Source organism: Dendropsophus ebraccatus, chromosome 9 (genome assembly GCF_027789765.1).
Source record: "Dendropsophus ebraccatus isolate aDenEbr1 chromosome 9, aDenEbr1.pat, whole genome shotgun sequence".
NCBI lineage: Eukaryota > Metazoa > Chordata > Amphibia > Anura > Hylidae > Dendropsophus > Dendropsophus ebraccatus.
In genome coordinates, this window is record NC_091462.1 from 12,853,679 (window position 1) to 12,981,642 (window position 127,964).

Genomic DNA, 127,964 nt, shown 5'->3' on the forward strand with positions numbered 1-127,964 from the left:
AATTCTATAAAACTAACTAAAAGATATACTGTATTCTTTGCCCATTTTCTAAAATATGTAAAATCCCAAAAACTATTAGAATTAACGACTTTAAAATTAATTTTAATAAAAATGTTTGCGTTTTCATGACCAATCATTAGAGTTCAGCTGATCTAAAAACACATTAGCTGACTCTGGGGCCCCTTTCCAAATAATGAACAGATCATCAATATAGTGTTTATAGTACTCAATGTTGTCTAATGTCCATGGGGACTGTTGTATAAAAAAGGACTCAAACCGCCCCATGGCTGTCTCCCTGTCTATTTGGGGTGCTTGCTTTGAGAATAAGTAAATTTTACTTTATACTGATAATAAAGGTGTTTTTGTATGCTATAAACTGCCTGTCATCCAGTTCTGAACCAGTTATTAGACTCTTGCACCCCCTAGTGTTACTGATTTTCACTTTTATGTATGGTTAAAGGCTAGATATGTTCCAGGTGCATATAATTCCATTTTAGATTCTCTTTTCCGTCTATAACTCATATTTTTCCAGCTGGTACCAAGCGCAGACAAAGAAGGTCATGTTTGTCCACAGGAGTTACGGAAATTAGTGCGGCGTTAATTGGAAAATACTTTAATTCTATTTCAAGAATGACTTGGTCTTCTTATACTGCAGCGTGGAGTAAGTGGTGTGAATTTTGTTTTAGTTTTGTTTTTTTCCTGTTGTTAATCTTAGATGTTGTTCACTCCTTGTACTTCACAATGAAAAACCTTGTATCACTGCTGCCATTGAGTTGCTGAGCTGGATCAGTACCATCTGCAAGATGCTTATCTCAATTGTCATGACCAGAAGATTGCTCTTGAGATGGATTGCCACCACCAAGGATCTACCCAGTCATTACCATCAGCAACATTACCTGCCAGCTGCTGACTGGCATCCCCATTGATACCAGAAAGTTGCTGTGATTTATCGCACCATTGAGCAGCTGTTTGGCATCCCTGTCAACACCAGAAAGTTGTTGTCATTAATCACACCAGTGAGCCAGCTGGGTGGCATCCCCATCGACACCAGAAAGTTGTTGTCATTAATCGCACCAATGAGCAGCTGGGTGGCATCCCCATCGACACCAGAAAGTTGTTGTCATTAATCGCACCAGTGAGCAGCTGGGTGGCATCCCCATCAACACCAGAAAGTTGCTGTCATTCATCACACCAGTGAGCAGTTGGGTGGCATCCTAAACAACACCAGAAAGTTGCTGTAATTCATTGCGCCAGTGAGCTACTGGGCCGCAATACAAAATTACAATACAATCTGAAAATTTTAAGACCTGCCAAATTTAAATGCATGTATTTTTAATGTTCGGAATGTTGCACTTTGTCGGGATGCAGGAAAGTGTCCTGACCATTAAAATGCACTTCTTGGGCTTCATGGAAAACACAACTGGTGCCAACACAACAAATAAGCTTATTCAACATCTTGACAAACTGGTAATCGATTTTAAAGACATTCGTGGTCAAAGCTATGACAAAGGCTCAAACGTGAAAGCCAAAATTGGTGGTGTCCAACCTTGTGTGTGGGAACTAAATCTTTGCGTTTTCTTTTGTAACTTGCAGCCCCCATCGATTATGTGTAGTCGCTGCAACGTTGGAACATTCTAACGCAAAATCTGGCCGCCTCACAGCAACATTTAACCCTAAAAACCTTTTACTACTACATGTTGGGAAAACCACATAGAGGCCAAACAGATGATGCCCTGACAGCAGTCACGAAGAATCAAACATTGACAACTCATTCAAAGACTATCGCTGAAGCTAAACATATCCATAAAGATTAGAGATGAGCGAACCGGGTTCAGGTTCGAGTCCATCCGAACCCGAACGATCGGCATTTGATAAGCGGTGGCTGCTGAACTTGGATAAAGCTCTAAGGTTGTCTGGAAAACATGGATACAACCAATGACTATATACATGTTTTCCCGATAGCCTTAGGGATTTATCCAACTTCAGCAGCCACCGCTAATCAAATGCCCAAAGTTCGGGTTCGGATGGACTCGAGCATGCTCGAGGTTCGCTCATCTCTAATAAAGATATAACTTTAAACTTTTTCTGTGGCCTGGCCTTATGGATTGAAATTTTCTTTTTCCTTTTTTTGTGCACTGAACCTGGAAGCACTGCAACAATATCTGTAGAATACAGAGCAAGCTCCCCTTCCATCTCCCTGCTCCAAAAATTCATCCAATACATGGTCCCCAAGCAGATATCAAACCGATAAGAACAGATACTCTATTTGATCTATGCCAAACGGCCAAGAAGGGATGGTTTGACATTTTATTTGAAATAAATCATACAAGTGACTGTAAGGCATAAAAATTTGCATCTCTGGGGATAAAAAAAACCAGCGGACAAGAAAACTTGCATTCCCCAAAAATATCATTCAGATACAGAATTTAAGAAAGTTCTGAAGGTCATAAAGAGCTTGAAGAACTGACTGAGATTATCCAGCTGTCCAACAAGGAAACTCAGCAGAAAACTATTATTAGGTTCTCAAACAGGCGATTGAAAATACAGTTTGAAAATGCAGCTCTTTTATAGAGTATTAAGATATGGGTTTTTTTTTTAGCGTTTTAAACAAAGTATTAGGCTTTTGCCATTGCCGCTGGAAGATTTTGGATTCAGGAGACTTACCTGAATGAAGTCTTCTTGGTAAGTCTACTCATTAAAAAAAAAGCGTACATACACTACTCTACTTGTTATTATGCAATGAAATTTTACATACTTTTTTGTCAAATGAAAAGATTTTGCTCAGATACTGGGGGACATTTACTTTGGCTGCAGCACTGAGAAATCTGGCTCCACTATCCATTACACTTGAAAAAATCCTCACTCCCCTGGTCAAGAGAACATGCTCATTCTTATTAGACACCTCCCAATTTCTGGCCAACATCAAACGCATCTTACCCATTCCAGCGGATAGTCTTTTGGTTACATTGGAAGTCACCAGCCTCTATACCTCGATCCAACATGGGAAAGGCATGCTAGCAAAAAAACGATGCTTATAGGAGAATGATTTCTCCCATGATGAATAAGTCTTTTGTCTCAAACTACTACACATCGTCCTCCACCACAATCTTTTTATGTTTGGGGATCAGATGTACCTACAAACACAAGGGATCGCAATGAGGTCCAACGTAGACCCCATATGCTAACATTTTTATGGATCAATTCAAGAACAACCATATCTATAGCCATCACCTGTTTTTGAAAGACACCTACACTTGGTATCGTTATATCAATGACATATTCTGCATATGGAATGGTGACACAGATTCACTGCTTCAACTCCATACTCACATTAACTACATCTATCCGGAACTACAATTCACCCTACACCATGACCCCTGCTCCATACATTTTCTGGACACCACAAGTCTTAAAGACACCTCTGGTGCACCTAGCATACACCTCTATCGCAAACCCACCAATAGAAACAGCCTACTGCACTTCTCCAGGAACCCTCTCAACGTCAAGAGGTCCCTTCCCATCTCCCAGTACAACCCCATGAACTGCATTGTCAGTGATCCCACCACACGCAACACCCGCTTAAAAGAGATGTCTCAAAAGTTCTCTGAGCGGGGCTACCCCAGGAGATTACTCACACCGCAACTCCCCCCTTTAATGGGACAGCCCTCTACACCACTCCTACCTTTCGTACATAAGTACCAACCTAGCAGCCCCAAAATCGTCAATGTTATCCGGAAACACAGGCCCTACCTCAAAGGAGCCTTTTCTGACGTAGGAGTTTCAATCTCCCCCACTCACTTGTCACAAAAGAGAGAGAAACCTGAGACACCACCTCATACACGCAGCCTGTCCGGTTCCAGACAGCGCTTCCTCAGCACCCCCCAAAAATGCACATACTCTTGCCTCAATTGCAGGCAATGTTCCTCTGTCACCCGTGGTGAATATTTCACCCATCCACTCACAGGTAGACTTTACCCGATTAGGGACTACCACCCATGCAATTCCAGTTTCATGGTTTATCTCATCAAGTGCCCATGCGGCCTCAGATATGAAGGCGAGACCACGCAGCGAATCCGGGATAGCATATCTAAACACAAGTCTACCATCCGATGTAAGAACTTGTTGCTGCCCATTCCGGCCCACTTTCATGACAAGGGGCACAATATGTCACAACTCTGCTTCCAGGTGTTGGAACAGGTCAGACAGCCAAGAAAAGGGGGCAATAGGGTGGAATTACTGAAACGTAGGGAAGTGTACTGGATTTATAAACTACAAACCATAGAACCACACTGAACTGAACAGGGCTTATGACAGAATATACAGCTTTTTAATAATAATTAATATTGGCACCCGCCAAGGTTGTCCACTATCCCCGCTTCTATATATTTTATGTATGGAACATCTTCTAATTGCTATCAGGAAAAAGGCATCCAAATAGGCTATCACACACATCTTTGTTCAGCTTTTGCGGATGACTTTCTACTCTTCCTCACATCCCCCCATACATCATTACCCTCCTTACTTGCCTCTATACGGGAATTTTCCTACTTTAGCAAATTACAAATTGAATATGTCCAAATGTGAAGCGATGGGGATTTCATTTAGTGATAACCTACGCTCTAATTTGAAATAACATTTTCCCAAGTCTCTCAAATATCTGGGTACAAATATTGCTCTCACACAGAAAAAAACTCATCTCAGAAAACTATACTCTTCTGATACAAAACATAAAAAAAGACCTTTCTAGGTGGGATAAAAAAGACTTATCCTGGATAGGGAGAGAGAATATAATCAAAATGAATATTCTTTAAACGGTTCCCGCAGTGCTTTCGCACACACACTTATGAAAGCTAAGTTCTATTTTATCCCACTTTGTCTGGTCCTACAAACACCTAAGAATACAGTTCAGAACTTTATCCAGATCTAAAATTAAAGGTGGTCTTGCTCTACCTAACTGCAAGCTATATTACAAAGCCTCAATTCTGAGTAGGGTTCTGGAAAGCTTTCACTTCCGAACAACTAAGACTTGGATTGCCACTGAAGCCGAGATCACCAAATTTGACCCCTCTGCCATCTTATGGACTTCAAAACATATGCTTAAAATATTAAATCAGTATTCTCCTGCCCTATCAGTGCTTCCATAGTTTCTCTTATCCCAACTTCAAAGCAAAGAGCTCCTCATATCTTTTCTCCAGGACCACTTATGTAGTAACCCCAGATTTGTTCCTGCAATACACCTTTATTCTTAGGAATCCCAGCTAGACAATGGTTTACTTTTTATTCTATTCTAGACAAATAAGGGTTCAAATCATTAGATGACCTCCCCTTCAGGGGGAACCGCTTGTCACCTCCTTTTGACACAGAGGTTATCAGAGGTCACCCATACGCGCAACTACTCACGTTTTATAACAGACAGAAGTGTATACTCAAACTTGATAGGGACCCCTTATCATTCGAGGCATTGTGTGCTCTCCCATCTCTCACACAAAAAAACATTTCCTCTCTCTCTATAGTATACTGTCAATGGAAGGTAATGAGCTTCCACCTGATTTTATCTAAAAGTGGGGGTCTGAGCTCAAGACTAAATTTACTGTTGATGAAATAAGCAAAGCCTTCTACCTCTCGCACAAAACTTTAATTTCTTGTAAGATACAAGAAACAAACTACAAAATTCTTTCAAGGTGGTACAGGGTCCCTACTAATTTGGCCTTGATGTACCCCAATTAATCTGAGAGATGTTAGAGATGTGAGAGAGACAGAGGCACTATGAATCATATATGGTGGAGCTGCCCAATCATACAACCATTTTGGACAGAAATAACTAATGCTGTGTTTACGCGGAATGATTATCGTTGGAATTTTCACAATAATGGTTGCATTTGAGCGATAATCGTTCTGTGTAAACACGGCAAACGATCAAGCGAGAAATTGTTCGCTTTGATCTTTCAACATGTTCTCAAATCGGCGTTCGCTAAAAATTCGCAGGTCGCTTTGTGAAAAACAGTCTTTCAAAGATTTACCCTATGTGAAAGATGGGCTTAAGCGATATTAAAAGCGATCACAATAACGATTTTTCTTACAAATTTTCTAACAATTTATTCGTCTTAACGCTGATCGTTATAAAAACCAAATCGTTGCTTCAAAATCGTTAAACGATCGATTGGGCAAATTATCACTTCATGTAAACGCAGCATAGTTCAATCAATCACATTACCAATTTAAAAATTCTCAACTCTCCAAAGCATGTATTGCTCTCCATGCTTCCAGGTCCCAATCATATGCACAAAAAATTCTTACTGGGCTTCCAATTGGCGGCAGCACAAGCAGTAATACCAAGGAAATGGAAATCAACTTCTCCACCCACTCCTGAGGAATGGATAAAAGAAGTACAGCATTACTACCGAATGGAAGAACTTCTCTCAGAGAGTAACAACTGTGGAAAAACTTTTTCCAAGTGCTGGTTGCCATGGGTTTCTTATAGGGAATCAACTCCATATCATAATCTTTCAGGAGTTCCATCCACACACCCTCCCTCCACATCCACAAACTCTGGTCCCATAATACCACTACCAGGTATACCTATATAACATTCATTTGCAGATCATTTTACCCCACCAGTATAACTCATTCTGAAGGATGTGACTCACAAATAAGGTTTGTGAACTACGTCATGTTAGGGTACAAACACACACAGCAGATACGCAGCAAATACGCAGATCTGCAGCAGATTTGATGTGTTGTTATTTAGATCTAATCTGCTGCGTATTTGTTGCGTATTTTCTGCGTATCGCAGCAGTAAATACGCTGCGTATATGGTGTGTGTGTGTGTGTTTATACCCTTAAGAACAAATTCTTCTTTAATGTTACAACAGATCACTAGATGTGACTTGCTTGTATTCCTTTCCTGTTTTGGACGCCACGGCAATTTGGCACCCGACTTTTTTCTCTCTCACCTGACTCTTACCTACTACCCTCCTCAATACCCTGGCTTTCTCTCATTGGTTTCTCCCCCTCCCCCACCCAATCCCCTCCCCCTTTCATCCCTACTCATTCCCTATTGGTTTCACAAAGAAATAGACGCTATAACATTGGTCGCGATATCTTGCATATGCGCACAGGTTTATAATAAAAAATTTCTGATTGATGTGTATATTAGCAAACACTACATGTTGAGATACAAGCCTGTAAAAACATCCTCCACATCCAAATATGCTCAATTGGTTCTGCCTTTTCCCCTTTTCTATACTTTGTTTAAAAATTTTCTAAATAAAATTTTAATTTGAGAGAGTATACAGCTTTTAATTGTCTTACATCGAATTTTGTACGTGTCATATGTTACTTCTCACTCATGTAGCTGCTGTCATTGCCTCTTATATATTTTATGACTGCTTTTCACCATCCGTGTATTTACCCCGTTTCCATCTTCCTTACTAGGGTTAACACATGGATTCCTCTATGGTAACTATCTCAGTGTACCTTCTCCTTCCCTCCATTCCCCATATATCTTCTTACTATTCCTTTCCTATTACATTCCTTCCCCTTCTCATTGACACTACTACAGATCTCTCACCCCAGCTAATTCCTAGCGCTAGCTAGGGTGAGAAATCCCCCAGTGTTGCAGCCTGGGTTTTGGAGGGACAGGATGTGACTGAAATTGAAAATGTTCGCACAATCCACATACAAAAGTAAAATATTTTAGTATTTCAGTTAAGAATGCGTTAACACCCCACATGAAACATTTGTGTAGTGTCCCAGAGCGGGTGTGCCACTACTGAGTTAGCACACCTGTAGTAAGGTACTGAGCATTTCTATGCTCTAGGCTGAAGGTATGCACTGAAGGTCTGTCCTCACCACTTGGTGTCTATTTCTATGCACCTAGCACAGCTGAAACTACCATGCAACACTGCTTCTATTAGGTACAAAGGTTTAATTGCTTCCAGAAAGTTCCCCACCAAGCTCCCTGATAATTTTGTGGTGTGTTGTCTGTTCTAATCAGTATTCCTGCATGGAGAGTGTGTCAAGAGCCTGTTCCTCCTGAGTGTTTACTTCAGGATTTTCTTTTAGGGTATAAACCCACACACCGTATAAGCAGCGTATTTACTGCTGCGATACGCAGCAAATACGCAGCAAACACGCAGCAAATACGCAGCAAAAACGCAGCAGATTATATCTAAATAACTGAACACAGCATCAAATCTGTACCAACAAATCTGCTGCGTATTTGTTGCGTTTCTGCTGTGTATACGGTGTGTGGGTTTGTACCCTTAGGCCCCGTTCCCACTGAGCAAAGCTAGCGGAATTCCGCGACGGAATTGTCCGCCGCGGAATGCCGTTAGCCTCCCGCTCATAATGGGACTCTATGGGAGGCGCGCGCTGCTGCTCTATACGCGCTGAAGAATGAACATGTTCATTCTTCAGCGCGGACAGGGCAGGAGCGCGCGCCTCCCATAGAGTCCCATTATGAGCGGGAGGCTAACGGCATTCCGCGGCGGACAATTCCGTCGCGGAATTCCGCTAGCTTTGCTCAGTGGGAACGGGGCCTTAAGGTGTCCCAGTCACAGTATGCCTTGTTAAAAACCTAAGGTGAGGTAATTACTACAAAGGGATAACCCTCGCCTACGTCTGGGGTGACTATTCTTCTTCTAGGTCAGGACATCAAACAGCTTACTGGATCTATTACCGATAGAACACATCATGGCGCAAAAAAATGACCTCACACAGCCCCATAGACCAAAGGATAAAAGCGCTATAAGCCTGGGAATAGAGCGATTTTAAGGAACATATATTTGATAACAATGGTTTGAATTTTTTAAAAGCCATCACATAATATAAAAGTTATACGTGTTTGTATATCTTTGTAATCATAACGACTTGAGGAACATGCACAACAAGTCAGTTTAACCATAGGGCGAACGGCGTAGATGCAAAACTCCCCGAAATCAAAACAAATTCCTTTTTTTTTATCAATTTGAAAGCGCAAATGATTTTTTTCCGGTTTCGCAGCATATTTTATGGAAAAATAATGCCTGTCACTGCAAAGTACAATTGGTTTCGCAAAAAAATAAGCGCTCATTTAAGTCTCTAGGTGAAAAAATGCAAGCGCTATGACCTTAAGGGGTTAAAAAACAAAAAATCTTTTCAGAAAGCAAAATTTTAAAAAATTTACTAAGAACTAAATCTAATGTTGCATTTACACTGAACGATTATCGTTTTAATTTTCGCAATAACGATCGCATTTGAGCTAAAATCGGCTCGTGTAAACACAGGGAACGATCACCCGACGAGCGAGAAATTGTTCATTTTGGTCTTTCAGCATGTTCTCAAATCATTGTTGGTCTTCCGCTAAAAATTCGCACATTGCTACGTGTAAACAGTCTTTCAAAGATTCACCCTATGTGAAAGGTGGGCTTAAGCGATCTTAAAAACAATCGCAATAATGATTTTTTTCCGTCTTAACGCTAATCGTTATAAAAACCAAATCGTTGCTGCAAAATCGTTAAACGATCGATTGGGTGAATTATCACTGTGTGCAAACGCAGCATTTCCCTCCCCAATAACTAGTCAGCAGGCGGAAGCCATTATTCAGGGAAGGCTCGCCTGTTCCATTATATGTTATACAGCCTGTAGCTGAAGGCCAGAGCTCCACATTTCAGCTGTCCCTGCCTCCTCCATTACTAGTCAGCAGGCTCCCCTCAGGTTTAATACAGGACTCACTTGCTGCAATTGCCAACTAGTACTTATTCTGTGTTTTCCCCTTCAAGTTGTAATATTTCTGCCTTCCCTCTGCACCTTCACCCTTTTCCAATCTAAGCTGCAAAATGGCTTCTGGCCTCGTCTGGCTGATGCCCCCACCCTGCCTGAATTACACGAGATGCTGGAGAAGGTAACCGGACTGCACGGGTTACTGAGAGAACAACAGCGGCGGCCAGCTGAGGAGCCACACAATCACCCTGCTCCCTTCTCCTCCACACACTGAGCCGTGAGGAGATCTGAACGGCGGGAACAACTTCAGGCCACACCCCCTCTAACAAGGCGGGCAGTGATTGGGCAGCCAAATGTAACTAACCAATCACAGCGAGCGCGAAACAGAGACCGCGCCGATTGGTTCACAGTGATTGGCTGTGAGGAGAAACTGTCCAGTTTTTTGACGGAGCTCGCACACTGCCACTTTACTGCCTTCATAGCGTCTCCCCCGCATGTCATTTCTGCATAACCTGTGCTTCTAAAAGGCGAACAGGCCCACCAGCCAATCACTGGGCAGTATTAGGGATGTGGGCGTTCTATCAAACAATCACGGAGCTCACTAACCAATCGCTGTACAGGTGGGCGTGTCTAAACGGCGGGCAGCACGAGTACGAGTTGCGGGTTGCTATGGAGATGGACGGAAGTGACATGAGGTGAAAACAAGCCATGACAGCATGGTCACGTGTGAGCAGCATGGAGGGCTCTGTCTTGTAGGAGTTTATCAGTCCTATGTTGAGGTAGAAGCAGCTGCAGTCTGTGTGCTGGGAGGAAGGGGGAGCGAGGCTGCAGGGTGACACTGGGGGGAGGAGGATTATTTATTTATTTATTTATTTATTTGAGGGTAAATGGTGTTGGTGAGTTTAGGTGAATGTAACATTGTATGTTGGAGGCAGCTGAAGTGAGAGGAAGTGTTTATATGAGGGGGTGGGGAGTGATATGTTTACATGGGACTGTACATAGGAGGAGGCTGAAGAGAGTGGAGTGATATGTTTACATGGGACTGTATGTTGTATGAAGCAGAAGGATGAGTGTGATATCTTTACATAGGATTAAACTTACCAGCTGGAGGTGTATACCTCATCAGATGTGTTTCCACCACTGCCCCCATAAACTCTTCTGTGTCTCACTTTGCTTAGGGTATGTTCACACTACGGAATCAGCACAGAATTCCAAGCAGAGTTCACACCGCAGACTCCACTTGAAGTTCAACCTGTCCCATTTATTTAATAGGATGTCTTATGCACATTCTGCCATCTGTGCCTAACGAGTTGACATGTCAATTCTTTGGGTGGATGGCGGAGTGCGTGTGAGACATCCTGTTGAATCAATAAGACTGGTTGAATTTCAAGCGGAGTCTGTGGCATGAACTCAGCTTGAAATTCTGTGTTGATTCCGTAGTGCGAACTCATTAGAGAGGGCACACTGAACAAACAACCCTAGGGTACATAGTAGGTCCACAGGGCATTTCCCCGAGTCTCTTGAAAACCTGGTGACATTCAGAGTACAAACCTCTTGCTTAAGACTACACACATCCCCCCACCCCTCTACTGCAGAAACATGAAAAGACATGCACTATCTGCAGTCAAAAAACTGTGAGTGGTCATCAAAGGGTTAAAATCCCATTGTGGTAACTATGACTAGTTTGGTGTGCTGCTTGAATCTTTATTCCTCCTATATCTATGTAGTGCCTATGCTGATGTATCTATAGCGTTCCTCTTTTTTTTTTTTTTTTTTTTTTTTTTCATCCTCTCTATAACTCTTTCCTCTTTATGAGTGTCTGTATCTCTTAACAGTCTCTCTCAATGTGGTTCCATGGTGTAATCGGCAGCTCTCTGGGCTCAGATTCCAGCAGTCCAAGTCTCGGTGGAACCAACTATATTATTTTTTAGTGATCCTTCATTCAGTGTCTTTCTGTCTGGCAATGGATTTGTATCCCCCTTCTTCCTTCTCACTTTCTCTCACAATTTCCTACTCTCTATTTGACCATGTTTATATGAGGGGGTGCAGAGTTTTTACAGTTATTTAAAGCGACACTGTACCCACAATCTGACCCCCCCAAACCACTTGTACCTTCGGATAGCTGCTTTTAATCTAAGATCTGTCCTGGGGTCGGTTTGACAGGTGATGCAGTTATTGTCCTAAAAAATACTTTTAGGGTACAAATACACACAGCAGATACGCAGCAGATTTGATACTGCGTTCAGTTATTTAGATCTAATCTGCTGCGTATCGCAGCAGTAAATACGCAGCGTATAAGCCATGTGTGTTTGTACCCTTAAACTTGAAGCCCCTGCCAAACGGGAGTATCTGTGCCCTAACTTTGCACAACCTTTCTGTCCCTCCTCCCCACCCTCTTCATCATTAGGAATGCTCCAGGCAGATTGCCTCATATTCCCCACCTGTGTCAGCCCGGCACATGGGCTGGATCGTTAAGGACCCGTATAATGTTCAGCATGGAGAAAATTTTCCAGTGGCATTCCTAATGATGAAAAGAGTATCGAGGAGGGACGGAGGGGTGGTGCAAAGTTAGGGCACAGATACTCCCGTTTAGCACGGGCTTCAAGTTTAAAAGTATTTTTTTTAGGACAATAACTGCATCACCTGCCGAACGGACCACAGGATAGATCTTGGATTAAAAGCAGCTATCCGAAGGTACAAGTGGTTTGGGTGGGTCAGATTGTGGGTACAGAGTCGCTTTAACATATCCCCCCCTCAGGCTTATGCACTTCCTACATCATTGTTGCAGCTTTTCTAGTCCATTCAAAAATAAATAATATGATACGTGGACAAACCAGCTCTCAGCAGCATGTTTGACATCAGCAAATGTCATCAAAATGACAACCATTGGGGTGTTTCTTGAGGTTAGGAAATTATAGTTAGAAGGGACCAGGTTAGGTGAATAGGGGGGATGGTGGACCAATTGGAAACCCAGGGTTTCCAGGATCCCTTCAGTCAACTTTCCTGACCATTTCCTCTTAATTGCCTCCTTTAGGTGGCTGGCATAATGCTGCGTTTACACGAAACGATAATTGGCCTGATCGTACGATTAACGATGTCGGAGTAACGTTTTTTTTTTTTTTTTTTCATAACGATCAGCGTTTAGACGGTACGATATATTGAACGGAAATTCGTTTTGCGATTGCTTAAGCCTATCTCACACATTGGTTAAATCGGCGAACGACTGTTTACATGGAACGATCAGCGAATTTTTTGCGAACGACAATTTTAGAACACGTTGTAAGATCAAAATGAACAATTTCTTGTTCGTCGTTTGATCGTTCGCAGCGTTTACACGTACGATTATCGTTCAAATTCGATCGTTATCGTGCAAATTTGCACGATAATCGTTCCGTGTAAACGCAGCATAATACTCTTCAATTATACTGTAGCCCTGAGGTAGGTAGTCCACCAACAGAATACCATCATTGTCCCAGGAAATGGACGCCATGACTTTTTTGGCCTATTTCTGGATGCAGAACCTCTTCAGTGGCGGGGACCCACTGTGGTGCTATTCCTTTGACTGTCCTTTGGTTTAGGGATAATAAATGTGGGGCCAGGTTTCATCGTCAGTCACTAACCTATCCAAAAAGTCCTTTGAGGTATCATATTGGGCCAAAACAGCTTTGGATGCCTGAATTCTTCCCTTCTTCTGTTCACTGTTAAAAAATTTCGGCATCCACTTTAAAGAAAGCTTGGGCATCTCAAGGATTTTGGTAGTAATGAAAACAGCTTATAGACAACATAGCTTGGTTGGTCTGTTGAGGTTGTGGGGTGCCCACTGAGGGGGGGGGGGGTCATGTTTAATGTTGAAATGCCTAGTCTTAAAACAAGAAACCAAGGTTTTGACACTGCTGTAGGAAGGACGCTTCTCCTCTAGTGTCTGTGACATCTCAGTGTGACTGCCCTTTGCAGACTTTCCCTGGAGAAACAAAAACTTCATGACGACCCGAAACTCCACAGATGTGAAAATTGCTTGTGCCTCTGCCGCCTCAAGTTGTACCCAAAATTAAAAATAGTTGTGAGAATTGTAAACATCTCATATTTGCCCAGTTATGTAACAGGATATCAAGCTTTCATATGGTACCAAATTCATTTTTTAATTTAAACTAGAAGGGGGCAAAGTCAGGAACTTCTCAACCCCCCGTGTATTTACTTACTTTTTTTCCTTTGTTTTGTGATATTATGTAGATCATAATGTATAGTGTAATGTATCTCTTTTGGTTTTGTTTTTTTCCTAGCAATAGTATAATTTTTATTTTCAGGTCATAATGATAAATACATTTTTTGACAGAGGAATGGGGGATAGAAATGACAGATAAAGAATTCCCCACCACCTTCATTATTCCCAGATGAACAAAATTGAAAAGAAAGTCAGCAATTTTCCATAAAATAGAGCAATGTTTTGGCCACAACAGCACTTCATCAAGCTAGTTTTGTTAATGGAGATTGAATACAAAATATGGTTTTATTGGGTCCTTGGGTTATCTGTAAGGTCCCCTTTACACATCAGGAAAAATTTCTCTAGATTTCCTGACTTATAGGGTTCCATGGGATTTTCTAAATTTTTCCTGAATGGTGTCCGTGCCAGAAAATAGGCCCGGAAGTTATAGGGCATGTCCTATAATTGTCCAAAATTCCAGCATGGATGCCCCATAGAACCCTATTCAAGTTCACACAGCAGCCCAAGTGGTGCAAGAGGATTACTCTTGGTTATAGTTACTTATGGAAAGACACCGATATAATAATGCATAAGCTCGTGAATAATGGGGACAATTTGGAGGTGGTTACAGCCAGTTCCAAGGATTATCATGGACATCGATTCGTGCACTTCACCACACAGACTTATTTTTATAGAGAGGGAGATTGCCTACAACCAAATGCATCACCAACAATTTTCAGCATTTTTGAGGAAGATTTTTCATCCTCAAAAAAGTCCATTCTGCATGTTAAAACCGAGTTTTGGAGAGTGGCACAAGCGCTTCGTATACATTCAGGAAATGCACAGAGCGTATTCAAGTCTGTGGATATGGCGCTGAAATTCGGTGTGCCTTTTCGACAAGCTGCTAATGCATAGCATCTGAACACAGCCTTACTAGTCGTTTATTGGTGAGAAACCGTTCTCATCCTCATGTACATGCTACCAGTATCTGCGCTCTGCTACTAGAGTCTGCCTCAGGCGGGCAGGTAAGTATTATACCTCTGCAAGTCCAATGGGGCTACCGGTTTGTCAGTGACAGGAAATTCTCCTGTCACTGATACTCAAACATCACATTTAAGGAGTTAATGGCAGACTGCAAGGCATTCACAGCTGTCCGTCATTGACTGTGAGGACCCAACAGCTGACATACTGCTATATCATATGTTGGGAATGGTTTAAAGGCAACCTGTCATGACTTTCAAGCTCTTGAACCATGAGACGTGGGTACAGTCTCCTATGACCGCTCCCTTCCTCTTCAGCTTTTGATACAGTAGATCTCTCATCTCTTTACCCAGAAATGGAGAGATCTATAAGTTAAAGCCAGAGGAATGGGGAGAAGCCACCATAGACTGCCCCTATGATTTCAGCAGTGTGAATGTGATGGTAGGTTTTCTTTTAATCATCACAAGAAAATTCTTCATTTGTTATTGGATTTTTCTTGACCGCTTGATCCAACTTAAAAAGAGATGTCACCACAGTTTCTGCCAGGAGAGCACCACCAGCGCCTTAGGCGGTGTTCCCACAGTGTATTTTGAGCCTCAAAAATGATACTTGTTATACAGGTCTCTTAAGGATCATGTATTTCCCAGGCTGCAGATCAGTCAGGTTATGGCTATCCCAGAAGGGATTGTTCAGGTGTGAAGGTGGCAGCTGTGAAGTCTGTCACTGCGGCCTAAAAGCTAAAGTCTTCACAACATCAGACAATAGAGAGGAATATAGCACTGACGCATTCATCATATGTGATTGACATCATTTACGTTATTAGGCGCTCACAATGCATTGTGATATATGTGGGCTGCACAGTGAGAAAACTAAAGATTATAATTGCTGAACGTATCAATGCTGTAACAAAGGGGCAGACTTCAGCTTCAGGGACTCTGAAATGGGTATTCCGGGATCCAGAATAGTGAGTGCAGCTCTGAGGTATAATACAGGATATAACTCAGGATTAGTACAGGATAAGTAATGTAATGTATGTACACAGTGACCTCACCAGCAGAATAGTGAGTGCAGCTCTGGAGTATAATACAGGATGTAACTCAGGATTAAATAAATGAGGTCCTGACATAACTGCTCATGTAGTTACATTTTATATAAAACTAGATTATATATAAAGGTGAATGGTCCCTTTAACATATTGTTATTAACCTGGTATAATAGTAGAGGACATGGTTTCATGTTCCTGTTCTCGTGAAGTCATGCCCAGTGTGTTAGAAATGTGTGAATGGAAAGTGAAAGCTCAGTGTATAAAAGGCGATAACTCAAGCAGTGACTGACATCGGTCTCTCTGACTTGGAGACATGAGTGACGGCTTTGAGCTGGGACCTATGACTGAGGATGAGGACAGGATGGCGGTGGAGGCTCAAATCAGAACCTTATGTATTCTGCATGATGCACTGATCAAGAAGAGATGGCTTCTGGCAGAGCCGGGCAGAGACTATGGGACACAGGCAGAGAAGGTTCCTCTGATTCCCCCTCAGCTGGTAGAAGATCTTATACAGATTCTGCAGCAGGTCCAGCTCCTGAAATATAACAGAACCCAGAATGAAGCTGGCGTCGACACCATGTACCCAGTGTCGAGTTCTGTCATTGGCTTATGCTTGGAATTTTGGCAAAAACACGAGAACCTGAGCTCTAACTCCCGCCCGGGGGCATTAATCATGGCAGCTGCCTGTCTTCTGGGGTACCATGACTATGACAAGATCTGGATGGAAGAAAGCCAGGGGAGATCTGTCCCGAGGGCCACTCGTATCTCCGAGGCATTTGAAGTCTGGATGAGACACAAAGGAGACTATATCGATGGTTCTTATACCTGTTGCGGTGAGGCATTGGTGCACTCTGTCTGTGAGGACTCGTATATGAGGTAAATCGGGGTGTAGAGGTAGCAGGTGTACTTGGTGCCTGAAGGGTGCTACCATAGATCCCTCTGTACAGAAAAAACACCAGTATTATAAATGGCAATGGGAGGTGGGGGCCCAGTCTTAGAGTTTGTAATAAAAAGCTTCTGTAGTAAATGTTTTACCATAAGTGTGCGTTTACACAGAAAGATTTATCTGACAGATTTTGGAAGCTAAAGCCAGGAATGGATTTGAAAAGAGGATAGATCCCAGCCTGTCCTTTATGACCTGATCCCTGTTATAAGTCTGTTCCTGGTTTTGGCTTCAAAGATCTGTCAGATAAATCTGCCTGTGTAAACGCACCATAAGTGTCAAACTCGCAGCCCTCCAGAATTCCCACCATGCCCGGACAGCCAAAGCTTTAGCTTTATATCATCAGATTTACACACAGCTCAAAATGCGTGGGTTTCAACCTTATCGTTGATGTTCGAGGAGTTTTATAATTTATTTTTTTCCGCTTCCTTGTTTCTTCGGCCTTGGCATTATACCTTAGCAGCCAAGTGGAAATAAGGCTTTAACCCCTTAAAGACAGCCAATTTCGATTTTTGCGTTTTTGTTTTTTTCCTCCTTGTGCTTAAAAGGCCATAGCACTTACATTTTTCCACCTAGAGACCCACATGAGCCCTTATTTTTTGCGCCACTAATTATACTTTGCAATGACAGGCTGAATTTTTTCATAAAGTACACTGCAAAACCAGAAAAAAATTCAAAGTGTGGTGAAATTGAAAAAAAAAACACATTTTGTTTATTTGGGGGGTATTTGTTTTTACGCCATTCGCCCTGGGGTAAAACTAACTTGTTATGCATGTTCCTCAAGTTGTTACGATTACAACGATATATAGCATGTATAACTTTTATATTATCTGATGGCCTGTAAAAAATTCAAACCATTGTTAACAAATATACGTTCCTTAAAATCGCTCCATTCCCAGGGTTATAGCGCTTTTATCCTTTGGTCTATGGGGCTGTGTGAGGTGTCAATTTTTGCGCCATGTTGTTTACTTTCTATCGGTACCTTGATTGCGCATATACGTCTTTTTGATCGCTTTTTATTACAATTTTTCTGGATTTGATGTGACCAAAAATGCGCAATTTTGCACTTTGGGATTTTTTGGCGCTTACGCCTTTTACCGTGCGAGATCAGGAATGTGATTAATAGTTCGGGCGATTACGCACGCGGCGATAGCAAACATGTTTATTTGTTTATTTTTTTTTATAGCCTGGGAAAAGGGGGGTGATTCAGACTTTTATTAGGGGAGGGGGCTTTTTACTAATAACAAAACTTTTTTTTTTTCTTTTTTTTTTTTACATATATACTAGAAGCCCCCTAGGGGGACTTCTAGTATATACACTTTGATCTCTCATTGAGATCTTTGCTGTATTGTTCAAATAATATTTTTATGGTAAACATATTTTTGAAGAATTTTTGGTGACTTTTTTAAATTTTCCATTTTCTATCTATATTATAAAATAATTCTGAGATCTTGTAGTTTTCATTCGCACCACTGAGGCTAAAACTAAGCTGAGACTTCCTGTTTTGTCTGATAAGAGGAGGCTGCTGTAAAGTGATCTGTACAGCATTGCAGCGTCATGTGACACCAGTAGCTAGAGGAGACAATAGCAGCTTTTTGTGAGCACACTCAGCAATGCTTCACATTCATCACAAGGGGGCCGACTCTGTCTATTGTCATCTATGTCCATGAGGGTTGCTGTAAAGCATGTCGCTAAATACTTTTTAAAACAACAAAATTATGATTGTCACTAGAGATGTGGGAAATTACAGTAAATTCATCCGAAGCCAAACCTTTGGGAGTTGATTGCTTTAGTGTACAGACTGGAAAAGTCCAGGATGACAGCACTAGATTTCCTAGGGCTGTATCCATCTTTTCCAGGCAGCGTTAACGGCCGAAGGTTTGGGCTAACCCCAACTTACTGTAAGTTTGCTCATCACCTATAGAAGCTGTATACAGTTCCTTCATAATATGGGGTGTGTGGCCTTTACAAACTGAAAATATCTACACTAGGAAAAAGGTCAAGTTACTGCAAAACCTCTTTGAAAAGATCACCCAAAATTGTAATGGTGATCTTACCAAAGAAAGTGGCCACTATGCGAAATGTAAAGTAACCAACTTTATTTCCTGTTTAGGTTTTCTCTACATTCTACATTAACCGAAGAGCAGAAGGAACTTGCCGAAGCTTCTATAAGGGCCACTCTGAGGATCCTGAATGATGCCTGGGACAAAGAGCTCTTTATAGATTATAAACGATCAATACATCTGCGCAGAGTGAATCTAATATGCCCCCAGATCACTGATACCCTTTTGGCGGACCTAAGAAAGACACTGCAAAATGTGACATTTAAATGTGACAGTAAACCAAGAAATGAAGCGCTCTTCGCCTACCCCGCAGCCCAGAACCTCATATATCTCTGCCCTTTTTTCTGGATGCAGAACAACCGGCTGGGCCATGGGTCTCGAATCGGCACATTGATTCTCTGTGCATCACAAATGTTGGGTTACAGACATGTCCTTTATTGTACAAGTAACTCTGAAGAACCCACGGCGTATCAGGAACAGGGTTTACTGACAGCCGATGACATCTGTGCTGCATTCGAGAGTTGGATGAACCATCGGGAACCTTACAGAGAAGGTTCCTACAGCTGCTGCGGGGAAAACAGTGAGATCTCTGTGTGTCGGGAGTCCATCATGGCATTAGAATTAAGACAATACTTGGAGATCCCAGAATAATAGATAGGGAGGGCAGTCTTCATTACAGTGACGTAGACCCCATGGGCATCTACTAGGTACAATAATAAACTACAATGAAGGGGACAGTTTTGCTACTGCAAGTGTGCCAAAAATACCTGACTTGCACCACACTTATTACTCTTACTATGAAAGTGGAAGGAAAGGGGATCAACATGCAAGCAGCTTTGTGTTCTAATATGTAAACCATCTAATAGGTAGTGTATATTAGACTAGACCTGCTGAAGCAAAACTACAATTACCATCATGATCAGACAGCCACAACAGGCTGAGGGCACCTGTGGACTAGACAGTTTAAAGATGCTCCCCCGCTTGCGTGTAATAGCACAGACTGAGCAGGGAATGCTGAACTGACAGGTTGGGGCTAGCTTCCCCCTTGTATCGTGGCGTGTTATACAGCATTTAGATTGTGTAGTTATTACAGTCCATGTCCACAATCAGAAAGATTGGTGCTTGATTACAGAGCCCAATCAATTGTGTGGCCTAGGGGAATGAACAGTCTCGTTCCACCTAATAACTTCATGATAGTCGCCCTCACATTCACATTTACATGAGAAGATATATGGTCGATGACCGAGGATTTTAATGCCCAAACATAAGATGAGATCAGCTGACGAACGAGAGATTTCTTGTTTGTCGCCTGACCGCTGATCCCTTTACAAGGTGAGGGTTCCTGCCTGCTTATAATCAACCCATGTTTAAAGACATCAAAAGTTTACACTGTTTTAGTAAATTTGCCCTGGTGTGTTAGTTTTGCCCTTTGTTTTTCTGTAAAGGGGTTGTCCAGGATTGTTACATTTTAAAAACAGTGCCACACCTGTCCACAGGTTGTACATGGTATTGCAGTCTCATTCACTTTAGTAGAGCTTGGTTGTTTACCAGACGCAGCCATACACAGGTTTGGAGCTGATTTAGGAAAAATCCTGCCATGTTTTTCTAATCCTGGTTATCCCCGTTAAGTTTTATTACGATCTGAATCTTCCCATTGCAAAAATGTAAAGACTACAGGAAATACTGTCTCAGAACAGTCTGCACAGAACTTTCCTTGGAAGGGTGACAGCTCTTCCTCCAGAAAGTCTATTTGTATACTGTATTTCTTTTCCATATACCACTGCCTTATATTTCCATTCCTTCAGTTTTTTCCCCCATAAGAGATCAGTCTGCAACCTGCGGCCCTCCAGACTCCCATTACGGCCCAATAGTCTTTTACTGATGTGCGTTTGAATTCGCAGAGCACTTTCATAGGAGAAATAGTATTACCCAGAATTCTTTGCTAATGAAGTCCAACAGACCTGTCCACAGATCCCTACAGCAAATACTTGACATATGATGTTATTGTGGGTTCTACTTTCTGGTTTAAAGCTGTTTGCACAGTCCGTGTATATTAGGAGCTTGAGCACAAAGCTTTTGTTTGTGGGAACCTTAGCTGCAATCCTGTCTCCATTCAGAATACATGAACACTGAGCCAGTCAGAGCATGCATGTGGATAAAGAGATGGTTGTAGGCAGAACAAAAATGTATGTGTAATGTTACTTTTCTTTATTTTCTCCAGCAATACGATACAGCTATCACCCTATAATGGAAATGATATTACCCTGTTCATTCTATCCCAGTCAGTACAGTAAAGCTGTATATTGTGTACGTTGATTGCTACTGCAATATCTCAGTATATGAATGGTTAAATAATAAAAAAAAATTAAAAAATAAAAGCCTGATTTAAATATAGCACACTATTGTTATGGTACATTTCAATTCGGAAGGGGAGGGTGCAGATTGAGCTTGAGAAATTCAATCGGAGTCCGCCGAGTGGCCTTCACTTGAAATTTCTGCGCATATTCCGTAGTGTGAACATAACCTAAAGAGAAACTGTCAGGTCCCAGGTGACCCACACTGGATCTGACGTGTTTTATGCCCCTTGTGGTGCCACAAAGACTAAAAGACAACTCTAAATGGCGCTCGTGCCGTATGCAAATGGCTGTTACCCAGTCAGAAGGGAGTAGATGTGGCAGCTCCGCACTGTCCTACCAACCCTATAAGGTTTGATCGAGTGCAGGAAAGACAGACAACATAGTGGAGTAGGTTCCTGCTTTAGCAAGCTGCTTCCCAGACAGCCAGGGATTGCTTCTTAAAGGGATAATCCAGGAAGAAAGCAGACATGTTTTTCTAATTCTATATAAACCCCTTAATAGAGGGGCATCTATTCAGTCACCCTGCCCCCAGATATTTTTTGGGCTGCTGTAGTTTCCACCTATGCTTTGGTCTTGTGGGAGTAACATTTACTATGCTTTTGTATGGCAAATATCATAGCTGACTTTGTAACTATTGAAACATTCCCCACTATAAGGCCGTCTGTAACCTTGTATCACATTAGATAAATCAACTTTCCAGCTCATACACGACCCAATGTCATGCTATGCAGTCCCAATTTTAAAGGGGTTTTCCGAGTTAAATTAATTTATCCCCTATTTACAGGACTAAGCATACAGTAAGTAGCAGATAATGGGGATATGACCATTGGGAGCCCTGTGAACGGAGCAGAAACACGAGCATGTATGCAGCTGCTGCCTCCTTCATTGTCTGTGACAGGGATGGGAAATCAGCCATCCAGCTGTTGCAAAACTACATTTCACATCAAAGCTTTGGCTGTCCAGGCATGATGGGATTAGTAGTTTTGCAACAGCTGGAGGGCCGCAGGCTCCCCATCTCTGGTCTACCGAGCTGCCAAAGAGCTGAGCATGTAGAAGTTTTACAACAGGAGAAGAGGCAGCACAGGATTTATTCCATGTCTGTGTAGCAATGCAAACATTTCCCCGTACAGCCTCTACCTGTGACCCCATCTACAACATCACTCACTCAACCAGCCGAGCAGGAACTAAGTAAAATATTTCCATACATGAATATTACCACCTTTTCTTGGAAACCACCAGCAGAGGAAATATCATCTTGTAAAAGGTTGGATCACCACTGTAATACTGCTCCTATATACAAGAATATAACTACTATAATACTGCTCCTATATACAAGAATATAACTACTATAATACTGCTCCTATATACAGGAATATAACTACTATAATACTGCCCCTATATACAGGAATATAACTACTATAATACTGCTCCTATATACAAGAATATAACTACTATAATACTGCTCCTATATACAAGAATATAACTACTATAATACTGTTCCTATATACAGGAATATAACTACTATAATACTGCCCCTATATACAAGAATATAACTACTATAATACTGCTCCTATATATAAGAATATAACTACTATAATACACGAACTGGAGAGAATGGAACCGCTGCACATCCCATCTATGGCTGATACTAATGCCGCTAGGCCTATATTAAAAATCAACACCAGAGTGTCTGTATATGAATTGATCAAGCCATATTGCCCCGTGTACCACCGCGCAGGTCCTCTGGTCCACACGGGTCCCTACGCTAACTCCACACCGTGTCGGTCAGCGACCGCCAACCCTTCAAAGCGTGCACATGCAGGGAAGGGAGGCCATGGAACGGCCCTGCAACCCCAATGTCACAGGACCAGACCCAAAAAGCCCCACCAAAACCCAGCCAGCACCACCGGCGGGGAAGGCTGCCCCCAAACGACACTAGTATGGATATGGATATGGTTCTCTCTTTTCTCCGTGTTTTGCACTCCTCCTGGTGAGACCCACATGACCGCAATTAGCAGGAGACACCTGAGTGCACATGGTTTTAATCCCTCCTGTTTTTTTCCCATTCTGTTTGCTGCAGCTATGGTGAGTGTAATGCCTTATCCAGACTTGTGCTGCTTGGGGGCGACCTTCTCCGCCGGCGGTGCTGGCCGGGTTCTGGTGTGGTGTTTTTGGGTCTGGTCCTGTGGCATGGGGGTCGCAGGGCCGTCCCATGGCCCCCGTTCCCTGGCTGTGCACGCCTGCGGGGTTGGTGGCCACTGACTGGCACGGTGTAGACTTAGTGTAGGGACCCATGTGTATCAGATACCGGCACAAGGTACATGGGGCAGTATGGCTTGATCAGTTCATACACAAAATTCTGATGTGTTTTTTATTTAGCCTAGGGGCACTAGTATCAGCCATAGGTGTGAGGTGCAGCACTCTGTTTCTTCCCTGAACCGCATAACTACTATAATACTGCTCCTATATACAAGAATATAACTACTATAATACTGCTCCCTATATACAGGAATATAACTACTATAATACTGCTTCTATATACAGGAATATAACTACTATAATACTGCTTCTATATACAAGAATATAACTACTATAATACTGCTCCCTATATACAAGAATATAACTACTATAATACTGCTCCTATATAGAGAAATATAACTACTATAATACTGCTCCTATATACAAGAATATAACTACTATAATACTGCTCCTATATACAAGAATATAACTACTATAATACTGCTCCTATATACAGGGATATAACTACTATAATACTGCTCCCTTTTGAAAGTTATAACAACAGTGACACTTTAAGGGTTGTCATTTGGTTGTGATGGAAACATTATGAAGGCCTCTGTGGCTGCCATGTTAGATCCACTATTACAGCATGCCACAGGCAGTAGTACTAGATGGTCGTGGTATACATGAAAGAGAGAGTCCTGGTACAAGTCGCCAAAGGGAAACCCTCCTGTTGAGCTGTTGAACAGGCAGTGCTGCAGTGTAAAGCATGGGGGAATGATAAAGCAGATGAGGCATGAGGTGGGTTTCAGGCCACCTGAGCCTCCATTAGACAATGCAGCTACACTATAGTCAGTGATCATAGCTGTGCTGTAATGGAGCAGAGCTGAAAAGCAGGTTTAGCATTAAGCTGATGCTATTGACCTGAAATGATAAATCTGCCTCGAATCCAGTCTCACAGGTTGTGCCATAGCCGAGTGCTAATAGGCATCAGATACAGATAATCCGGGGGATTGGGCTAAATCAGTTCATTTACAGATGGGAAGATTTAGAGGAATGTCCTTGTCTGAAAAGGAACAAGCAGATGCCTGATAATCAGCGGCAGAGAAGAGGACGAGAGAAGACCGCCACATCATGTCACTGGCGATTTGAAACACTTTAGTTAAAGGGGGGAGGGGGGAAAAACTGGTGATTTTACCCTTTCCTAAAATAGTTTTGTTTTTGTTTTTTTTGTGGGAGGGTTATAGGGTTATGATGAACAAATGCTGCAGGAAGTGAATAGGGAACTAGCTGAATCAGGCCGATTATATCGCTTTGTGTAATATAAAGAGAACAATCAGTCCATTAAATGATCATCAGCTGATCGTCTCTTTAGGTCCAGACTTAAAACCATCGGGTGGGCTGATGATTGTAGTATAAAATAATAAAGTATTTACTTACCTTACTACTTTTCCCAGGTCTCTACCTTCTGTTCCGCTCTGGTCCCGTCTCCGGAACAGAAGATAGAGCTGTCGAGACCAGGGAAGGCCCGAGGTGGTAAGGTAAGTAAGTACTAAGGCAAGGACTGCACAGACATCGCTAACAATGTCTGTGCAGCCTATACTGCATGATAGTTGACCTGTGTAATTCCTTAGTAAACTAGTGCCGATCCATCACGCCAGTTGTCATGAAAGGACTCCTGCCAACATAAGATCAGGTGACTATGGATACACCACGCCAGGCATGTTCCATACAGGAGCCCTTTTCTGATTCTATAATGGTCAAGCACAGAGCTCTCCCGGAATGGTTGTATCCACAATGCCCCAAACTGCCGGCGGCAGGAGCAGCTGCATGTCGGTTGGGAGAAGGTTGCTAATGACAGGTACGCTTTAAAGCGAATGTACCACTTCCCGCACTAAATAAACATTTTTATATGAGCTGGTTGGCGCCGGCATGTAGATCCCGGTGACACTGTAGTCAATTTTTCAAACCACTGCCCGATTCCCCCCTCAGAGTCCTCTATTATTTGTTGCTATGAATTTGTTGCCCATAGCAACCAATCACTCAGAAGCCTTTTGCCATAGCAACCACTCAGGAGCTTTTTTCCATAGCAGCCAATCACTCAGGAGCTTTGCCTTTATAGTCTTGTCTGGTTGTAAACAGGAAGCCATCTTGGTAGCCCACGGCAACAATCTCAGCACAGCTTTCATTATTCAAGAGTCGACAACAAAATGAAAGCTCCTCTGTGACTGGTTGCTATAGGCCACAAAGCCTTTCATCATCTCCCTCAATGTTCTTTATAAAAACACCCCCTGGTGTCCAAATCTTGGAAATGAAAAAAAAAAAAAAAAAAGACAAAAAAGGTATTTGTTGCATTTTTATTAAACTCGTATATTTAAATCAATGACAAAAAAACCCCAAATATTAAATAGATTTATCATATAAAAATGATTGTTTTCAAGGAGGAGTCATCTTCGGCGTCTTTAAAAGAAAAAAAAAGTCTTTAGTCTTTATAAAGAAATCCTTCTGCCTCGGCGCCTCTTCCGTCCCCAGTGTGAATCAATACAGTCTGAGGTTAACCCCTTCACCACAGCGTGGGGGGGAAATCACTGCGGCAGATGAGGAGGAGCAATAGAGAATAGAAAAACACCACAAAAACATTCAAGCTGAAAGACAAAATACAAACACAGAAGGATAGTCAGCCGTGCTCTGGTTTGGAGTGAGATGGATTCAGACAGCAGGGCGAGACCAGAACAGCATATCATGGGGGTGACTTAATACAGCAACGTGTGAACACAGCCGTCCTGTTACAGCACAACCAGCATCACTGGACTTTATAAGATTTTCAGTGTCAATGAAACTTAAATGTTGTATCATGTAAAGATCTCTAACTTTCTAAGATACTTTGTGCTTTCATTTCTGTGATTTCAAGATCACTGCATGCTGTCAGTGAATATTCAGGTGTTATAGCTTCAGGTAATAAAGGGTATTAGGTGCAGTTCAGTTCCTCACTTGCCTAAAGGGGGTTGTCTAGCAAAAAAAAAAAAAAAAATTAAATTAACAGGTGTCAGTAACTTATATAGATCTGTAATTTACTTCTATTATAAAAATCTCAAGGTCTCCCCATACTTATTAGCTGCTGTATGTCCTGCAGGAAATGTTTTATTTTCAGTCAGACACAGTGCTCTCTGGTGACATCTCTGGCCGAGACAGGAACTGTCCAGAGCAGGAAAGGTTTTCTATGGGGATTCATAGAAAAATGAGACAGACTTCCTGTCTCAGCCAGAGATGTCACCAGAGAGCACTGTGTCAGACTAAAAATAAAACACCTTCTGCAAGACATACAGCAGCTAGTAATTATTGGAAGACTGGAGATTTTTTTAATTGAAGTAAATAACAAATCTATGTAACTTTCTGACACCAGTTGATTTAAAAGAAAAAGATTTTCGCTGGACAACCCCTTTAATCTCCACTTACGGTCACTCAGTATGAACCCTTAGGCCTTATTCCCACATTCACGCTGTCAGTTTATATGGACGGCGTGTAACGTGACTGAATATTGCAAATCTCAGCATCAAGTATCATTAAATCTTTGCAGTATTGTACAGACACAGCTGCGCAGTACTGTGCAGCGGAGTTCGGATAATTTGTCCTGTTGCACACCATCCATATATAAGGACTGTGCACAGAATGTGGGAATAAGGCCTTAGGGTATGCGCACACTATAAAATCCCGTGATAACACCAATCGCGGATTTTGCGGCCGCGCACATTTCTGTTGCTCCCATAGGCTTCATTCTGTGGTTTGCAAGATTCCGCTGTCTGCCCAGAGTGAGCGGGTTCATTATTTGGGCGGACGGCGGAATCTGGCAAACCATAGAATGTAGTCTATGGGAGCAGCAAAGATGCGCGTGGCCGCCAGGGTCCACGACTGGGTGCAAGCTGCAGAATCCGCATTGGCTGTTCCATCGGGATTCCGTAGTGTGTACATTCCCTGATGGTTCACTTCCAGGGCATACAGATTTCTGTAGTTTTGTCATGGACCTCCCATTGATTTAAATAGGAGCATCAAGGCAGAGCTACATAGAAAACTGTATAATGCCTTTTAAGCTTCATTTACTTCAATGGAACAGAGTTCCAAACCCCACCCAATCTGGAGACAAGAGAGGGGGGAAAAGTGTATGTATGTGTAGCGTCAGGGAACCCCTTTAAGCGATATTGTTACCCTTCCCCCCCTTACTCTATGTGCTGTTCTCCGCACCAGCTACAAGGTTAGATGCTGCACATTTGCTATATACCTGGAAGAAACTTGTCCGTCTTCTTTCGGCTCTAACATCACTTTATTTTGTCAGTGGACAGTGTCAAGAAGGCGGGGAGAGAGAGCCCACCTGCCATGAAGCCCCACCTAGGTGACACAGCTCACCACACAGAACTGTGCATAGGCATAAGAGGGATGACAATATCCCCTTAATAACTAGATACCATTTTTTGAATTGGCCAAACCTTCCTTTGGTGCATTTCGCCCCCTGACACATATACAGGGCAGATTTCTACTATGTATTCAATGTTATTTTTTAATCTTATTTCATGGGGGCCAATTCAAATCCTAAAATCCCAACACATTTCATCCTATAAGCCAAAGTGCATATTCCCATTGAAAATAGGATAGGATGTATATTCCGCAGGTTCTTCCTCACATTTTGGTGTATAATGTGCACCCACCAAAAAGGGTGAGTTCACATGGGTCAGATTTACTGTGGGAAGTTTCTGAAGACAATCTGTATCATTCATTAAATGGAACTTTTAAATCACTGCCTGGACCATGGGATATCAGGGTGGTCCTGGGCGGCTTTTGCCCACCTCATCAAATTTCATTGAAACCCGTTTTAGTATAGAGAGATCTATTGTAGAGATGGAAGCATGCTTGAGTCCGCTCACTCAGCATTTGAATACCGGTGGCTGAAGAAGTTGGATGCAGCCCTAGGGTGTCCAGGAAAACAAGGATTAAGCTTATATAGTCTATAGCAGGGATGGGGAACCCGTTGACCCTCCAGCTGTTGCAGAACTACAATTCCCATCATGCCTGGACAGCCGAAGGTTCCCTATGCCTGGTCTATAGCTTAATCCAAGTTTTTCCAGGACTCCCTAGGGTTGCATCAAACTTTGTCTGCCATCAGTAAATTGGTCAGACAAATACAAGGCACTGGAAACCACCCAGATTACTCATGGTAGAAGGTAAGCGATGACAGATATAGGGAACCTGCAGCCCTTCAGCTGATGCAAAACTACAATTCCCATCATGCCTTGTTCAGGCTACATGAGCGGGGACCCTGTATCATTGTACAAAAAAAGGACAGGATTTTAGTATGTTGTTCACCGACAGCAAGCAGAGATGTTGAGAATATTAATGGACACACAAAGTATTTGGGGGAATTCACAACGTTGAAGCTTTATTTATACAAAAATACAAAATCCCTTTAAGGAGACAATTTGGCCCTGTAAGGGGGGAAGTGGGGGGGGGGGCACAGTGCCATTTGCCAGTCCCTCCTGCAGATGTATACGCTTTTCTGGCCGACTGAACAGAATTATGAGGAGGAGGACTAGAAATCTGAGCACATAGTGCAGTGTGAATCCTGTGCGGGGGAGGAGGAGCATGCAGAGCACAAGGATGACCAGAGACAACAAACCACATAGAAACAGGGCAACAACAAAAACCCAAATTAAATAAAAAAATACAATATAAAGTGATTGCTTCAAGGAGGAGGTGCTTAGAAAAGAAATAAAAATATAAAAAGGATGTAGGACATGTCTTGTAAAGCCGCTGCGAAATGTGTGACCTTTTCTTCTTTTTCACATATGATGGACGTGGATCACATGGCGTCAACCTCATAAGCAGATTGGTCACAGCCAACGGAGTGGATTACGAGGTCCAAAAAACGCCAAGTCTATTAGGGGCTACTTGGTATACAACACTGGGACAGGACAACGTGAAAACCTTCTAATTCTTAAACAGTCCACAGAGTAAAAATCTTACAAAACCAAAAAAGGACCACAGAGATAAATTAAAAGGGTTCACGAAGTAGTGACAATTTTTTGGAAGTTTTTCTTATTCAAGTGTTTTTATGGGCGCTTATAAAAAAAACTAAACCAAAAGAAAAAGAAAAACATGAGCGCACGTGGCCTCCTGTGGGCACATGTAAGGCGTCCTTCAGTTTCTGAGCAGGTAGTAGAAGCAGCAATGATGGCGAAATGGGTGCAGAAAGCACAAAACTACAGGCTGCTGGAGGTCCATTATTGAAGGGGAGGCCCCTCGCGTCCAACCACACGGCAGTTTGTATGTCAGTTTGTTCGGCAAGGCCACAGACCTTGTTGTGTACCAGGCGGAGTTATAGGAGATGCCACTAAGGCTTTGTTCCTGGCACCTTCATCAGTGTCCTGGTAAGGTTTAAGCAGTCTGAGGGTCTTTAAGGCCCCATGACCACACTTGGTCTGAGGCGTGGCCTTAAGATTAAGGTCAGGTGCTATTTCCCTGTTCCTGCTCAAACAGCAGCATGGCCAGCTGGGACCGAGATCCCAGTCCTTCCAGATTGCTTTGGACGCACCGGTGATAGATTTCCTCGCTGAGACGTGGGTTACAAGCCCGAGGGCGGTACAGCTGGAGTAGTGCTGGCTCCACAGCCCTGAAGACATGGAGCCCAGAGTACCGAATAAACATCTCATAGATATCTAGCATCTCCAAGATTTCCTCATTCTCTTGGGCATCGGCTGCCATCTTTGTCCTGGCGGCCATGTAGTCAGCATTGTAGAAGCAAGCTTCATCAAAAACATCCCTGTCAAAGCGACCGGCATCCCGTACCAGCTCCAGAGTCCCTGAGGGAGACTGTTGGCCGTGCTCAGACACCTCAGGGTTGTAACCTTGGAAGTGAATGGGGAAAAAGACTTGCCAGTTGTTAATGGTGTTCATTCGGCAACGGTTGAGGAACTCTACGCTGACATGGCTGCCAACACCTGCGAGGAAGAACAGAGTATCCACCGGGTGCTTCTTGGAGATGATGTCCATGAGCCGGATCTGAGAAGGAGCGTCGGTCTTCACACTAATCCAGGGGATCTTGATGTCACGGTACTTGCGTTCATACTCTGCGATTTGGCTCTTGACTTGGCCAAAGATGTCGTTTTGGCTAACCTGCTGAGCTTGGAAGGGGTCATAGATGAAGAGAAGGGTGAGAAGAGAGTTCTCATTGCCTTGGATGTCTGCAAAGGCCTGAAGGAAGCGGCCAGCGTGCTCCCTGTCCTGCGCAGTCAGAGGCAGGATGATGTTGATGCGGCTGGCTTCGGTCACATATGGCATCGGGATGATCTCTACCTCGCTAAGTGGACGGACCAAATGGACCCGCTTGGTTATGGAGCGGCTGTGGCCTTTCTGAGTCACCAGCTCCAGCTGCAGATCCAACGTGTATTCCATGCCTCGGGTTGGGTCGAAGCGTCGATAGCCATTTAGAAGCTGCTGTTTGCGCACATGGAGCACGGGCTGGTACTTCCGGTTTAACTCATCGACAGCTGTGCTGATCACATCGGTCACATCTGCAAGGTCAGCCCCGATGAGCTCACATTTTGGAGAGTCGTCGACACAGGAGAAGGTTTGGTCCTCAGTGAAGTAATCCCACTTCAGGACTTCAAAGCGTGTCCGTGGCTGGAAAGGACGGTTGATCCCGAGAGGCCAGGTAGCGGACTGCTCCCCCTCTACAGTCAGGCTGCTGGTATTCCGGATTTCCCGCTGCAACCAGAACAAGAGAGAGACGTGAGGCTCTGAGATACTACAGTCATCTTCAATAAGGTGCATATACACCTTACCTAAAAACATAAACTATGTAGAGCTCAGCTAAGCCATAGTCAATCGGCAACTCAACAATCACAGCTAATAACATAGTACCCACAATCTAACACCAGGGGGCCCTATTGGGCCTATAACAAGCCTGGAATTTTTCAATCTATAAATATGAAGGTCGACAAGCTGAGGATGAGAGATTACAATAGTCAGTCGTGATTTCAGCAACGAGTTATATAATGAAGGCCGAAATGCTAGCAATATGAAGACTATTGTGTTGCAGGTGGATGTCAGGAGGCCGTAGGCGTCAGTCATGGACAGAAGTTTTACACGGTGTCTAATAGCTAAATTGACCCTTAACGACACAAGTCATTTTAAAAATAATTTATTCTAAAATATTTCCTCCAGATAGAGTCATTGTACAAGGCTGGGTTCACACTGTTTTTGCTGTCTGGGGGGGAGGGGGGGGGGGCAGGCGCTGGACAATGCATTTGTGTGCATCCGTTTTTCCATTATAATAAATAAATAGTTAACACGCATCTGTTTTTTAGCGCATACAAAAATGTGGCTGATCACGTTTTGGTGTATGCTATAAAAAAAAAAAAAAGAAAAAGAAAAGAAAAAAAAAAAATGTTTTGAGACGCTTTTACTTAGGAAGTCAAGCAAAACCGGATCCTCTGAACGGAGAGCAAAAATGTGGCGTGAACCCAGTTTGCCAGGGGAGATGAATGTAGAGCTGGACAGATTTAGAGGCCTGTATTGAGACAGAGTTGTGGTGCCTATACAGATATCATGAACCTGTTCACATTAGTATGTCGGGTTTACTGGCATGCTGCAGAAGTTTGGTTTTAGAACGGTCGTTCACACCACGGTTCGGCCTCTGTAGGCATATATGGCAGAAACCTGTCACAAATTGGCTGCTGACATATATATATACAAGTAGAAACAGGGGCCCAATTGACTTCAATGGTCCGTACGTAGTCAGCTACAGCCAAACTTAGGAGCACATGGCATCAGGAACCCTTGTGCAGGTAACTTTAATCACCTGGTGAAGGTCACAATCTACTTAACAGAAAAGAACAATTTCTAAAGAAGCTGGGAGACATGGGAGGTCCCCGACCTTATGAAACAAACGTAAAATGTAAGCAGCGCAGTTATAGGAAAAAGGAGAAGAATCTGAACCAGTCATCTCCGCTGCATTCCTTGCTCGGTGGCAGCTGCAAAAACTAGTCGTACAGGTTGTTCGTGAACTGGTAAGAAGGCAACGTGTAGCCCTTGAGTAAGAGGGTCAGAGTGTTCACAGGAGGCCTCAGCCCCTTGTATGGCGGCACAATCTAGTGCACTGGGGAGGAGATCCTATAGTAGAGAGTACCAAAACACCCTGACCTCCCCCCCAATTTACCGCACTCATCCAGACACTCACCTGGAGCTGCTCAATTTCTTGGTATGTCTTCTCTAGTTCCAGCTGAGCAAAATGCTTATGCAGGCGATACATCTGCACCGGGTCCAGGACTGGGTGGGCCGTAAAGGCAATCTTAAAGTGGGGGTCACTCTCTCTTTCAGGGTCAACATTTTTCCCCAGCTCAAAGTAACGATAGCGGATTCCCTGCAGACAAAGCAACGCGGGTCACTCAGGGCACATGCATAGATATCATTACACAAGATTCAGTTTACACGGGACTGCAGATAATCCTGCCGATCCAAACATAGTTATAGTAGTTATATTCCTGTATATTGGGAGCACTATTATAGTAGTTATATCCCTGTATATAGGGGGCAGTATTATAGTAGTTATATTCCTGTATATAGGAGCAGTATTATAGTAGTTATATTCCTGTATATAGGGGCAGTATTATAGTAGTTATGGTTCAGGGAAGAAAAAGAGTGCTGCACCTCACACCTATGGCTGATACTAGTGCCTCTCGGCTGCATAAAAAAAATCAGAATTCTGTATGTGAATTGATCAAGCCACACTGCCCCATGTACCGCGTGCAGGTATCTGATACACATGGGTCCCTACACTAAGTCCACACTGTGCCAGTCAGCGACCCCAAACAGCACAAGTCTGGATAAGGTATTGCACTCACCTTAGCTATCAAAGACAGAATGGGACAGACAGGAGGGATTAAAACCATGTGCACTCAGGTGTCTCCTGCTATTTGCGTTCATGTGGGTCTCACCAGGAGGAGTGCAAAACACGGAGAGAAAAAAAAAAGAGAGAAACAAAATTTGTCCCATTCTATCTGCAGTAGCTATGGTGATCGCAATACCTTATCCAGACTCGTGCTGTTTGGGGGCGACCTTCTCCGCCGGCGGTGCTGGCCGGGTTCTGGTGTGGCATTTTTGGGTCTGGTCCTGTGGCATGGGGGTTGCAGGGCCGTTCCATGGCCTCCCTTCCCTCACTGTGCACGCCTGCGGGGGTGGTGGTCACTGACTGGCACAGTGTGGACTTAGTGTAGGGACCCATGTGTATCAGATACCGGCACGCGGTACATGGGGCAGTGTGGCTTGATCAATTCATACACAAAATTCTGATGTTTTTTATGCAGCCGAGAGGCACTAGTGTCAGCCATAGGTGTGAGGTGCAGCACTCTTTTCTCTCTTGTATTGCATTATAGTAGTTATATTCCTGTATATATGAGCAGTATTATAGTAGTTATATTCTTGTATATAGGAGCGGTATTATAGTAGTTATATTCCTGTATATAGGAGCAGTATTATAGTAGTTATATTCCTGTATATAGGAGCAGTATTATAGTAGTTATATTCCTGTATATAGGAGCAGTATTATAGTAGTTATATTATTGTATATAGGAACAGTATTATAGTAGTTATATTGTATATTGGAGGATTATTATAGTAGGAATATTCCTGTATATTGGAGCAGTATTATAGTAGTTATATTCTTGTATATAGGAGGCAGTATTATAGTAGTTATATTCCTGTATATAAAAGCAGTATTATAGTAGTTATATTCTTGTATATAGGAGCAGTATTATAGTAGTTATATCCCTGTATATAGAAGCAGTATTATAGTAGTTATATTCCTGTATATAAAAGCAGTATTATAGTAGTTATATTCTTGTATATAGGAGCAGTATTATAGTAGTTATATCCCTGTATATAGGAGCAGTATTATAGTAGTTATATTCCTGTATATAAAAGCAGTATTATAGTAGTTATATTCTTGTATATAGGAGCAGTATTATAGTAGTTATATCCCTGTATATAGAAGCAGTATTATAGTAGTTATATTCCTGTGTATAGGGGCAGTATTATAGTAGTTATATTCCTGTATATAAAAGCAGTATTATAGTAGTTATATTCTTGTATATAGGAGCAGTATTATAGTAGTTATATCCCTGTATATAGAAGCAGTATTATAGTAGTTATATTCCTGTGTATAGGGGCAGTATTATAGTAGTTATATTCCTGTATATAAAAGCAGTATTATCATAGCTATTTTAGCCGATGCGGTGAACACATTCCACTTCTCTCTGCCGTACACTTTGCTATACAGCTCTGCAATGTGTACTGTAGACGTCCTGGCTAGAATTTCACGTCACTGCATAGAATTAACTTAATCCATGCAAGAAGTTGGAATATTTATCTCCAAAGTTTTTTTTTTTTTGTTGTTTTTTTTTTTTTATAATTTCAAGGTTTCACAGCCCGTTCCCTAAAACTCCAGAGCGGTGGGTACTCCGTGCTCTGTTCCTTCTTGTACAGCGGCCCCAATGTATGTGCTGCCGGCTGTCAGTGTGTTATACAAAGCCGCCTTATAAGCCCTCATATGGTTCAGACTCCAAGCTTAGAAAACAGCAGCTTTCTTCTTCTACATACACACGGAGGTGCACGTACCTATAGCTCACTTACACATGCAGCGGAGCACAGACACTTATTCTACCGTGACTATAATTTCACAGAATGTTAAATATTTAACCGTGTGAATACCTGACGTCAGGATGAAATGATTTAGTTTTTAGCTGTCATTAGTTTTAATTTACATGGCTGCTTCCTTTCAAATACAGCGCCACCCCTGTCCTCAGGTTGTGTGTGATATTACAACTCTGCTCTATTCACTTCACTGGACCTGAGCTGCAATACCACACTTAAAACTAAGAGGGGCACTGTCCACTCATTTCTTTTTACCCGTATTAAAGTAGTCCTAATAGTTTCCCTACTGAACATTAAAAACATGGGGAAAAAAATTGATATCTTATTTCTATACAGAGGCCCAAGGCCTGAGACTGCACTACTGAGACATTCTGATACCAACATCTCCTCTGCCATAGTCAGTCAGGTTAACACTTTATGTGGATTGAGATCTAAAGGAGGCCACATCCCCTCTACAATGTAAGCAGAATGTAGATATACTTAGGGTCTCCATGACCACAATGCTGTTCTCAGTAGTGCAGCCTCAGGCTTTGGGCCTGTGTTTTCAGATCTCAAAAAAACGTTTAATGTAAACTACTGCCTTTCCCTAATTCATAGTAGTTGTCCCATGGACATTCACAGATAAGAGATCTTACCTCATGCTCCTCTACGCAGTTGACATGGGTGTAGTCTATGATGCATCTTCCCAGCCACTCGTCAGGTCTGGCACTAAGGATATCATTGCGGCAGTTTTCCAAGTGTGGCTGCAGCCTTTTCAGAAGGCTTCGGGAGAGGAGGTATCCAAATCCACCATAGCAGTACCGTCCTGTGGTGTCGCCACCGATAAACTCTTCTGGCCGGCCCAGGTATAAGTCAGCATCGATGCTTAGATGAGAAGCAAGCTTGGTGATCCGGTGCGCCTCGGTGTAAGTGTCATCCTGGACTAGATAGAACCAGTCATAGTCCTGGACATAGTGATCTAGCAAATGCTTCACCGTCTGGTACATGTTCCAGATGGGCCGGTCATCTCCATGGGTCACCACAGTCATGCCATGAGGGAGCTTTCGACCACGCATGCCTGTGAAGTAGACAAGCTTCTCCAGCCGGTGTCCCAGGGTTCGGTTAACTGCTACCGCTAAGGTGTTCAGGGTAGTCTTGGAAGTCAGGACGCCAACAAAGAGCCGCTCTCTGATGCCAAGTTCCGTGCTGATGTAGCGAGATCTAAAACCGTGGAAAAGAAAACAAGTAGTTAAGGTGACCGCCATAAATTTTTTGGGAGGTAAAAAAAAAAAAAGTTATGCACTTCTATTCAACCAATAGGTGACGACGGTTTGGCATTTGAAAACTGGTGGCTGAAGAACTTGGATGCAGCACTAGGGAGTCTGGGAAACATGGATACAGTCTATAATTTATGGCATAGAACACCACTTGTACAGTTCAGGATAAGAAATATTTTTTTAGGGGATCGAGTAGACTTTGCTGAGATCACGCAACCACTGCCCTATTACAGCCGATCACCGTGATCACCTCTGATCGATAATGAGTGAACAACACTTTCAGACAGGATTGTGTTCACACCATGATGACCGCCATCAGCTCCGAAGATGGATTCCAATCCAATTCCTAAATGATTGACAAGTGCGGACTGAGGAAGCCGCTTACTCCAAGTGATCCTGCACGTAGAGCAGAGTGGATTACAGACTTCTTCATCCACCCTGTCAATCACACAGCCCAATTACTTTAAGTGCTCAATTTTTCATCAAACACCCCCGATACCCTTTGTAGAGCGAGATGACCTTGTTCTGTAAGATCTTTAATTCTGCTACCTCTGGATGAGCCATGCTTCCTGTAAGTCCTGTTGACAGACGCTTCGGCCATGTTACCCCTCTGTAGTGATTGGCTCACCCTCTAATCTCGGCTCAATAATAACTACGGGTGGCTTTAAGTAAAAGCAATATAGTAATCTCTGTCTGAAGTAAAGTAACTAAATGTAATCTATAGGGTAGAACACGTGAAGTTATTGTGGCTCGGCTTTATTTACTGGCAAAACAATCCCTTTAAGGGCCCCTTTGTAATAAGACATATGCTACCAAAAGGTTCCACAATTACACCCAGGATTGAAAGGAGCAAACAGGTCCGTCCTAAGACTGCTTAAGTTCCTAGAAAGTCAGATTAAGAGGCAGCCATCTTGGTAATGCGATTGCACCCTGGCGTAGGCCTGCACATAACCCTGTACCGTTCCTATACAGCCCGGTGCACGTTCCGCTCTCACGTCAGCCTTCTGTCCATCTTGTTGTACTTGTGCATATAAAGTCTTTTTGTTCCAGCCTCTGCCAAGGCCGCTGCACGTACCCCAGAGAGGGAGGAGGAGACAGGATTAGACCGCGCAGAGACAGAAGCCGAAGTGTAAGATACAGAGAACCTATCCCTGCTCCCCCACCCCAGCAGAACAATCACCGGTCTGTAATGGAGACCGGCACCTTGAGTACACTTTAACCCCACAGTTATATATAGACACTGCGCGCACCAGGAAAATCTATAGAAAGATGGCCTATACTGCGGCATACAATTACATCCCGCAAATATGGCATTAAGGAATTGCCCTGTAAACACCAATGGTAAATGGGCGTCAGTAAGTCACCCCCTTCCAGCAGGTTATATCTATTCAGCCCTCAGCCTCCAGGAAAGCTGGGTGATGACAGATATTGCTTCTGTGGGTTTGTCACCTACCTTCTCCAGACTATAAAGGACATGGCTGCCCACGGCATAAAGAGGTGATGTCTCACTGTTACCTGAAAATTTCCTACTGGCTTAGTCATAAAGAGAGGGGTTTGACATTCTGGACCCTCACCTATCGCTCCCATGGAGGACCCAGCATCTTTGTGCATTACTAACACAGCTTACCAATTTCAGTGGCTTAGGCGTAATGCTTCATTTCTCCTGTGGGGGAGCTGTGGGCAAACAGAACAGGCAGCACCACCTATGATACATTGACTGTTTCTGCGAGGAGATGGTTCAATAGCCTGGATATAAATTTTTTTTTACAGAAAAAAAAAAAAAAACCACACAGGATGGCCAATGGCAGCATGATTTTTCCAGTAAAACTGACATACCACCAGCAAACTGCAGCGTCTGCACTGCTGGACCATACCCTTTGGAGGTTTCCCTAACAGATTGTTCACAGACAATTTTCAATTTTGGCCATTAGGAGTCTCGATTCTCTTCAGTCTACTGTCCACTGCCTGCTGTTAGGGAAAATCTGTCTCTAGTAACAGAAAACACAAGACAGAACACAAGAAAAGGAGGTGGGACATGTCATGTTTAGGAGAGGAGCCAAAGAGGGGAAGCCTAAGCTGTGTACCTGACAGCCATGAGCTTCCAGACCATATGCACTGTTCATCTGAAGGGGTAATATGATAAAACCAAACCAAAGGGGTTTTCAACATTTTTAGAAGGTACACTTTAACAACACTTGGCTCTTTACAATGGGACTAAAGGTCAGAATGTTAACCGGTAGTTCTTGAAGTACTGCGGGGTGTGCTGGGAGTTGTAGTTGTACAACAGCAGTAAAGCAACAGGTTGTAGATGACTGGTCAGAACCATCCACAATTACAGTGTTAAATAAGGGTCTTGGTGCGGCTGATGTGGCGGTGTAAGCGGCACCCACTACGTGGCACAGCTGCACACATGGTTATTTTTAGACAAAAACAGCTTAAGGCGACTTATAAGAAGGTCAAATATGACAAAAACTATCTTGGGCGATTCTATGATTGGCGCTGCTACACGACAATACAGTGGTGCGGATTGTGGCGAGGTTACTGTACAGCCACATCTGGATCTGAGCAGAAAGGGAAATTAAAGGGACACACGAGGTGCGTTATAAGAACTAATGCAGATTTTTTGGATTTTTATAAGGGGGTTATTGAAAAATCCAGCAGTCCGCTATATCCCTGCCTGAATGGCCGATAACTGGGATTGTACAGGATTAGAAAAAACGTGGCAGCTTCCTTCCTAAAAGGCAGGGATGGGGAACCTTTGGCCCTCCAGCGGTTGCAAAACTACAATTCCCATCATGCCTGGACAGCCAAAGCTTCGCTTTGGATGTCCAGGCATGATGGGAATTGTAGTTTTGCAACCGCTGGAGGGCCAAAGGTTCCCCATCCCTGTTATAAAGGAGATCCACACGGTCCGCAGACCACGTCTCTAAATAGGGAACTTAGGGAGTCATTATACCCCGACCTGTAGGCCTCCAGCTGTTCCAAAACTACAACTCCCAGCATGCCCCTAGAGCCGGCAGCAGTCTGAGCATATTGTAGTTTTGCAACAGCTGTAAAGCCACAACCTCAGACTCCTCCTGCCCTATTAATCAGAATTTTGTTAATAAATTAGGTTTAAGCATCACCTCATCATGTCCATTAAATTAAGTTGTGTCTCCTGATTTTCCTCCGTGAAGAAGAGAATTCCTTTCATAAATCCCGGCAAGAAGTGAAGCCCGGGGGCTCTAGAGGAAAATCTCTGCCTTTGATCTTCAGGTTAATAGCTGATTGTTCCAATTACCTGCAGGCTATATAGGAAGCAGCTGCTGGAAAAGCAGAATACGTGCAGACTGAGCGAGCGCCAGGACCGCTGCTCCGGAGCACTGTCCTGTAACAGTGAGGGACGTACAGGGCGCAGAGAGAAATTACCAGCATGACACCTGCAGTGAGTGTCCTCCATTATAACACCTCCCCAGGCCACTCACAGAAAATAGAGAGCTGCTATGGAGGCACTGAGGCTTAAAGGGCATCTCTACTTATATACAGCATTGTACAGTTTCCATGCAGAATTAATGCACATAAACAGTCACTATTACTGATCCCGAGTTACATCCTGTATTATACTCCAGAGCTGCACTCACTATTCTGCTGGTGGGGTCACTGTGTACATACATTATATTACTTATCCTGTACTGATCCCGAGTTACATCCTGTATTATACTGCAGAGCTGCACTCACTATTCTGCTGGTGGGGTCACTGTGTACATACTGTACATTACTGATCCCGAGTTACATCCTATATTATACCCAAGAGCTGCACTCTCTATTCTGCTGGTGGGGTCACTGATTGGTCCCAGGTCCCCTATCCTAGCCTATGCACAATGGGCATACCCCTGTAAGTCTATCAGTCTTGTTGAGCACTGGCAGCTCTTCTGGACCTGTACACACTGCAGTCGCTCGGATTCTCTATGGATTGAGCTTATGGGGCTCGCAGCTTTGTTATCCAGGGCAGGCGGTGGCAGCTCAGTGCCATGATCTCTTCCAGCAGATTGGCAGCCGCTGGCAGCTAGGCGCAGGCACTGTGCGCACACACAGCTCTGCTGAACATCTGCAGCCGATAAACAATCCAAGACGGCGAGTGTTTCTCAGTAAGCAATATACTGCGCTGTGACAGCCGCCACCGCCGCCCTGTGTACTCCTGCCAGCAGCTCTGTGGACTTTGCAATGAGAAGAGATACGATCTGAGGCCTCTAATATAGAGAGTACAAGTAAGGAACACATGGGGGGGGGGGTTATGCTTTATAGAAACATAGGGGTCCGGAGGGGGCTTTTTATGGTATAGTAGCTTAGTCCCATTCATCCAGAGCTTCCTGGTGCATGAACAGAATTCTAGAGATGCAGTGAAGACTGACACAAGCAGGCGGTGGAAGTAACTGCAGATAAGATGTTCGGGGTTGGTAGATAACCCAGGAAGCATCTTACATAGGAGGCCGCTGTGGCCGTCGTGGATTTCTCCTATCTACGTTCTACCATCACTTCCCAGCAAGCAAATCCAGTTCTCTTGAGTCGCTCGATAAGAGTCTTTGTGCCGGGAGCCACATGATAAGGGCGGCCGCCTAATGTTTTCCTTGTGACATATCAGTCGGTGTCTGCGGTTTAGGAGCAGAGGTTCAGAAACCACAACCACTTCCCGAAACCAGAGCAAACAAAGACAGACAGAGCCCTTAGGGCCTATTCCACCGGGCGGTTATCGTTCGCATAATCGCTAACGATAAACGATCCAAACGACCGCTATTGTGAAAGACCTGAAAACGTTCACCCAGTTACATGGAAAGATAATTGTAACTTATGATTGTTCTTGCGGTCGCCTTGTCGTCACTACTGCGAACGACCAAACGACTTCTAATGGTGCGTTTACACAGACAGATTTATCTGACAGATTTCTGAAGCCAAAACCAGGAACAGACTATAAACAGAGATCAGGTCATAAAGGAAAGACTGATTTCTCCTCTTTTCAGATCCATTCCTGGCTTTGGCTTCAAGAATCTGTCAGATAAATCTGTCAGTGTAAACGCACCATTATTCAATGCGAACGATTTGCGAACGAGCAACGATAAAAATAGGTCCAGGTCTTATTAAACAATCAATTTCTCGTTCATTCGTTAACTGCTATTCAACTGAACGATTATCGGTTAGATTCGAACGATTTAACGATAATCGTCCGTTAGAATAGGGCCCTTAGTCAGCAGCATCATCTACTAGCCAGAGCGGCTACAAAGAGAGTCTCTTGCCCTGGAGGACTCGGCATGTCCACACTTTGCCTCAGGCAAGCTTTGGCTGCCCAGGCATGATGGGAATTGTAGTTTTGCAACAGCTGGAGAGCCGAAGGTTCCCTATCCTTGCTTTATCTAGATCGGCCAATGATTTGAATGGGAACTATGCAATACTCCATTTCTCCAGTGGTGGCGCTGCAGAGGACTGGAACACTTGCTCCCCATTTACTGTACTGGATTACCATATGAGATATATATGAGGTGGCGAATGTTCAATATTTTGGGAGTTTAGACTGTACCAACATCACAGGGGGCATCTACTGGCAAATCACATGACGTCATTGAGGGACAGGACCTAGTCAATTGCCTTTAGATATTGAGGTTATTTGTGCAAAAATTAGCTGCTATCCCATAATTCTATCCCAAAACAACGCCACCCCAGTTCATAGGTTGGGTGTGGTATTGCAGCTCAGCCCTATTCACTTCTATGCAGCTAGTCTGCAATACTGGACAAAACCCACAGACAGGTGTGGCGCTGTTTCTAGAAGAAAGCGTCCCCAGTACCTGGGGCAAATACTACATCTCCTATGGCTAGGTTCACACTGCGTTTTCAGCATCCGTTTAACGGATCTGTTTTTTTTAACGTCCAGAAAAATAGGGTCAGCAACGTTTTTTGGTCCGTTTTGGTCCGCCAAAAAAAACGGATCCGTTTTTTTTATAATGGAAGTCAATGGAAAAACGGATGCACACAAATGAATCCGTTTTTTGCAATCCGTTTTTCATGCGTTTTTTGCAAAAACGGATGCGTTAAACGGATGCTGAAAACGCAGTGTGAACCTAGCCTATGATGCAGCACAGCTGCTTTGGGTTTATATAGCTGTCTCCATAGTGCGGCTTTCCAGCTGTTGTAACACTACAGCCCCCAGCATGCCCGGACAGTAGGCAGTAGTAGTTGTGCACTGGCTGGAGAGCCGTAGTATAGACTTTAGCACGTCACTTGTCTAGTCCATGTAGGACATGTGTTCCGCCACCTATCATCAGGTAGACTGGCGGGGAATGCGCTAACAATAGGGGGCTGAGATTTCGGAGAAGAGGGCACTGGCAGGTTAATCCTGGAGGCGAAAAAGAACGTGAAATTACAGCGTGTGCCGGGATGGTCACTCAGCCAGACACAATGGGCTTAAGAACGGCCGCCACAGCCTCCCTGCCCCCGCCAGGGCCCAGAAGTACCGATTAAGTGACCCACTAAGTGCCAGGCTTCATGCAGGAGGAGGGCGAGCGGAGCCATGTGCAGGGCAGAGTACTGACCAGCTCCATCCTATAATTACCCAGCAGCCCCTGCACATCCAAGAAAGGGAAAATACACTCTAAGCTAGAGGCTGGTGCTGTATACAGGCGAGTGCTTCACCCCTCTGCCCAAGGAATATCTGGCACTGTTTTGGGGTGAACTTGTGCCCACCATCTTATATAGTACAGGGCATCATGAAGCCAATGTCTTAAAGGGGTAGTTCAGCAAGAAAAATTCCTTTCGAATCAGCTGGTGCCAGAAAAAGCCTGAGATTTGTAATTTACTTCTCCAGACTTCCAGTACTATCAGCTGCTGTATGTCCTGCAGGATGTGGTGTATTTTTCCCAGTATGACACACTGCTCTCTGCTGCCACCTCTGTCCATGTCAGGAACTGTACAGAGCAGCAGCAAATCCACATAGAAAACCTCTCCTGCTGTCCAGACTGGAAAGAATACACCACTTCCTGCGGACATACAGCAGCTGATAAGTACTTGAGGACTGGAGATTTTTTAATAGAAGTAAATTACAAATCTCTGGCACCAGTTGATTTAAAAGAAAAATGTTTTGCTGAACTACCCCTTTAAGGGTGCATTCACACATACAGGATCTGCAGCAGATTTGAAGTTGCAGATTCAAGTAACTCTGGGCTATCAAATCTGCTGCAGATCCTGTACGTGTGAACGCACCCTAAAGGGGTATCCCCCTCTTATAAAGTGATGGATATGCGTCAGTTTATAAAAAGGGGGGTCCCATTACCATTTCCCCCCTGGAGAGTAATGCGCCACCACCTTGCTGTGCAGGGGAGCTGCAGTACAGATGACGAGATGCAGTTCCCTCTACGGCTGGGTTCACACTGCGTTTTTGCAATCCATTTTTTTTCATCTGTTTTTTGCAAAAAAAGATGAAAAAAAAAAAAAAACTGATGCATTTGTGTGCACCCGTTTTTTTTTTTTTAAATTATTTAAAGCAAAGGCAGGGAAATACAACAACACCTCAGCGCAGTAGTGCATATAAAAGAACCTGCACCCACATAATGCAAACGACAGAAATAACCAAGTGAGGACAGGGCACAATTTCAGCATAAATTACAGAAACAGCATTCACATAACACACTTAGCGTCGCTGGACTCCCCACCTTCCTCAAAATTTTATTTTCCTTGAGATAGAAGAGCATAAACACCCGGGGTATGCCCAGAACGGGAGAGGCAGGCGTGTGCACCCGTTTTGATCAGTTTTTCCATTGACTTCCATTCTAAAAAAAAAAAAACGGATCCGTTTTGATCAGTTTTTTTTTTTTTTTTTACAATGGAAGTCGATGGAAAAAAAAAACGGATCGAAAAAAAACGGATTGCAAAAACCCAGTGTGAACCTAGCGTACCCTGTCTGCAAAAACCAGAAGGGGGCAGCACAAATTTCCTTAGCTGATTTTTTGCAACAATGTATCGGTGCAGTAAAGGCAGCGAATCAATCAGAATTCCTGGTAGAATTACAACCAACCTTATAGTCAAGTCCTGTGGCCGAACTACAACCACCAGCATGCGTCAGGGAGGTGTAGTTCTGCACCAGCTGGAGAGCCGCTGATTACTAGTTGGTGCCATAAGAAAGCAGTGAGTCAGCAGATATGATGAAATCTTACAAGTGTGAACACAGCCGTATACGTCACACAGCTGAGGGTCTGTTACTCAGGTGACTAAGTGTTTGGGGAGAGTCATACTGCCCACCACATGTATGACGGATCTAGCAGAACGCTGTGGTTCACTTTACACCATGTTTGATAAATCTCCCCCATTGTTCCCATTTACTTCCAGCACGCAGAATATTAAAGAGTTACAGAACTCCGATCAGAGCAGAATTAAATGCAGCCTGAGCTGCAATCCATCTCCCTGATGGTCCCTATGAATGGGGACTACAGTGAGGTCAGGAGACGTGGATGATGAGATCCAGCAGATTCCTGGAATTACCTGGTAATCGCAGCCATATGTTCTCACTTACATGTAAGCCCCCCGACTAGCTGCTGGTAACAGCTGAGGGGTCGTTACTGATGACTCACCATATCCGCTGCCTGTGAACCCGAGCCCCCTAAGTGGGTGTCAGGGTCACCGCCATCTGAACGCAGGGGATACGCCAGCCAATAAAAACTCGATCATCCGTGCACTTCCCCCATCTCCTCCTATATAATAGACCAAAGCCAAGTGATATGGCCGACAATACAGCGTCCAGAGTTTGTGCCACCCAGCTTTCCCAGACACCTGAACTTCTACTTGCACTATTCTTAAAGGGCCAGCAGCACTAATTGTCTTTAGACCTAATGCAAATATTCGGTCCAGATGGGTAACCTGTAGTTTTTATGCTGCGTTTACAAGAAACGATAATTGGCCCGATTTTACGATTAACGATGTCGGAGCAACAATTTTTTTTTCATAACGATCAGCGTTTAGACGGTACGATATATCGTACGGAAATTCGTTTTGCGATCGCTTAAGCCTATCTCACACATTGGTTAAATCGGCGAACGACTGTTTACACGGAACGATCTGCAAATGACGGACGACGATTTTAGAACATGTTGTAAGATCAAAACGAACGATTTGTCGTTTGATTGTTTGCAGCGTTTACGCGTACGATCATTGTTCGAATTTGATAGTTATCGTGCGAATTCGCACGATAATCGTTCCGTGTAAACGCAGCATTAGATTGATAAATTAAAAAAAAAAAAAAAAAAAAAAGGGTTCTGAGAGTTGTAGTTACCCGAGGGCAGGGAGGGGAAACCATCAGCCCTCCAGCTGTTGCAAAACTACAACTCCCATCATGCCTGGACAGCCAAAGGCTGTCCAGGCATGATGGGAGTTGTAGTTTTGCAACAGCTGGAGGGCGACAGGTTCCCCGTCCCGGATTTAGACTAAAAACTGAATAATTATCATAGCTACATCCAGTCTGATCTAAACGCGATCGCCCTTCAGCCCTGATGCTTCGTTACAATGTACCAGTACAGGCAATGGTTCGTTTACACGAAGCGATAATTTGCCCAATTGATTGTTTAATGATTTTGAAGCAACGATTTGGTTTTTATAACAATGAGCGTTTAGACGAATAAATTGTTAGAAAAATCGTTATTGCAATCATTTTTAAGATTGCTTAAGCCCATCACACAGGGTGAATCATTGAAAGACGGTTTACACGAAGCGATCTGCAGATTTTTAGCTAACGACCAACGACGGTTTGAGAACATGTTGAAAGATCACAGTGAACGATTTTTCGCTCGTTGCTTGATCGTTCGCTGTGTTTACACGAGCCGATTATCGCTCAAATGTGATAGTTATTGCAAAATTTGAATGAAAAGTAACAGCTCTCTAATAGGTTTTATCCCCCCTGAGTCCTGACCTGACTGTACAGGACAATAGTCAGAGTAGGTCCCGGAAACATGGATGGGCCCCTACTGTACATGAAGGAAACCGCCAGCAGGAAGTCATTAAAACTAATGGGAACCATCATCTTGTATGTGTGCGCAGAGAGCGGGGCCCCCGATGATCCAGTCACATGCCCCCCAATCTCTTATTAATCTTCTGGGCATTGAAGGAGTTAATACAAACAGCACAATGACAAGGAACTAGATCATCCACCAATGGCTTCCTGAAGGCCGGACAAATAAATACGTCAGGGGCCACAAAAGGGAGAGAGAGAGTGACAACGCTGGAGGAGGACATGACGGCCGGCACATAATAGCCACACATTGTGAATGGCCGCATTGTGCTCCACGGGAAGCAGAGCATTGCTCCGGCCTGGAGGAGAATCCCTGAGGAATCTGATACCCGGAAAGCTGGGTGACAACCAATATCACATCTATATTACAGTACTTCTATTATAACCTTCTCCAACCTGGGGCTCTCCTGCAAAACTACAACTTGCATGATGGGCGTCATAGTTTCGAACAGCCGGAGAACGATGCCCTAGAACAGTGATGGGGAACCATCTACCCTCTGGCTGATTGAAAACTACAGTTTCCATCATACCTAAACAGCCAAAGATTTAGCTGTCCAGGCATGATGGGATTTGTAGTTCTGCAAAAACCACGGTGTTGCAAGTTTGACACCACTGTTTCCAACCAGTTTCCAACCAGAAAGTTATAAAGATTTGTAATTTACTCCTATGTAAAAATCTCCAGTCTTCCAGTATTTATCAGCTGCTGTATGTCCTGCAGGAAGTGGTGTATTCTCTCTAGTCTGACCCAGTGCTCTCTGCTGCCACCTCTGTCCATGTCAGGAACTGTCCAGAGCAGGAGAGGTTTTCTATGGGGATTTGCTGCTGCTCTGGGCAGTTCCTGACATGGACAGAGGTGGCAGCAGAGAGCAACGTGTCAGACTGGACAAAATACACCACTTCCTACAGGACATACAGCAGCTGACAAGTATGGGAGGACTGGAGATTTTTAAATAGAATTAAATTATAAATCAGTATATCTATCTGACACCAGTTGATTCAAAAGAAGAAGAAGAAAAAAAACATTTGTTCGAGGATCGCCTTTAAGGAGTTCTTACAAGATTATGGTTTCATAATTCATCCCATGAATAGGTGATATGCATGTGATTGCGTGTGGGTGGGTGGGGTTCAGCTTCTAAGACCCTCACCGATTACAAGAATGGGGAGTCCCTTGTCCCCCTGAGTGAACGCAGCCATGGTTGGAGTATGGGCGCTCACTCACTATGGGGCTGCCAATGATAGAGTACAGCCCTCTGCCATAGACAGCCCTCTGCCATAGACAGAAAATAAAATGTCGGATGTATGTGTGTCCAGTAACTCCATTCACTTGGGGGACACGAGACCCCTGCTACTGCAATCAGTGGTCCCCCTCCCATGTCTGATGCTAATCGCCAAGCCTGTGGATGGGTTATCAGTTATACTCATGGGATAACATTATAATGACTGACGCATATCAGAGCTGTCAATATTTAAAGGGACATAAAAACCTGTAAGAGAATTCTCAGTTATCTTTATGTTGTGTAATGACAATGCGGGACCTCCGGCTACAGTGCCCAGCTGGCTCCGCTCCTGGGGGGGCTCACAGGCTGTACAGGCACCTGGGGGGGGGGGGGGCGGCTCACAGGAAGCCTCTGTTTACACTGTACACAGCAGCGGAATTACAGGCACTCAGGACAGTAGATATTGTTCTGTGCCCGGTCAGAGGTCAAACCTATATAATCTATGAGTACGACCTCCAGGATCAGAGAAAGACCTGCTTATCAGACAGCGGAGGAGGGACCCAAAACCGGTACCCTCCCGTACTGCTGGGAAAAATAACATTACAACGTCCTCAATGGGTGCCGGATTATCACATTCTGGTTCATCGGTTAAAGAATCTTTTTAGGAAATAAACTCAAAATATTACAAAGAGATGCAAAAAAAGAAAAAAAAAAAAAATCTATCTACTGTAACATTTTTGGATCAGAGAAATATCCTGTATTATTCTTCTGTCCCCCGATCGTGTGAACCTCCTCATTACGTAGCTGTTCTGGATTATCAGATTTTTTACATTTAGATTATAATATACCAGATAAAACTACCTGTACTACAACTCCCAGCAGAGCCGCAGGTTGGTCCCCACCACTATACAGAGTATAGGGGATTGACTGCTGCCATGTACCCTCCCCACATAGGAGTGTAACATATCCTGCTACACATTATGGTCGGCTATGGGATGACAACCAATATGGCAGCTAGTCCCGCGCCAACCAGGGTTATCAAGCAGCTTTTAAAAGCATACCCAACGCAGACACAGATAACATTACAATATAGTAGTTGGGCTGTATAACCGGGCAGTCCTATTCATGAACCTGGGAAAGCTGGGTGACTGTAGCAGTGTTCCCTGTGTTGATTCCAATCCTAAATCTGGCTAAAAATACTGGGTGTGAATCCAGCCATGGGCCATGTTCACACATTGCAGATGCGCAGCAGATTACTGGAGTGGACAATGGACAATCTGAGACCTATCTGCCATGTGTGATCATAGCCTTACAGTAAATATTTGGTTCCCAACAATCATTCCCCAGAACATAAGAGTCTGATAACAATGTAACAAGTCAGGACCCTGAGACTATGCCAACAACGTAACAATACAAGACCATGACAGTCTGGCAACAATGTAACATTACAGGACCCTGAGACTGGCAACAATGTAACAATTCACCCTCATTGTTTGTTTTTCTTCTTAAACTATTTACAGTTTCTATTCACTAAATTAGTCACCAAACTAAATATTAACCCCATGAGACCCAGAGCCAGTTACCAGTCTCCGTCCCATCACGACTTATTAAACCCCATTGGACACATTATACCGATACGACCAGTCTTCCCAGTAACAGAACGCAGACACCTAACCGATAACCTGCAGGACCCGATGTATAGAGCAGTGATGGGGAACCTTCGGCCCTCCAGCTGTTGCAAAACTACAATTCCCATCATGCCTGGACAGCCGTTGGCTGTCCAGGCATGATGGGAATTGTAGTTTTGCAACAGCTGGAGGGCTGAAGGTTCCCCATCCCTGGTATATAGGTAGGTATATAGGTATCTTGGTATGGGGCATAGGGGTGGCTTTCATGGCCCTGGGACACCCTCTACAGCAAGGGGTAGGGAACCTTGGCTCCCCAGCTGTAGCAACACTACAACTCTAATCATGCCTGGACAGCCAAAGCTTTAGGTGTCCATGCATGATAGGAGTTGTAGTTTCGCAACAGCTGGAGAGCCAAGGTTCTCTACCCCTTCTCTGTAGTCATGTCCATATGTAGAACCCAAGGGCCACAAAGTCAACGGAGATCATCAAAAACTATTCAAACATCTCTCGAACGAAGCAAAAAAAAAAAAAAAAAAAAAAAAAAAAAAAAAGGTGACCGCGACCTTCCCAGAAGAGACGATCACGTCTACAAAACCAAAAGCCAAGAAAGTCTTTCAACTTCCCGCACATTATAAGCAGATAATAGGTCTGACATCTGCCTGAACACATGGCCAGGTCTGTTCCTGCTGTCTAATAACACGGTGGCGCAGCCTTAGTCATCGCCCCACCGCCACTTACACCACCATTACAGACAATTTGACTTTCCTTCCATAGAAAGTTACAAAGCCTCCCGAACCATGGAAGAATGGGGTCATTGTAGCCAGTGCTGCGGGGGAAAGCGGAAACAAAGAGTCCTACTCACCGGACAGGTTTCTTCTGCACTTTTTGGGGGTCAGGCGGCGTATACGGGATGATCTTGGGTTCAAAGCTCTCGTTGTTGTCACTGCCAGCCTGGACAGAGTTGGGTTTCCGTACGACGCTCACTTCGTGTCCGTTATTTGAAAGTCCTCCGGGACCCACGGCCCTCGGGCCAGTTTCACATGGTTCGTCCACCCAGGTAACACTGAGCAGACTGAGGGTGAAGCCCAGAGAGATGCCAACCACCACAGGGCCCGCAGGCCGCAGCAAGGACAGGAACATGGATAGTCTCATTGCCACCAAGGCGCCAGCAGATGCCAACCAGTACCGGAGGGGCACTGGACCAGAGACGTCTGACTATAGGGGGCGCCTCAGTCACCCCGGGTCATCTCCACCTATAGATCCAGCAACTTCACAGTCAGGGGTCCTCAGGATGGAGTGAGGGAGCAGAGACTCTGGAGGAGAGGAAATATTGGAAAGATTTAGAGGATAAGAGTAATGTAATAAAAGAGAGGAGATGCAACAAAGGAGCAAAGCTGCAGCAGAATAAAGACTATATACCTAGGAGTGTAAGGAGAGAGAGTAAAGGTGAGAGAGAAGAGGACAGGGCTTCCGCTCTCTCTTCAAGGGGGTCTCCACACAGCTCCGTCCGCCCCTAGGAAGGCTCCTCCGTGCACTCAGTGTCTCCCCCTCCACAGCTCGCACTCCACATCCCATTCACTCCTCTTCCTCCTCCTCTAATAACAGCTCCCAGCAGCCCCCTGACGTGTCACCTCTCAGCACCGCCCCTTCCCGCCTTCGTCACTCCGTCCAGTGTTGACGTCATCGCCCCTTTTCCACGCCCTCCTAATTATGTTCACTGCGAGGCGAGGGACGCAAATGCCGGAACTAGCGCCGGAGAGCGTCTATGCCGCGCCGTGATTGGCCGGAAGAGGGGGTGGGCGTGGCGACCAGCAGAACCACCTGATGATATGAACTGCCGAGTGGTGGGCGTGGCGTGTGGCAGCAAGGTAGGGTGAGCGGTCACCTAGAGAGGCCATATGTTGTATCATAACTTGTAAGTTATATTTAGAGGGTTTTTTTTATAACAACTCCCAGCACACCTCTGTGATTGCTACACCTCTGTGAGACTATTGCTATAGGTCAGTGTTCTCCAACCTGTGCAATACTACAACTCCCAGCATGCCCTGACACACCTCTGTGATAGAGACTATTGCTATAGGTCAGTGTTCTCCAACCTGTGCAATACTACAACTCCCAGCATGCCCTGACACACCTCTGTGATAGAGACTATTGCTATAGGTCAGTGTTCTCCAACCTGTGCAATACTACAACTCCCAGCATGCCCTGACACACCTCTGTGATAGAGACTATTGCTATAGGTCAGTGTTCTCCAACCTGTGCAATACTACAACTCCCAGCATGCCCTGACAACCCTCTGTGATAGAGACTATTGCTATAGGTCAGTGTTCTCCAACCTGTGCAATACTACAACTCCCAGCATGCCCTGACAACCCTCTGGAGAGCAGTAAGTTGGACACTATCTCTTTACACTAGTGTTCCCCAGTCTCTATCTCTCCAGCTGTTGCAAAACTACAACTCCCATCATGCCTGCACAGCCAAAGCTAAAGCACCCCCACCACTAGCTAGAGACTAAAGCTTTGGCTGTCCAGGCATGATGGGAGTTGTAGTTTTGCGACAGCTGGAGAGCCAAGGTCCCCTACCCCTGCCCTATACCATGCAGTTTTCCATTGTGACTTTAGTTAACTCTTTGTGAGCCATATACATAAGCAGCAAAGGTCCCAGCACTTACTGCTGCGTCTCACTGCTCGTACAGTAAAGAATCAGTGTCTGTGCTGGTCCTCTAGACTAAAGGCCCTATTCCACGGGTCGTTTAGAGGAGCAATATCGTTCGTATTCGGCCGATAACGGCCGCTACGAACGATATTCGTCCCGTGGAATAGAGTGCAACGATCATCGTTCATGTCGGCTGATCGTTGCAGTCGCTTGTTTTTCAACGTGTTGAAAAACAAGCGACTGATATAGCAGCGATCTGCTGCCGTCGCTCCGTTGAATAGGACCGTCGGCAGCAGATGCTGCTATATCCTATGGGCTGCCCGGACGATCAGCGATCCCCCGGGCAGCCCCCCCAGCAGCGAGCGGGGAACGAGGAGCTAATAGCACTCGTTTGCTCCTCCAAACGACTCGTGGAATAGGGGCATAAGGGCACTATTCCACGGGACGATTATCGTTCGAATTATCGTTACATCGTTCGGATCTAAACGATAATCGTTTGGTTGAATAGCAGTTAACGATTAAACGACGAACGAGAAATCGTTGATCGTTTAATAAGACCTGGACCTATTTTTATCGTTGCTCATTCGCAAATCGTTCGCATTAAATAAGACGTCGTTCGCAGTAGCGACGAACGCAATAGCGACAAAAAGACGACCGCAAGAACAATCGTAAGTAACGATTATCGTTCCATGTAAAAGGGTGAACGATTTCAGGCCGTTCGTAATAGCGGTCGTTTGAAATCGCATATCGTTAACGATTATGCGAACGATAATCGTCCCGTGGAATAGGGCACTTAGAGGATGCCCCGTTGTCATGGTTACAGACCTAGGAGTAAAAAGATCACTACAAGCCGGAGCGGGAACCAGGTGAAGGGGGTTAACGGGGCGGGCTGCTGACATACAGTGGGATATCCATGGCTTGTCTGCCCATAGGGTGTACTGGGCAGGGATCCGCAGCAGATCTCGCTGCAAATTCGCAGCGAGAAATCCACTGCGGATCCGTTACTTGTGGAGGCACCCTAACTGACATTTTCTGTTGGAGTCTGGAAGCCCCCAGCCGATAATGTGGTGCTGATAGGGGTATTAAAGCTGTAGTTCACCCAAGTGCCAGAGATTTGTCATTTACTTCAATAAAAAAAAAAATCTCCAGTCTTATCAGCTGCTGTACGTCCTGCAGGAAGTGCTGTATTCTTTCCAGTCTGACACAGTGCTCTCTGCTGCCACCTCTGTCCATGTCAGGAACTGTCCAGAGCAGCAGCAAATCCCCATAGAAAACCTCTCCTGCTCTCCAGATTGGGAAGAATTCATCACTTTCCACAGGACATATAGCAGCTGATAAGTACTGGAAGACTGGAGATTTTTTAATAGAAGTAAATTAGAAATCTTTGGCACTTTCCGGCACCAGTTGATTGAAAAGAAAAACATTTTTGTTGAACAACCCCTTAAACAGTGACTTGTCGTCGTTTTGTGCATCTCATTGTTCTTCCCTTCGTGTTTCCAGGTGCGCAGCCCCACAGTGCAGACAGGTTTTTGTCATCTTTGACCATTCCTCAGCAGTATCTATTACCTTATTGTAATGTCTTCACATGCTGAGTCCATCGTGGTTCTCCGCAGGGGCCACAATTAGCAGCTGAGTGATAGGTGTGGCCCCCCGGCTCCCGGTATCTCTTACCTGACCTGAACTTGTTTCATTCCTATTAAATTAACTCTAATTAAATAATCCTATTGTTATGATTGTCCCTTTGTCCTGCACTGACAGGGTTAAGTCCATTTGCAGAGGGATTCTTGCATTTTAATTGCAATAAACAACTTTTGTTTATAAAGATAGGAGACAAAAGGAGACCCCCACCCCCCCACCACCACGGAGTATGGGGGGCTGCCAAAGGGACAATCAGTATGCTAAGCGGCCTCATTGTCTGCGGAGTGAGGACATTAGGGAGCAGACATGTTGTCTCCTGCTGCTCAGATATAATACATACAGCAGGCTGATCAGATATAATACATACAGCAAGTGATCAGATATAATACATACAGCAGGCTGATCAGATATAATACATACAGCAAGTGATCAGATATAATACATACAGCAGGCTGATCAGATATAATACATACAGCAAGTGATCAGATATAATACATACAGCAGGCTGATCAGATATAATACATACAGCAAGTGATCAGATATAATACATACAGCAGGCTGATCAGATATAATACATACAGCAAGTGATCAGATATATTACATACAGCAGGCTGATCAGATATAATACATACAGCAGGCTGATCAGATATAATACATACAGCAGGCTGATCAGATATAATACATACAGCAGGCTGATCAGATATAATACATACAGCAGGCTGATCAGATATAATACATACAGCAGGCTGATCAGATATAATACATACAGCAGGCTGATCAGATATAATACATACAGCAGGCTGATCAGATATAATACATACAGCAGGCTGATCAGATATATTACATACAGCAGGGTGATCAGATATAATACATACAGCAGGCTGATCAGATATATTACATACAGCAGGCTGATCAGATATAATACATACAGCAGGCTGATCAGATATATTACATACAGCAGGCTGATCAGATATAATACATACAGCTGGGTGATCAGATATAATACAGCTGGGTGATCAGATATAATACATACAGCAGGCTGATCAGATATAATACATACAGCAGGCTGATCAGATATATTACATACAGCAGGCTGATCAGATATAATACATACAGCAGGCTGATCAGATATATTACATACAGCAGGCTGATCAGATATAATACATACAGCTGGGTGATCAGATATAATACATACAGCAGGCTGATCAGATATATTACATACAGCAGGCTGATCAGATATAATACATACAGCAGGCTGATCAGATATAATACAGCTGGGTGATCAGATATAATACATACAGCAAGTGATCAGATATAATACATACAGCAGGCTGATCAGATATAATACATACAGCAGGTGATCAGATATAATACATACAGCAGGTGATCAGATATAATACATACAGCAGGCTGATCAGATATAATACATACAGCAAGTGATCAGATATAATACATACAGCAGGTGATCAGATATAATACATACAGCAGGCTGATCAGATATAATACATACAGCAAGTGATCAGATATAATACATACAGCAGGTGATCAGATATAATACATACACATACCTCCCAACTGTCCCGGATTCCGCGGGACAGTCCCGTTTTCGGGGGGCTGTCCCGTGGTCCCGGAACGGCACCCAGTGTCCCGCATTATATGTGGCCCCACCGAAAAAAAAAACCAATAAACCAGTAACTCACCTGTCCGCCGGTCCCAGCAGCTCCTCTCCCGGCAGAGCGCGCACTCCCGTCATCCTCCGGAGCGGGCAGCGAGGTATACAGACACTGACTGTGCCGGAAGTGCATCGGCGGACAGGTGAGTTACTGGTTTATTGCTTTTTTCGGTGGGGCCACACAAATGGGAGGATTGGCTACTATGTGGGGCGCTATATGGGGGATTGGATACTATGTGGGGCGCTATATGGGGGATTGGATACTATGTGGGGCACTATATGGGAGCATTGGCTACTATGTGGGGCACTATATGGGGGCATTGGCTACTATGTGGGGCACTATATGGGGGATTGGATACTATGTGGGGTACTATATGGGGGCATTGGCTACTATGTGGGGCACTATATGGGGGCATTGGCTACTATGTGGGGCACTATATGGAGGCATTAGCTACTATGTGGGGCATATTTGGGGGCATTGGCTACTATGTGGGGCACTATATGGGGGGATTGGCTACTATGTGGTTACAGCGTTACCAAATTTATAGTTTTTTCTTAGTTTTTTTTTTTTTACCAAACCAAAGTGTATGTGGCCTTAGGATCGCCCTGTTAATGGGCAAAGGAAAGGGGGTCATGGTTTCCACATATGTGCCTTAAAGGGATTATCCAGAGCTACATAAAGCACAACTACTTTCTTGCAAAAACAGCCACCCCTGTCCTTAAGTTGTGTGCATCCATTCACTTCAATGGAATTAAGCTGCAGAACCCCACCCCAACTGAGCACAGGAGAGGCGCTGTTTCTAGAAAAGGGCAGCCATGTTTTCCTAAGCCTGAATAACCTCTTTAAAGTGTTCCTGTCATTAACAAAATCTTCTGTTGGACAGACATGAGTGGGCAGCCTCCTAACTCTCTTCTGCCAGATGATGGAGGGAAGAGATGGGTCGGATAGGTTGAATTTGCACTGCCAAGTCTTTTGTTCCCTGTGGGGGGACTCCTCTGCTCTGGCAGCGGCTTACACCTCAGCCAATCAAAACAAATAAACACTCGGCTGAAATGAGTGTGCATGCTGCATGGAGGGATCAGGAGAGATACAGCTGCCTTATATATACAACTATTGTATGTATGTGACCAATCAGTAAAATGCATATGGCGGCATCTGGCCATCTTGCGTGATGATCTTTCCATTCAGACCTATAGTGAATAAAGCCATCATCTATATAGCGGCCCTGTCATTGTTGTTGTGTCCATCATCTATATAGCGGCCCTGTCATTGTAGTTGTGCCCATCATCCATATAGGTGCCAAGTCATTGTTGTGTCCATCATCTATATAGCGGCCCTGTCATTGTTGTTGTGTCCATCATCCATATAGCGGCCCTGTCATTGTTGTGTCCTTCATCTATATAGCGGCCCTTTCATTGTTGTTGTGTCCATCATCCATATAGCGGCCCTGTCATTGTTGTGCTCATCATTTATATAGCGGCCCTGTCATTGTTGTGCTCATCATTTATATAGCGGCCCTGTCATTGTTGTTATGTCCATCATCTATATAGCGGCCCTGTCATTGTTGTTGTGTCCATCATCCATATAGCGGCCCTGTCATTGTTGTGTCCTTCATCTATATAGCGGCCCTGTCATTGTTGTTATGTCCAACATCTATATAGCGGCCCTTTCATTGTTGTTGTGTCCATCATCCATATAGGTGCCAAGTCATTGTTGTGTCCATCATCTATATAGCGGCCCTGTCATTGTTGTGTCCATCATCTATATAGCGGCCCTGTCATTGTTGTTATGTCCAACATCTATATAGCGGCCCTGTCATTATTGTTGAGTCCATCAGCCATATAGCGGCCCTGTCATTGTTGTGCTCATCATTTATATAGCGGCCCTGTCATTGTTGTGCTCATCATTTATATAGCGGCCCTGTCATTGTTGTTGTGTCCATCATTCATATAGCGGCCCTGTCATTGTTGTTGTGTCCATCATCCATATAGCAGCCCTGTCATTGTTGTGTCCTTCATCTGTATAGCGGCCCTGTCATTGTTGTTGTGTCCATCATCCATATAGCGGCCCTGTCATTGTTGTTGTGTCCATCATCTATATAGCGGCCCTGTCATTGTTGTTGTGTCCATCATCTGTATAGCGGCCCTGTCGTTGTTGTGTCCATCATCTATATCGGCCCTGTCATTGTTGTTATGTCCAACATCTATATAGCGGCCCTGTCATTATTGTTGAGTCCATCAGCCATATAGCGGCCCTGTCATTGTTGTGCTCATCATTTATATAGCGGCCCTGTCATTGTTGTTGTGTCCATCATTCATATAGCGGCCCTGTTATTGTTGTGTCCATCATTTATATAGCGGCCCTGTCATTGTTGTTGTGTCCATCATCCATATAGCAGCCCTGTCATTGTTGTGTCCTTCATCTGTATAGCGGCCCTGTCATTGTTGTTATGTCTATCATCCATATAGCGGCCCTGTCATTGTTGTTGTGTCCATCATCTATATAGCGGCCCTGTCATTGTTGTTGTGTCCATCATCCATATAGCGGCCCTGTCATTGTTGTTGTGTCCATCATCCATATAGCGGCCCTGTCATTGTTGTGTCCATCATTTATATAGCAGCCCTGTCATTGTTGTGTCCATCATCCATATAGCGGCCCTGTCATTGTTGTGTCCATCATCTATATAGCGGCCCTGTCATTCTGTCATTGTTGTGTCCATCATCTATATAGCGGCCCTGTCGTTGTTGTGTCCATCATCTATATAGCGGCCCTGTCGTTGTTGTGTCCATCATCTGTATAGCGGCCCTGTCATTGTTGTTATGTCTATCATCCATATAGCGGCCCTGTCGTTGTTGTGTCCATCATCTGTATAGCGGCCCTGCCATTCTGTCATTGTTGTGTCCGGCTGAGGACACTGGGGTCTTTATCTCGCTCATTGTAATTTCTTGTCCTTTATTGTTAACTACTTTAGGTCCTGAAAGGCTCCCTGCAGGGTGTGTAAAGGAACTCGATGCCAAGATGTCTGGCCCACCGATCGGGGGTGGGAGCCCCCTGCTATGATCAAAGGATCCTATGTAGATGGACCAGACCATGAAACAGCGCTGGGGACAGAAAAAGTGGCTTTAAAAGAAAAAAAAGAACTTTGATATTCTGTATACCTCCCCCCCCCCCCCCCCAAAAAAAAAAAAAAAACTATCATCCAGGACATATGTAAGTATTTTCTGCTGTATATCCATGGCCACATCCATAGCCGCAGCCATGGACCAGATACTATGGACGGCACTATGGAGGGGCATCTGTACCTGTCCACAATTGCACGGATTATTATTCGTGAGAGGTGATTGTGGAACTATTACAGGTACATAAAATTACAGATGTGTAAGAGGGTCTATAAAATCGATGGGTACATGAAAGGGTAGAGAAAGGGGCCTTAGGGTCCTATGAGACGGAGTGATTTTTAACAATAAACGATCACAAACGGGATCCTTTATTGTTAACCTGAAATCGTTCACCATATTAGGCTGGATTCACACTGCGTTTTGCAATCGTTCTTTTTTTTTTTCCATCAGTTTCATCCAAAAAAACGATTGTGTGTGTGTTCACACACAGTATTTTCGCTTAGTCTTTTGCAACCAAAACCAGGAGGGGATTGAAAAAACAGAAAGGCTATGTTCACACTCTGCAGAAAGAGAGTGGATTTCATTTAGGGTACGTCAGTGGCGGATTAAATGTACCCTGGGCCCCGGGCTGTCCACCCAACCTGGGCCCCCCACACACACACACACAAGTCAATTCGCCCACATTATAATCCGCTACTGCGACCCCCCCCACACACAGACTGTCCCCAATAAACACTGCCTGCCTCCCCTCCCTGCTGGCCCCAATAAACATAATGTTTGGTCCCTTGCTGCTACCCCCAGTAAGCATTGCCCACCCCATCTCCACTGCCCCCAATAAACATATTGCCACCTCACCTGGTCCCCTGATGTTGCCCCCACCCCAAGGTCACAGCAGCACAGAGGATGTCAAGAGAGGAGGTTGCTGATCTTATAGGAGAGGTCACAGCAGCACAGAGGATGTCAGGAGAAGAGGGTGCTGATCTATAGGGGAGGTCACAGCAGCACAGAGGATGTCAGGAGAGGAGGGTGCTGATCTATAGGAGAGGTCCGAGCAGCACAGAGGATGTCAGGAGAGGAGGGTGCTGGTCTTATAGGGGAGGTCGCAGCGCCCAGCAGCACCGAGGATGTCAGGAGAGGAGGGTGCTGATCTATAGGGGAGGTCCCAGCAGCACAGAGGATGTCAGGAGAGGAGGGTGCTAATCCTATAGGAGATGGTCCCCCTTTATAGATGGTCTCCCTCTTTCCCCCTCTATAGATGGTCCCCCTTTTCCCCCTTTATACATGGTCCCCCTCTTTCCCCCTTTATACATGGTCCCCCTCTTTCCCCCTCTATAGATGGTCCCCCTCTTTCCCCCTCTATAGATGGTCCCCCTCTTTCCCCCCTTATAGATGGTCCCCCTCTTTCCCCCTCTATAGATGGTCCCCCTCTTTCCCCCCTTATAGATGGTCCCCCTCTTTCCCCCTCTATAGATGGTCCCCCTCTCCCCCCTCCCTTATAGATGGTCCCCCTCTTTCCCCTTTATAGATGGTCCCCCCTCCCTTTATAGATGGTCCCCCTCTCCCCCCTCCCTTTATAGATGGTCCCCCTCTTTCCCCTTTATAGATGGTCCCCCTCTCCCCCCTCCCTTTATACATGGTCCCCCTCTTTCCCCCTCTATAGATGGTCCCCCTCTTTCCCCCTCTATAGATGGTCCCCCTCTTTCCCCTTTATAGATGGTCACTCTCTCCCCCTCCCTTTATAGATGGTCCCCCTCTCTCCCCCCCCCCCCCCCCTTTATACATGGTCCCCCTCTTTCCCCTTTATAGATGGTCCCCCTCTCCCCCCTCCCTTTATAGATGGTCCCCCTCTCCCCCCTCCCTTTATAGATGGTCCCCCTCTTTCCCCCTCTATAGATGGTCCCCCTCTCCCCCCTCCCTTATAGATGGTCACTCTCTCCCCCTCCCTTTATAGATGGTCCCCCTCTCTCCCCCCCCCTTTATACATGGTCCCCCTCTTTCCCCTTTATAGATGGTCCCCCTCTCCCCCCTCCCTTTATAGATGGTCCCCCTCTCCCCCCCTCCCTTTATAGATGGTCCCCCTCTCCCCCCCTCCCTTATAGATGGTCCCCCTCTCCCCCCTCCCTTATAGATGGTCCCCCTCTCCCCCCCTCCCTTTATAGATGGTCCCCCTCTTTCCCCTTTATAGATGGCCCCCCTCTCCCCCCTCCCTTATAGATGGTCCCCCTCTCCCCCCTCCCTTATAGATGGTCCCCCTCTTTCCCCCCTTATAGATGGTCCCCCTCTTTCCCCCTCTATAGATGGTCCCCCTCTTTCCCCCCTTATAGATGGTCCCCCTCTTTCCCCCTCTATAGATGGTCCCCCTCTTTCCCCCTCTATAGATGGTCCCCCTCTCCCCCCTCCCTTATAGATGGTCCCCCTCTTTCCCCTTTATAGATGGTCCCCCTCTCCCCCCTCCCTTTATACATGGTCCCCCTCTTTCCCCCTCTATAGATGGTCCCCCTCTTTCCCCTTTATAGATGGTCACTCTCTCCCCCTCCCTTTATAGATGGTCCCCCTCTCTCCCCCCCCCCCCTTTATACATGGTCCCCCTCTTTCCCCTTTATAGATGGTCCCCCTCTCCCCCCTCCCTTTATAGATGGTCCCCCTCTTTCCCCCTCTATAGATGGTCCCCCTCTCCCCCCCTCCCTTATAGATGGTCACTCTCTCCCCCTCCCTTTATAGATGGTCCCCCTCTCTCCCCCCCCTTTATACATGGTCCCCCTCTTTCCTATTTATAGATGGTCCCCCTCTCCCCCCTCCCTTTATAGATGGTCCCCCTCTCCCCCCTCCCTTTATAGATGGTCCCCCTCTCCCCCCTCCCTTATAGATGGTCCCCCTCTCCCCCCCTCCCTTATAGATGGTCCCCCTCTCCCCCCTCCCTTATAGATGGTCCCCCTCTCCCCCCCTCCCTTTATAGATGGTCCCCCTCTCCCCCCTCCCTTTATAGATGGTCCCCCTCTTTCCCCTTTATAGATGGCCCCCCTCTCCCCCCTCCCTTATAGATGGTCCCCCTCTCCCCCCTCCCTTATAGATGGTCCCCCTCTTTCCCCTTTATAGATGGTCCCCCTCTCCCCCCTCCCCGTCAGTAAATAACACAAAAATAACAAAATACAACTCACCTACCCTCCGTTCCCCCGACGATCCTCTCTCCTTCTGCAGTCTCCGGCTGATGCGCGGCTTGCGGGGGTGTCCCGTCCTCTCCCCGGCAGCGCGCGCATCACACAGCTCCTAGTGCCGCATGGGCCCTGACTTCCGGTACGTGCGCTCCCAGTACCGGAAGTCAGGGCCCCAGACGGCACTAGGAGCTGTGTGATGCGCGCGCTGCCGGGGAGAGGACGGGACACCCCCGCAAGCCGCGCATCAGCCGGAGGCAGACGGAGACTCTTGTGACCGCAAGTGAAACAATGCTTGCGGTCACAAGAGCCTGCAGTGGCGGGGGGAAGGGGGCCTCCCGGGCGGCATTATAATGTGGGCGGCGTGGCATGGGCCCCCCCGGGCCCCCCCACATTATAATCCGCCACTGGGGTACGTTCACATGCACTGGATCCGCAGCGAATTTCTCGTGTATTCGCCGCGAGATCCGCTGTGGATCCCTGCCCAGTAAACTCTATGGGCAGACAAACTCGCAGCAGGATGCACATCCCTCTGCGAGTTTATCCGCAGCCCGCCCCCTTACCCCAGCCGCTGGAGCCTATACTTCACCTGGTCCCTGCTCCGGCTTGCTTCGGGGGTTCCCGATACGTCCCGCTCAGCCAATCAGTGCGCTGCCCCGCCACAATGCAGTGATTGGCTGAGCAGAACGTGAAGACACCGGGAGCCCTGAAGCAAGCCGGAGCGGTGACCAGGTGATGTATACGCTCCGGCGGCGGGGGGTTAACAAACCTGCATTTTCACAAAATGATAACCGTGTAAATTTGAACGATATAACGATAATTTGCACGATAATCCCTTGTAATAGGGCCCTTAGTTCAGCAAACGCTAATGGCAGCCATTACACTGCTTATTGTGTCAGTCATTACTGCATCACCTACATTGTATTCATGAATCAGGATGATCAGGCTGAACTGGTTCCACCCAGGTAGGAGGATATTAGGGTCTATGCTGCAGTATATGGATTAGAGGGGTAATCCAGGATTAGGAAAGAAATTGCTGCTTTCTCGAAGCTGCGCCCTTCAGTTTGTGTTTGGTATTGCAGCTCAGTTCCATGGAAGTACATAGAGCAGAGTTGCAATGCCACATGCAACCTGAGGACAGGGGTGGCGCTGTAGAAGAAAGCAGCTATATCTAATCCCGGATAAGGAGTGACATTTGTGGCTGCAAGCGATGTGCTCAATAGTTGTAACATCGGACGTTATATATGCTGATATGATTCATATTGATACAGGCAGGTGATACATTGACCTCGTATGAAATATTAACCCTGAGCAATAAAGTCTGTCCAGTAAAGGGTTAAATTCAGGTTATCACCTGGGAGTTGTCTCAAGGGGTCAACGACCGATCACTAGAGTGTTTGTGTGACACTAGGTTGCAGTCACATGTCAGCCGATCATCCTCTTTTACATGGGGAGATCTGCATGCAGGAGAAGAGCATGCCCACCATCATCCCTACCAGAGATCACATGACTTAAAGGGGTTATCCAGTGCTACAAAAACATGGCCACTTTCTTCCAGAGACAGCACCGCTCTTGTGTCTAGTGTGGGTGCAGGTTTTGTAACTCAGTCCTATTGAAGTGAATGGAGCTTAATTGCAAACCGCACCTGAACTGGAGACAAGAGTGGTGCTGTCTCTGTGAGAAAGTGGCCATGGCTTTGTAGCGCTGGAGAACCCCTTTAAAAGATCTATTGGCAAAAGTATAACATGAAGCACCAGGGTCCAATGCTTAGAGTAGACCCAGGCCCCAACCTATCATGTATTAGGTATCTTCCAACTGGACCGAGACGCCATTAGGCCCTGGCTGTGACTGCCTGTACCTGTACCTCCTATAGCTGGCCCCAGTCTATTAAAGGAGTTATCCAGCGAAAATCTTTTTCTTTCAAATCAACTGATATCAGAAAATTAAATAGATTTGTAATTTACTTCTATTAAAAAAATCGAAAGTCTCACTATATTAATTGGCTACTATATGTCACGCAGGAAGTCTTGTTTTATTTTCAGTCTGACACAGTGCTCTCTGCTGACCTCTCTGGCCGAGACAGGAACTGTCCAGAGCAGGAGAGCTTTTCTATGGGGATTCAAATAAAACTGAGACAGAGATGTCAGCAGAGAGCACTGTGTCAGACTGAAAATAAAACAACATTTCTTACAGGACATACAGCAGCTGATAAGTGGGGAAAGACTTGAGATCTTTTAATAGAAGTAAATTACAAATCTATATAACTTTCTGACACCAGTTGATTTAAAGGAAAAAGTTTTTTGCTTGACAACCCCTTTAATGACTTTGGACAACATCTTCAGTAGATTGTGTAAAGTGTATGGTCTCTCCTGTCATAAGGCATCTAAGGCCTCATACACATTGAATAAAAGTTGTCCAGACCCATCGATTTCAGCAAATTAATTGAGTCTCTAATGTCTGTGGAGGCTTCTTGACTCTCCCCAACAGATGATTTCAGCGTAAAGAAGAATCAAGCATATTGGGTGTCAGTTACTGATCCCTTTGTCCTCAGAGAGACAAGCAGCCTCTAAATCAGAGGTAGGGAACCTTGGCTTTCTAGCTGTTGCAAAACTACAACTCCCATCATGCCTGGACAGCCAAAGCTAAAGCTTTGGCTGTCCAGGCATGATGGGAGTTGTAGTTTTGCAACAGCTGGAGAGACAAGATAGCCCATCCCTGGTCTAAAGGAATCAGACAGTGGCCTCCATTCAGAACGTATGGAGGCCTGGCCGAGCGATGTTCAGGTGTATGGAGCTGTCATGGCCGACAGCTATCACATGTGTATGGGAACCATGCCCGGCTCCTGTCCCCCAGGCCAGCCATACATATATCATTGCAATCGCTTATATAACAATCCCATCATGTTTTAATAACAGGATTAGTATAATGGACTCCACCTGTTATAATTTTTTTTTCACTGTTGATCAAAGGTCTCTGGGTGACTCTTCAGGACGGGCTCAGGAGGAATATGGACGTTTATCTTGTGTTTTCAGACATCGCTGTGAACGTCCTCACTGGCCTGGGCAAAGGTTCATGGATTTTGTGGATAAGACCTTCACTGCGTGTACGGCCTACAGTCCCCGTGTGACGATACTGACTGGTTGGCAATGAGTTGTATCAGAGGGGAGGACTCTCTGTCCAGTCCACAGCTCTCCCCACAGGCTGCCACCGCCGGTCTCTCTCCAGGATTCCATATCTTACAGGTTATTTCGGGTGAGTAGAGGTCGGGTCCTGGAGGGGCTGAAGTAAGAGGCGACACTTAGCTTGTATCCAATCTAAATGTTTTATAGCCACCTCCAGAGCTGCAGTCAAAATTCTGCTCCTTCTTCCCTGATGCAGCTCACGCTGCAGTGCTTTACCCCCAAAGGCTTCTACCTGCCCGCTCATCATCCACTTACATCATAATGTGCCAAGGTGCATTTTGGGAGTTGTAGTGTTTACAATCACTTCCCACAATACACTGCCTTTTTTTTTATTACAGTGCATCATAGGAGCCCATGTAGCAGCTGAATCTTGAATGCAGCTCTGGATGTGAAACTTAAAGTGGAACTATCAGCAGGTCAGATGAATCTTACCTGCTGATATGTCTCTATTGTACAGGAGACGCCGAGGAGGAAGCTATGTCTCTTACCTTCCTCTTTGGTGCTGTTTCGGCGCAGTTAGTAGTTTACTCCATGGTCTGGTAAGACGGTTATGGTAGTTTTACACGGAGCGATAATTCGCCCGATCGCACGATTAACGATTTTGAATGAACGATGTTTTTTTTATAACGATCAGCGTTTAGATGGAACGATACATCGTAAGGAAAAATCGTTTTGCGATCGCTTAAGCCTATCTCACACATAGGTGAAATCGTTGAAAGAATGTTTACACGGAACGATCTGCAAATTTTTTGCGAACAATCAACAACGATTTGAGAACATGTTGAAAGATCAAAATGAACGATTTCTCGCTCATCGCTTGATCGTTCGCAGCGTTTACACGGAACAATTATCGCTCAAATGCGATTGTGCAAAAACGAACGATAATCGTTCCGTGTAAAAGGACCAAAAGGAGCACTGCCCCACCCGCATAACGCCAATCTGTCCTGTCCTGATTTGTGCTATGGGGGCGGGGCAGTGCTCCTAACAGGTGCCCCAAGGTTCCTAACGGTCTTAGGCTGGGTTCACACTACGTTTTTGCAATCCATTTTTTGGAAAAAACTGATGAAAAACGGATGGAAAAAACGGATGTATGTGTGTGCATCCATTTGATCCGTTTTTCCATTGAATTCCATTATAAAAATAACAGATCCAAACTGATTCGTTATTTTTTAACGGACACAAAAATAAGGTCAACTACGTTTTTGTGTACGTTAAAAAAAAAACGGATCCGTTTTTTTTTAAATAATGAAATTCAATGGAAAAATGGATCAAAACGGATGCACACACATACATCCGTTTTTTCCATCCGTTATTTGCAAAAAACGGATGAAAAAACGGATTGCAAAAATGTAGTGTGAACCCAGCCTTACCAGGCTGTGGAGCAAATTGCTAAATTTGGACGGTAAGACACATACCCTCATCCTCTGCGTCTCCTGCGCAGTAGGGACATATCAGCAGGTTAGATTTGTCCAACCTGCTGATAGTGCCCCTTTAAGAACCGGACAAAATAAGTTAGTATATTGTAAAGCTATGATTCCTGTTTTTCAGTGCATAACCTTTACTAATGGAGAACATCCTTTATGACAGCGTTACCCAACCTGTGCAAAACTACAACTCCCAATATGCCAACTGCTGTCGAATTGCGGTTTTGCAACAGCTGGAGGGACGCAGGTTGAGGAACACTGCTTTATGGTAAAAAAAAAACAACTATCCCCTGCATAGGACAGGGTGAGGGGACATTGTCTCTTCAGCTGTTGCAGAACTACAACTCCCATCATGCCTGGACAGCCAAAGCTTTAGCTGGTACAGGAGATGCACTCACTTGGCATTCTGTAGTAACAGCTCTCTGCTTTATTTCCATGCTTATAGCCGAAATCAGGTTCAAAGGTCAATAGATGATAAGAAAAGATTGGGCACTTCCCCGAGAACTATGAACTTGATAAAGCGCCTGTAAAACAATAAATTTCCTGAAGTGTCATTGAGTTGCTCAGATACTTGCTCATACTCTACTATATATTACAATACTGGATGGCCGAACATTTCTTCTGCCAGCAGTTACTGAATGTTCATGTGTTCCCTATAGAGAGGGGTCAGTGACACCCCTCTCTGACGCCAACTTACCCCTCCCAGAACAAAAAGATAGGGCAGCAAAAATCCAACATGGCCGACCCTTCCCTCCGCTGACAGCATTTGTTGGTGGAGATATAAGTGGCCCCATATACCTTATCCTGTTGTCTGAACACACATGCAGCAGCGGGTTCATCCAATTTTGGTATCAGGTGTATGGGACCTTGACAGAATAAAGCTAGCCATACATGTTAGACTAAAGAAATCTGAATTTAAAGGGATATGTCAATGAAAGTTATACAGATTTGTAATTTCCTTCTATTTAAAAAAAAAATCTACAGTCTTCCAGTACTTATCGGCTGCTGTATGTCATGCAGGAAGTGGTTTATTCTTCCCAGTGTGACACACTCTGCTGCCACCTCTGTCCATGTCAGGAACTTTCCAGAGCAGGAGAGGTTTTCTATGGGGATTTGCTGCTGCTCTGGACAGTACCTGACATGGACAGAGGTGGCAGCAGAGAGCACTGTGTCAGACTAGAAAGAATACACCACTTCCTGCAGGACATACAGAAGCTGATAATTACTGGAAGAGTGGAGATTTTTAAATGGAAGTAAATTACAAATATATATAATTTTATGACACCAGTTGATTTGGAGTACCCCTTTAATTTAACCATCCCATAATGGAAGATGTCAGGGGAGAGGAGAGTCAAGCATGTTGGATTTGTCTCCATAAAAAACAGATGCTGAGCGGAGTGTAGATATGTATGGTGGGAATTGGAGAGGAACATCCTCTCTATCACTGTAGAAGATCAGTAACTCACTTTGACATTTATTGCATTAGGTGCTGCTGAAGTTCTGCCATCTCCATGGACTCCATAGATCTACATAGGGATCACCAACCCAGAGTGGTTATAATCGGCGCCGGCTTTGCAGGACTCGGTGCTGCTTCCACCCTGGTGAAACATGGAGTGAAGAACGTTGTCATCCTGGAAGCATTAGATCGGGCAGGCGGAAGAGTCTGGACACACAAACCTTTCGGAACTGCTGCTCTGGAGCTAGGTGCTACCTGGATCCACGGCCAGAAGGACAATCCACTCTACCAAATGGCCAAGGAGAAAGGTCTACTGGCAGAAGATGGGTTCAATATGGTGACTTGCCAACCAGTATCTGTAACCTCCCAGGACTATTTCTTTAATGAGCAAGGAAAGCTACTGCCCCCAACTCAGGTGGAACAGGTAACCTGCTTCTTTGGCCGATTGATGTCTCAAATCAACCAGCATGACTATAAACCAGAATGCGAGTCGTGGTCAGTCGGGGAGTATCTAGATAGTGAATTTGCCTCATCCAACCTTTCGAAGGCTGAGAGATTGGAAGGTGTCTATGAGTGGTGTAAGCGAGCCGAGTGCGTGGACGAGGCCTGTAACTCCATGTATGAGTTCTCCTTGAGTCAGCTTGGCTTCTACACGGCTCTTGAGGGGCCCTTCTTCAACTCCTTGGGTAGCAAAGGTTACCAAGCCCTACTAGACATTTTATTAGACCAGCTGCCATCTAATACTCTTCGTTGCCGTAAACCGGTTCGGTGCGTCCAATGGGAAGGATCCTCATCAACCATTTTGAAGGTATCAAAACATCCAATCAACGTGGTCTGTGAAGATGGTGAGCCGTTTCCAGCAGATCACGTCATTGTCACCGTGTCTCTCGGATGCTTGAAGGAGCGGGCGTCTACTTTATTTGACCCTCCACTCCCAAAGGGAAAGATGGAGGCCATCCAGCGACTGGGATTTGGTACAGTGGCCAAAATCTTCTTGGAGTTCTCTAAACCCTTTTGGCCGGATGACTGTGCTGGTATACAGCTGGTGTGGGAGCAAGGCCCTGAGAGCCCCGAGGGTTATGATGATGCCTGCAAAAAAAAAACCTGGCGCTCAGAGTGGTTCAAGAAGATTGGAGGGTTTGACTGTGTTCCCATGCATAGAAGCACCCTGTGTGGTTGGATCACCGGATTGGCTGCGGAACATATGGAGACTCTTCCTGAAAGTGAAGTGGGGGAAGTATGTGTCAGGTGAGAAACCCGTTCTATCTAAAAACTTTTTTGGCATAAAAACAAAAGAACAAGATTCTACTACTAAGTACATTTAAAGGGATCGTTCACCCAAAAAAAAAAATCTTTCAAATCAACTGGTGCCAGAAAATGCCAAAGATTACTTCTATTAAAAACCTTCAGTCTTTCAGTACTTATCAGCTGCTGTATGTCTTGCAGGAAGTGGTGTATTCTCTCCAGTCTGACACAGTGCTCTCTGCTGCCACCTCTGTCCATGTCAGGAACTGTCCAGAACAGCAGCAAATCCCCATAGAAAACCTCTCCTGCTCTGGACAGTTCCTGACATGGACAGAGGTGGCAGCAGAGAGCACTGTGTCAGACTGGAGAGAATACACCACTTCCTGTGGGACATGCAGCAGCTGATAAGTACTGGAAGACAGGAGATTTTTAAATTGAAGTAATTTACATTCTGTTTAACTTTCTGGCACCAGTTGATTAAAAACATTGTATAGAGTACCCCTTTAACTATAAACATCACATAGCTGTTAGCCTTTCTCAGCCAACAGCTCTCCAAATCTCCTTTGCTGAGCATATATGTCTTCTAAATGTGGCATGAGAGAACAGAGGATCTGTCCCTGAGGATATCTGACCTGCCTGATCCTTCTCCTCCCAACACCTGCCGTCATGGACAGTCAAGAGACCCCCATACATATAGATCTGTAGCTATAGAGACTTCTAGAACACTGATCTAGTGGAGTCCCCAATTCATTGCTCTCCAGAAGAACTGATTAGTTATAAGTTATATCACTATATGGGAAAGCTTGGTAACCTGGTATGGGTTCTGCAGCAGTGGACACCCAGCTCTCCTATACAATAATGAATGGAAAGTGGCGCCATCTCCAGTGCAATGGATGTAATTACTTGACACCAATGTAACATATAGACTTTTTTTTTTTTTTTTTTTTTTTGAAGAGACTGATTGTGAGAATCCCTGGTTTAGAGAACGGCCCCTGAGCAGAGTATAACCCTCAGGTGTCAAACTGGCAGCCCTCCAGCTATTGCACAACTATAATTCCCATCGGGCCTGGACAGCTACAGCAAAAGCTTTGGATGTCCAGGTATGCGAATTGAAGTTTTGCATCAGCTTAAAGGAGAAGTCCGGCCTCAGGATTTTATTTTTTTAAATGCAGGATGGGGGGGGCTGGGGTAAATAACAAATGGTACTAACTCACCTCATCCTGTGCCTCCAGTGCTGGATCACCCCCCCTCCGGGACCCCAGCCAGGCTCTGGGATCTCCACCAGAGTCAACGTCATGACCTGGCTGATGGTTAGGACGCCGCCCCAGTCACTGATTGGCTGAGTGGCCTGTCCATCAGCTGGGACAGATATTTTGTGACATCATCACAACTGAGGGGGAAATGCCTTTGAGCAGGGGTCTCAGGGCCGGTCAGATGGCGCATCGCAGGCACAGAGAGAGGTAAGTAATGTTTCATTGTTATGCTCTCCCCTGCCGCCTGTCACATCCTTGCCAGCGCTGGACGTCTCCTTTAACACCCCCTCCCTCTAAGATATCCATATACTGTGTACTAAATAGAACCTATGGAAACGAGTTGTCTTCATGAGACAAACCCAATAAATCAACACCAAGGGCCCTATTACACGGGGCAATAATCGGCCAATTATCGTTCAATGTAATAGAGACAACGATCAGCCAATGGGACAATCATGCGCTGATCATTTCCTTACGTCCAGACTTAAAATCAGCTAGCATTGGGCGCGCACCGCTACGTGTAATAGGTACGTTTAACAGCGATGCATGACCAATGGCTAACAAGTGAATAAACTGTTCATACATTACCTCCCCATGCTCCTGGTCACTGGCCGCGGCAGTCCCAACCAGTGATTGGCTGAGCGGCCTGTCAGCTCAGAGAAACTGCTGCGCCGCATCCATCGGCCCGTCTAATAGGATCTAACACAGTAAGTAAAAAATGTATCCCTGTATACTTGACAGTTTTTGGCATAAAAGCCACCAAAAATTACCAGAAATCATCCCAGAAAATCTTCACTTTAGTCCTCCATTGAGGAACACTCCAGTCATCCACCATGGGAATACAGTAGAATTTAGATTTGTTCTCCTTTAAGAGTTCTCCTCCTCACTTAGAAGTATTGCTCAGCTCTTCCCGGACTCCTGGATGGGTTCCTGTATCCACCTTATTTGTCTGGCCTGTCTCTCAGGCACTTAGCTGGAAGCCGCAGGTTTTATCATGTATCCAAAGCTTTTCCTCGGAGCGGCTATTATAAATGTCTCCAGCTGCTATCTGGGGAACGCGGAGTGAGGGGAACGCCGCGATGAGACTATTAATAGCCCCACTTCTTTTGTATTAGCCACCGCTCTGCAGTAAGTAATTCACAGAGTTTCCATCTTAGAGCTCGCTGAATCATCCAGGTTCTTGCTGTAATACATTTACACGTACATTACATTCAGCAATTATATATTATATATTTATTTAACTTTGCATAATTCATTTTTTTTCTTCGTAGACTGTTAAAGAAGTTTACAGGTTGGTCAGTGACAGAATTGTGTGGGGTACTGCGCTCCACGTGGTATAGTAACCCCTATATACGAGGGTCTTACACCAATGTGCCTGTAGGCGTTGATGCTGTGAAGGAACAAATGGCCCTGGCAGAACCATTGCCATCCACGTATCAGAGAAAAACCCAACGGGTATGTTATTATAGTAATACATAGCACCAACCAAATAACGCTACTCCCTATGTACAAAAATATATTTACTATAACACTACCCCCTATGTACAAGAATATATTTACTATAATACTGCTCCTATATACAGGAATATAACTACTATAATACTGCTCCTATATACAAGAATATACCTACTATAATACTGCTCCTATATACAGGAATATAACTACTATAATACTGCACCTATATACAGGAATATAACTACTATAATACTGCTTCCTATATACAAGAATATAACTACTATAATACTGCCCCCTATATACAGGAATATAACTACTATAATACTGCCCCCTATATACAAGAATATAACTATTATAATACTGCCCCCTATATACAAGAATATAACTACTATAATACTGCTCCTATATACAGGAATATAACTACTATAATACTGCCCCCTATATACAAGAATACAACTACTATAATACTGCTCCTATATACAGGAATATAACTACTATAATACTGCTCCTATATACAGGAATATAACTACTATAATACTGCTCCTATATACAGGAATATAACTACTATAATTCTGCTCCTATATACAGGAATATACCTACTATAATACTGCTCCCTATATACAAGAATATAACTACTATAATACTGCTCCTATATACAGGAATATAACTACTATAATACTGCCTCCTATATACAGGAATATAACTACTATAATACTGCCCCCTATATACAGGAATATAACTACTATAATACTGCTCCTATATACAAGAATATAACTACTATAATACTGCTCCCTATATACAGGAATATAACTACTATAATACTGCCCCCTATATACAGGAATATAACTACTATAATACTGCTCCTATATACAAGAATATAACTACTATAATACTGCTCCTATATACAAGAATATAACTACTATAATACTGCTCCTATATACCAGAATATAACTACTATAATACTGCTCCTATATATAAGAATATAACTACTATAATACTGTTCCTATATACAGCAATATAACTACTATAATACTGCTCCTATATACAAGAATATAACTACTATAATACTGCTCCTATATACAGGAATATAACTACTATAATACTGCTCCTATATACAGGAATATAACTACTATAATACTGCCTCCTATATACAGGAATATAACTACTATAATACTGCTCCTATATACAGGAATATAACTACTATAATACTGCCCCCTATATACAGGGATATAACTGCTCCTATATACAGGAATATAACTACTATACTACTGCTCCTATGTATAGAAAGTTAGACAAATGTATTATTTGCTTTTATCATATGTAGTTGCTGTCAGTGAATAGAAACCATTTTCCACTTCCCTGGTTGCTCAGATCATTATGGTTACTGGCACTTTCCCTCTCTGTAAACCATGCCCCTCCGTCTGTAACACATGCCCGGACAGTGTTCTCCTCTCTGGAGTTACACAGTGAAGGTTCCCAGACAACGACAGTGAACAGAAATCTTGAAATATTGAGATATTGATGCCTAAAGTAAAATATAAGATTGTTTTTTTTTATTATACAGTAAAAAAAAGTATATCCCTTAGAGTAGAGAACGTCCTCTCAGGCCTCGGCTATGTATTATATACAGGCTCTTCTTTTGGCTATGTATTATATACGGGCTCTTCTTTTGGCTATGTATTATATACGGGCTCTTCTTTTGGCTATGTATTATATAAGGGCTCTTCTTTTGGCTATGTATTATATACAGGCTCTTCTTTTGGCTATGTATTATATACAGGCTCTTCTTTTGGCTATGTATTATATACGGGCTCTTCTTTTGGCTATGTATTATATACAGGCTCTTCTTTTGGCTATGTATTATATACAGGCTCTTCTTTTGGCTATGTATTGTATACAGGCTCTTCTTTTGGCTATGTATTATATACAGGCTCTTCTTTTGGCTATGTATTATATACAGGCTCTTCTTTTAGCTATGTATTATATACAGGCTCTTCTTTTGGCTATGTATTATATACGGGCTCTTCTTTTGGCTATGTATTATATACAGGCTCTTCTTTTGGCTATGTATTATATACGGGCTCTTCTTTTGGCTATGTATTATATACAGGCTCTTCTTTTAGCTATGTATTGTATACAGGCTCTTCTTTTGGCTATGTATTATATACAGGCTCTTCTTTTGGCTATGTATTGTATACAGGCTCTTCTTTTGGCTATGTATTATATACAGGCTCTTCTTTTGGCTATGTATTATATACAGGCTCTTCTTTTGGCTATGTATTATATACAGGCTCTTCTTTTGGCTATGTATTATATACGGGCTCTTCTTTTGGCTATGTATTATATACGGGCTCTTCTTTTGGCTATGTATTGTATACGGGCTCTTCTTTTGGCTATGTATTATATACAGGCTCTTCTTTTAGCTATGTATTGTATACAGGCTCTTCTTTTGGCTATGTATTATATACAGGCCCTTCTTTTGGCTATGTATTGTATACAGGCTCTTCTTTTGGCTATGTATTATATACAGGCCCTTCTTTTGGCTATGTATTATATACAGGCTCTTCTTTTGGCTATGTATTATATACAGGCCCTTCTTTTGGCTATGTATTATATACAGGCTCTTCTTTTGGCTATGTATTATATACAGGCCCTTCTTTTGGCTATGTATTATATACAGGCTCTTCTTTTGGCTATGTATTATATACAGGCTCTTCTTTTGGCTATGTATTATATACAGGCTCTTCTTTTGGCTATGTATTATATACAGGCTCTTCTTTTGGCTATGTATTGTCACTGATGCTGAGTGTTCATACTCACGAGTGTCTTTCCTTGCAGCCTTTGCAGGTGCTTTTTGCCGGAGAAGCTACGCACCCCAACTTCTACACCACTACACATGGCGCCTACATGAGCGGTGTACGCGAGGCAGAAAGGCTCATAAAACTGTACGAGCATAAAGCGAACCCACGCCTCTAATGCATCCATCAGCCGTCATGTCGTAATAAAACCAACCGTGGCCCCGGTGTGTCTGTGGCTATATGTGCCGCCAGTGACTTACACACTTATATATTATCTGAAGTACTTGTGTATATCATGTGTACTACCTCTGTCTAAATGGAAGCCTTTTATTGTTTAAAGGGGTGATCCAGTATTAGAGAAGCATAGTTGCTTTCTCTAAAAACAGCGCCACCTCTGTCTTCAGGTTGCATGTGGTATGGCAGCTCTGTTCCCTTCAATACAACTGAGCCGCAGTACCATACCCAACCTGAGGACAGGAGTAGTGCTGTTTCTGGAAGAAAGCAGACCTGTTTTTCTAATCCTCGATAACCCCTCTAACCTATAGCTCTTCAGTTGTCGCAATACTACAACTCCCAGCATGCTGTGGCTGTCCGGGCCCGCTGATAGGAGGCCACTGATTTCGATTGTGCTGTGCAGTGTCTATATTGATGTCTATATGACTTCTGTCTGGTAACTAAGTACAGTATAGCAAATAAACGAGAAGAGCGCCACCTAGAGGAGGGCACAGACTTATAAAGAATCTGCCATTGGGCCATTGCTGCTACTTACAGAAGGTGAGATGCCTATTGAAATATACTGTAGACTAAGGGCCCTGTTACACTAAAGGATTATTGCCAAAATTGGTCGATTACTGGACGATAATTGTTTGGTGTAATAGCACCTGTATGGCCTGCCGGTGGTCACTCCCAGTAATAGGAGCCAGCAACAGCAGACCACCACTCACTTCAATGGGCAGCCCGAACGGTGTAATCAGGCAGCCCCTCCCCTCCCCACTCGCCGTCTGTGTGTGCAATATTACAGACAATGAGTTGGGAACTAGGACAGGTCGGTGCTTAGTTTCTCCTGACAGATTTTTTTTTTTTTTATTAGTTTAGCTAGAGATCATGCTGCATTCATTCATGTGAATTCTGATAGCTCATCTACAATTGCACTAATCCTAATTGAATCGGCATCTCTCACTATGTGACTAATGGTGCGTTTACACAGACAGATTTATTTGACAGATCTTTGAAGCCAAAGCCAGGGATGGATTTGAAAAGAGGAGAAATCTCAGTCTTTCCTTTATGACCTGTTCCCTGTTTATAGTCTGTTTCTGGCTTTGGCTTCAAAGATCTGTCAGATAAATCTCTCTTTGTAAACGCACCATTAAATAATATGAAATTCAAACGTATATTATAATAGTGAATAAACATTGAGCCGGTGATTTTGACGTTTTTAGTGTTTTCATGTTTCTTTTGGTGCATAACAACCTAACTAAAAGTTTGTTTTATTGCAAGGGTACCTGAAAACATTATGGGCTCCTTTAGACATTTAAAGGTATAAATGCAAAGTGTTCCTACTATAATAAAGACTTAGAGAAAGAGGAGTACCTCCTCTTTCTCCCATTCTACCTGCTGGTACATTGGTGAGTAGTAACACCTTGTTCACACTTGTGTTGCTTGGCGGCTGCCGGCGGGGTGTTGGCACTTGCTTTGCGGCGTTATCGGTCGTTGACCGACACAGTGTTGTTTTCGTTTGTGTGCCAGAAGACCTGCACCTGGTACATAAGGCAATATGGTTTAATCAAACTGTATACCAACATGCTGGCGTTGGTTTTAAAATATAGCCGAGAGGCATTAGTTTCAGCCATGGGTGTAAGGTACAGCAGCTTCTTTTTCTCTAGGTCTGGTGCCTACAAGAATATAACTACTATAACACTGCTCCTATATACAGGAATATAACTACTATATAATACTGCTCCTATATACAAGAATATAACTACTATAATACTGCTCCTATATACAGGAATATAACTACTATAATACTGCTCCTATATACAGGAATATAACTACTATAATACTGCTCCTATATACAGGAATATAACTACTATAATACTGCTCCTATATACAGGAATATAACTACTATAATACTGCTCCTATATACAGGAATATAACTACTATAATACTGCTCCTATATACAGGAATATAACTACTATAATACTGCCCCTATATACAGGAATATAACTACTATAATACTGCTCCTATATACAAGAATATAACTACTATAATACTGCTCCTATATACAAGAATATTAGTTCTATAATACTGCTCCTATATACAAGAATATTAGTTCTATAATACTGCCCCCTATATACAAGAATATAACTACTATAATACTGCTCCTATATACAGGAATATAACTACTATAATACTGCTCCTATATACAGGAATATAACTACTATAATACTGCTCCTATATACAAGAATATAACTACTATAATACTGCTCCTATATACAAGAATATAACTACTATAATACTGCTCCTATATACAGGAATATAACTACTATAATACTGCTCCTATATACAGGAATATAACTACTATAATACTGCTCCTATATACAGGAATATAACTACTATAATACTGCTCCTATATACAGGAATATAACTACTATAATACTGCTCCTATATACAGGAATATAACTACTATAATACTGCTCCTATATACAGGAATATAACTACTATAATACTGCTCCTATATACAGGAATATAACTACTATAATACTGCCCCTATATACAGGAATATAACTACTATAATACTGCCCCCTATATACAGGAATATAACTACTATAATACTGCTCCTATATACAGGAATATAACTACTATAATACTGCCCCCTATATACAGGGATATAACTACTATAATCCTGCTCCTATATACAAGAATATAACTACTATAATACTGCTCATATATACAGGAATATAACTACTATAATACTGCTCCTATATACAAGAACATAACTACTAGGGTGTTCCTAGACTCATTGCCCACGTAAGCAGTGTCGGACTGGGGTACCTTGGCCCACCAGGGAAATTGATTCTTGGGGCCCACCCAACATAAAAAGACATAATCAGCGCCAAACCTTTCACGTTAGTACAGCGACTTTGCATAGAGCTGTGTATGTGAGCAGCAAATGCTAGTGCACTGCCAGTCACTTATACAATTGTTACTGATTTATGCAATTGTGGTAAAACTGCACCATTTATGTAGAAACTTTAATGAAATTCCAACAATATTGCTGTAAAAATGTAATGTGTGAACACAGCCTCAGAAGATGAAGGAAAAAATGACCATCTAGTCTGCTCCTCTATTACAATCTCCAGCAGAGGAGACCCATGACGGTTTATTCTAGCCTCACCACAAGCTGTTGGGCTGGAATAAGACTTTAAAGGACCATCATGAAAAGCACATCAGTGGTCATTAAAGCGTTAAAGGGGTACTCTGATAAAAAAAAAAATTAAAATCTGATGTCAGAAGTTACAGATTAGTAAATTACTTCTAATTAAAAATCTTCAGTCTTTCAGTACTTATCAGCTACTGTATGTCCTGCAGGAAGTGGTGTATTCTTATTAATCTGACACAGTGCTCTCTGCTGCCACCTCTGTCCGTGTCAGGAACTGTCCAGAGCAGCAGCAAATCCCCATAGAAAACCTCTGCTGCTCTGGACAGTTCCTGACATGGACAGAGGTGGCAGCAGAAAGCACTGTGCCAGACTGGAAACAATACACCACTTCCTGCAAGACATACAGCAGCTGATAAGTACGGGAAGACTGGAGATTTTTAATTAGAAGTAATAAACAAATTTGTATAACTTCCTCACACCAGTTAGTTTAAAAAAATATTTTTCACCGGAGTACCCCTTTAAGGTCAATACAAAATGTCAGACAGACGTGATTAAAAGTTTAATCTGTCTCAGGGGTGAGACACCCAACAATGGCCAGAATGTCACTCAGTCCATCATAATGCAAGTGAGGGGCTGAGCACTCATTATAGGAGATGGGTTCCATTATAGTCTATGGAGCCCATTATGTGTAACATGACTGATGGAGTGATGATCTAGCCCCCAGATGAGGTCTCAGCACTGACACCCCGACTGATCGAAACATTTCACACGTCTGCATGATGTCAAAAGTTTTTATAATGACAGTCCAGGCTCTTGCACACATGCGTGTATGCCTCCATAAATGCACCGTCCATAACCGCACGCTGCCCAAGTCTATGCAGCCCGGGTGCAATCTGGGCCATTTAATAACATGTGTTTCTTAGGGGTTCTGCTGATTACAGGAAACAAACTTCATATAATATAGTGGAGACAGTGACCTGTAATCAGCCGGACTGCGCACAAGGTCTGGGAGTGATGCTTCACCTGGCTGTTACTATCATAGAGACCCCGACCAAGCTAAACCCCTCATATGTCAAAAGTTCATTCAAATAACAGTTAACACTTTAAAGACTGCAAATATTCACAATCAATGGCTGCAGCAGGTCATTGCAGTGATTGGCTGAGCGGGTTGTCAGCGAGTCAGGACCAGTAGAAGCAGCAGGAGTGCACCAGTGGAAAGAAAGCGGTAAGCATGGTGTCACACAGCTAGGTTCACACAGTATTTTGGTCATTTTTTTTTTAACCAAAACCGGGAGTGGATCTGAAACACAGAAAGGCTCTGTTCACACGCTGTTGAAATTTAAAATAACGCCAATTATTTGCCATTAAATGGCGGCCATCCACTAAATTTCTACAGTGTGGGAACAGATCCTTTCTGTGTTTTCAATCTACTCCTGGTTTTGGTTGCAAAATACTGAGCAAAAATACTGTGTGTGAACCTAGAATTAGGCTGGGTTCACACCACATATAACACCGGCTGTTTTGTGACGCAGCCGGGTCACAGAGCAGCCGGTGTTACTGGAGATCATCCCGGATAGTACTGCAGTACTGGCCGGATGATCTTCATTTCTGCTGAATTCGGATGCAGGTGCACCAGTGTGCACCCGCATCCGAATTCACCACTGCACACAACGGAGCGTGTGGCCGGAGCCGCACACTCCATTGTGTGAACTGCCATGTCTGTACGGCCGCAGAAAAATGACATGTCAGTTTTTCGTGTGGCTGGAGCGTATACTATGTGTAAACGCTCCGTCTGGGATTCCATTCATTCCAATACAACGTATGTTTTGCATAAATCGCGGCTGTTATTGCAAATTGCAACAACAGCTAAGATTTATGCAAAACATATGTTGTGTGAACATGGCTTTAAGATGTAATCTGCCATTTTATACATCTACTAGTAGAAGAGAGAGAACACCATGCGGCGCACATAGCGTATTACTGCAGAACAAATGTGTGTAAGTGGCTAAACTTGCTGCTCACCTTGGGCGGTCATGCTACAAGCCCAACACCGCCAGTCACTTTAGCAGTGGTTTGTACACCTTGATGCCGCTTGCAGCCCTTTCAACGGAACCAGGAGACTTGGACAATAATTCAGCAGCGAAGACAGCACCAAAGTAGTCAAAAATCTTGTGACTTTATTTACTCCCTCTTGTGCAATGTTTTGCCTTTCTCAGAGCTAAAACGAAGAATTTTTACTACTTTAGTGCTGCCTCTGCTGCTGCTCCGGAGGGGGTGCAGTCTGGTGAGGGGGCATAATCCTACCTATCACTGAAACTGCTGCTCCGGAGGGGGTGCAGTCTGGTGAGGGTGCATAATCCTACCTATCACTGATACTACTGCTCCGGAGGGGGTGCAGTCTGGTGAGGGGGTATTATCCTACCTATCACTGATACTACTGCTCCGGAGGGGGTGCAGTCAGATGAGGGGTGCATAATCCTACCTATCACTGAAACTGCTGCTCCGGAGGGGGTGCAGTCTGGTGAGGGGGCATAATCCTACCTATCACTGATACTGCTGCTCCGGAGGGGGTGCAGTCTGGTTAGGGGGCATAAGCCTACCTATCACTGATACTGCTGCTCCGGAGGGGTGCAGTCAGATGAGGGGGGCATAATCCTACCTATCACTGATGCTGCTGCTCCGGAGGGGGTGCAGTCTGGTGAGGGGTATTATCCTACCTATCACTGAAACTGCTGCTCCGGAGGGGGTGCAGTCTGGTGAGGGGGCATAATCCTACCTATCACTGATACTGCTGCTCCGGAGGGGGTGCAGTCTGGTTAGGGGGCATAAGCCTACCTATCACTGATACTGCTGCTCCGGAGGGGTGCAGTCAGATGAGGGGGGCATAATCCTACCTATCACTGATACTGCTGCTCCGGAGGGGTGCAGTCTGGTGAGGGGGGCATAATCCTACCTATCACTGATGCTGCTGCTCCGGAGGGGGTGCAGTCTGGTGAGGGGGGCATTATCCCACTTGTGTCTGCTGCTTATATCTTTATTCTTGAGTCGGTACAATAGTTGAGAAGAAGTTTGCACTCTGGAGGTCCCAGTTGTGCAGGAGATCCGTGAGGCTTGGGCGCTGATCAGCTGATTCAGGATTCTCACATCAAAGATGAGTTGTAGTAGACGTAGGAGTAAGATTTAGATCAATGGATGAGGCATTTCTAAGGGAATCCTCAATAGATCTGATGATCTCATCTGATGAAACCCGTCATCCATTGATTAAAGCATTACTGTTATATCTACTACAACATCTATCATCTGTGATGTGAGAATCCTCAGCTGATCAGAGCCCAAGCCTCACGGATCTCCTGCACAACTGGGCCTCCAAAGTGTGAACTTCTCATCACATACACACAGTATACATATATACACACAAATAGACATACTGCAGACATACACACAGTATACATATATACACAAATAGACATACTGCAGACATACATACTGTATACATATATACACAAATAGACATACTGCAGACATACACACTGTATACATATATACACAAATAGACATACTGCAGACATACACACAGTATACATATATACACAAATAGACATACTGCAGCCATACACACTGTATACATATATACACAGACATACTGCAGACATACACACTGTATACATATATACACAAATAGACATACTGCAGACATACACACTGTATACATATATACACAAATAGACATACTGCAGACATACACACTGTATACATATATACACAAATAGACATACTGCAGACATACACACTGTATACATATATACACAAATAGACATACTGCAGACATACACAAACATGCAGACACAACACACCTTACATATATTCATCTAATCATACTAACACACACAGACTCACCACCATGGATACACAGATACAAAAGCATGCAGATTACACATATAAACCATCTATAGAACTACATTACATAATATACACTATATACATGATAGAAAACACACACACACACACACACACACACACACACACACATCACTCACACATCACTCACATGCATAAACACACGACACATGTACAGACTCACACTGATGACAGATAGACAAGTATATACACACACACTCACATGTTCAGCAGGGCAGGAGGCTTCAGTCTTCTTGTCTCCATCTTCTCTTCTCCCAGCCGGGCAGCCTGCAGCCTCTCCCCATCTCCTGTGCACCGACTGCACACAGCAACAGGAGAGTCACGTGATTGCAGAGGGGAGGGGGGATGGAGGAGGCTGCTGCTGCTGCTGCCGCTCTCCTGACAGGCAGGAAGAGGTCAGCGCTGAGGCCCAGAGCTGATGTAAGGGAGTCAGGTGAGCAGGGGGAGGGGAGGGCCAATCATTATACAAAGGACGGGCCCTGATGCCGTGCTGAACTCACCCCAGCAGTGTGGGAACCAGCAGGGGGCCCCTTGAGCTCCCGACACTAGGCAGCTTCCAAACGGGAGGCCCCTCTCTGGCTTAGGGGAAGGGCCCTGCGAGAGGGAGGAGGGGGTGGGGCCCGGGGGATTCCCCGGCTCCCCGGTGGCCCAGTCCGACGCTGCACGTAAGGGAGATGCACGGAGGTGATACGAGAGTTCTCCATTACGTGGGTTTAGAAAAAGTACACCCGCTAAAGGAAGGAGGCGATCGTCACCAACGACTCCTGCAAAGAGAGACTATTTGGATCAGTCGGCTGAATGCCGTGGGGCCTGCAGGTCTTAACGAAAGAAACGACTTCGGGTCTTTTCTTTGACTGTTTAAATTATGTTTTTAATGGTTGATTTACACAAGTTTTGTATTGGTTGTTCACCTATTTAAGCACCCTCCCCTATAGCAGTGACGTCCCCAGGCCAGAAGAGGCGTGATCAGTCACGTGAAACGGCTGTAGCCACTGGACGCCCCTGCCTTCACTCCCCCTCCCCATTCTCGTCTATCTAGATGAAATAAACGGACATATACCGCAGCGGTTTTTTGGTGAGTGCAAGCTTCTTTGTCTCCCTTGTCGGATAACTACTATAATACTGCTCCTATACACAGGAATATAACTACTATAATACTGCTCATATATACAGGGATATAACTACTATAATACTGCTCCTATATACAAGAATATAACTACTATAATACTGCTCCTATATACAGGAATATAACTACTATAATACTGCTCATATATACAGGGATATAACTATTATAATACTGCTCCTATATACACGAATATAACTACTATAATACTGCTCCTATATATAGGAATATAACTACTATAATACTGCTCCCTATATACAGGAATATAACTACTATAATACAGCTCCTATATATAGGAATATAACTACTATAATACTGCTCCCTATATACAGGAATATAACTACTATAATACTGCCCCCTATATACAAGAATATAACTACTATAATACTGCTCCTATATACAAGAATATAACTACTATAATACTGCTCCTATATACAGGAATATAACTACTATAATACTGCTCCTATATACAAGAATATAACTACTATAATGCTGCTCCTATATACAGGAATATAACTACTATAATACTGCTCCTATATACAAGAATATAACTACTATAATACTGCCCTCTATATACAAGAATATAACTACTATAATACTGCTCCTATATACAGGAATATAACTACTATAATACTGCTCCTATATACAGGAATATAACTACTATAATACTGTTCCTAATCCTATATACAGGAATATATCTACTATAATGCGGTTCAGGGAAGAAAAATAGCGCTGCACCTCACACCTATGGCTGATACTAGTGCCCCTAGGCTAAATAAAAAACACATCAGAATTTTGTGTATGAATTGATCAAGCCATACTGCCCCATGTACCATCGTGCAGGTATCTGATACACATGGGTCCCTACACTAAGTCCACACCGTGCCAGTCAGTGGCTACCAACCCCGCAGGCGTGCACAGTCAGGGAACGGGGGCCATGGGATGGCCCTGCGACCCCCATGCCACAGGACCAAACCCAAAAACACCACACCAGAACCCTGCCAGCACCGCCGGCGGAGAAGGTAGCCCCCAAACAGCACAAGTCTGGATGAGGTATTGCGCTCACCATAGCTGCTGCAGACAGAATGGGAAAAGACAGGAGGGATTAAAACCATGTGCACTCAGGTGTCTCCTGCTAATTGCGGTCATGTGGGTCTCACCAGGAGGAGTGCAAAACACAGAGAAAAGAGAGAAACAAAATGCGGTTCAGGGAAGAAAAATAGCGCTGCACCTCACACCTATGGCTGATACTAGTGCCCCTAGGCTAAATAAAAAACACATCAGAATTTTGTGTATGAATTGATCAAGCCATGGCCTCCCTTCCCTGCATGTGCACGCTTTGCGGGGTTGGCGGTCGCTGACCGACACGGTGTGGAGTTAGCGTAGGGACCCGTGTGGACCAGAGGACCTGCGCGGTGGTACACGGGGCAATATGACTTGATCAATTCATATACAGACACTCTGGTGTTGATTTTTAATATAGGCCTAGCGGCATTAGTATCAGCCATAGATGGGATGTGCAGCGGTTCCATTCTCTCCAGTTCGTGTTTTACAATTCTCCCTCTCTGAACAGCTAGCACTCCTTTATAAGACCCACATGACCAAAATTAGCAGGATATGCCTGTGCTCACATGTCTGGACCCTATGTCTTCCCCATTCTGTGAGAGCAGCAATGGTAAGTGTAATACCATATCCATACTTGTGTCGTTTGGGGGCAGCCTTCCCCGCCGGTGGTGCTGGCTGGGTTTTGGTGGGGCTTTTTGGGTTTGGTCCTGTGACATTGGGGTTGCAGGGCCGTTCCATGGCCTCCCTTCCCTGCATGTGCACGCTTTGCGGGGTTGGCGGTCGCTGACCGACACGGTGTGGAGTTAGCGTAGGGACCCGTGTGGACCAGAGGACCTGCGCGGTGGTACACGGGGCAATATGGCATGATCAATTCATATACAGACACTCTGGTGTTGATTTTTAATATAGGCCTAGCGGCATTAGTATCAGCCATAGATGGGATGTGCAGCGGTTCCATTCTCTCCAGTTCGTGATATCTACTATAATACTGCTCCTATATACAGGAATATAACTACTATAAAACTGCTCCCTATATACAAGAATATAACTACTATAATACCGCTCCTATATACAAGAATATAACTACTATAATACTGCCTCCTATATACAAGAATATAACTACTATAATACTGCTCCTATATACAAGAATATAACTACTATAATACTGCCTCCTATATACAGGAATATAACTACTATAATACTGCCCCCTATATACAAGAATATAACTACTATAATACTGCTCCTATATATAGGGATATAACTACTATAATACTGCTCCTATATACAAGAATATAACTACTATAATACTGCACTTTATGTACAAGAATATAACTACTATAATACTGCCCCCTATATACAAGAATATAACTACAATAATACTGCTCCTATATACAAGAATATAACTACTATAATGCTGCTCCTATATACAAGAATATAACTACTATAATACTGCACTTTATGTACAAGAATATAACTACTATAATACTGCCCCCTATATACAAGAATATAACTACAATAATACTGCTCCTATATACAAGAATATAACTACTATAATGCTGCTCCTATATACAAGAATATAACTACTATAATACTGCCCTCTATGTACAAGAATATAGCTACTTTATTACGACATGGAGAGAGAGGAGCGGCTGCACATCCCACATATGGCTGACATTAGTGCCGCTAGGCATATTTTAAAAACCGTCAGGGTGTCGGTATATAATTTGATCAAACCATAATAGCCCCGTGTACCACATGCAGGTCCCCTGGTTTACACGGGTCCCTACGCTAACTCACCACCGTGTCGGTCAGCGACCGCCACCCCCGCAAAGGTGCACATGCAGGTGCAACCCCAATGTCACAGGCTCAAATCCAAAGTGCCCCCCCAAAACCCGGCCGGCACCACCGGCGGGGAAGGCTACCCCCAAACAACACAAGTATGAATGTGGTATTGCGCTCACCAAGGCTGCTGCAAACAGAATGGGAAAGACATAAGGTACTGACATGTGAGCACAGGTATATCCTGCCAATTTGGATCATGTCCTTGTGACATTGGGGTTGCAGGGCCATTCCATAGCCTCCCTTCCCTGCATGTGCACGCTTTGCAGGGTTGGCGGTCACTGACCGACACTGTGTGGAGTTTGCGTAGGGACCCGTGTGAACCAGGGGACCTGCACGTGGTACACTGGCTATTATGGTTTGATCAAATTATATACAGACACCCTGGTGTTGAATTTTAAAATAGGCCTAGCGGCATTAGTATCAGCCATAGATGGGATGTGCAGCCGTTCCTTTCTCTCCATGTTGTATTTTACAGTTCTCCCTTTTCTGAACAGCTCGCACTCCTTTATAAGACCCACGTGACCAAAATTAGCAGGATATGCCTGTGCTCACATGTCAGTACCTTATGTCTTCCCCATTCTGTGTGAGCAGCGGTGGTGAGTGTAATACCATATTCATACTTGTGTTGTTTGTGGGCAGCCTCCCCCGCCAGTGGTGCTGGCCGGGTTCTGGTGGGGCATTTTGGGTTTGGTCCTGTGACATGGGGGTTGCAGGGCCCTTCCATGGCCTCCCTTCCCTGCGTGTGCACGCTTTGCAGGGTTGGCGGTCACTGACCGACACAGTGTGGAGTTGGCGTAGGGACCCGTGTGAACCAGGGGACCTGCACATGGTACACGGGGCTATTATGGTTTGATCAAATTATATACAGACACCCTGGTGTTGAATTTTAAAATAGGCCTAGCGGCATTAGTATCAGCCATAGATGGGATGTGCAGCCGTTCCTTTCTCTCCATGTCGTCGATAACTACTATAATACTGCTCCTATATACAGGAATATAACTACTATAAAACTGTCTCCTATGTACAGGAATATAACTACTATAATACTGCCCCCTATATACAGGAATATAACTACTATAATACTGCCCCCTATATACAGGAATATAACTACTATAATACTGCCCCCTATATACAGAAATATAACTACTATAATACTGCTCCTATGTACAAGAATATAACTACTATAATACTGCTCCTATGTACAAGAATATAACTACTATAATACTGCTCCTATGTACAAGAATATAACTACTATAATACTGCTCCTATGTACAAGAATATAACTACTATAATACTGCTCCTATATACAAGAATATAACTACTATAATACTGCTCCTATATACAAGAATATAACTACTATAATACTGCTCCTATATACAAGAATATAACTACTATAATACTGCTCCTATATACAGGAATATTACTATAATACTGCTCCTATATACAGGAATATAACTACTATAATACTGCCCCCTATATACAGGGATATAACTACTATAATACTGCTCCTATATACAGGAATATAACTACTATACTACTGCTCCTATATACAGGAATATAGCTACTATAATACTGCTCCTATATAAAATATAACTACTATAATACTGCTCCTATATACAAGAATATAACTAATATAACAGGAGACACCTGAGTGCACATGGTTTTAATCCCTCCTGTTTTTTCCCATTCTGTTTGCTGCAGCTATGGTGAGCGCAATACCTTATCCAGACTTGTGCTGCTTGGTGGCCGGGTTCTGGTGTGGTGTTTTTGGGTCTGGTCCTGTGGCATGGGGGTCGCAGGGCCGTCCCATGGCCCCCGTTCCCTGGCTGTGCACGCCTGCGGGGTTGGTGGCCACTGACTGGCACGGTGTGGACTTAGTGTAGGGACCCATGTGTATCAGATACCGGCACGAGGTACATGGGGCAGTATGGCTTGATCAATTCATACACAAAATTCTGATGTGTTTTTTATTTAGCCAAGCGGCACTAGTATCAGCCATAGGTGTGAGGTGCAGCACTCTGTTTCTTCCCTGAACCGCATTTTGTTTCTCTCTTTTCTCCGTGTATTGCACTCCTCCTGGTGAGACCCACATGACCGCAATTAGCAGGAGACACCTGAGTGCACATGGTTTTAATCCCTCCTGTTTTTTCCCATTCTGTTTGCTGCAGCTATGGTGAGCGCAATACCTTATCCAGACTTGTGCTGCTTGGGGGCGACCTTCTCCGCCGGCGGTGCTGGCCGGGTTCTGGTGTGGTGTTTTTGGGTCTGGTCCTGTGGCATGGGGGTCGCAGGGCCGTCCCATGGCCCCCGTTCCCTGGCTGTGCACGCCTGCGGGGTTGGTGGCCACTGACTGGCACGGTGTGGACTTAGTGTAGGGACCCATGTGTATCAGATACCGGCACGAGGTACATGGGGCAGTATGGCTTGATCAATTCATACACAAAATTCTGATGTGTTTTTTATTTAGCCAAGCGGCACTAGTATCAGCCATAGGTGTGAGGTGCAGCACTCTGTTTCTTCCCTGAACCGTATTTTGTTTCTCTCTTTTCTCCGTGTTTTGCACTCCTCCTGGTGAGACCCACATGACCGCAATTAGCAGGAGACACCTGAGTGCACATGGTTTTAATCCCTCCTGTTTTTTCCCATTCTGTTTGCTGCAGCTATGGTGAGCGCAATACCTTATCCAGACTTGTGCTGCTTGGGGGCGACCTTCTCCGCCGGCGGTGCTGGCCGGGCTCTGGTGTGGTGTTTTTGGGTCTGGTCCTGTGGCATGGGGGTCGCAGGGCCGTCCCATGGCCCCCGTTCCCTGGCTGTGCACGCCTGCGGGGTTGGTGGCCACTGACTGGCACGGTGTGGACTTAGTGTAGGGACCCATGTGTATCAGATACCGGCACGAGGTACATGGGGCAGTATGGCTTGATCAATTCATACACAAAATTCTGATGTGTTTTTTATTTAGCCAAGCGGCACTAGTATCAGCCATAGGTGTGAGGTGCAGCACTCTGTTTCTTCCCTGAACCGCATAACTACTATAATACTGCTCCTATATACAAGAATATAACTACTATAATACTGCTCCTATATACAGGAATATTACTATAATACTGCTCCTATATACAGGAATATAACTACTATAATACTGCCCCCTATATACAGGGATATAACTACTATAATACTGCTCCTATATACAGGAATATAACTACTATACTACTGCTCCTATATACAGGAATATAACTACTATAATACTGCTCCTATATACAAGAATATAACTACAATAATACTGCTCCTATATACAGGAATATAGCTACTATAATACTGCTCCTATATAAAATATAACTACTATAATACTGCTCCTATATACAAGAATATAACTACTATACTACTGCTCCTATATACAAGAATATAACTACTATAATACTGCTCCTATATACAAGAATATAACTACAATAATACTGCTCCTATATACAGGAATATAGCTACTATAATACTGCTCCTATATAAAATATAACTACTATAATACTGCTCCTATATACAAGAATATAACTACTATACTACTGCTCCTATATACAAGAATATAACTACTATAATACTGCTCCTATATACAAGAATATAACTACTATAATACTGCTCCTATATACAAGAATATAACTACTATAATACTGCTCCTATATACAGGAATATAACTACTATAATACTGCTCCTATATACAGGAATATAACTACTATAATACTGCTCCTATATACAGGAATATAACTACTATAATACTGCTCCTATATACAAGAATATAACTACAATAATACTGCTCCTATATACAGGAATATAACTACTATAATACTGCTCCTATATACAAGAATATAACTACTATAATACTGCCCCTATATACAGGAATATAACTACTATAATACTGCTCCTATATACAGGAATATAACTACTATAATACTGCTCCTATATACAAGAATATAACTACTATAATACTGCCCCTATATACAGGAATATAACTACTATAATACTGCTCCTATATACAGGAATATAACTACTATAATACTGCTCCTATATACAAGAATATAACTACTATAATATTGCCTCCTATATACAAGACTATGACTACTATAATACTGAGAAGATATAGGGATATACTGTTTCCTGACCACAATTGTAGGACCTAATTGAACACTTATCACAGGCGGTAGACTGTATATCAGCAGATTTTGGTTAATAATACATTTGCTATATATTTGGAGAAATGTAATATTATATGATGGAATACACAATATATATAAGAACTGCTGACTTTTGACTTATGATCCCTCCAATCAATAGCTGTAAACCATTGTATTGCTTGGTGCTGGCGCCAGGGCTGAGTGATCAATCTCCTTGTGGCGTATAATCAAAGTAAATAATGATGTGATAATTGGATCTGAAAGATCTTGTTGAAAAGATTAATAGAGTTTTCAATTATAATTCGTAAAATCAGTGTATATCGGGTGAGGTTGGATTTACGGCTGCAGATATTTGCTATGATCTCACTATTATTATGGCGAGTATCGTTTCTTTTAAATCTAATGTATCCTGGTTATGACCAACACGATATTGTGTGGAAATACAACCTGATACCAAACACATCAGGCAGTGCTGGAGAATCCATAGATAGTGGGGAGGGGATCCATCCATCTGCAGCCAGGGTGACTGTGTGAATAATTTCCTTCATGTGATTGCAAATGTGATTCACAACATATATGGAAATCACTTAAAAATGACTCCTTTCCCAAGCAATACAGCTTTAAATCTAAGCTTCTAGGTCTCTCACTTGTGGTACAATCTATCTGCTGTCCACTGCTGCTTGTGAGGAAATTTCTGTCTTTAGTAACAGAAAGGCCAGGACAGTATGGGGGCAGGGCTTAAAATGTGCTAGTGCAGGACACAGGGAGAGATGCAGAGAGACTGGGCTTTGTCCTGCAAGTTGAGCCAGTCTTCCTGCTAAGGATGATTCACAAAGGTAAATCAAGGCTTCCCTTTTTTTTCTTTTGAATAGCAGTGTATCTATTGCTGTATGTCCACATTGCTGCAGTGTAATATCTTACACCTCCCTCCTTTTATCATCTAAGGGTCCTTTTAATCGCACAGATATCTGAACAATTTATCTGTAAAAGGACCCTTAGGGCCACATGTATCATCCTGCGAACGGATGATTTTCGGCGGAAAGTGCCGATTTGCGTATTATTTTATACGTAAATGGCCGATTTACGAATAAAATATTCGCAAATCGGCACTTTCCACCGAGTACGCCAGGGGGGCGGAAAGGTGGCGTGTAGTGGGCGGAACGGAGGGCGTGGACTCAGAGTCCGCGCAATTTACCATCCGTTCCGCCCAAATATACGCTGATAACCTACTCCAGTCCTCAGCTGGCGTAGGTTTTCGGCGGTGCGCACCGCGGCGCGCACGGGATTTATGTAGAGGCAGTCCGCCTCTACATAAATCTCCAAAACGCCGGACTTAATAAATGCCCCCCTTAGAGTAGCAGCAGCCAGTATAACACCTGCATAGAGTCAAAGGTTTTTTCTTGGGGGGGAGATACACTTTAATCATCTGGAATAGGGGTTATGTCTGATCCCAGCCATTGCCAGTAGGTGTTGACCGTATACAGCTTCTGACCTCGCTCCATACTCTCCTAACCCCGCTGTGACTAATGATGCGTTTACACAGAATATCTAACAGATTTTTGAAGCCAACACTTGGAATGGATTTGAAAAGAGGAGAAATAGAAATAGTTATAGTCTGTTCCTGAAGGCCCTATTACACAAAGCGATTATTGGCCGTTATGGATGGTAATTGTCTTGTGTAATGGGAGACAACGATCAGCAGACATGCACAATGTCGGCTGATCGTTGCCTCTCAACATGTTAAAAGCTCAACGATCTAGATAGCAGGGATATGCTGCCGTTGCTCCGGGTAATAGGAGTGGCTGAAGCAGACCGCCGCTGCCCGGACAATCTAGAGATCACCCGAGCAGCGAGCGCTGACCCGTATAGCGCTCTAGAATTAAGGGCACTTTATAAATAATAACTTGCTTGCTCCTCGGCATCGCCCCGTGTAATAGGGGCTTGACCTTGGCTTCAATTATCAGTCAGATAAATCTGTCTGTGTAAACACCCCATAAGAAATACCTTATGTTGCATTAGGAAGTGAATTAATAAATTATGATTGTATCGCAAGATGGTTCCAATAAAAAATGAACTCCTGTAAAGCTGCACCCAGGGGAAACATCATTCTCGGAACACGATGATGAAATTCGCTTGGTCCCCAGGGCCCAAGACAGGCCGGGCCTCAGAGGACTACAGTTATAGAGCTAAGTACTGATCCTCACCCATAGACATTAACAATAACAATTAGAAATTCCTGCTATTATTTATATTGGATAAACCATTATCACATAGTTTGACTATTCCACATGTCGGACAGCAGGGACGGGCGGACTGTGGACATGAAAGGGTTAATTTCTTTTTCCTTTTTTTTTTTGCCATCTTGAAGACAAGCAGAGGAGTTGCTGAAGCAAAACTCCTCATAGTTTGCAGATCTTTCACACATGGCTGCACTCGCCAACAGCGCCAGCGTAAGTGTCAGGATTGTCCATTATGATAGCCGGGAAACGGGGATCCAGGCCGTCAGTGATGTCTTATGTACAGGCGTCTCCGACATTTCATCTCAAAAAGAGGGAGGGGCCCTGCACTAATAGACCACTATAGGCCTCAGAGTTGTGTTGCCCATGGCAACCATAGTGCAGGTTACAAAATGAAAGCTCAGCTGTGAGCTGCCAATAACAATCACAATGTTAATATGGGGGACCTTTGTACAGACAAAATGGATGCCCAATATCGACTTTTTTTTTTTCCTTTACTGTGGTCACTGACTGACCCTATTCCCATGAGCTTGGCCGTCTCCATAGCAACTGTGGCATCTAGATGTTGTTGTAAATGTTGAAAAAATTTCAATAAAAACTTGAACAAGAAGTAAATGGAGCAGGATTGAAATGCCAAACACAACCAGGGGACAGGGATGGCGCTGTTCTGAAAGAAAGCGGCCATACTTTTCTAAGCCTGGATAACCTCTTTAATTGAAACCTATGAATCACATGATCAAAAACAAAATCACATGATTTATAATGAGAAAATCGTAGGTGAAAAACAACACAAAAGAAAATATTTATATATACTAATGTGGAGAATAGGAAACGCCACCAATTGCAGAAAAAAAATACACACACTTATATGGTTTTGTTGACTGGAAAATAAAAATATATGGTTCCTGGAATGTGACAAGGAAATAACTAAAAAAAAAACAAAAAAAAAAACGCTTAGTCTGGGAGGCCAAAAGTAGGTTGGTCACTAAAGGGTTACATTGTGTGTTGGCCTGGATGGCTGGACTGTTGATGTATATTAGCATCGTATTATTACATGCTTCGTCCCTATCGCAGCTCTAAAGACACGGCCTCTCAGCATCATAGCGATCTAATCCGACAGAACATTGCGGCCATGATATGGGAACACACGTGACCCTGCTTTTAGGGGCCATTCACACGTCTGCAGTAGATCACCCGTTTATACCATGCGACAGGTTACAGCCAGCGTGCCGATACTAATGACACTAATAAGTACTCATCTCAACTTCTCAGCATAAGAATGTGACAGATGTAGGAACAACAATGTGGAAAAGCTCGAAATCCGCCTGTCAGGTGACATTTACCACAGTCAGAGGCATAAGACCCAGAAAAAGGCGCCATCTCCTGGACTCTCAGATCAGCGGGGTGTGCACCTCTGTATATGTCCTGAACCTACTCGTGTAGTATACAGCTACTAGGATAGGGTCATAACATGTGACATCTCTGTATACCACCTGAACCTACACATACAGTATACAGCTACCAGGATAGGGTAATATAGTGTGACATCTCTGTATACCACCTGAACCTACACATATAGTATACAGCTACCAGGATAGGGTCATATAGTGTGACATCTCTATATACCTCCTGAACCTACACATATGGTATATACTGTAGCTACCAGGATAGGGTCATATAGTGTGACATCTCTATATACCTCCTGAACCTACACATATGGTATATACTGTAGCTACCAGGATAGGGTCATATAGTGTGACATCTCTATTTACCACCTGAACCTACATGTATAGTATACAGCTACCAGGATAGGGTCATATAGTGTGACATATCCGTATACCTCCTGAACCTACATATATAGTATATAGCTACCAGGATAGGGTCATATAGTGTGACATCTCTATATACCTCCTGAACCTACACATATGGTATATACTGTAGCTACCAGGATAGAGTCATATAGTGTGACATCTCTATTTACCACCTGAACCTACATGTATAGTATACAGCTACCAGGATAGGGTCATATAGTGTGACATATCCGTATACCTCCTGAACCTACATATATAGTATATACTGTACTAGGACAGGGTCATATAGTGTGACATCTACATATACCACCTGAACCTACATGTATAGTATATACTGTACCAGGATAGGGTCACATAGTGTGACATCTACATATACCACCTGAACCTACACATATGGTATATACTGTAGCTACCAGGATAGGGTCATATAGTGTGACATCTCTATTTACCACCTGAACCTACATGTATACAGTGGCGTCGCTAGGCACAATCATTCGGGGCTGAAGCCCCGAATGATTTCAGCCTAGCCCCGAAAGTTTTTCTGCTCCCGCCACCTCCCTACTGCCTGCACCAAAATGACAGCACCCGCTGTGATCCCTGGCCTGGCCTCACCATGTATTGCCCGCTCCATGTACCTCCCAGACGCTGTTATAGTGACGTCACCCGTCACTTGTTCACTGGATGCCGGCGCCACACTCCTGCCCCGCACACTGTTTACACTGATGTTCTAATTCTTAGCAGCCCGCGCGGGCCAAGCATTGCTTGTTCCTGATTGGATGGGGCAAACAGAAGCGGAAGTGTCGCTCTGTTGTTGCCTAGGGCCGGGAGAGGAGCCTGATGAGAGAGTGCTGATGGCGGGGAAACGATATGACAGACGGGAGAAGAGATGAAGAACAAGAAGAGAGGTAATGCCAGCTATCAAGAGGGAGGGAGGGAGGGAGAGGACTGAGGCAGTGTCGGACTGGGCCACCGGAGGATCCTCTGGTGGGCCCCCAGTCCAGCACCTGCAGACTCACACAGGCACACTGAATGTGACAGTCCCGGGCCCCCTGCTGCAGACATTGTCACAGCGGCACAGGCAGTGTATGCCCCCTCGCAGGACCCGATGGTTCAGTCCTTTCCCCTGAACAGTAAGTCGGCACTTGCAGGATTGAGGCCCCTCCCCCAGCCCAGATCCGAGTCCCTGATCTTTACCTGTCTGCTGCATGGCTCCTCATGACTTGGGCCTGGGAGAGGAGCTTTAACCCTGCGGGTGCCGACTGGGGAAGGGAGCAGTACACTGAAGAGTCGTGTTGTGTGAGTGAGAGGAGGGGGGAGCGCTTTCTCCTCCTGTCAATGTCAGGCCTGCAGGAGGAGGAGGAGATAAGATAACCCTCCAGCTGCCCATACAGCCTGCTAAACTCTGTGCTGTGTAGTCTGTGTGTGTGAGGCAGCTGTAGGGTTATCTGGCCGTGCTTCCCTGCAGTGTGGTGACCTCTGCACGGCTTGTGTGCCTCCTCCTCTTCAATCTCCCTGTGCAGCCTCCAGGGTCTTCTGTCTCCCTCTCTCCATGTCTACCTGTGCCCCTATCTATCTATCTATCTATCTATCTATCTATCTATCTATCTATCTATCTATCTATCTATCTGTCTGTCTATCTCCTATCTATCTATCTCCTATCTATCTATCTCCTATCTATCTATCTGTCTGTCTATCTCCTATCTATCTATCTCCTATCTATCTATCTCCTATCTATCTATCTATCTATCTATCTATCTATCTATCTATCTATCTATCTATCTATCTCCTATCTATCTATCTCCTATCTATCTCCTATTATCTATCTCCTATCTATCTATCTATCTATCTATCTATCTATCTATCTATCTATCTATCTATCTATCTCCTATCTATCTATCTCCTATCTATCTATCTCCTATCTATCTATCTCCTATCTATCTATCTATCTCCTATCTATCTATCTATCTATCTATCTATCTATCTATCTATCTATCTGTCTGTCTATCTCCTATCTATCTATCTCCTATCTATCTATCTCCTATCTATCTATCTATCTATCTATCTATCTATCTATCTATCTATCTATCTGTCTATCTCCTATCTATCTCTCTATCTCTCTATCTATCTATCTATCTCCTATCTATCTATCTATCTATCTATCTCCTATCTATCTATTTATCTATCTATCTTCCATCTATCATCATAGATAGGAGATAGATAGATAGATAGATAGATAGATAGATAGATAGATAGATAGAGATAGGAGATAGATAGATAGATAGATAGATAGATAGATAGATAGATAATAGATAGGAGATAGATAGTCAGATAGGAGATAGATAGATAGGAGATAGATAGATAGATAGATAGATAGATAGATAGGAGATAGATAGATAGATAGATAATAGATAGATAGGAGATAGATAGTATGAGTACTTGTACTACTCTTTAGTGTCCCATAGTACGTGCAAGCAAAACATAATGTTAGTTTATGTATTCATAATCCTTGAAAAGCTGAGTTGGGGTACATTAACACTGATCAAAACAGGTGGAAATTCCTTGTGGAGCCCACGCCGCAGACTCCGCTGGGAATCTCGCCTACCTCACTGACTCAATGTCATGTCTCATGTGCCTCCGCTTAAGGACATGTCAATTATTTTAGCGGAGAGCAGAGGTGCGCAAGACATCACAATTAATCAGTGAGGCAGGTAAGATTCCTGGTGTCTTGCTGGTTGTTCATTGGTGGGCCCCAATGATCATTTCCTCTGGTGGGCCCCAGGTACCCCAGTCCGACAACATGAGGAGGTGTAATGTGGAGGAAGAGGACTGAGGAGGTGTAATGTGGGGGGAGAGGACTGAGGAGGTGTAATGTGGGGGGAGAGGACTAAGGAGGTGTAATGTGGGGGGAGAGGACTAAGGAGGTGTTATGTGGGGGGAGAGGACTGAGGAGGTGTAATTTGGGGGGAGAGGACTGAGGAGGTGTAATTTGGGGGGAGAGGACTGAGGAGGTGTAATGTGGGGGGAGAGGACTGAGGAGAATGGAGGAGGTGTAATGTGGAGGGAGAGGACTGAGGAGGTGTAATTTGGGGGGAGAGGACTGAGGAGGTGTAATTTGGGGGGAGAGGACTGAGGAGGTGTAATTTGGGGGGAGAGGACTGAGGAGGTGTAATTTGGGGGGAGAGGACTGAGGAGGTGTAATTTGGGGGGAGAGGACTGAGGAGGTGTAATGTGGGGGGAGAGGACTGAGGAGGTGTAATTTGGGGGGAGAGGACTGAGGAGGTGTAATGTGGGGGGAGAGGACTGAGGAGAATGGAGGAGGTGTAATGTGGGGGGAGAGGACTGAGGAGAATGGAGGAGGTGTAATGTGGGGGGAGAGGACTGAGGAGGTGTAATGTGGGGGGAGAGGACTGAGGAGGTGTAATGTGGGGGGAGAGGACTGAGGAGGTGTAATGTGGGGGGAGAGGACTGAGGAGGTGTAATGTGGGGGGAGAGGACTGAGGAGAATGGAGGAGGTGTAATGTGGGGGGAGAAGATGGGTCAGGTAGTGTGTGTAGTGTGGGTGCGGATGGGTCAACTGGGATAGTGTGTGTGTGGGGATGGGTCAAGTGGCGTAGTGTTCTGCACGTTGGTGAGTAATGTAGCCGGGATGGGGGGGGGCAGTTGCGGGGGCCCGTGCCCCAGATGTTTTAGGACCCTAGCAACGCCCCTGCATGTATAGTATACAGCTACCAGGATAGGGTCATATAGTGTGACATATCCGTATACCTCCTGAACCTACATATATAGTATATAGCTACCAGGACAGGGTCATATAGTGTGACATATTCGTATACCTCCTGAACCTACATATATAGTCAGTAGTGGATTATAATAGGGGCGTTTTGGGCGGCAGCCCGGGCCCTGAGCTCCTGGGGGGCCCATGACCACCCAAAAAGACTTATACTTTCATGATTTGCAAAAAATCACTGCTTTTTTATGGCAATTTTGCACAAATCAGGACATCATGACATTATCTATCCTGTACTATGAACGCCAGGCTAGTGCTGCCATAGTTACAGTGGGGTGGGGGGGCCCAGGCTTGGTGAACAGCCCGGGGCCTATGGTAAAATTAATCCGCCCCTGTATATAGTATATAGCTACCAGGACAGGGTCATATAGTGTGACATCTCCATATACCACCTGAACCTACATGTATAGTATATACTGTACTAGGACAGGGTCATATAGTGTGACATCTCCATATACCACCTGAACCTACATGTATAGTATATACTGTACCAGGATAGGGTCACATAGTGTCACTTCTCTTTATACAGCTACCTAGTTGTATTATTTTTTTAGTAAACTAAATGAAAGCTAGCACTATCTGGGGAAGAGACCATGAAAGATGGTAGTATCACTACACCAGGACATAATAATACATATTCTATGTCCCGTTATCAGTCATCGCAGCAGCCAATGTCAGCGGCATCGCCGAAAGGGCAGTAATGTAAGAGGAAAGGATCCTGCTGCATAGGGTACATTATCTGTATTTCTGCATGTATTTGTCACATCCGGCTACCCTCCTGCTCCCACCAGTCTGTATATCAGCCCTCCCTCAGGAGCTGTCATCAGACGATGGCCGGGCGGCAGGATTGCTCCTGTCTCACAAGCTCATATCATTCCCCATAATATATTATAGTGTCAGTGATGCACATTGATATTCCCAGTAAGTTTCTGCATCTAATATAGTAGAATCAGCTTGAGCGGTATGGTCACTGGTGTCAGATGACTTTGGCTTGTTTGTTGCTTTCATTGACTGCTGATATCATACATACATAGTTAGGGCCCTTGCACACTGAGCAATTCTCGAGGAATTGTAGCTGAAAGTTTTCAGGCAGAATTCAAGCAGAATTTAAGCCCCCCATTGACTTCTATAGGATTCCTCTAGCAGATCTACAGCAGAAAATTCTGCTCGGAAATTCTGCAGTGTGAACAACAGAGCAGAAAACCCATTGAACACAATGGGACTTTGCTCTGTACATATTTTACGGGAGGAATTTCAAGCTGAATTTCAAGCTGAATTTAAAGCTGAATTCCTCGCCTTTTCCTCAGTGTGCACATACCCTTACAGGGTATTGAACGGTCTCACAAGTGTGAGCAGTGCTGGTGGGTTGTCTGCAGTGGTGTCTAGGAGTAAACAGCACAGGAATGGGGAGAGGTGAGTAGATGAAAGTCTGAACTGGGGTCTCAATATAGTGTGGTCTGAATTGGGGTCTGTATACAGAAGGGTCTAATCTGGGGTCTGTATACAGAAGGGTCTGATCTGGGGTCTGTATACAGAAGGGTCTGATCTGAGGTCTCTAAACAGGATGGTCTGATCTGGGGTCTGTATACAGGATGGTCTGATTTGGGGTCTGTATACAGTATGCTCTGATCTGGGGTCTGTATACAGAAGGGTCTAATCTGGGGTCTGTATACAGGAGGCTCTGATCTGGGGTCTGTATACAGGAGGATCTGATCTGGGGTCTGTATACAGGAGGATCTGATCTGGGGTCTGTATACAGGATGGTCTGATCTGAGGTCTGTATACCGGAGGGCCTGATCTGGGGTCTGTATACCGGAGGGTCTGATCTGGGGTCTGTATACAGGATGGTCTGATCTGGGGTCTGTATACAGGATGGTCTGATTTGGGGTCTGTATACAGGATGGTCTGATCTGGGGTCTGTATACAGAAGGGCCTGATCTGGGGTCTGTATACCGGAGGGTCTGATCTGGGGTCTGTATACAGGATGGTCTGATCTGGGGTCTGTATACCGGAGGGTCTGATCTGGGGTCTGTATACAGGAGGGTCTGATCTGGGGTTTGTATACCGGAGGGTCTGATCTGAGGTCTGTATACAGGATGATCTGATCTGGGGTCTGTATACCAGATGGTCTGATCTGGGGTCTGTATACAGGAGGGTCTGATCTGGGGTCTGTATACAGGATGGTCTGATCTGGGGTCTGTATACAGGATGGTCTGATCTGGGGTCTGTATACAGGATGGTCTGATCTGGGGTCTGTATACAGGAGGGTCTGATCTGGGGTCTGTATACAGGATGGTCTGATCTGGGGTCTGTATACAGGATGGTCTGATCTGGGGTCTGTATACAGGATGGTCTGATCTCTTCATCAGTCTTGTCTATGGGGATCCCAGAGAACCATTGTCCAAACTGGACAAACCAAAGACAATTCAGGAAAATTGTCTGGAAGTGGCCACACATGAGGATGACGCCCCTGTGTGAACGAGTCCTGAAGGTGTAAATGGCAGCTGCCCCTCCAGGTGAGGCCGGGGGATTACTGAGATGGTAATGAAGTCGCACAGTGCTGACATCTCGGCTTCCTTCTTTCTCCCCCATCTATCAGACCCGGAACACCTGACACCTCCAGACTATAAAGACAGGGACCCTATTATTACTCCAGGACAGGAAGCCTACAAAACTACAACTCCCATCATTCCTGGACAGCCAAAGCTTTAGCTATATGCATACATGATGGGATTTGTAGCTTTGCCACAGTTGGAGGTCCGCAGGTCCCCCACCCGGCTATAGGACCACATTACACTGATCACATGACATGGCACTTTCCACTTCCCTCTCTATAACTGATGTGGCTTTCACCATCATGTTTGTCCTCTCGATCACATTCACACCAAATGGGAACTTCTAGAATCGCTTCTTTCATGCCCCAAAAGCTTCTTCTTTCATGCCCCAAAGCTAAGCAAAACCTGAGATCATTTAAAGGGAGTGATAACATCTTGGCCTCGGGGCTGAATTGTTTACAGCCTCATAGGCCCACACAATATTCAGGGGCAGGTGAGTATTACCTTTTTACATTTTTAGGCTATGTTCACACAACTCATTTTTTATGACAAGAACGTCCGTAGACATGTCAATTATTTCTGTCCATTGTGCATTGAAATCAATACAATTTTCGGTTGAAGAATGGCTGTTGTTTGTACATTGTGTGAACATAGACTATAAATGTAAAATCGTAATACTCACCTGCCCCTACTCCCACCACATAGACAGGAAAGAAGCTCCCGCTCAGCCAATGTGGATAAAAATCAATATTATATCGTGAAAACCTCTGCAACTTTTTGATATTTTTCACCTACTAAGACATCTGCCTGCTGTCAGTGAATGGGAAGATTCTAGGATGTTGCCGTCGTCTAAAAACAGCGCCACACCTGGTTGTGTCTGGTATTGCAGCTCGGCTTCATTGACATGAATAGGACTGGGCTGCCATATCACGTACGACCTGCAGACATGTGGCGCTATTTTTAGATAAAGAAGCCATCTTATCTAATCCTGTACAGTCCCTTCAAGATAAGTCCACTGATCAGCTGTAATATCCATATAAAAGGACAGATGAAGACCTGGCGGCGGCGAGGTGGTGGTGGTGGGATAGGGGACAGCTATCTCACCATGTGTTGACTGATTGTCTGATAACCCCCCCCCCCATCAGGAGACCCCCCATTCTTATGGTGGATTATCTCAATGAGTGAGATCAGTCGCTGTGTACATTGCTGTGTGTGACTAGAGATAATGGACTCAATGTAAACTGATCATTATTAAAAGTCAATCATCTGTGATATCCAGACACTGAGAGAATCCAGCACAGAAACATTGGGACGACACCGCCCTGACAAAGAAGGACGAGGACAATATTAGGGATAAAATATGATCATCTTAAAGAGATATTCCAGCGAAAATCAGGTCAAATCAGGTTGTTTCTGAAAGTTATATAGATTTGTAATTTACTTCTATTTAAAAATTTAACGTCTTCCAGTACTTATCAGCTGCTGTATGTCCTGCAGGAAGTGGTGTATTCTTTGCAGTCTGCCACCTCTGTCCATGACAGTAAGTGTCCAGAGCAGAAGAAGTTTTCTATAGGGATTTGCTGCTGCTCTGTACAGTTCCTGACATGCACAGAGGTGGCAGCAGAGAGCACTGTGTCAGACTGGAGAGAATACACCACTTCCTGCAGGACATACAGCAGCTGATAACTACTGGAACACTTGAGATTTTTTAGATAGAAGTCAATTACAAATCTATAAAACTTTCGGAAACCAGTTGATTTGAAAAAAAAAGATTTTTACCGGAGTACCCCTTTAAGATGATCATGTTTTACCCTAAGGCCCATTCACACTGAGCAAAAAACGCTGTTCTCCCGCCGCTCTTGACATGTCAATTCTTTGAGCGGAAAGGGGAGGAAGCGGACACGCGTGCGCCCTCCCATTCGCTGCAGGTCACTGAGCATGATAGGATTCCGCAGCGGAACTCTCCGCCGTTTTTGCTCGGTGTGAACGGGGCCTTCTATGTCAGGGACCCTATTCCTATTAAGAATACGTGCATGCTCAGCTAAGCTGTGCATGTGTATGGGGAGAACGGGAGGTAAAGTTGTCAGCCAACTGGTGGGGTCAAATTTACAGCCGTCTAACTGTTGCCAGACTACAATTCCCATCATGTCTGGACAGTCACAGCTTTAGCCAACACGTAGCCTTAGCTTTGACAGTCCAGGCATGATGGGAATTGTAGTTTTATAACAGATAGCAAGCTACATGTTGGAAAACACTGGTGTACAGCAATTGTCTCCACCCCCTTGCTGTCCAGAATGCTTTAAGGGCATGATGGGAGTTGTAGTCCTGCACAGGTTTGACAACACTGATTTAAAGCCAAAGTCTCCAACTCGCCCATCTCCAGAAGGCAGTCAGGGCATGCTGGTAGCTGTAGTTCTGCAACAGCTGGAGAGCCACAGTCATCGCTTCTCCCATCCGGTGAAGAGAGATCTGTTGCTTTTTGGATTTAGAGACGCCGGTGTGGGACAGATATAGAAACAACACGTATATAAATATATCTATATGGCCCCCTTGCTGCCATCTGCGCGCACACAGCGCCGGCTGCTCCGCCATGAGCCATCGTTTGGATCTGGTATAAAAATAGCGTCAGAATCTTAATGTCTGGCCGCGGTTCTGATAATTGTACAGATGCATTTATCCAATTAGCAGCCAGCGCTCCCCCCCCCCCCCAGCCCCTGATATAAATACACTCTGGTGGGTGGGCTGCCAGGGCTGGGAAGCTGGCTTTGCTATAAGCCTGCTCTGCTGCATGTTAATGGAAGCCAATGAAGATGTCACAAGGTCCTGCCCCTCACAGCTGCTGCTGCGCCTCTTCCATTACACAGGGCTGCGACCCATAGGCCACACTCTGCTTGGATGTGGTACAGCCCAAGTGTTTTCTTCCCAGTGATTGCTTCCCCCCCTACTGTCAGTGGTTGGTTTGTCCCGCCTGCTGCTTCTAGTCTAGGAGCTGTCCAGCAGCATCAGGAGGGGAGAAGGGAGGAGGAAGAGGAGGAGGAGGGTGGAAGCTGCATGGAGATAATAGACTAACATAGCAAAACAAAGGGGCAGAGGAGAAAGTGCTGGGGTAAGAGAGGGGGCAGCTGGCACTGAGTGAGAGGGGTGACGGGCACCAGGGACCAGGCATACCAGATGGTAAGAGCTGCCAGCTAGGGTGCCCAGGGGTAAAACAGCATGGCCAGCTAGCCAGTTACTTAAGCAAGTAGTATGGAAATGCATGGGTAGCTGGTATAAAGGGGTATGCTAAGGTGCCATGGCATAGGGTGCTAACTAAAGCTCAAATACAAATAAGAGGGGCATGGGTTGTTATCTAGGGAAAAGAGTGGATAGTGACTAAGAGCTAGGGTACCTAATGGTAAGAGGGCATACATGGCAGCTACTCCAAAGGCATGATCCAGCCAAAGCAAAGCTGGGCATGAGATACTTCCAGAGGGAAGAGAGGGCATGAGCTGCTAGAATAACCAGAGGGAAGAGAGGGCATGAGCTGCAGGAATAACCAGAGGGAAGAGAGGGCATGAGCTGCAGGAATAACCAGAGGGAAGAGAGGGCATGAGCTGCAGGAATAACCAGAGGGAAGAGAGGGCATGAGCTGCTAGAATAACCAGAGGGAAGAGAGGGCATGAGCTGCTAGATTAACCAGAGGGAAGAGAGGGCATTGGTATCCAGCATATTATAAGTAAGAGAGCGCATCAGGTGCCAGGATACTATAGGTAAAAAAGGGCATCAGGTGCCAGGATAGTGGAGGTAAGAGAGGGCATCAGATGCCAGGATAGTGGAGGTAAGAGAGGGCATCAGGTGCCAGGATAGTGGAGGTAAGAGAGGGCATCAGGTGCCAGGATAGTGGAGGTAAGAGAGGGCATCAGGTGCCAGGATAGTGGAGGTAAGGGAGGGCATCAGGTGCCAGGATAGTGGAGGTAAGAGAGGGCATCAGATGCCAGGATAGTGGAGGTAAGGGAGGGCATCAGGTGCCAGGATAGTGGAGGTAAGAGAGGGCATCAGGAGCCAGGATATTATAGGTAAGAGAGGGCATCAGGTGCCAGGATAGTGGAGGTAAGGGAGGGCATCAGGTGCCAGGAAAGTGGAGGTAAGAGAGGGCATCAGGTGCCAGGATATTATAGGTGAGAGAGGTCATCAGGTGCCAGGATAGTGGAGGTAAGAGAGGGCATCAGGTGCCAGGATAGTGGAGGTAAGGGAGGGCATCAGGAGCCAGGATAGTGGAGGTAAGAGAGGGCATAGACTTTTTGCTAAAAGATTAAAGAAAGTGCAAAAAGGCAGGCAGGAGGTGTGAGAGGCAGAGACAGCAGACACAGGGAGGGAAGGGTGAGGGGGAAAGGGAGGGGAGAAGGGGGGAGGTCTCTGTTCACAAAGCCCCTCCAACCGCAGAGGGAGAAGGAAGGAGAGAATAGAGATGGGGACAAAGAGAGAAAGAGAATGATGGCAGAAGAGAGAGGCACAGTCACATCCCCACCAGGAGCATGAGAAGCCAGGCATGGGGGAGACAGGCAGCAGGTACCAGAGGCAGCAGGCAGGCAGCCTGTGACAGCCATTGACAGTGCATCCCAGCCTGCCAGAGCTTAGAGACCCCCAGGCTGCACAGCAGAGACTGCATCACATTCAATAGGATGAGAAGAGACTGCGCAGAGACAGTCCACATCAAGAAAGAGACAGCAAGAGAGTGCTGCGGGGGTCCAGTGACAGCTGCCCACCATGGTAAGTCTCCCAGGACACCTCCCACAGATGTGATTCACCCCACCCTAACATGCCCACCTGCCCCTGCTATTACTAATCCAATCATTGCAGCCCACCCCCTTGGCAGTGCCCACATCATGTTGTGCCAGCTGAGCCTGGGAGGCAAAAGGTTAAAGCCCCCTCCTGTGTAGTGAGTCCATGTCTGGGTATTGGTGATCACTGACAGCAGCCATGGATGAGGGTGAGGTCTGTGTGTTGTGGTCTTCAGGGGGGAGAAGAAGGAGCAGAGGCCTCAGGGTCCCTGTCTCCAATCCTTACATTGCTACAAGGGATCAACACTTGGCTACACTGACATCCACAGGGACCAGCGGCACCGAGAGCCAAAGCCTGTACCCAGGGGGTGGCCACCAATGTGCCCTGACATGAGCCTGAGGTGCCCGGAGAGATGTATACACCATATATATCAACAATGCTGTATACATGTAACATCATATATCTACAGAGCTGTATACACGTAGCATCATATATCTACAGTTCTGTATACACGTAGCATCATATATATACAGTGCTGTATACATGTAGCATCATATATATACAGTGCTGTATACATGTAGCATCATATATCTACAATGCTGTATACATATAGCATTATATATCTACAGAGCTGTATACATGTAGCATCATATATCTACAGTGCTGTATACATATAGCGTCATATATCTACAATGCTGTATACATATAGCATTATATATCTACAGAGCTGTATACATGTAGCATCATATATCTACAGAGCTGTATACACGTAGCATCATATATCTACAGTTCTGTATACACGTAGCATCATATATCTACAGTGCTGTATACATGTAGCATCATATATCTACAGTGCTGTATACATGTAGCATCATATATCTACAGTGCTGTATACATGTAGCATCATATATATACAGTGCTGTATACACGTAGCATCATATATCTACAGAGCTGTATACACGTAGCATCATATATCTACAGAGCTGTATACATGTAGCATCATATATCTACAATGCTGTATACATGTAACATCATATATCTACAGAGCTGTATACATGTAGCATCATATATCTACAGAGCTGTATACATGTAGCATCATATATCTACAGTGCTGTATACATGTAGCATCATATATATACAGAGCTGTATACATGTAGCATTATATATCTACAGAGCTGTATACACGTAGCATCATATATCTACAGAGCTGTATACATGTAGCATCATATATCTACAGTGCTGTATACATGTAGCATCATATATATACAGAGCTGTATACATGTAGCATTATATATCTACAGAGCTGTATACACGTAGCATCATATATCTACAGAGCTGTATACATATAGCGTCATATATCTACAATGCTCTATACACGTAGCATCATATATCTACAATGCTGTGTACACATATCATAAAGCTACAGTGCTGTATACATGTAGCATCATATATATACAGAGCTGTTTACATGTAGCATCATATATATACAGAGCTGTATACATATAGCGTCATATGTCTACAGAGCTGTATACACGTAGCATCATATATCTACAGAGCTGTATACATGTAGCATCATATATCTACAGAGCTGTATACATATAGCATCATATATCTACAGAGCTGTATACATGTAACATCATATATCTACAGAGCTGTATACACGTAGCATCATATATCTACAGAGCTGTATACACGTAGCATCATATATCTACAGAACTGTATACATATAGCATCATATATCTACAGAGCTGTATACATGTAACATCATATATCTACAGAGCTGTATACACGTAGCATCATATATCTACAGAGCTGTATACATGTAACATCATATATCTACAGAGCTGTATACATAAAGCATCATATATATACAGTGTAGCATCATATATCTACAGAGCTGTATACATGTAGCATCATATATCTACAGTGCTGTATACATGTAGCATCATATATATACAGAGCTGTATACATGTAGCATTATATATCTACAGAGCTGTATACACGTAGCATCATATATCTACAGAGCTGTATACATATAGCGTCATATATCTACAGTGCTGTATACATATAGCATCATTTATCTACAGAGCTGTATACATGTAGCATCATATATCTACAGAGCTGTATACATGTAGCATCATATATCTACAGAGCTGTATACATGTAGCATCATATATCTACAGAGCTGTATACACATAGCATCATATATCTACAATGCTGTATACACATATCATATAGCTACAGTGCTGTATACATGTAGCATCATATATATACAGTGCTGTATACATGTAGCATCATATATCTACAGAGCTGTATAGATGTAGCATCATATATACACAGTGCTGTATACATGTAGCATCATATATCTACAGAGCTGTATACATGTAGCATCATATATCTACAGAGCTGTATACATGTAGCATCACATATCTACAGAGCTGTATACATGTAGCATCATATATATATACAGTGCTGTATACATATAGCGTCATATATACACAGTGCTGTATACACATATCATATATCTACAGAGCTGTATACATGTAGCATCATATATCTACAGAGCTGTATACATGTAGCATCACATATCTACAGAGCTGTATACATGTAGCATCATATATATATACAGTGCTGTATACATATAGCGTCATATATACACAGTGCTGTATACATGTAGCATCATATATCTACAGAGCTGTATACACGTAGCATCATATATATAGAGAGAGAGCTGTATACATGTAGCATCATATATCTACAGTGCTGTATACACGTAGCATCATATATCTACAGTTCTGTATACATGTAGCATCATATATATACAGAGCTGTATACATGTAGCATCATATATCTACAGTGCTGTATACATGTAACATTATATGTATACAGAGCTGTATACATGTAGCATCATATATCTACAGAGCTGTATACATGTAGCATCATATATATATACAGTGCTGTATACATATAGCGTCATATATATACAGTGCTGTATACACATATCATATATCTACCGAGCTGTATAAATGTAAAATCATATATACACAGTGCTGTATACACAAAGCATCCCATATCCATAGTGTCTGATACAGAGCAGTATACATGAAACAGTATATACATACAGGGCATGCAGCATACATGACTTATTATTATACATGTATATAGGTGTATGTACAGTCCATGTATCATGTATACAGTGGGATGTGGGAGTCTCTATTTCCATGACGTATGTGCTGTATACAGAGGAGCAGCAGAGCACATATTATGGTTTTGCTTGGACTATTTGGTGTATTTACTGTGATGTGTTTTCAAGAGGAGGTTTATAAATAGAGCAATGTTATATATAATGTATATCATTTATCTCCTATCTATCTATCTATCTATCTATCTATCTATCTATCTCCTATCTATCTATCTATCTATCTATCTATCTATCTATTATCTATCTATCTATCTATCTATCTATCTATCTATCTCCTATCTATCTCTCTCCTATCTCATTATCTATCTATCTATCTATCTATCTATCTATCTATCTATTATCTATCTATCTATCTATCTATCTATCTATCTCCTATCTATCTATCTATCTATCTATCTATCTATCTATCTATCTATCTATTATCTATCTATCTATCTATCTATCTATCTATCTATCTATCTATCTATCTATCTCCTATCTATCTATCTATCTATCTATCTATCTCCTATCTATCTCCTATCTATCTATCTATCTATCTATCTATCTATCTATCTCCTATCTATCTATCTATCTATCTATCTATCTATCTCCTATCTATCTATCTATCTATCTATCTCCTATCTATCTATCTATCTATCTATCTATCTATCTCCTATCTATCTATCTATCTCCTATCTATCTATCTATCTATCTATCTATCTCTCTCTCTCTCTATCTCCTATCTCTCTCTCTATCTCCTATCTATCTATCTATCTCCTATCTATCTCCTATCTATCTATCTCCTATCTATCTATCTATCTATCTATCTATCTATCTATCTATCTATCTATCTATCTCCTATCTATCTATCTATCTATCTATCTCCTATCTATCTATCTATCTCCTATCTATCTATCTATCTATCTATCTATCTATCCATCTATCTATCTATCAATCTATTATCTATCTATCTATCTATCAATCTATTATCTATCTATCTATGTATCTATCTATCTATCTATCTATCTATCTCCTATCTATCTATCTATCTATCTATCTATCTATCTATCTATCTCCTATCTATCTATCTATCTATCTATCTCCTATCTATCTATCTATCTATCTATCTATCTATCTATCTATCTATCTATCTATCTATCTATCTATCTATCTTCTATCTTCTATCTATCTATTATCTATCTATCTATTATCTATCTTTCTATCTATCTATCTATCTATCTATCTATCTATCTATCTATCCCATATACATGTCTAATAATGGTGAATATTGTTACACTGTGATGGATTATGTTCTGCAGACATTGGGTGATGGGTAAGGAGAGACACAATGGGTGATGAGCCCGGGGTCACATAATGGGTGAGGGGCTCAGAAGTCACAGGCAGGGTATTGTCTCCATCAGCAGGAATGGGCCTGGCTCTGCATCCCATGTGATGTATATACGGCTATTATGACCCCCCTATATACAGTGGCTGGGTATGTATCCGTGGGTCAGCTCACAGCTGTGCCCCACACAAGAGGCTTTCTGGCCGTCACATCAAGGAGGCTTTACAGTCTAATCCTTATGAAGGAGGAGGAGGAGAGACGTACAGATCCTGTTGGTACGTACAGAGGAGATCGGGGGAAGCAGCGGGTATAGCAATCTATGCCAGGGAATGGGCATGTTTAGTTATGGAGGTGTCTGTAATCTGATGAACTGATATGAGACCCTCCACTCGTGGGCCTAAGTGAGGTGATGGTGAAACTGGGGGAGACCGGTGGGGCACGTGATGCCAGGCGAGGTGCCATTCTGGCTTGGCCGGGGCAGTAGATTGAAATAGAGCTGAATTTTTTAAAGAAATCCTAATTTCGGTTATGTGACATACTGTACCAATGTAGCAGAGCTGTGTTTGTTATTTATCTGTTTTTCTTGTTATAGATGTCCCACCTGATGATGTACAGTAAGTACCAAATAACAGGTTTGGTACAGGTTTTGATCACACTTTAAAAAATGCATTATACTTAAGTCAACTCCAGAGCTGCACTCCGAACTGTGCAGTGCATTGTAGAAGGTTAGGGAACAGTTAACCTCATATGGCCAGCATAAAGGGGATGTCCATCAGTAGATATTCCCTTTAAGCTGGCCATAGACATTAGCAGATCCCATAGATCAGTGTTCTCCAACCTGCAGCCTTCCAGCTTTTGCAAAACTACAACTCCCATCATGCCTTGTCAGTTCATAATGGGAGTTGTAGTTTAACAACAGCTGGGGAGCCACAGGTTGTTGGAAATCTGATCTAAAGCAATGGCCCCCAACCCATGACTCTGCGGGAGGCTGTCAGGGCAGTAGTTGAGGCCGTAAGCTTTAGATTCCATACACCAATAAGGTCACATGACTACGGAATGTACGTACACTGTAGTCTGTTTCCGTGGGCGACCATCAGAATTTTGTGAACCGCTCTGGTTGGGCCCGGAGGATGATGCAAGCCAAAATACATAGCAGCAATGTAAACGCAAAAGTAATGATCCTTTTCTGTAGATTTATCTACAATACATTGTGAGGCTTTAACATAAACATTGGCGCAATGGCTGATCCTTCCGGCCCTTAGTACTGGAATTATTGAGCTCCTTTACATCCCAAACATCTGCAGCGTTCAGTTCCTGGAAATCTCGTCTAACATACGGCTCCTCCTGACTGCGCTCATTGTACGCCGCACACTGCACTTCTATGGGAGCTTAACCCTTACCCCGCTGTGCTCCTCTTTTTCTCTCTCTCTCTAGGACTGGTGACAAGTCGTTGCATGGAACCGACTACCTAATGCAGAGAAGAAACTGAGGTGGGCCGCAGGACTTCCAGCTTCTCCTATTCGAGACATGACCACCACTATGCAAGCCTTTCCCTTTAAGCAGTTTGCCCCTGAGCCGGGGCAGGACTGGCCTCCCCCCTGTGAGCAGGAGATAGAGCGGAGGTACCAGGTTGTCCCCTCCGTGGTCTGCGCTATGTGTTGCCTTTTTGGAATTATCTACTGTTTCTTTGGTAAGTGACCTGTGGAAATTGTCTGCGGCCCTTCACCTCTTGCAAAACTACAATTCCCATCATGCCTGGACAGCCGAAGGCTGTCCAGGCATGATGGGAATTGTAGTTTTGCAGCTGCTAAAAGGCCACAGGTTGGATGCCCATGGTTTATATGGACAATGGGTAAAATGTATGTCCTTATTTGTCCATAGCAACCAATCACAGCTCAGCTCTTATCTTACCACAACTCTGAAAGCTGAATTCTGATTGGTTGCTATGGGCAACACAGGATATTCTCACTTTAAGACAGTGCCATAAAACGATCTGCATGGGCCACAATATGGTGGCTGATATGTCCCAACTAAAGGGGGGAATGTATGTCCTTTATTGCCCATAGCAACCAATCACAGCTCAGCTTTCATTTTACCACAAATCCACAAACTTATATTTGAAAGCTGAGCGCTAATTGGTTGCTATGGGCAACACAGGAAACTGTCACTATAACCCACACAGCGCCATAAATTGCTCCCAATGGGTAACATATTGCCACAATATGGCAGCTGATATGTCACATCTAAAGGCCGTATTACACAGCACCATGTTTTAGGGGATGCGAGCGCCAACCTGTCAGTTTAGCGCTCGCTTCCACCTGGTTGCCTGTGCTATTAGCAAGACAGACAGCTAGCAGGAGGGGCGTCCCAAATGATCCTTAGATCGTTTGGGCAGCCCATTGAAGCAACATTGCTGCCACTGCTCCTATTACACAGAGCGACACACAGCAGACCGTCGCTGACATAATCGTGTTCTTTCAGCACTACAAACAGCCGACATTGTGCATCGTCGCCTTTCAACATGCGCTATTACACTAAACTATTATCAGCCTGAGTGGCCGCTAATCGACTAAGGCCGATAATCGTTTTGTGTAATAGGGCCTTAACTGTTCTCAGCACTGGACATATGGGACATAATGTAGTGACTATGGAGAGCGATTCATTAATCATCCCATTGATGACTACAACTGGCTGATAACTGAGAACAATAGAAGATACTAAACTGCATGGAATATATAGATAAGATATCAATGTTTACTGTTAACAAACGCACTCACCGTTGTGTAAACTTCCCTTTTTACCAGAATGTTTACATAAGAAATTCCTTAAAGGGCTTGTCTTGTTTCGAAAGCCCATCGTCATATATCCTAATAGAGAACTCTAAGTTAATAGAGCAGGATTCACATCTCATTTAAGGCCATACTAGACGACCGTAGCTTGGCTTAAATTGGCGCTTGCTTACAAAGCCTATTACACGGCTTAATCATAGTATGACTAAAGCTTCACGAGTAATCGTAATGGGGCCTATAGACAGACCGACTGGTCTCAGGAAACAAGCGCTGATCTCAGTGATCGTTACTTGTAAACTGAGCCTTGATCGATCAACAATCACCGGATTGTTTGTGCAGCCCATAAATTCATCACTATTCTCTTCAGTCGGCAATGTGCAGCCAGTATCTAGGCTTTTATTGGTCACACAAAAGATCCAATGAGCCGATGAATAATCGTATTCTCTGCTTATCCTGCGGCCTGTGTATAAGAACCTGTACTCAGAGTACAGAGAGGTTGCAAAGAGCGTCTCTCTTTCTGGAGGACCCACCCTGTCCTGTATTGCACACACCTTGATGTGAATGGACATTATGTAATGCTTCAGGCATATCTATATTGTGACACTTGATGATTGGCGCCATACATGTCCACGTCTTACAGACACTCATTGATTTGCCTTCTCTCCCCCCCCCCCCCCACAGGCTACCGATGCTTCAAGGCTGTGATGTTCCTGACAGGTCTCATGTTTGGCTCAGTGGTCATCTTCATGCTATGCTACAAGGAACGGGTTCTGGACACACAGCTGAGTGTGGAGGCCAGCGTGGGCATCGGCCTTGGGATTGGCGTCTTGTGTGGCCTGGTCACCATGCTGGTGAGGAGTGTGGGACTGTTCATGGTGGGCTTACTGCTTGGACTGCTATTAGCCATAGCCACGCTGATTGTCATGGAGCAGTTCTACCACCCGCGCACCGTCTGGGTCCCGGTGGCGTTACTTCTTGGGATTGGCATGCTGTTTGCAGTGCTGACCTTGCAGTGGCAGCGCTTCTTCACCACACTCTCCACTGCGGTCTTTGGCAGCGCCATCATGACGGTGACTGTGGATTACTTTATCGAGCTATTTCTGTTGGTGCAATATGTGTACCAGAGGATGAAGGTGGACCCTCCACAGCCCATGTGCTGGTACAGCTGGGTTATTCTTGGCATCTGGCCCGTTCTTAGTTTACTGGGAGTCCTGGTCCAGTGGAAGGTTACAGCAGAGGGCTACTCACACACAGAAGGTAGGTACCCCAATATGCATTACTTAAAGGGAACTGACCCTAAATGTATCCCGTAAAACATTGTGTAGACTGATGTAGAAGATCATAGATATGGACCCCCACTAGTCCATAAAGGACTATGGTGGTCTGTAGAGTGGTGGAATCCCCTGGTGGTCACCTCATTTTGGGAATTGTTTGGAGGGGTCTTAGCCCACAAATACCCCCCAGCCTCTAATATCTCAGAAGGCTAAGCTAGATGGAATTCCCCTTTAAGTTTTTAGAGCTAATTTACACATGATGTTTTTTTTTCTGCCTTCATTTTGACGGTGGTCATGGTTTCACAGCTTCATTGTGGAACGCAGAATCCTGCAGTCTGTATCTATAAAGCAGCATTTTCATGGGACCAAGTGCAGTGGTCGGGATGGCAACAATGATCGAAAGCAATAGCCTTCAAACCATTTTCCTGAGAAGGTTGCCAGGGCATGCTGAGAGTTGTAGTTGGGCTTGTGCTGTGTTCTTCAGTGTTTGGTTTGCAGCCAGCACAGCGTGAAAAGTAAGCCCAGTAGAAGTTGTAGTATCGTCCTCACAGGTGGCAGGGCATGGAGTAATAATGACGTTCCTATATAGGTACACCTCACCCCATGTCCAGGCCAGTCATTGTGATGGCATCCGGGTACAGGACTAAAGAGGGCAATAAATGGCCACAGAATTCAGCATCTTTTTAATGCCTATGTGCCCATTATTGCAATCTCTTCTTTAGGGAGAGTGAATGTATAGACATGCAGTGGGCACCGAACAGAAGGGCATTAAATGGGCAAAGAATGGAAAATAGCAACTAAGAAGGTGCCTAATTCTGTGGCCATTTATTTCCCCTTGTGTCGCTTATAATCGTTGCCTATATGCTTTAGTATTATATAGTGGTACCAGAAATGGGGGGGGGGGGGTGACTGATGCTCCTTAATGCCCTTCTGTTCAGTGCCCATGGGATGCCTGTATCCCATTCAATCTCCCTAAAGAACAGTATGCAATAATGGGCAAATGAGCATTAACAGGGCGCTGAATTCTGTGCCCAGTTATTGCCCTCCTTAGTTCTGTTCTGTGTCCGGTGTCATCACTGTGACTGACCTGTACATTGCCCGGGTGACTGTTAGTTCTGTTCTGTACTGTAGGTATGGGGGGAACATTACTATCACTCCATGCCCTGCTACCCCCACATTGCTTTCAGCAAGCAAAACCTGTGTAGTCTGACCCTGCAAGTACATCAGACTACACAGAATTTGTTGTAGTCTGTTACCATGGAAACATATGTCTGCATAGAAGCAGCATACATAGATGATAGATTTTTCATTTGAACTATTTGTTAGGTTTGGATTAGAAGGTGAAATCTCTTTTCATAGGGTTTTGCCTACCCCATCATTCAGTAACTTTTTTTTTTCATTGTGTCACCATATTTTTTTGTGGGGCGAGTGTGGGGTGTTACAATGTGACCAATTTCTTCATGACATTCACCATGCAATATAAATAATGAATGTTGTACTTTTAGTTATTTTTTATTAATTAGATTTTTTTTTATATGAGAAATCGGAAAAGAGGGATATCTATCTCTCCTATCTATCTATCTATCTATCTATCTATCTATCTATCTATCTATCTATCTATCTATCTATCTCCTATCTATCTATCTATCTATCTATCTTCTATCCATCTCCTATCTATCTATCTATCTATCTATCTATCTATCTATCTATCTATCTATCTCCTATCTATCTATCTATCTATCTATCTATCTATCTATCTCCTATCTATCTATCTATCTATCTATCTATCTATCTATCTCCTATCTATCTATCTATCTATCTATCTATCTATCTATCTATCTATCTCCTATCTATCTATCTATCTATCTATCTATCTATCTATCTATCATTTTCAAGAGGATATTTTTTTCTATTTAGTCCCTGACTCTGGCATGGTGTAACAGATATACACATCCCTCTGTCCACATTTGCCCTGTTATGGATCTGTGTTAAGGTGCGTGCACACTACGGAATTGCCGCTTATAACCCGCGGCATATTCCGTCGCTCGTCCCCGCACGCGGCGGCGCGCATATCCGCCCGTGCCATAGACACTATTCTATGCACGGGCGGATTCCACGTTCCGTCGAAAGAAGTGACATGTAAATTCTTTCGACGGAACGCGGAATCTGCCCGTGCACAGAATAGTGTCTATGGCACGGGCGGATATGTGCGCCGCCGCGTGCAGGGACGAGCGACGGAATACGCAGCGGGTTCTACGCGGCAATTCCATAGTTTGCACGCACCCAGAGATCTGTGATTCTTCTGTGATCCTATTCTTAATGAATGAGCCCTTGCAAATGCGACAGTTCCATCAGTTCCCATCAGTTGTCCCATCTGTAGCTCTGGGTCCGCAGCTACAGAGATGGCTATGGATGTGTGAATTGGGCCTGAAAGGCTCTGTTATAAACCCATTTACTATCAGGCCCACTTAGTACTTGCACATGTGGAAGGTTACAGTCTTTAGTATTTGGTCACTGTCCCTTTAAAGGTTGCCTCTGCAGCAGGTTTACTGAAGGGAAGGTCTCTAGTGTGCCATTAGCACGTGTACGTGCAGTTACCACTGTAACAGATAATACACAGCATACACACAGTCCGGTTAGCTTGTACACTGCTAATGAGGATCTACACAGGTTGGCTTTACTGTGCTGTAATACTTGTAGTGTACTCACACTATGGTCTGTGACGTTACCTGGAGGGACATATATAAGGAACTACCCGGGTTATGGGAGCTGACCAGCACTAACCTGCCCGTAGACCTCAGAATAGATTAGTGGATGCACAGAGATCCCTGTTCAGCTTTATTCTCCCTATGACAAAACTTTCTTTTGGAGCAGAAGACTGGTAGGACTTTTTCCTGACAACATGGACTGGAAAAGAACATGACTTCAGTCTGGATCTTGAGCAGGTTTAGGGCAGGATTATACCTAGGCATAGCACATTGGAGGCCTAGGCATGTATGTCTATGGGGAATAGAACTAGGAGATGTTGCAGACCTAGACTGGTTTGGGTTCACCCTTCTCCTGCAAGAATATGCAATACTAAGGACTCTTCCCGTAACCTAACTCAGGGATAGGGAATCTTTGACCCTCCAACTACAATTCCCATGAATGTTTCTTTTTGGCTGTCAAGGCATAAGGACAATTGTAGTTTTGCAACAGCTGGAGAGTCAGAGGTTCCCCCTCCCTGGTCTAACTAGGAAGCATCATGTGACCAAGGCTTCTTTCACCTGTTACATAATATATGCCAATACCAACCCTTGAACTAATGCAAAGACGTAAGCCTACAGAACCCCATACAAGATAGCAAAGGGTTGTCCGCAGCTAGACGACAACTGTTGATGTAGTTGGAATAGGACACTACACTGGTACCCACCGTGTGGGGAGTGGGCTCAGCTCCACAGTTTGCACAATAAAGCCTGCCCTACTTTTTGACATGTTCAGTTTGCAGCTGTTGGCTTGGCAGAGCATCCCAAGGATGGAAGCATGGCACATGGTGATGATCTGTCCCATAATCTATGTATACAGCTAGAGGAAAGACTGCTTCACACCAACATAGAAGAGGTTTCTTTACTGTAAGAGCAGTAAGGGTGGTATTACACGGAACGATTATCGTGCGAAAAATCGTTAAATCGTTCGGATTTGAACGATAATCATTTCGTGTAATAGCAGGCAACGATTAAACGACCAACGAGAAATCGTTGATCGTTTAATAGGATCTGGACCTATTTTTATCGTTTGATCGTTCGCTCATTGTTCGCACATCGTTCGGTGGAATAAGAATTCACAGCTGAAACGTACGCAATATCGACGACTAAACGACCGCAAGAACGATCATAAATAACGATCATCGTTTCGTGTACTTTCGTGTGATTTTGGGTCGTTTGCCTTAGCGCGCCGTTTAGATAGTTTATCGTTAGTCGTCGGAAAATTGCTTGGTGTAATAGTACCCTTAGGCTATGGATTCAATAAAACAGATTAGGAGGGGCCTGGATGTATATATGGAGTGTAATAATATTACAGATTATAGGTACTAGATTCTGCAGAGCGCTAATTCAGGAATTTGGAGGCTGGAAGGAATTTTTTATTTTTTTTCCTTCCTCTGGATCCACACTGGAATACAATAGGCCGAATAGGATTGGCATGTGTCTCCTTTAGCCTTACAATCTATGTTACTATGTTGTGCGTTCCAGACTGTAATGTATTCGAGCCTATGACTGTCTGCAATTCCTAAATGGTTAATGCAATATACTGCAAGGCGAAATGATGGAAATTGTGTCACCATCTGAATACTTCTGAACCCGACTGTATAAACTCCCGTAAATGTAATTAATTAATTAAGAGAAGTGATAATAAGTAGCGATAGGCTGCGTGTAATGAATCGCTATCACTCTCTGGTGGATTCCGGCTCACCTGGGAGGGGACTTATAATAACAGGAATTCAATCTGCATTACAATACAGATAGGACTAATGTGTTAGGCTGGCTGTATGCGTTAGAGAGATAGCCACCTCCACAATCTCCCCCCATACATACACTCTTGGCCTGGCTGAGTATGTATGTATTCTTAATACGACAGCGGCTTGTCTCCCATGGGACCAAAAGAATAGGGCCTATTAAACTATACGTGTATATCTGTCTATCCCCCGTCTATGTATATAGCACCACCATTGGGCACATGATATGTACTGCACCAAGCTTAAAGGGGTATTCATACAGCATTGCTTGCACCTGTCTGCCCCAGTTCTGAAACTACCAAACATCTATTTGTATGTAATCCTCTCCCCTAGCATGTCCTCTCATTACTACTGCTTTCCGTCAGCTCTTCATCACAGTCCTCCCACCCTGCCTAGTTGCCTCCCATGGCACTCCTGCTTAGAGCTGCTGCAGAACATACACAGCAAACTATTGCTCTGCCGTCAGTAATTGTGACTGCTGTATTCGTTCTCTGCCTGCTCCTCTTTCTGTGGCATTGTTTAGCACAAGGCAGCTTGCTTTAACCCCATCTTATTCTTCTCTAAATGTCCCAATAAATATATATACATGTATATAATAGAGAGATTAGAGAGATGATGATGTAGGCTGGGGGTGGTCAGAGGAGGTGGTGACCTTACTCATCACTTCCACTTCCGTATTGTGCTGCAGCATAATCACTGGGCGGACTAGCGGACATGTGCCCTGTGTATGGGGTTCTGTGGTGATACAAATACAGGACTAGAGTCTTTGCCCCAGATGAGGGACGGTGTGGTTACATCTCGCTCTCAGGTTTCATTGTGCTCGCCCCCCCACCCCCATCCTGCTTATGGAACATCCCAGCAAAATATGAGCGTCTTTGGTTTCTCTTAATGTAATATTTCTGATTTAGGATTAGAAATGAGATTATGATTCCCATCTAGATTAAGGATTGTGATAATCGCATTAGGTTTTTGGATTGTCTCTGCAGGTAGAGCAATTGTAAAGAATTACACAAGGTGGATTTGCTAAAGGTCTCCATCAGTAGCGGATTATAATAGGTCTGTTTCGGGCGGTAGCCCGGGGCCCTGGGCTTCTGGGGGGCCCATGGCCACCCAAACAGACTCATACTTTTGATGGTTTATCATCTCCTGGCAACAGTTCCGCCATGATTTGCAAAAAATTGCTGCTTTTCTACATCAATTTTGCACAAATCAAGGCATCCTGATGTTATCTATCCTGTAGTATGAAAACCAGGCTAGTGCTGCTATAGTTACAGTGGGCTGGGGGGCCCAGGCGTCGTGAACAGCCCGGGGCCTATGGTAAAGTTAATCCGCCCCTGGCCTTCACCCACTTTACACTGCTGTTGGCTAACGGTTCCCTCGTTCCTACCAGCTCCAATATTATATATATATATATATATATATATATATATATATATACACATATACACATGCTCAGCTAAGCTGTGTAGGGGCGTAGCTAGGATTCATGGGGCCCCATAGCAAAAAACTGTATGGGGCCCCCCCTCCACTACACACTAATATATATATATATATATATATATATATATATACTGCATATATATATATATATATATATATATATATATATATATATATATATATATATATATATATATATATATATATATATACATACACTCATACTCGGTGATGTGGCCAAAAAAAAATTTCTCTTGTGGCCAGAGGCAGAATCCTATGGTTATATACATAGGTGCAGGAGCAGACTACCTTTTGCTTAACCCTTTATTTATTTTTAAGTTCTCCAGGAGAACGGCCACCAGTCACGTCTTGACCTAAAGCTCAAGTTGAGCAGGGCAATAACCTAGGACCATAAAGGGTTTGTCTTGGGAGCAGAAAAGATCTTACGGACCGATATTTAGGAGCAGGCGAGCATCGACCTGTCATGTCAGCGCTCGCTTGCTCCTCGTTCTCCTCTTGCAGTCTGTGCTATTACATGCAGCGACAGCGAAAGAGCTGCAGGAATTTTAGGAGTTGCTGCTTGGATCTTTAGATCATCCAAGTGGCCCATAGATCGGGGTAGGGAACCTTGGCTCTCCAGCTGTTGCAAAACTACAACTCCCATCATGATAAAGCTTTGGCTGTCCAGGCATGATGGGAGTTGTAGTTTTGCAACAGCTGGAGAGCTGAGGTTCCCTTCCCCTGCCATAGTAGATAGTGGCGGTCTGCTGCTGCTCCTATTACACGGTGCGATGGCCAGCAGACTGTCACTAAGCATGCTGAAAGACAACGATCAGCTGAGCTACAGTGTAACATGAAACAATTATCAGCCGGAATGGCCGGTAATCAGCCAAGTATGGCCGATAATCGTTTCACGTAATAGGACCCTTACTTTACTTTAGTGATCATTACGTGCAGGTAAAATCATGCCCACATGTCATGACCTATAGTTGCCCACTGTTCCTGATGTTGTAAAGCTACTGGACATCATTTGTGGACGGTTTTGCCCGTGGGCCATGATTGTAACTTAGGGTGGTATTACACGGCCCGATGGGGGCCCGATAATAGCTGTAAACGTCTGTTAGATCGGCGCTCGTTTACTGGGCCTATTACACAGCCCGATAATTGTTTAACAAGGGCTGCATGGACATCGTTACCGATGTCCTTGCAGCCCTTGCTTAAACTGTATACATACCTATCCAGGCTGCAGGGCTACTCTTGCAGTTCGCTTCTCCACGGGTCCCGCACGCTCCAGCTTCAAAGCGGCCTGTCTCAGCTGACAGGTCGCTCAGCCAATCACAGGCCGCAGCGGTCCCGGCATGTGATTGGCTGAGCAGTCTGTCAGCTAAGACAGGCTGCTCTGAAGCTGGAGCGCAAGGGGAGAAGCAGAGCGCAAGAGGAGCCCTGCAGCCTGGATAGGTAATGTATGCACTTTGCATATCGTCAGCCGCCGGCCGCGCACTGGTGCCCAACAATTATAGGTCCAAACCTATATCAACGATCAGCCAATGATCGTTGTCATCGGCTGATCCTTGTGTTTATTACACAGAGCGATAATCAGCCGGATAGGGCCGATTATCGTTCTGAATTATAGTACCCTTAGTAACTACCCCCTATTGGCATACTTCTGAGACATACTGAAGTAAGGCCAGCCCTTTTCTGCTTCCCAGACTCCTCCTTGAACCGGTCATTTCATGCTGGAAAGCCCTCCACAGCAGTAAGCACAATGCAGCGGAGGAGTGCACAAAGATTCCTCCACAGCAATGGAGAAGACTCCTCAGCAGGTGTCACCGGCGCTGGATGGTGTTTACAGCCAAGAGAAGCACAGGCCGTTATTAGGCATAGGGGGGAAATTACTCTTACAGATGGGTGATATCGGTTTAGAATAAATCTTCATCTGCAGTTAATGGAATGATCCTTTAAGTATCCTCCTGTTGTCTTCATCTTATGTTGGATGATCGGAAACATTGAAATGTAGCAGAAATACAAATACTTTTTGATATAGTAAATGGTTATTCTGAAAATTGTATTTCAATAAAATCCCCCAAGACATCTAACTTACTAATACAGTTCTGGCTTCAGCTCGCTTGATTTATCCCTGACAGGGGGTTGTGTAGTCTTTTCATTGTCATTGTGGTGTTGTCTCCCACTCCCCGACTCCTCCTTCTTTTCTGAGACAACACATCATCTGCTGTCTCAGGAGGGGTGGCTTGTTCTAATCTCTGAGCTCTAGTCCCACCCCTCAGTGATGTCCCCAAGTCTGCCCAGCCCCTACAACCTTTATGACCATCTTTCCGTCCTATATACACATGCACAGATATCTTTTTGAGGAAACTCAGGGGTCTACTCCACAGAGCGATAATCGGCCGTGGAATAGAGACAACGATCAGCCGATGATCGTGTCATCGGCTGATCGTTTATCTAGGTTCTAACCTAAAATCATCGGGCACCCACCACCCATTCCACGCAGCGATGTGCGGCAGGCGACCGACGATTCCTGAAGCACCATAAATTACCTAACCAAGCTGCAGGTCTCCTCATGCGCTCCTTCTTCCTCCTGGTCCCACGTGCAGCAGCAGCTTCGGAGCGGCCTGTCTTAGCTGACAGGCCGCTCAGCCAATCATTGGCCAGGACCACCACGGCCAGTCATTGGCTGAGTGGTCTGTCAGCTCAGACAGGCCGCTCTAAAGCTGCTGCTGCACGTGGGACCGGGAGAAGGAGTGCAGGAGAAGACCTGGAGCCTGGATAGTTAATGTATGGTATTTGAACAAGGGCTGCAAGGACATCGGTAACTATGTCCCTGCAGCCCTCGCTAAACGATTATCTAGCAGATCGGCGCTCGTTTACATCATTGATCAGGCCCCCATTGTCCTGTCTAATAGGGCCCTTAGGGGAGAATGATGCGTTTTTACAACTTTGTGCTGAGTGCTGTGGGAAGGGAGTAGGCAAGGCGGGAGGACTGTGATGGAGAGATAAGGGAAAGCAATGCATCTTGAAAATTGGAGTCCTGAGCAACTGATAAACCAGGAAGTAGTAAAAGAACTTACTCGGAGTACCCCTTTAAGAAATGAACAAAATTGGGACCTAAAATCAACATCTTATTTACATTCACCTGGAAACTCTCTTTAAGATCTAGAGATCTAGAGAGTTTAGGATTGTTTCTTAACTACTAATAACGCTGCCCGTGTATCGGGCTGTGTTAGGTTGGAGTAATACCAGCACAGGATAAAGGTCCTCTTGACCTCCTGGGATATTTTATTAATCTAATATATGGATCCTATTAGAGGGATTCCTAAATAGAGAACATTAATTCCTGGTCACAGTCGCTCTGTGCTTAGTCTTCACGCTGTGATGGCCGCTGCAGCCTGGAACTCATGATATTCTATTCGTAGGGACATATCCATATTGCCCTGCGGTGACCCCCCTTAACACAGCACAGATAGGATCACATGGGAAGAACTGATAAAAGAGGCGCCATAATTGAGATATCACTATTTCTCTGATTGTAGCCGACTTAAAAGCCGTTTTATCACAGCGAAGATTAAAGAGATTTGTTTCCTAATGAAAGAGACAGCGGAGCCTGTGCCGGGCCGGAGCCTACTCAGATATTCTCCATCATCACACACCGGCCCCATCATTCATTAGCCGCAGCTTGTCTGCCAGACACTAGTCCTCGTTGTATCCTAATCCTTTAATTGTCTGAGGAGGTGTGGCTTAGACAAAAGGGTGGGGCTTAATTTGAGTTTATGTATTATTAACCTCCCTATAAATTAGATAGTTCTTTAGTCTCATTGAAATCAATTATATAGAGCACACTTGTATAACCTGGGTATCTCCTGTATATAATTATATATGTACAGCTAGTATAACCTGGGCATCTCCTGTATATAATTATATATGTACAGCTGGTATAACCTGGGTATCTCCTGTATATAATTATATATGTACAGCTGGTATAACCTGGGTATCTCCTGTATATAATCATATATGTACAGCTGGTATAACCTGGGTATCTCCTGTATATAATTATATATGTACAGCTGGTATAACCTGGGCATCTCCTGTATATAATTATATATGTACAGCTGGTATAACCTGGGTATCTCCTGTATATAATCATATATGTACAGCTGGTATAACCTGGGTATTTCCTGTATATAATCATATATGTACAGCTTGTATAACCTGGGTATATAGTGTATATAATTATATATGTACAGCTGGTATAACCTGGGTATCTCCTGTATATAATCATATATGTACAGCTGGTATAACCTGGATGTCCTGTATATAATTATATATGTACAGCTGTTATAACCTGGGGATCTCCTGTATGTAATTATATATGTACAGCTGGTATAACCTGGGGATCTCCTGTATATAATTATATATGTACAGCTGATATAACCTGGGTATCATTATATATACAGTATACAGCTAGTATAACCTGGGTATCTCCTGTATATAATGATATATGTACAGCTGGTATAACCTGGGTATCTGCTGTATATAATTATATATGTACAGCTGGTATAACCTGGGTATCTCCTGTATATAATCATATATGTACAGCTGGTATAGCCTGGGTATATACTGTATATAATTATATATGTACAGCTGGTATAGCCTGGGTATATACTGTATATAATAATATATATGTACAGCTGGTATAACCTGGGGATCTCCTGTATATAATTATATATGTACAGCTGATATAACCTGGGTATCATTATATATACAGTATACAGCTAGTATAACCTGGGTATCTCCTGTATATAATGATATATGTACAGCTGGTATAACCTGGGTATCTGCTGTATATAATTATATATGTACAGCTGGTATAACCTGGGTATCTCCTGTATATAATCATATATGTACAGCTGGTATAGCCTGGGTATATACTGTATATAATTATATATGTACAGCTGGTATAGCCTGGGTATATACTGTATATAATAATATATATGTACAGCTGGTATAACCTGGGGATCTCCTGTATATAATTATATATGTACAGCTGATATAACCTGGGTATCATTATATATACAGTATACAGCTAGTATAACCTGGGTATCTCCTGTATATAATGATATATGTACAGCTGGTATAACCTGGGTATCTGCTGTATATAATTATACATGTACAGCTGGTATAACCTGGGTATTTCCTGTATATAATTATATATGTACAGCTAGTATAACCTGGGTATCTCCTGTATATAATTGTATATGTACAGCTGGTATAACCTGGGTATCTCCTGTATATAATTATATATGTACAGCTGGTATAACCTGGGTATCGCCTGTATATATAATATATCTGCGGCTGGTGCAACTTCTTTATATATTAATACAGACCATGCTGGTATATCCCGGGTATCTATTAGTATATGATATTTCATGTGACTTGTATTCATTCCTTATTTCTTGCTGTCTTATAGTTATCATCAGTCGGCAACAACGTCGGGTCCAACTAATGAAAATAAAGCAGAGAGAGGAGCGTAAGGAGAAAAAGAAGAAGAAGAAGAGACCTCACCATCATCATCCTCAATCACAGCACAAATCCCCGCATCCACCTGAGCCAGCCTTCCGCAGAAAACCCACTCCTATACGGCGATTTGATGGCGATGTGATCTCCCCTGTGAGTACTGATTATGTTTATTAAAGGGGAATACCACCCAAATGTGTAGCTTGCGGTCCGTAGTGCAAAATCTACAACAGAGACCCCCCCTACCATATGCCATTATAGTATTGGTTCCTATGTGGCTCCAGTACAGCTCTGCTCCTAGTTTGACCCCTTGTTTTGAGAACTACTCAATCCCTCCACCATACTTTTTGGCCTGGTAGAATAACTTCATCATGGGGTCTACTCATTTAACCCGATCCCATCTTTCTGCAGAGCTACATTCAGAGTTTTCGAGACCAGCAGTCGGGATCATCCCGGGGCCGGATGACGGGTGCTCACACGGTGGTGGATTTGGACTATGACTGCGGCTCCAGGGTACCACTCACCTCCGGAGCAGCATCAGCCGTAAGAGTATAGCACAGAGCGAGAGGAGCAGGGAGGACGACCCGGGAGGAAAGGGAATCGACACCCAGACGTTGCGCTGTAACAAAATCCAACACTGTGACAATGAGAAACCATCTGAGTTACCAGACATATTCCATTGCAGAATTGTGAGCGGACACTTGCCGCAGACTCTACGGACACTGTGCGATGACTCCCACCTACCTCTCTACAAGCACCACACACATAGACATTCCGACCTACCTCCCTGTGGTCCCACTTCAAGCTCTGATCTCTCCTTACATGGACCTCCATTACCTCTCCCCTCGACAACTGGATCCACTGGACCACAATGGAAACTGACCCGACCAACCTACGTCTGCCCCCTCTATCTCCCATCCCGAGCCTGTTCCATTGTCGGCAATGGCCGCCGTGTTTCAGAACAACCGGGCATGATTTCTTTCTGATTCATGTGCAGATGTACGGACAAGGATTTGTTGTGTATATTATAAAAGTTTAAATTATAAAAAAGAAAATTTTTAATTTAGAGGAAGATCCAGCGGGAGAGGTTGAAAAAAAAAATTCAATTTCAGGAAAAAAAGCCACAAGACTGATTTGGTTGGTAAAATAAGAATTTTCTGAAGTTTTTCAATGGATGTTTTTTAAATTATTGTTATGGGGTGGGGGTGGGTGGCAGAGTGAGCGGCTTGTGTGTGTAGCAGTATGGCTGGTCATGGCGCATGACAGGCAGAAGGATGAAGACACAGTTGTCATTGTCACCAGTGTCATACTCCTCCGTCCCATTTTCCTGTAGATATCGTGAGCTTTACGTCCTCATCCCGCAGTGCCGCATCATTGTGTCCAATGAGAGCACAGTTCTGTACAGTCCTACGCCATATATATGATGTCTGAGATGGTTACAGATGGCGGTCGTTTTTGGTCTCATGGTCATTGCCAAGGTATTTACTATAAAAATTTACCCTGGGAGCTGCTTTCAACAGAGCTCATTGTCGCCCCCTATCTGGACGAAGCAGCATCTGCTTTAAACCTATCCAAGTGGTTACAACTTTTGCACTCCAGTTTCTGGTCTGACAAAAATAATGGTACTATAACACTGCCCCAAAGGCAAAAAATGGATATAAATAGGTAGGGGAATTTCCCTAACTGACTGGAATCGCTCTTAAGCACACTTATTTTTGCCTAAACCCCAACCCTAGCTTACTGTTGGCAGATGTCATACACCTCTGCACAGGAGTTATGGGGGCTCCCGAAGTCCCTGCAGCACCAAACCTCAGGGCTGTAACCGCTATATGGTTCCTGCATGTACCAAAATATTCTCCCATATATGATTCAGAGGGACAATATCTCTGTATTATCTCAACTTTTTGGCAACTAAATATACAGTAGGGCCTCATAACTCCTATGCTGTACTGAGCCATAATACAGGAGCATGGAGAACATAGATACAGCTATAGACCATTGGCTGTATCCATGTTTTCCTGCATCCAGCTTCGGCAGCCATGGAGAATCAAACGCCGAGCTTTTGGGTTTAGAGAACGTTGTCGAATCTGAGCTGTTTGACAGGTCCGCTCAACATTATCCATGAGACCTAAGACCTGAAGGGAAATTTTTACAAAAATCTGATTAATATGCCAGTAAGAGATAGATGAATGCTTTCTGTCCTCCCTCTTCCTTCAGCTTAGCTGTGTGACCTGAGACAGAATGGTTGCTAGGTATAAGGCTGAAGCTGTGTGCTTAGCAACCAGTCTTGTCTTAATTGAAATACCCTAAAAACAGGAAGGAGTAAAGGCCCACGGAAACATTAAACATGTGATGGCCACTGATTTTGGTGGGACTGTCCGACCATGTACCAACTCTCTTTCCGATGGGGGGAGAGGAGGATAAGGCATGGTGATTTTGTTCTTGTGGAGATAGGCCAAAACTGGAGGTGTCTGGCAGCCTGCTCCTCTCTCCGACAGAGTATGAAGATATTAGTAGAGATCTCAGCTAATTCTGCACTCCTAACAAGATTTTACAAACAAAGGGCAACATACCTGATCAAACACTAGACAAACTATGATAATAATAATAATGCATCCCAAACACCCCCCCCCCCCTCCTCCGAGATGCTCAGAGGGTCATGTACATGGTCATGTACAGTAGCGGCTTGTTAACGTTCTCTTGATCTGTTTATTACCTGTTTGGTTCCTGTTGACTATACCGCTATATACATGCCCATGGCCTATCCTATGAATTGGTTTCAGACTGCTCTATATGTATCAGGACTTTCAAGTTGGAGTGACAATGGTTTCTTTCTACGATCTTAGTGGCCGTAGACAATAAGATGTGGCCATGATC

At 44.1% G+C, this 127,964-nt stretch overlaps 4 protein-coding genes and 1 pseudogene across 6 annotated transcripts; 3 read left to right on the top strand and 2 right to left on the bottom strand.

Annotated features, from left to right (window-relative positions):
* Positions 1 to 2,125: 2,125 nt before the first annotated feature.
* On the bottom strand, positions 2,126 to 2,296 carry LOC138802257 (U2 spliceosomal RNA; annotated as a pseudogene).
* Positions 2,297 to 14,908: 12,612 nt separating this feature from the next.
* LOC138801971 (uncharacterized) lies at positions 14,909 to 21,313 on the top strand. Its single transcript, XM_069985066.1, has 2 exons — positions 14,909 to 16,805; positions 18,986 to 21,313. The coding sequence occupies exons 1-2, from the start codon at positions 16,243 to 16,245 to the stop codon at positions 19,584 to 19,586; spliced, it is 1,164 nt and encodes a 387-aa protein (XP_069841167.1). The 5' UTR covers positions 14,909 to 16,242; the 3' UTR covers positions 19,587 to 21,313.
* Positions 21,314 to 25,873: 4,560 nt separating this feature from the next.
* CHPF (chondroitin polymerizing factor) lies at positions 25,874 to 51,058 on the bottom strand. The gene is made up of 5 exons (XM_069982583.1): positions 50,769 to 51,058; positions 50,212 to 50,662; positions 35,863 to 36,427; positions 32,757 to 32,939; positions 25,874 to 31,282 (listed from the first exon to the last, which is right to left on the bottom strand). The coding sequence occupies exons 2-5, from the start codon at positions 50,499 to 50,501 to the stop codon at positions 30,023 to 30,025; spliced, it is 2,298 nt and encodes a 765-aa protein (XP_069838684.1). The 5' UTR covers positions 50,502 to 50,662; positions 50,769 to 51,058; the 3' UTR covers positions 25,874 to 30,022.
* A 75-nt stretch (positions 51,059 to 51,133) lies between these two features.
* On the top strand, positions 51,134 to 75,829 carry LOC138800701 (peroxisomal N(1)-acetyl-spermine/spermidine oxidase-like). 2 transcript variants are annotated; one of them, XM_069982584.1, is made up of 6 exons: positions 51,134 to 51,217; positions 58,287 to 58,525; positions 64,556 to 64,838; positions 67,679 to 68,896; positions 71,418 to 71,601; positions 74,440 to 75,829. In XM_069982584.1, exons 4-6 carry the CDS (start codon positions 67,704 to 67,706, stop codon positions 74,575 to 74,577), a joined length of 1,515 nt encoding a protein of 504 aa, XP_069838685.1. In that variant the 5' UTR covers positions 51,134 to 51,217; positions 58,287 to 58,525; positions 64,556 to 64,838; positions 67,679 to 67,703; the 3' UTR covers positions 74,578 to 75,829. The 2 variants fall into 2 exon arrangements, with proteins under 2 accessions (XP_069838685.1, XP_069838687.1); XM_069982586.1 differs by lacking the exon at positions 51,134 to 51,217 and adding an exon at positions 51,246 to 51,264.
* A 28,883-nt stretch (positions 75,830 to 104,712) lies between these two features.
* On the top strand, positions 104,713 to 127,690 carry TMEM198 (transmembrane protein 198). 2 transcript variants are annotated; one of them, XM_069982587.1, is made up of 5 exons: positions 104,713 to 105,025; positions 110,998 to 111,253; positions 113,034 to 113,609; positions 125,041 to 125,240; positions 125,499 to 127,690. In XM_069982587.1, the coding sequence occupies exons 2-5, from the start codon at positions 111,091 to 111,093 to the stop codon at positions 125,640 to 125,642; spliced, it is 1,083 nt and encodes a 360-aa protein (XP_069838688.1). In that variant the 5' UTR covers positions 104,713 to 105,025; positions 110,998 to 111,090; the 3' UTR covers positions 125,643 to 127,690. The 2 variants fall into 2 exon arrangements, with proteins under 2 accessions (XP_069838688.1, XP_069838689.1); XM_069982588.1 differs by lacking the exons at positions 104,713 to 105,025; positions 110,998 to 111,253 and adding an exon at positions 111,654 to 111,767.
* The last annotated feature ends 274 nt before the right edge of the window (positions 127,691 to 127,964 follow it).

Bases quoted from the DNA above. Each gene is read 5' to 3' on its own strand.
- LOC138801971 (XM_069985066.1), top strand. From the start codon at position 16,243: ATGAGTGACGGCTTTGAGCTGGGACCTATGACTGAGGATGAGGACAGG. The intron at 16,806-18,985 runs GTAAATCGGGGT...TTTCCTGTTTAG, and splicing joins TGTGAGGACTCGTATATGAG to GTTTTCTCTACATTCTACAT.
- CHPF (XM_069982583.1), bottom strand. From the start codon at position 50,501: ATGAGACTATCCATGTTCCTGTCCTTGCTGCGGCCTGCGGGCCCTGTG. The intron at 36,428-50,211 runs GTGAGTAGGACT...CCACGGTTTTAG, and splicing joins GTGCAGAAGAAACCTGTCCG to ATCTCGCTACATCAGCACGG. The intron at 31,283-32,756 runs GTGAGTGTCTGG...TTCTGGTTGCAG, and splicing joins AAGAAATTGAGCAGCTCCAG to CGGGAAATCCGGAATACCAG.
- LOC138800701 (XM_069982584.1), top strand. From the start codon at position 67,704: ATGGACTCCATAGATCTACATAGGGATCACCAACCCAGAGTGGTTATA. The intron at 68,897-71,417 runs GTGAGAAACCCG...TTTTCTTCGTAG, and splicing joins GTGGGGGAAGTATGTGTCAG to ACTGTTAAAGAAGTTTACAG. The intron at 71,602-74,439 runs GTATGTTATTAT...CTTTCCTTGCAG, and splicing joins ATCAGAGAAAAACCCAACGG to CCTTTGCAGGTGCTTTTTGC.
- TMEM198 (XM_069982587.1), top strand. From the start codon at position 111,091: ATGACCACCACTATGCAAGCCTTTCCCTTTAAGCAGTTTGCCCCTGAG. The intron at 111,254-113,033 runs GTAAGTGACCTG...CCCCCCCCACAG, and splicing joins AATTATCTACTGTTTCTTTG to GCTACCGATGCTTCAAGGCT. The intron at 113,610-125,040 runs GTAGGTACCCCA...GCTGTCTTATAG, and splicing joins GGGCTACTCACACACAGAAG to TTATCATCAGTCGGCAACAA.